At 42.6% G+C, this 121,896-nt stretch overlaps 2 protein-coding genes across 4 annotated transcripts; one reads left to right on the forward strand and one right to left on the reverse strand.

The window, feature by feature from the left end:
- Positions 1-38,602: 38,602 nt before the first annotated feature.
- Positions 38,603-42,943, forward strand: LOC139562430 (cytochrome P450 1B1-like). Its single transcript, XM_071380144.1, has 3 exons — positions 38,603-39,028; positions 39,204-40,218; positions 41,029-42,943. Exons 2-3 carry the CDS (start codon positions 39,212-39,214, stop codon positions 41,639-41,641), a joined length of 1,620 nt encoding a protein of 539 aa, XP_071236245.1. The 5' UTR covers positions 38,603-39,028; positions 39,204-39,211; the 3' UTR covers positions 41,642-42,943.
- Positions 42,944-47,883: 4,940 nt separating this feature from the next.
- On the reverse strand, positions 47,884-115,101 carry LOC139562672 (regulator of microtubule dynamics protein 2-like). Of its 3 annotated transcripts, none has more exons than XM_071380557.1 (11): positions 114,860-115,101; positions 111,498-111,958; positions 86,106-86,295; positions 84,917-85,019; positions 80,243-80,303; positions 54,675-54,750; positions 53,419-53,496; positions 52,482-52,580; positions 50,833-50,886; positions 50,615-50,695; positions 47,884-50,486 (listed from the first exon to the last, which is right to left on the reverse strand). In XM_071380557.1, exons 2-11 carry the CDS (start codon positions 111,947-111,949, stop codon positions 50,430-50,432), a joined length of 1,251 nt encoding a protein of 416 aa, XP_071236658.1. In that variant the 5' UTR covers positions 111,950-111,958; positions 114,860-115,101; the 3' UTR covers positions 47,884-50,429. The 3 variants fall into 3 exon arrangements, with proteins under 3 accessions (XP_071236658.1, XP_071236660.1, XP_071236659.1); XM_071380559.1 differs by lacking the exon at positions 114,860-115,101 and adding an exon at positions 113,529-113,655; XM_071380558.1 differs by lacking the exon at positions 114,860-115,101 and adding an exon at positions 113,524-113,603.
- Positions 115,102-121,896: the final 6,795 nt, after the last annotated feature.

A 121,896-nucleotide genomic window follows, 5' to 3' on the forward strand; every position in this document is an offset into this window, starting at 1 on the left:
TAAATGCACACACACACACACACACACACACACGCACACACGCACACACGCACACACGCACACACGCACACACGCACACACGCACACACGGGGCGGCAGGTAACCCAGTGGTTAGAGCGTTGGACTAATAACCGAAAGGTTGCAAGATTGAATCCCCGAGCTGGCAAGGTTAAAATCTGTCGTTCTGCCCCTGAACAAGGCAGTTTAACCCACTGTTCCTAGGCCGCCATTGAAAATAAGAATTTGTTCTTAACTGACTTGCCTAGTTAAATAAAGGTCAAAACACACCCAGTGCATTCATAACTGCTTCTCTCTCGCCTACAGATAGGAGCCAATCTAAACACAGACACACACACACAGTGCATTCATGACTGCTCCTCTCTCACCTACAGATAGGAGCCAATCTAAACACTCGGAAAGGAAGCCTAGGTTCCTAAGCATTTAATGTTGTCTGGTGCTGTCACCACACATCAAAGCCTGCTGAGACAGAAGTAATCCCAACTGACAGGCCGACCCTCACCTCCATGCTGGAGTACCAAAGCCATGACAGCCTCTTTATTTTCCCTCTTACTAATGAGAAACAAAACAATCCCATGCAGCACAATCCTTCTTGGCACAACTCTACACACCTTGTTAACCTTAGCAACCACCACAGTCCTAGAAATGAATGGAAAGGAAACTGTAACGATAATTGGGCCTGTTTAAAGCAGACATAAATGGAAAGTTTCCAATTTGTACCTAGATATAGAGTGCTGTCTGGTGGAGAAGGTGGGTTTTGATTAGGTACTGTAGGGGTATATTGGGAAGTAATGGGTGAGTGTTTGGGGAGGGTCTTGAGAGGGGGTTCCCTCTCCCTTTAATGGGGCCATGCGAGGGGAGCTGTGTTTATCTTTCTTGCACCCTATTCTATCGACCCTTCTGTCATTCCAGGGGAGAGAGAGGGAGAGACAAAACAAAGCAGAAATTTCATTAGAGATATTTCCAAATTATCAGAGCATGTCTCTTTTTGTGGCTTTGACTGTTAGGAAACCCAAACAACGGCCAATGGTCAACTTAAGTTGGCCTTTCACTAGAAGGAGACATCAACATTTAAGTTGTGGATTGGTTATGAATAATAACATAGGCCTATAGGCTTTGAATAGATCAAAACTGTTGAATAAAATAATGTCCATACATATGGTTATTTAAAAAGAAAACCGTAACATTTGTTGGGTGTCACACCTACACCCGCTCCCCCTCTCTGGCGCCCGAGGGAACAGAGCAGTAATAGACAAGAACAACACAAGATATTACATTAAATTCAATAAATAAAGAGTTATAAGAAAACTTTAAATAGAACAAACTTGCTTTTTGCCTGAGTAACCTTGGTGGCAGAGCATTCCAAAATGACATGGCTCTGTAAATATTTTCTTAACTCTTCTTGAACTGCACTAAGTAAACATTTCACGGTAAGGTCTACACTTGTTGTATTCGGCGCATGTGACAAATAAAGTTCGATTTGATTTGATCTATACATAACTGAGCGATTCATTAAATCTCTTTTTTGTTTGGGTACTGTGAAGAAACCCATAGTGGTGTGTTTGGTGGGATGTGTCTGTTTGAAGTGTATGCAAATAGATTATACATGCATTTTCAACACGCAAATCTTTCGTAAAAAGACTAGAAGAGAATAAGTACATTTCTCCTCATCCCTCACCCATGAAAGACTATCATGCATGTTGTTGATGTTAGTTCTGTGTGTGCAGTTAATGGCAAGGCGTGCTGCTCTGTTTTCAACCAGATGCAGCTTTGCTAGGTCTTTCTTTGCTGCATCGGACCATATTACCGGACAGCAATCAAGATGGGACAAGATCAAAGCCTGAACAACTAGTGCAGTTGATCTTTGTGTCAAAAATGCAGAACATCTTTTTTTTTACTGACATACCTACTCCCCATCTTCACAACAATTGTCTCAATATGATTTGACCATGATAACTGACAATCCAATGTTACGACTAGAAGTTCAGCTTCTTCAACTTGTTCAATGGTCCCACCCTTTATGCACAACTCCAGTTGAGGCGTAGGTCTAAGAGAATGCTTTGAACCAAATACAATGCTTTTGGTTTGAGATGTATAAGACCAGTTTATTGTTAATTACCCATTCTGACAATGACTGTAACTCCTTGCTAAGATTGTCAGTGAGCTCACTGGCTGTACTGTAGTTGCTGATGTGTAGAGTGTGCAATCATCAGCGTACATAGTCATTTTAGCCTCTTGTAAGACAAGTGGCAAATAATTTGTAAAAATAGAGAAGACTAGTGGCCCAAGGCAACTGCCCTGAGGGATACCACACTGTACATACTGTATCTGATGTTACAGTAGCTTTCATTGAAGAATACTCTGAGTTCTATTGGATAAGTAACTCTCCAGCCATGTGATTGCAGGTGATGTAAAGCCATAACAAGTGAGTTTTTCCAAATTGTGATCCATAACATCAAAGGCTACACTGAAATCTAACAATACAGCTCCAACTATCATCTTACTATCTATTTATTTTAGCCAACCATCGGTCATCTGAATCAGTGCAGTACAAGTTGAGTGCTCTTCCCTATATGCATGCTGAAAGTCAGTTGTTAACTTGTCCTTTAAAAAATAGCATTGTACAGTGAGCTCCAAAAGTATTGGGACAGTGACAAAGTTGTTGTTTGGGCTCTGTACTCCAGCACTTTGATACAATGACTATTGGGTTCATGTGCAGACTGTCAGATTTAATTTAGGGTATTTTCATCCACATCTGGTGAACCGTTTATAAATTACAGCACTTTATGTACATAGTCCATTTTCGGCGACCAAAAGTATTGGGACAAATTCACTTATATGTGTATTAAAGTAGTAAAAAAATGCAGTATTTGGTCCCATATTCAAAGCACGCAATAGCTACATCAAGCCTGTGGCTCCACAATTTTGTTGGATGCATTTACTGTTTGTTTTGGTTGTATAAGGGCACAAGGCGAGACAGATGGTAGAGCTCCGATATTTATTATAACAAAGAGAGTAGGCAAAGGCAGGTCGGAGACAAGCGAGAGTTCATAAACCAGGTCAGAGTCCAAACAGTACCAGATGATAGGCAGTCTCGAGGTCAGGCCAAGCAGGGGTCAGAAACCAGATCCGAGTCCAAAACAGTACGGGAGAGGCTGGCTGGTAGTCAGAGCAGGCAGAGTGGTCAGGCAGGCGGGTTCGGAGTCAGGACAGGCAAGGGATGAAACCAGGAGGACTAGAAACAAACAGAGACTGGGAAAAAAAGGAGCAAGGAAAAACGCTGGTAGACTTGGCAAACAAGACGAACTGGCACAGAGAGACGGGAAACAGAGATATATACACCGGGGATAATAAGAGATACATGGAGGCTGTGAAGACAATCACAAGGACAGGTGAACCAGATCAGGGTGTGACAGGTTCTGTTTCAGATTATTTTGTGCCAATAGAAATGCATGGTAAATAATGTATTGTGTCTTTTTGGAGTAACTTTTATTGTAAATAAGACTAGAATATGTTTCTAAACTCTTCTACATTAATATGGACGATACCCTGACTACGGATAATCCTGAATGAATCGTGAATAATGATGAGTGAGAAAGTGACAGACGCACAAAAATCATACCTCCCCAAAAATGATAACCTCCCCTGTAATGGTGAGAGGTTAGCATGTCTTGGGAGTATTATATTTGTGCGTTACAGTATGAACGTTAACCTCGTAGTCATTGTGTCATTTCAAATCCAACGTGGTCAAGTACAGAGCCAAAACAACAAAAAATGTGTCTGTCCTAATACTTTTGGAGCTCTCTGTATTTGTTCAAATACAATTGTCTTCATCAGTTTACTAAGAACAGGCAGCAAACTGATTGAGCAGTGGTTAAAGCCAGCAAAGGGTGCTTTACTATTTTTAGGTCGTGGAATTACTTTAGCTTCCTTTCAAGGCGGACACACACTCCTTTAGGCTTTGGTTAAAGACATGGCAAATAGGGTTGGCAATACAGTCTGCTACCATTCTCAAAAGTTTCCCATCTAGTTTGTCTATACCTGGTGGCTAATCATTATAGATGGATATCAACCGTTGTTCCACCTCTTCCACACAAACTTGACCAAATTCAAAACGGCAATCTTTCTCTTTCATTATTAGATCTTCAATGCACAAATATGATGGTTGACTGTTCAATGTTGTCATTTCACTTGGTTTTAATAAAGAAGCATGAACACGTACCACGCTGCACCTTGGTCTCATCCTTCCGACGAGTGTTACAATTTTTTTTAACCTTTTTTAAAGTTTAGTCAAATAATTTCTCAATTTAAATTATTATTATTAAAAATATATATATTTGACCTTTATTTAACTAGGCAAGTCAGTTAAGAACAAATTATTATTTACAATGACGGCCTACCCCTACCAAACCCGGATGACACTGGGCCAATTGTGTGCCGCCCTATGGGCGCCCAATTGACAGTATGTCAACCAATCAGCTGAGCAGCCTGACTTGTTTGCCACCTTCTTTGCATAATTTCTTTGAACCATGCCATTTTTCAATTCATCATCAATCCAGGGGGCTCAACAGTCCACACAGTTAGTTTCTTAACAGGTGCATGTTTGTCAACAATTGGCAAGAATAATTGGCAACAATTGGCAAAAATAATAATTGTACAAATACGCTAAGTGATGCATCTAGATTCTCCTCCTTATACACATCAGACAAACATAATGTTTTTACATCCTCAACAAAAAAGAGAAAACATTTTGCATGATCTCTTATGAATAACGTTAGGCCCTGCCTTTGGTACTTTGGCTTTTCTTGTTATTGCCACAATGTTACGGTCACTACAGCCAAATGGGAACTGATATTTCTTTGGAGCCACGCTCTGCAGCATTGGTGAAGATATGATCAACACAAGTGGATGTCACGAGTCCAACACTATTGGTACACAGTCTAGTTGGTTAAATGATAACCTGGGTCATGTTGCAGGCATTAGTCAAGGTAAGAATCTTACTTTTGAGGGAACAACTAGATGATAACCAGTCAATGTTCAGGTCACTAAGAAAATACATTTCTCTGCTAGCATTAGAGACCTTATCTAACATTAAACACACATTCTCCAGATACTTACAATATGCACTTGATGGCCTATAGCAGCGCCCTATAAGAAGAGGCATCAGACGAGGCAGATGAACCTTCAACCACAGCGTTTATACTTCATTTGTCATGAGATCCTCGCTGAGCTTTACAGGAATATGGCTTTGAATATATACAGCAACACCTCCCCCATGGACATGGCTGTCTTTTTAATAGATGTTACATCATTGTATTCCTACTGTTGTATCATCAAAGGTGATGTCTGAGGGAGTATCAAAAATGGCTAATATATGAATATTATCTGAGATTAGCAAATTACTAATCTCATTAACTTTGTTTCTGAGGCTACATATACAGTGGGGAGAACAAGTATTTGATACACTGCCGATTTTGCAGGTTTTCCTACTTACAAAGCATGTAGAGGTCTGTAATTTTTATCATAGGTACACTTCAACTGTGAGAGACGGAATCTAAAACAAAAATCCAGAAAATCACATTGTATGATTTTTAAGTAATTCATTTGCATTTTATTGCATGACATAAGTATTTGATCACCTACCAACCAGTAAGAATTCCGGCTCTCACAGACCTGTTAGTTTTTCTTTAAGAAGCCCTCCTGTTCTCCACTCATTACCTGTATTAACTGCACCTGTTTGAACTCGTTACCTGTATAAAAGACACCTGTCCACACACTCAATCAAACAGACTCCAACCTCTCCACAATGGCCAAGACCAGAGAGCTGTGTAAGGACATCAGGGATAAAATTGTAGACCTGCACAAGGCTGGGATGGGCTACAGGACAATAGGCAAGCAGCTTGGTGAGAAGGCAACAACTGTTGGCGCAATTATTAGAAAATAGAAGAAAATATAAGAAGTTCAAGATGATGGTCAATCACCCTCGGTCTGGGGCTCCATGCAAGATCTCACCTCGTGGGGCATCAATGATCATGAGGAAGGTGAGGGATCAGCCCAGAACTACACGGCAGGACCTGGTCAATGACCTGAAGAGAGCTGGGACCACAGTCTCAAAGAAAACCATTAGTAACACACTACGCCGTCATGGATTAAAATCCTGCAGCGCACACAAGGTCCCCCTGCTCAAGCAGGCGCATGTCCAGGCCCGTCTGAAGTTTGCCAATGACCATCTGGATGATCCAGAGGAGGAATGGGAGAAGGTCATGTGGTCTGATGATTCAAAAATAGAGCTTTTTGGTCTAAACTCCACTCGCCGTGTTTGGAGGAAGAAGAAGGATGAGTACAACCCCAAGAACACCATCCCAACCGTGAAGCATGGAGGTGGAAACGTCATTCTTTGGGGATGCTTTTCTGCAAAGGGGACAGGACGACTGCACCGTATTGAGGGGAGGATGGATGGGGCCATGTATTGCGAGATCTTAGCCAACAACCTCCTTCCCTCAGTAAGAGCATTGATGATGGGTCGTGGCTGGGTCTTCCAGCATGACAACGACCCGAAACACACAGCCAGGGCAACTAAGGAGTGGCTCCGTAAGAAGTATCTCAAGGTCCTGGAGTGGCCTAGCCAGTCTCCAGACCTGAACCCAATAGAAAATCTTTGGAGGGAGCTGAAAGTCCGTATTGCCCAGCGACAGCCCCGAAACCTGAAGGATCTGGAGAAGGTCTGTATGAAGGAGTGGGCCAAAATCCCTGCTGCAGTGTGTGCAAACCTGGTCAAGAACTACAGGAAACGTATGATCTCTGTAATTGCAAACAAAGGATTCTGTACCAAATATTAAGTTCTGCTTTTCTGATGTATCAAATACTTATGTCATGCAATAAAATGCGAATTAATTACTTAAAAATCATACAATGTGATTTTCGGGATTTTTGTTTTAGATTCCGTCTCTCACAGTTGAAGTGTACCTATGATAAAAATTACAGACCTCTACATGCTTTGTAAGTAGGAAAATCGGCAAAATCGGCAGTGTATCAAATACTTGTTCTCCCCACTGTATGTATTTATAGGGGCTAACTTTAACATTACCATCAAATAATTAGTACCTGTGTGAATTCTATTATGTTTGGCCCCATTTAATTGGTTGCTTGACATATTTTTTTTAAAGGCACTTGCTGTTGTTGGGAATCACGGCTTTCTGACTAGCATGCCAGGGAATAGCAGTTTCACTCAATAGCAGTCACATAAAATGAAGGCCATAGGGCGCTCTGCCTGTGTGCTGATGTTGTGGGCTGTGGCGTCTGGCGTGATGTTCTTTGGATGGAGCCGGGTAGGGACCACACGTGGCCTTTCGTGTTCTTCCTCTCTCCTGAGGGTCCCAGCATGGCTCCACTGGCATGGTGTTCTGGGGCTGGGACGTGAGGATCTCGGGGAGGTCTGGTCAGACGTATCTGACGAGGGTAAAGTGCTAGTGTGGGAGGATGAGTTTTACTGGGTCTGGTTACTGATCTCTTGTGCTGAGTTTGTGTGCGTTTCGGAGGTTCACTATGAGAAGCAGTGGTGTTGCCGATGAGGGGATGTGAGGGTGGGGTAGTGAGGGTTGTGGCAGGCTCCAGTTGTTCTCTTGGACTGTGGACGGTGGTGTCTCTGTGTTGTAGCAACTCTATGACTGCTGACAACTCCCTTTGTAGCTCCTCCCTGATGTCAGCTACCTCTCTCCTCATGATGCTCTCCGACCGTTGCCAGTTTCTCTCTCAGCCTCTCCTTATCCTGCCTCAGATCTGTCATCTCACCACAAAGCTCATTCACCTCTACTTCCAGTACCTCTACTCCCGAAGGCCTGGGACAGCTGGGACTTGGTTGTCACTCTCCATATCTGCTAGGGTGGCTTGGTTAGATATGAAGGTGGAAATGACAGATTTATCACTAGGTCCGTCTTCTGGTTGAAGTGCAGCAGTTAGTGGCATTCTCTTTCAAGGTGTCTGCTAGCTCTTCCAGTGATGTAAACTCATGTATATAGAGGATAAGTCCAGGTTCTAGGCCTTTAGTCATTATTGTGCCATTGTTGTAGGTGTTAATGGTGAAGAGGTGGTCTTCCTGAAAATTGTAAACATACCACCCTAATTACCTCATGACATGAAATGCTCAGCTTGGAACGTGGAACATTCTCTCTCCCAAGCAGAGTTTCACAGGTTCTACATATTGGGTTGTGATAAAACATTTCAGATAGAGAAAAAGGCATTTTAGTTCTTAGTTTTTGTTTCATGCAAATTCATTGTTCAAAAAAACATGTGAAAATGTGATCACTTAAGTTTTACATGTAAATATGTAAATATGTTACCAGCTTATATGCCTCCAATAATATTTACAGTTGAAGTCGGAAGTTTACATACACCTTAGCCAAATATATTTAAACTCAGTTTCACAATTCCTGACATTTAATCTTAGTAAAAAGTCCCTGTCTTAGGTCAGTTAAGATCACCACTTTATTTTAAGAATGTGAAATGTCAGAATAATAGTAGAGAGAATGATTTATTTCAGCTTTTATTTCTTTCATCACATTCCCAGTGGGTCAGAAGTTTACATACACTCAATTAGTATTTGGTAGCATTGCCTTTAAATTGTTTAACTTAGATCAAATGTTTCGGGTAGTCTTCCACAAGCTTCCCACAATAAGTTGGGTGAATTTTGGCCCATTCCTTCTGACAGAGCTGGTGTAACTGAGTCAGGTTTGTAGGCCTCCTTGCTCGCACACGCTTTTTCAGTTCTGCCCACAAATTCTCTATGGGATTGAGGTCAGGGCTTTGTGATGATCACTCCAATACCTTGACTTTGTTGTCCTTAAGCCATTTTGCCACAACTTTAGAAGTATGCTTGGGGTCATTGTCCATTTGGAAGACCCATTTGCGACCAAGCTTTAACTTCCTGACTGATGTCTTGAGATGTTGCTTCAATATATCCACATCATTTTCCACCCTCATGATGCCATCTATTTTGTGAAGTGCACCAGTCCGTCCTGCAGCAAAGCACCCCCACAACATGATGCTGCCACCCCCGTGCTTCGCGGTTGGGATGGTGTTCTTCGGCTTGCAAGCCTCCCCCTTTTTCCTCCAAACATAACGATGGTCATTATGGCCAAACAGTTATATTTTTGTTTCATCAGACCAGAGAACATTTCTTCAAAAAGTACAATCTTTGTCCCCATGTGCAGACGCAAACCATAATCTGGCTTTTTTATGGCGGTTTTGGAGCAGTAGCTTCTTCCTTGCAGAGCAGCCTTTCAGGTTATGTCGATATAGGACTCGTTTTACTGTGGATATAGATACTTTTGTACCTGTTTCCTCCAGCATCTTCACAAGGTCCTTTGCTGTTGTTCTGGGATTGATTTGCACTTTTCGCACCAAAGTACGTTCATCTCTAGGAGACATGTCCTTCCTGAGCAATATGACGGCTACGTGGTCCCATGGTGTTTATACTTGCGTACTATTGTTTGTACAGATGAACGTGGTACCTTCAGGTGTTTGTAAATTGCTCCCAAGGATGAACCAGACTTGTGGAGGTCTACAATTCTTTTCAGGGGTCTTGGCTGATTTCTTTTGATTTTACCATGACGTCAAGCAGAGGCACTGTTTGAAGGTAGGCCTTGAAATACATCCACAGTTACACCTCTGATTGACTCAAATTATGTAAATTAGCCTATCAGCAGCTTCTAAAGCCATGACATCATTTTCTGGAATTTTCCAAGCTGTTTAAAGGCACAGTCAACTTTGTGCATGTTAACTTCTGGATTTGGAATTGTGATACAGGGAATTATAAGTGAAATAATCTGTCTGTAAACAATTGTTGGACATATTAATTGTGTCATGAACAAAGTAGGTGTCCTAACCAACTTGCCAAAACTATAGTTTGTTAAGAAGAAATTTGTGGAGTGGTTGAAAAACAAGTTTTAATGACTCCAACCTAAGTGTATGTAAACTTCCGACTTCAACTGTATATTGGCCGAGTACAATTGGCCTGTATGATGGCTTATAGTCACGTGTCAACTAACTAATTTAGAGAAACCAGAGAGAACTACAGGGCTACAGCTTGTGTTATGTTCTAACATTTTGCTCAACTTCAAATTAAAAGTCCCCTCCTATTGTGTTAGAAAGGTTTCCAAACAAAATATTTGTACACACTGGAAAGGTGATCAAAGTAGCTAATCAATAAAGACATTTCAATAACCTTAAAAGCTTTGATTTGCCGGGACCCCCAGTTGCTCCCTTATTCCATGTACCTCATTTTAAGGAGCTGTGACATTCTACTGATGTTGTGGCAACATTGTGAGAATGTTATGCTTGAGGAGTCACTCGCAGTGTCTCTCTGTTCATTTTGGCCTTTCCGTGTGTAGGACTGATTGGCACGGCTTCCTCCCCACACTACAGGGGAACACAAGGCTTTATTGGGTAACGAATCCAAGGACTCAGAGGAGGCCCTCCTTGGGTACTGAGTGCCCCAAAGTCATGCACCTCTCCCTAATCGCACAAACATGATGTTGACTCCCATGCTATGGTGGCTCTAAGGGGCAAATTATTATGCAAATTAGACATTCAGTGTTACTTTACCCTTAGGGCCACTGTACCATGACCTTTCCGGATATACATTTTGTAAGAGCTTTGTGGTCTTTATTGAAATGCTTCATGTTATAATTCACATAGGTGTCAATTATTGTTGACATCTCCTGTACTAGTTGGGTACATTTCCTTTTATGTGTTTTACCTTTTGGGCTGCCAACAGTTCCATAATTATATTGTACTATAAAGCACAGACTACTCCAGGGTAAGCAATATTGAATGAGGACTGAGCACGCCTCCATTCTCATCGACGGGGCTGTAGTGGAGCAGGTTGAGAACTTCAAGTTCCTTGGCGTCCACATCAACAACAAACTAACATGATCCAAGCACACCAAGACAATTGTGAAGAGGGCACGACAAAACCTATTCCCCCTCAGGAGACTGAAAAGATTTGGCATGGGTTCTCAGATCATCAAAAGATTTTACAGCTGCACCATTGAGAGCATCCTGACGGGTTGCATCACTGCCTGGTATGGCAACTGCTCGGCCTCCGACCGCAAAGCACTACAGAGGGTAGTGCACACGGCCCAGTACATCACCGGGGTCAAGCTTCCTGCCATCCAGCACCTCTATACCAGGCGGTGTCAGAGGAAGGCCCTAAAAATCTTCAAAGACTCCAGCCACCCTAGTCATAGAATCTTCTCTCTGCTACCGCACGGCAAGCGGTACCGGAGCACCACGTCTAGGTCCAAGAGGCTTCTAAACAGCTTTTACCCCCAAGCCATAAGACTCCTGAACAGCTAATCAAATGGCTACCCAGACTATTTGCACGCCCCCCCCCACCCACGCTGATACTACTCTTAGTTATTATCTATGCATAGCCACTTTAACAACCCTATCTGCATGTACATAATTATCTCAATTACCTCGACACCGGTGTCCCTGCACATCTGTATATAGCCCCGCTATTGTTATTCACTGCTGCTCTTTAATTATTTGGTTTTCTTATCTCTTACTTTTTTATAAATTTCTATTTTTTTGGTATTTTCTTAAGCAAGGTTATCAAAGGTCAATGACGTTGAAAACTCACAGTGTGTGCATATGCTGTATTTTTTTGTGGTTCAACACTGTATTTGCTCCTTATGTTCAGTACAATTCCCAGTCTCAACTAGTATTCCAATCGCAAGTGAGTTTAAAGAGACCATCTATGTTCACAGAACAAACTACATCCACATGTGTGTTCCAAAGGCATCTCTCACTGAGTTTATTAAAGAAGTGACATTTATAGACACAATAACTTCAGACCTTCTTGTTATACAAATCATTCCCAGATTACATCTACTCCACTTCAAGTTGATGGTGATTTAAAACTTACACTAAAACCAGTGAGATCATAAATACGCTTCAGAGGATTCAAAATAGAACAAAAACCGTAATGCACAACAGTACCACCCGTAGCAGTTCAACACATAACTATGACACCTTTGGTAGATCATTCAGAATGACGTTCCAGCCCTAATCTAACACACTTGGTTTTATGAATCAGCTGTTCATCAGGACCTTGATTAGCAGGACTGTGCTAGGGGTCCGTGCTATCCGGGATCCTTGGGATGACCCTACCCCATTGAAGTTGAAATGTAAAATGGTTAAGGTAAGGGCTAAGGTTAGGGTTTGGATTAGGGTTTAGGGTAGACCTATCCCAAGGATCCCAGATAGCACTAACCCTGTGCTAGGTCAGAGAGTCAGGTCAGAGTCAGGTGCCTTTGTATTGAGCTGGAGAAAATACCTGCAAACCCAGTAGCTCTACATAAGGAAAGTTCACCTCCAATATAATGAATGGCCTTCCATTTTTTTCAGTCATAATGTGTCGCTTGGCTATGTTCCTACCCCTCTAACTCCTCCACCCCTCCTCCTCTCATTGGACTGGCCCCAATGGGGCTCTTTTTATTACTGTCAGGAGTTTCCCCTCCACCCAGGGAAGTGGGTGGAGGGGAAGTGCCTTGTTTCTCACTGTGTAAACCGGGAACTACTGAGGCGGGTGGCATTATGCTAGGGTGTGTGTGTGTGTGTGTGTGTGTGTGTGTGTGTGTGTGTGTGTGTGTGTGTGTGTGTGTGTGTGTGTGTGTGTGTGTGTGTGTGTGTGTGTGTGTGTGTGTGTGTGTGTGTGTGTGTGTGTGTGTGTGTGTGTGTGTGTGTGCGCGGTAGAAGTGGGGGGTCATCGTCTGACATTGTTTACTATGCAGCTCCAAAAGTCACACCGTTTCCTTCCTGTTGGGACAGGGGGTGGCTAGCTGAGCCATTTTGTTGATGTCAACATTATATTGATCTGGGGCCACATTAAATTAATGAAGAAAAGACCCCTCCGCTCCTCCAGTCCAAGAATGCAACAAGAGCAGGACAACAAGAATATCACCACAACAACAACACTACCAAGCTACCTCTGATGTCTCAGAGGTCTGCGATTGACCCCTTGCCTAGCGGAAGTTTGACCTGAACAATAGCTTTAAGACTACAGGCACTCGGTAAACACTAAGTCTGACCTAATCTTCCACCCCAAGACGCTATCTGATCAACTCTGAATGCCATTATCAGGAGCAACTAACAGCTCAGAGGAAATACCAATCCCTTAGTGAAACAATAAGCTGAGAACATGCAGTACCTGAATGGAGACAGGCTGTCAGCAGGGAGGAGTCTCTTCAAGGGGGGGGGGGGGGGGGGGTTTCTCCTATCCTCCTGGGGTCTAAAGTCAAATATAACCAGTTTTCCCTTCTGCTTCTTTACATTTACATCATTTAGCAGATGCTCTTATCCAGAGCAACTTACAGTTAAGTGCATTCATCTTAAGGTCGATAGGTGAGACAACCACATATGACTATGATAGCAACTAAGGAATCATTTTGGCAATGATGACATTTTACATTTACTTAATTTAGCAGACATTCTTATCCAGAGCAATTTACAGGAGCAATTAGGGTTAAGTGCCTTGCTCAAGGGCACATCGACATATTTCCCCCCGGGGATTTGAACCAGCAACTTTTCAGTTACTGGCCCAAAGCTCTTAATAAACCGCAAGGCTACCTGGTGCCCACATCAAGGTTTAATTCAAAAGCAGCACCATTATCTTTGAATTAACTGATGCCAAAGAAATCCACTGTATCTGAATAATCAATGCAACCATAAGTAGCCTACACATTGCTAAGCTTCCTATCAAAACTTGTAGTACGCAAAAACTATTTGGAGTTTGTTAAACATTTCACACAGGATTCAAAACATTAATTCCCCCGCAAAAAATGAGCTGGAAGAGACAGAATATTAGTAATGACAATGTCCTGATTGTCAAAGGTCCTCAATCAGTCGATGCATTTTCAGCACCCGGTATGACCAAAGCAGAGGATTAACAATGAATGAGTAAGCTCTAATATTTGATTTAATATGGAGGTACAATTTTCCTCTCCAATCCCATAAAAATCAAACATCTGAGACGGACACCAGAGACCAGATCATGTGTTATTCCAGGGTCGTCACCTGTATTGTTACTGAGAGGTTGGACGACTCAAAGAGAGTTTGAAGTGAATGTCCCTGGAGAGCAAAAACGCAAAAATACATCCATATCATCCAGGGTGCTGTTCTGAAATAACAAAAATAGATTGATGTTATTCCTCTGAATGGGAAAGGAGACCTTCATTTTCTTCCTCTAGCTCATAGATAGCAGACCACCATACTAAACCAATGTCAACAATATTGGCTTTCCGCACAGATTATCTTGCATTGATGGCTGCACATTTTATACAGTGTTTGTTTTCACATGAATGGCTAAGTAAGTCACAGTTTACTGCATCAGTAGATTGGTATTGTGTCTGTCTGGATGGTTTCTAGATCCCGGAAATAACTTAAAGGACAAGTTCATCATTTTTCAAACCAAATCTCTATTTTTGATGTAAATGGCCAGACTCGTTTTTGGCGATTTCACATTTTTTTTTTTATAAACTTACCCAAACCAGCTATAGACTTTCTCGTACTCGTTCTGCAGTGCCAGTGCCCTGCTAAAACATGAACAAAAGCTTTAAAAAACACCTTAATACGTAATTTTAGAAACGGCACCGCTCCTAGTATAGTGGCGTTGTGCACAAAGACCTGCGTCATGTGTTCAACATCTAAAGACCAGCGTCACTCTACGTGTGCAGGGGATTTAGATATTGAGGACAGAACAAGAATGTAAAATATAGGTTGGAGAAAGAAAAAGTTAGCTAGATAATGTGTAAATGAAGATGTTCATGTTTTAAGTTTGTTTGTACTGTTTTATCCCATACTGAAAAAAATGGTGCAAACACGTAGTAAATCTTGGCCTTTGTTAAAAAATATGATAGTATCAAAACCATTTTTGGTAACACTTTCTATGAAGTACATTGCAGATTTCACTTTATAACATCCATTATAATGTGTTATAACACTGACTATAAGTGTCCATAATAACTCATAAGCGGCTTGATGTTGTGTAGATAATTAACTACAATGGCTTATAAGACTATAGTGAATAATGTAATATAGCCATAGTGGTTTGAAAACACAGGCAATATCGTTATTACACACATTAGGCTCTTTAGTACACTATTACAATAGCTCATAATATGTTATAAAGCTTTATAAAGCACTACAAACAACTTTCTCATCTCAAGTACACTGCAGATCGGATCACAGACAAGACGACGCACCACCTTGATTGACTTCCACCGTTGCAGGCCGTGGCCGATCGTGCGTGACTGTCCGTCATCATTACCTGCTTGTAAAAACACCAAAGATGGGCCTGCTTAGGGGGTAGAGGAGAGGAGATTTAGCTTCCCTTTGAGCGCTGCTTCACCTCTGACCTCTCACAGGGGGAGACAGATAAACAGAAGGGGGGAGACAGCTAAGCTTCAGTGACTTTTAATGACAAACTCAGTTAGGGTTAGAATAGCAACACTGTCATCATGCAGAGCCTAGATATGATTAGGGCTCATCAGACACACTAAAAAGCCTCTCGGTTGCCGTGGAACAAGTTTCTGTGTGTGCAGTGATGTTAAAAAAGGGTAACCTGCTACGGAGTAGATGTGTAGGTTTCTTATTTCACTTCAAATTGAGTCTGGGGATATAAGCTTTCATTAAACAGGTCTACTGAAATTCGGCTAAGGGCCAAACTAAGATAATTTTGCCTGTAAATGCTTTCTGAAGGAAGCCACCATTTGAAAAAGAAAAACAGACTATTCCTTTGGGGACATTTCTGACTGATTGTTTTGTACAAATAAAGTGTTGCCAATTCTCTATTGTTCATCAGAATGTTCTTTTTGCTGACTTGGAAACTGATATACATGTCAAGCTTCAGTTTGTGGGATTGCTCAAAACAGTAACAATCTACAGTAACTTACATCAAATCAAACTGTTATTTGTCACATGCTTCGTAGACAACAGGTGTAGACTAACACCATGCCCAGACCGGAAGTGCGCGTGTGCGCCATCGTGCGCAAATTGATTTAGTCCCCCCACACCAAACGCGATCACGACACACAGGTTGAAATATCAAAACAATCATATTAATTTGGGGACAGGTCAAAAAGCATTAAACATTTATGGCAATATAGCTAGCTAGCTTGCAGTTGCTAGCTAATTTGTCCTGGGATATAAACATTGAGTTGTTATTTTACCTGAAATGCACAAGATCCTCAACTCCGACAATTAATCCACACATAAAAGTGTCAACTGAATCGTTTCTCGTCATCTCTACTCCTTCCAGGCTTTCTCTTCTTTGGATTTTATATGGCGATTGGCATCTAGCTTTCAAAGTATTACCACAACGACTGACTGACCTTAATTCATCACCCACGTGGATATAACCAATAAGGAGATGGCACGTGGTTATCTGCTTCTATAAACCAATGAGGAGATGGAAGAGGCAGAGCGCGTTCAGCGTCACAAATAGAACTGAATTCTATTTTAGCTCTTGGCAACACAGACGCTCGTTGGCACTTGCGAGCAGTGTGAGTGCAATGATTGAATAACATACATGTGTAAATGTATTTTTCAACGCTCGCACAAGTGACGAGAGCGGTGTTGTCAGCATATAACAGTGAAATGCTTACTTACGGGTCCATTTCCGACAATGCAGACTTAAAGAAAAAAAAAAAAAAATTGTGACACAATAAATAAATACACAGTGAATAGCAAATAAAAATAACGAGTTAAAAATAACATGGCTATGTATAGGGAGTAGAAAACACCATGACTATATAGAGGGAGTACCAGTACCTAGTTAATGTGCAGTGGTACAAGGTAATTGAGGTAGCTATGTACTGTACATATAGGTAGGGGTAAAGTGATTAGGCAACAGGATAGATAATAGGCAGTAGCGTAGCGTGTGTGTGTGTGTGTGTGTGTGTGTGTGTGTGTGTGTGTGTGTGTGTGTGTGTGTGTGTGTGTGTGTGTGTGTGTGTGTGTGTGTGTGTGTGTGTGTGTGTGTGTGTGTGTGTGTGTGTGTGTGTGTGTGTGTGTGTGTGTGTGTGTGTGTGTGTGTGTGTGTGTGTGTGTGTGTGTGTGTGTGTGTGTGTGTGCGTGCGTGCGTGCGTGCGTGCGTGTGTGTGTGTGTGTGTGGGGGGGAAGAGTCCAGTGTGTGCATAGCAATAATGGGTCAATGCAGGTAGTCCGGGTAGCCATTTGAGTAGCTATTTAGCAGTCTTGTTTAGAAGTCTTATGGCTTGGGGGTAAAAGCTGTTCAGGGTCCTGTTGGTTCTAGACTTGGTGCATTGGTACCACTTGCCGTAGCAGAGAGAACAGTCTGGGACTTGGGGGACTGGAGCCTTCCAACACCTCCTAGTATAGAGGTCCTGGATGGCAGGGAGCACGGCCCCAGTGATGTACTGGGCCGTACACACTACCCTCTGTAGCGCCTTGCGGTCGGATGCCAAGCAGTTGCCATACCACACGGTGATGCAGCCAGTCAAGATGCTCTTGATGGTGCAGCTGTAGAACTTTTTGAGGGCCCATGCCAAATCGTTTCAGCCTCCTTAAGAGGAAGTGGCGTTGTCTTCAGGACTGTGTTGATGTGTTTGGACCATGATAGATCCTTGTGATGTGGACATCAAGTAACTTGAAGCTCTCGACAGCCCCATCGATATGAATGGGGGCGTGCTCATTTCCTGTAGTCCACGATCAGCTCCTTTGTCCTACTGAAATTGAGGGAGAGGTTGTTGTCCTGGCACCACACCTCCTCCGTATAGGCTGTCTCATCGTCATCGGTGATCAGGCCTACCAACGTTGTGTCGTCGGCAAACTTAATGATGGTGTTGGAGTCGTGCGCGACCACGCAGTCGTGGCTGAACGGGGAGTAGAGGATTCAGTTGCAGAGGGAGGTGTTCAGTCCCAGTGGCCTTAGCTTGGTGGTGAGCTTCGAGGGCACTATGGTGTTGAACGCTGGACTGTAGTCAATTAACAGCATTCCCAAGTTCTACCCTGCATTCTACCCTGCATTCTACCCTGCATTCTACCCTGTATGATAAGTACTTTTTTGTATCCGACACCAAGCTAACATTCTAGGAATCTGACATTCAAGGAAAATGTAAATATTACTATATTAGCTCCGACTGTTTCATACTAACCTGACTTTATTTTCATAATCAGTTCACAAAGTACATTTCCAAAACAAAGTAGTTCTGATCTCATTAGGACCTCTCTTCCATGAACTCTCATTAATCTCTCTGCATAGGTCTTGTCAGTGTTTTCTAGTAGGACAATAAAAACAATGACTGATGGCAACAGCGAAAAAAGGATCAGTGCGGACACAGCTTTCTTAGTTGACGTGTTTTCAAAAGCGCAATCATGCAGTAGAAAACATTCTGTGGCTGGGCTCCCATTCTTCCCAAAGTACCAGGAGTTCAACCGGTTTCCACATACTTGCGACAAAGGTTTTTCCTCCAGTAAAACAAAAAAGTCTGCACGCCGATTCAGAATTCAGGGGTAAAATGCCCTTTTAGTGTGAGGATGGAGGGAGTCGCCTTCACGGGCTGCTGACTACGCTTTGGCAAGGGCCTCAGGAACAGTTGGCCAGACAAAAAAAAAAGACCACGCAGATAGAGGTACCTCAATGAGCACTCTGTTAATCTGCAAAATCATTAGGATACGTCGAGCACTCATTAGCATCGTTCTCTTTTCATTAACTTGGGTAAAATCTGGATTTATAGTCTTCTGGGAAGCTTTGAGGGCGAGCAGGGGGTGTTGTGGGGCACTTTGACATGGAGTCACACTGGTCATTCAGTCGTAATGAGGGGCCGCTGAGCGGGCGGCTTTGCCACCGACTTGTCCCAAGACTAACCTCAAAGCGGCAGGTTTCTTTATCTAATAGGAAGCAATTCACATCTCTAATGGGAAACAATTAACAGGATGGGCAAACCCACTTTGAAGACTGGGGCAAAAATAGAGGCAAGAGAAAGAGAGGAGCAGTTGTAATTGCACTGTGTGTTACAATATGAGCCTTACATCTCCGATAACAGTGAAATTACCTTCCAATAAGTGTGTAATTTTAACAAGCCAACATGAGTAGAAAAGTACAACGTAAACCACATGCAATGATGTCAGAAGTAGTTATAACTTGGTTACATTGCTTGAGTAGGTACAGAAACACATGCATTCAACGGTGATATAGGCTACCCTAAAGGTGTATAGGAAATTCTATTAACATGAATGCAGAACATTCCTACAAGGTAATCAAGGGGGGGGGAAATTGTTTAATAATCAAATAAACAAAGATACAGGTTCTGGTGCAGATCCGAGGGAAGCACTAACTAACATTTCAACTTAAGTTTCATCGTATCCATACACAGGAACATCAAACAATACCGTCAAGCTTAGCCGGCACTTACCAGACACATGACAAACACTTCCCCCTTACCAGCACCTTTCCCCAAGTGGCTGCACCTTAAACCCCCACAAGTACAGCGTTTAAAGGAAACAGTCAGCCAATGAGAATTCTGAATCAATCATTCAACTAACAATGCAGAAGCGTGCATGATAAGCAATTGAGGCTTTTGTCACACCTGTGACGCACGCACCGAGGAGGACATCGGCTGGGGAGAACCCCAGGGGCATCCGTAGCCTATCATTCAGGAGCCATGACATGGTCAAGCAAAACCAATGTATCCTGTACGCATTATGTAACAAATGATGTTCATGAAAAACATTATTACACATCTAAGCTATGACTTCATGTGCACATCGACAACAACTCCTATGCATTTGTGGCTGTAAACGTTGTTTGCGACCTCAACCCAACATCTAGAAACCTTGTCAAGAGGTTTAGATCTCTTGGTGTAATGGCTAAGGTGTTGGGTTGATAGTCGCTGGACCCAGAATCGAGTCCCGGTCAGGTTGCCTCTGAACTGGCTACAATATGTTTGCCAGTTTAGTGGGGAATGATATATACTGTATTTCATTATTTCTCACCACTAAATATTGATTGTATTCCATAAGGCCATGTAGGCTATCCCATGCCTATTTCAACTTGTCTAAAGTGCAGGCTTTTTCAATTGCTGAGAGTAAGCCTACGACATACAGTAAGAGTATTTTATCATGACCAGTCTAGTCAACGCAATTGCTCAAAAGGATACAATGACATTGTATTAACCCTGACAACTCCTGACAACGTAGCCGGCCTAGCAGCAGTGTGTTTTAGGGAGGTTGTCAGCGTCTTTTCCCTTTCAGAAGACACCCCCATGATGAACTGCATGTGCGTGACAGCTCCACGGCTGTCCCCTCTGCTCTTGTTTCCCCCAGAAGTGCACTGCATCGAGATGAGAGATGAAGATAAGCCTTCTCTAAGCACGGTAAAAGTCCACACCTCTCTTCCTCGGGGGCGTGTACACTTCCACTAATTACTCACATAAATCAAAGTTATGGCCCTTTTCTGTATTTTATTTACTGATAATGTATCATGTATCTGTATATCTCTGATTCAATATAGGCTAGACCAACAGCAAAACAGATTTTGTTTTTGTGTGACATAAGTGACACAAGCCTATAACAAAAGCCAGCACCTGAATATATTAAATGTATTGAATATTGACTTTTTAACCTTGTAACTTGAAGTCTCCCAGCTACGTGTGGGTCTTGTCATTGCTTGCAGTTCCTCTGAATTCAAAGCACTCCCTCACACGCAATCTCAGCAATTGAAAGAGCGAGAAGAAGAAAAATGGACTGTTCTGCATCTGGTGACCTAGTCAGGGTGCGGGTGCTCCTTTAATGAAATGCTGACAAAAGTCAAAACAATTCCTCATAGGCATTCCTAGAGAGATCAGTCAATTTCATTTAAAGGGGCAATCTGCGGTTCAAACAATAACAAAGCGCCGACTTGCCTCTGTTTAAGTGAAGAGCTGACAGATGGGGCTGTAGAGATGCAATCGCTCTCAAATTCATAGACAGAGCTATGGATGCAAGGACTGACCATCCATGAGATCGCAATTATTTACACCATGTTTTGAGCCTATACAGCGTTTGTTTTCGATTACATTGTTTTAAAACGATGGAGTAAAACAACCTTACATTTTGGGTTCTGATGGAGTACGACAGTTGAATAAGCTCATGAGGCATTTCTAAATTATATTCTTGAAGAATCAATGGGTATATACTGTATTTCAAAGTCCAAAAATGGATGTAGACCCTATCGCAATTTGTCACTTTATTAAGTTAAAATAAATTATCTTATATGCATTTTGTGTGTTTTGACACAAAATAAATGACTATAATAAATGATTATGAACTCACCTTCTCGTTCTATCCCAAATGAGCAGATATTAATTTGGCTTTCAAGTATGTGTAGTGAAGATGAGCAGTTTTTTCTTTAAAAAAGTGTCTGTCTTTCTAAAACTGTGTGTAAGACCGCCTGTGTATCTTTGCAGTGGTTGATGTGTTCGTGTGAACATGTGGAGGAGGGAAATCCTTACATGTCATGTTGATTTACTGATGTTGATGTGAAAAGTGGAAGTCTGATTGATCTTCAAAGCCTTTCACAGTAGATCAGCTCAGCACCTGTGTGAAGCAGTCTGTCCGTCTGCAGTCACAAGGGGAGGGACAGACTAGCCAGCCCAGGTACGGGCCAGAGAAGCCACTCAAACCAAATCTCAGCTCTGCATCCGGTCCCTCTGGTCCTCTCCTCTCCCATCTCACTATCACTTCACCAAAGGCCCGACTGTAAATGTACCTGGTCAGTGGATTACCTGCACTTAAAGGGCAATTATGCCACTTTTCAACCTGATATTCATAATCAAACCAGTGTCTGTGGTTATTAAAAAGATAAGAAAAAAGGTCCTACAATGTATTTTCTCTGTGACATGTATTTTCTCTGTATGATTAAAAGTAAAAAAAACGGTGATTTTCAAAACACGCAACGAGTTTCTAGCCCAAAGGAGTGTGTTTTCTTGCTCTTCACGTCACCGTGGATCTCATAGTGTTTGAAAATCACTGTTTTTTGGTAACGATATACCGTGACTACATATCCATAACTCATTCACTACACATCTCTATGCATTTCATGAACGTGTCATATATAACAGGTCCCAACTTCCTTGTTAACGGTAATGAAATATATCCATAGCATATCTATAGCGCATTCATGTCATGCTATGCAAGAGCTCATATTTAAGTATCTTATTAGATGCATCACAATGACAGTGAAGTGTCATCATTATGGCTGTTCTCAAAAGTGTGCTTCTGCCATACCAGTGTTACTGACTATGCCCAAAGGCCAAACCACTTTTGAAAAATTATCCTGATATATAGTCAGCCTGTACCAGCCCCATTTCCCCCACTGGCCAGTATAGGCTTGTGACTTACCTTCTTCTTCTTCTCACTGAGGTCAATGGTGCATGAAGATCCCCATACGGTTGAATCCTCAGGGCAAATTTTACAGATCAAATCGTGTAGCTGAGGGTCATATCATAACTCTTTCGTAACTCATTAACAGCCCTCCTCCACATCACAATTAAGTTGGTAATACTGGTCAAAAAAAGCACAAATAAAAAGGTATGAGTTCTATGGAGTCAAAAGTAAAGTCAAATCTATTTTCCCAATTATAAAGAAAGCATTTCTAGCTAAGCACTTCATGGTAATTAACTGTGGCATTTACCACTGATTTATAACACCAACATTAAAGGTCTATGTATGAATTCTATTAAGTCAGTGTAACGTCATTTATATTTTCCCATTTATAAAGCATTTATAAACATTCCTCGCTTATCAAAAGATATGTTTTGTGCACAAAGGTGATGACTGTCTTATTAGGAATTTTCAAATCTGACTTCTCTACGTGGCCGTCGATGGACATTGTCTGTCTGGGCCGGGCGTCAGTTAAACTGCAGTACTGAAGAAAAACTGTAAGAGCAGTCGAAACCGTTCTTCTAGACTGGAAGCCCCTTGATGCAGCTACCCCACTGAGGTATAATAAGACCGTGCTTCTAGACTGGAAGCCCCTTGATGCAGCTACCCCACTGAGGTATAATAAGACCGTGCTTCTAGACTGGAAGCCCCTTGATGCAGCTACCCCACTGAGGTATAATAAGACCGTGCTTCTAGACTGGAAGCCCCTTGATGCAGCTACCCCACTGAGGTATAATAAGACCGTGCTTCTAGACTGGAAGCCCCTTGATGCAGCTACCCCACTGAGGTATAATAAGACCGTGCTTCTAGACTGGAAGCCCCTTGATGCAGCTACCCCACTGAGGTATAATAAGAACTGGAGACTGTGTCCAAGATGTCCAACCGTTCTTTTCAAGGTAATATGTACTCATGTTCGCATACGTCGATTCATGGACAGTCTACGGTGCCTTCGGAAAGTATTCAGACCCCTTGACTTTTTCCATTTTTTTTTACGTTACAGCCTTATTCTAAAATGGATTAAAAATAAATAAAATCCTCAGCAATCTACACACAATACCCCATAATGACAAAGTAAAAACAGGTTTTTACACATTTTGGCAAATTTATAAAAGATTAAAAAAACAGAAATACTTTATTTACATAAGTATTCAGACCGTTTGCAAAGAGACATGAAATTGAGGTGAGGTGCATCCTGTTTCCCTTGATCATCCTTGAGATGTTTCTACAACTTGATTGGAGTCCACCTGTGGTAAATTCAATTGATTGGACATGATTTGGAAAGGCACACAACCGTCTGTATAAGGTCCCACAGTTGACAGTGCATGTCAGAGCAAAAACCAAGCCACGCGGTCGAAGGAATTGTCCGTAGAGCTCCGAGACAAGATTGGGAGGAGGGTACCAAAAAATATCTGCAGCATTGAAGGTCCCCAAGAACACAGTGGCATCCATCATTCTTAAATGGAAGAAGTTTGGAACTACCAAGACTCTTCCTAGAGCTGGCCACCCGGCCAAACTGAGTAATTGGGAGAGAAGGGCCTTGGTCAGGGAGGTGACCAAGAACCCGATGGTCACTCTGACAGAGCTCCAGAGTTCCTCTGGGGAGATGGGAGAACCATCTCTGGAGCACTCCACCAATCAGGCCTTTATGGTAAAGTGGCCAGACGGAAACCACTCCTCGGTAAAAGGCACATGACAGCCCACTTGGAGTTTGCCAAAAGGTACCTAAAGACTATCAGACCATGAGAAACAAGATTCTCTGTTCTGATGAAACCAAGATTGAACTCTTTGGAATGAATGCCAAGTGCCACGTCTGGAGGAAGCATGGCACCATCCCTACGGTGAAGCATGGTGGTGGCAGCATCGTGGGGATGTTTTTCAGTTGCAGGGACTGGGAGACTAGTCAGAATCAAGGCAAAATTATGCTAAATATACAAGCAGATACATTTTCTCCAGTCTCTGAAAGACTACGAGGCAGATACTAACAATAATCCTTTGGGCAAAACTGAAAGAACTTCAAGTGATTCCTCTCATCAACACAAATTAGATGATGGAGCATCTATTAGCTACATGGTGACATTCAACCGTACATGTTTAAACCGGAATATAGCAAAGAGGATTCTAAACAATGAGTTGGATTTAGCTAACGTTAGAAGCTCAGCTACACCCAAAGCCAGCACCAAGAGGGCAGATGATAAATATGGTGCCTAGCTAAGTAAGTTATTTTTCCTGCAAGCAACCTAGCAAACTTTAGTTTATCTACTGAAACCCATATTGTGTATTGCTGGCTAACAACCTACTGTGTTACAGTGGGGGGGATCTAATAATTTTTCTGTTTGCTAATTTAGCTAGCTAGGTAGCTAGTTAGGAGCTAGCTATGTTAGCAAGCTTCACAACTACCGGTATATTTTGTATCTCAATTGTAAAATCTCTTCTCTTTTTAGTCGTAGATATGGCTAGCTACTAAACAGCAAGCTACAACGTTACAACCAGCCACCTAAAGCTAGGTTTACCAGCAAATGTTAGCACATGACTGGAGTTGGCTAGCTCGTTAGCCTGGTGCCTGCTAACTTATGTGCCACGCCTCGCATTTGTAACTTGCTAGCAAATGTGTTGCATAAGCAACTGTAAATAATTTACTAGCTAGCTACGTAACGTAATTGACGAAGGTTGACATTGGTTATGATTATGACCCAGGATGCATTTCAATCACAAAATCATAGGCATGACGCAATATAGGATTCTGAACAGATGTAAATGACAAGTATTGCATATCCAGCAAGCTAGCTAGATAACTTTACTAGCAAACAGTGAGGAGAAACAATAATACAATAATTTACTGTTGTAAATCTCGAAAACTGAACCTGGTTTTAGTATACAAATATTTGCCTAAGCATGCCTGGTATTCATGGTTGTAGGTAGATACTGTCTGCTTACCTACCTAGGCTCATTTGTACAGTCTGGTCACTGTGCAAATGTTCAGGGTTATGCCCTATTTCTTTCTATTAGGCTAGATATTGTTGTACATGTAATCTCTGTGCCTGTGCACATGTATGCATGTTCAACTAGTCTATCCTAATGTTGATGTTATGCTGGCGTGGTTTAACTGTTGTTCAAACAGTACAACATAATATAATGTTGTTTATTTTTTGTCTAACAGACAATACCATGGGCGCCTGGGCTTCTTCCTGGAGTGGATTCTAGATACAAACACTGAATTCCTTTGCCTGTGAGTGTCATTGTAGTAGAACTGTATCCCGTGAACTGTATCCCTCTCGTGGGATTAGACATTATGCTCGATTTCAAGCAGATGACTCATGAGGAACTGAATGGCAGTATGATCATAACACTCCTCCCACAGCTCCCAAGTACTCCCTGAACTGTCTTTGGAATGGCAATTACATCACGACCACCTCTCCCATCATCTGCTGATTACCAGATATTTGGTATCTATTACTGGGTGTTACAGGATAGATACTGTTTGGTGTAGCACAGATCCTTTTTGACCATGGTGTGACACGTTTTGTTTTTTCCATTTATATTTTGAGGTTGCATTTTAGCACGTTAGCATGTAGGGCGCACCGATTGGTGTCACCTCATTAGTCAGTATGTGTTACACCTGTGCGGGTTGCCATCTCGTAAGTGGGTGCTACTTAAGAATGGATGGCCCAGTGCTCCAGTGTCTTGAGAGATGTAGAGGGTCAACACCTTTAACTGTCTCTCCCGATTTGATTTCTAGAAAACCCAGAGTAGAGGAGCTCTGGGTCTTATGCCAGGGTTTCCAAACTTGGTCCTGGGGACCCCAAGGGGTGCACGTTTTGGTTTTTGCAATTGTTGCCCTAGCACTACACAGCAGATTCAAATAAACAACTAATCAAGCTTTGATTTTTTGGAATCAGCTGTGTAGTGCTAGGGCAACAATCTAAATGTGCACCCCTTGCGGTCCCGAGGACCGAGTTTGGAAAACGCTGGCATAAGAACGTTGTTACGCAATGGTGGACTGACTGGGGAAGCTGAGACTCTTATGGCGATGGTCTTGTCGTGTCTGCGGTGAACGGCCAGCTGGATAAGACTTTGCAGAAAGTGGTGTAGGGCTTCTTATTAACCACCAACTGTTTGGTCCTCTTGCAGAAGATTTGCTGGTACTACACATCTTCTGGAAAGACATGATTGTGGTCTTAGCGCAACAATACAAAACAATACACAATTGAACCCCCCCCCCCCACTAATTGTATTGATCTCTATTAGACTGGCTAGCTAAGCATACCTTACATGGATTTCAATATTTTCAGGTTGCTGTTAACTAACTCACGTCACTAAATTGGCGGCAAGACTGCTAGCCAGCTGACACTGGCTGAGAACCAACTAACCAACCAACCACAGACGATATATACACATGAATTATTGCTACCAACACACAAACAGAGAGTGACTTAGCTATATCTACAATTCTATTTTTAGTAACGGAGTGCTTTCCAGACAAGGGTGGAATAGATGGCTACCAAATTGAGACTTGTTTTTGGTAACATTAGCTGGTTTATGTTAGCTAACATCAGTCACAGGAAGAAGATGTCACACCCTGATCTATTTCACCTGTCCTTGTGCTTGTCTCCACCCCCTCCAGGTGTCACCCATCTTCCCCATTATCCCCTGGGTATTTTTACCTGTGTTTTCTGTCTGTCTGTGCCAGTTCGTCTTGTTTGTCAAGTGCTCCTGCTTTTTCCTTTTCTATGTGTTTTGCTGGTCCTCCCGGTTTTGACCCTTGCCTGCCTTGACTCTGAACCCACCTGCCTGACCATACTGCCTGCCCTGACCTCGGACCTGCCTGCCACTCTGTACCTCCTGGACTCTGACCTTGTTATGATCTTTTTGCCTGTCCACGACCATTCTCTTGCCTGCCCCTTGGATACTAATAAATATCAGAGACTCGAACCATCTGCCTCCCGTGTCTGCATCTGGATCTCACCCTGTGCCCTTATAGAACAAACATGTTTACGCTGCTGAAGGTAGCTACCAGTCAAGCAGTGACTACAATGGCATTGGCGAAATTGATTGACAGTGTGCATACCAGAAAAGATAGGTATATGAGTTAGCTATCAGCACTGTAACGTTAGCTAGCTAGCTAAATTTGGACTGTCACTTTAGCTATTACCCATCAGTTCAGCCTGAAAACCCCTCTGATTATATTTGGTCACCGCATCATCCTTGATAGCCGCAACGCAAGCCCCTGGCAGAATCTGGGTGATTCTCAGGTAGGTATAAAGGTGAAAGATAACACATTTTCACGTTTGTTCATACTTAGCACAGAACACAACACGGGCATGATGACAAACATTAGTGAAAAACTAACGTTTTCAACACAAATCTTGCCTAGAGAAGTTCTTAGATGACTGTTTGTTGGTCGTTCGAAGTAAACAATGCCATTATTCAAGTTTGTGGGAACGCCCCCTCTACCTAGCAGGTGGTATCAGGATTCGCTATGAATGACGGACTTTGTGGTTCACGATGAGCAGACAAATACACATGGAGTCGACACTTCCCGATTCTACCAGTGAAATGAAAATGTGCTAGTTCTAGCTTGTGGTTTGGATAATTGTGATGTTTATGATAAAAATGTAATGTTGTTAATATAATAATGACTATGTGCCGTGGCAGAGCCAGGGTGAAATTCCCCTTTAAACTGTCCGATTTTTACGGGGATGTTTTTATAATGCTAATTAGATTTCCGCGGGGGCACAGAAATCAACTCTTGGGGTGTCTCCTACTCTTCATCTGCACTGACTGAAGTGGATTTAACAGGTGACATCAATAAGGGATCATAACTTTCACCTGGATTCACCTGGTGTCATGGAAAGAGCAGGAGTTCCTAATGTTTTGTACACTCAGTGTTTATCAGCATAATATTTTTAAGGTGGTTTGGCCTTTTGACATATTCACTAAAACTGGTATGGCAGAAGCTCACTTTTGAGAACAGTCATAATGATGACACTACGGTGTCATTGTAATTATGCATGTATTAAGATACCTAAATATGAGCTCTTGCATAGCATGACATGAATGCGCTATAGATATGCCATTGATATATTCATGAACCTTTAATAATGTGGTTGGGACTGTTATAAATGCTTATAGGTGTGTAATACATTATTTATGGATTTGTAGTCAAAGTAAATCGTTACCGAACTGGTGAACTTTCTTTTTTTTTCTTCAAAACTGTTTTCACATGTGTTGACACTGGTTTTGTGCTGGTGATAATGAAAATGCGGTTGAAAATGAGTTGCCCTTGAACTTTTTCACAGCACAAGCTCCAAAGAAAATGCCATCCCTCTCACAGTGACTGCAGCAATAGAGATATGACATGGCTGGTCGTTTTAATTATGGGATGTGGGGCCGTTTGTGGTGCTCTCTGTAAATTATGGACTGTGTGGTTGTTTTAATTATGGTTTATATCGACGCATGCTAGCTGTCAGTCAAACATTTTTGTAAAATAGTGTTAACAGGGTTAACCTTAGGCATTAATTCCAAATGGTTTAGTTAAGGGTTAAGGTTTGGGATAGGGATAAAACAAACAAACAAAAAATGTAAACGACTGCAAATTACTGGGACTGAACCCGCGATCCTCAAAGCCGTAGCTAGCGGATCGCATAGTACTGCGATTGAACCCGCGATCCTCAAAGCCGTAGCTAGCGGATCGCATAGTACTGGGACTGAACCCGCGATCCTCAAAGCCGTAGCTAGCGGATCGCATAGTACTGCGATTGAACCCGCGATCCTCAAAGCCGTAGCTAGCGGATCGCATAGTACTGGGATTGAACCCGCGATCCTCAAAGCCGTAGCTAGCGGATCGCATAGTACTGGGACTGAACCCGCGATCCTCAAAGCCTTAGCTAGCGGATCGCATAGTACTGCGATTGAACCCGCGATCCTCAAAGCCGTAGCTAGCGGATCGCATAGTACTGGGACTGAACCCGCGATCCTCAAAGCCGTAGCTAGCGGATCGCATAGTACTGCGATTGAACCCGCGATCCTCAAAGCCGTAGCTAGCGGATCGCATAGTACTGGGATTGAACCCGCAATCCTCAAAGCCGTAGCTAGCGGATCGCATAGTACTGGGACTGAACCCGCGATCCTCAAAGCCGTAGCTAGCGGATCGCATAGTACTGCGATTGAACCCGCGATCCTCAAAGCCGTAGCTAGCGGATCGCATAGTACTGCGATTGAACCCGCGATCCTCAAAGCCGTAGCTAGCGGATCGCATAGTACTGCGATTGAACCCGCGATCCTCAAAGCCGTAGCTAGCGGATCGCATAGTACTGCGATTGAACCCGCGATCCTCAAAGCCGTAGCTAGCGGATAGCATAGTACTGCGATTGAACCCGCGATCCTCAAAGCCGTAGCTAGCGGATCGCATAGTACTGCGATTGAACCCGCGATCCTCAAAGCCGTAGCTAGCGGATCGCATAGTACTGCGATTGAACCCGCGATCCTCAAAGCCGTAGCTAGCGGATCGCATAGTACTGCGATTGAACCCGCGATCCTCAAAGCCGTAGCTAGCGGATCGCATAGTACTGTGATTGAACCCGCGATCCCATGTATGGTGTGAGGGGCCGTCTGTGGTGCTGTCTGTAGATTATGGACTGTGTGGCCGTTTTAATTACGCATATTTTGATATATGTTAGCTGTCAGTCAAACAGTGCAAAAGTGAAACTGTAACAGTTTTTGGTTAAATTTAGGCAGCAGGGCATTAATTATGAGTGGTTAAGGTAAAGGTTTGGGATAGGGTTAAAAAAAAAAAAGTGCCTAGCACTGCGATTGAATCAGCAATCCTCTGAGTCGTAGCTCATCGCGAGCCTACTAAATGGTAATAGGCGCTCGCATTGCGGCTTGTGGACGGTAGGAAATAAAATGACCCAAGAGGCCATCATTTTACCATTGAGAATTTGACTAAAGTTTGTCCTGCTATTTCATCTATTCAGAACTATTCAGCTTATAGCAGTCAGTTCACTAAATCAATGACATAATGATGATGACATAAATTGGTTGAGTTCATTGAGTTTGAGTCATTGAGTTTACTCAGTTAAAGGTCAATAAGATCAGGGGGGGTTCTGGGTTGTTATATTTTACCTTGTGAATAGATTCCACTTCATCTCACGCAGCCCTCTCTGAAGCTCTGGTTTTGCACCCCTCTCACCAATTACACATAATAACCCTAAATATCCCACGCCTGTTAGAACACACACACGTACACTATTTCTCATGACCAGGGATGTTCAGGATCACCAGTTTGACCGTTGACTGGGCTTTGTGGGCTCAGTAGTCACACCCCCCTCTGGGCCAAACACACACACACACACACACACACACACACACACACACACACACACACACACACACACACACACACACACACACACACACACACACACACACACACACACTTCTGTCATGGTTCAGCTCACTTCCTGAATCTGGATATTTTTTTCTGATGATGAGATGTTTGCCTTTGAGCGTATCATTAATGTTTCATATGAATCATCATCTGAAGTACCACTTGTACCTTGCTAAGAGGAATTCCACAAAAACAGGAGAACTGAAGAACTGGAAGGTCATGAATGTGTCCACTCAGGATTTTGTTCACTCAGGATTCCCTACTAATTCAACAGAGCTCTCAAACAGCGAGTAGCAGCAGTGTACAGGGGGGGGGGGGTCAATGTAAATTGTCCGGTTACGATTTTATGAATTGTTCAGCAGTCTAATGGCTTGGGGGTAGAAGCTGTTGAGGAGCCTTTTGGGCCTGTTTGAACTCGTTACCTGTATAAAAGACACCTGTCCACACACTCAATCAAACAGACTCCAACCTCTCCACAATGGCCAAGACCAGAGAGCTGTGTAAGGACATCAGGGATAAAATTGTAGACCTGCACAAGGCTGGGATGGGCTACAGGACAATAGGCAAGCAGCTTGGTGAGAAGGCAATAGCGCAATTATTAGAAAATGGAAGAAGTTCAAGATGACAGTCAATCACCCTCGGTCTGGGGCTCCATGCAAGATCTCACCTCGTGGGGCATCAATGATCATGAGGAAGGTGAAGGATCAGCCCAGAACTACACGGCAGGACCTGGTCAATGACCTGAAGAGAGCTGGGACCACAGTCTCAAAGAAAACCATTAGTAACACACTACGCCGTCATGGATTAAAATCCTGCAGCGCACGCAAGGTCCCCCTGCTCAAGCCAGCGCATGTCCAGGCCCGTCTGAAGTTTGCCAATGACCATCTGGATGATCCAGAGGAGGAATAGGAGAAGGTCATGTGGTCTGATGAGACAAAAATAGAGCTTTTTGGTCTAAACTCCACTCGCTGTGTTTGGAGGAAGAAGAAGGATGAGTACAACCCCAAGAACACCATCGCAACCGTGAAGCATGGAGGTGGAAACATCATTCTTTGGGGATGCTTTTCTGCAAAGGGGACAGGACGACTGCACCGTATTGAGGGGAGGATGGATGGGGCCATGTATCGCGAGATCTTGGCCAACAACCTCCTTCCCTCAGTAAGAGCATTGAAGATGGGTCGTGGCTGGGTCTTCTAGCATGACCATGACCCGAAACACACAGCCAGGGCAACTAAGGAGTGGCTCCGTAAGAAGCATCTCAAGGTCCTGGAGTGGCCTAGCCAGTCTCCAGACCTGAACCCAATAGAAAATCTTTGGAGGGAGCTGAAAGTCCGTATTGCCCAGCGACAGCCCCGAAACCTGAAGAATCTGGAGAAGGTCTGTATGGAGGAGTGGGACAAAATCCCTGCTGCAGTGTGTGCAAACCTGGTCAAGAACTACAGGAAACGTATGATCTCTGTAATTGCAAACAAAGGTTTCTGTACCAAATATTAAGTTCTGCTTGTCTGATGTATCATATACTTATGTCATGTAATAAAATGCAAATGAATTACTTGAAAATCATACAATGTGATTTTCTGGATTTTTGTTTTAGATTCCGTCTCTCACAGTTGAAGTGTACCTACGATAAAAATTACAGACCTCTACCTGCAAAATCGGCAGTGTATCCAAAACTTGTTCTCCCCACTGTAGGTCCTGGATGGCATGAAGCTTGGCCCCAGTGAGATACTGGGCCGTTTACACTACCCTCTGTAGCGCCTTATGGTCAGATGCCGAGCAGTTGTCATACCAGGCGGTGATGTAACCGGTCAGGATACTCTCGATGGTGCAGCTGTAAAATCTTTTGAGGATCTGGGGACCCATGACAAATCTTTTCAGTCTCCTGAGGGGGAAAAGGTTTTGTCGTGCCCTCTTCATGACTGTCTTGGTATGTTTGGACCACGATAGTTTGTTCGTGAAGTGGACACCAAGGAACTTGAAACTCTCGACCCGCTCCCACTACAGCCCCGTCGAAGTTAATGGGGGCCTGTTCGGCCCGCCTTTTCCCGTAGTCCACGATCAGCTCCTTTGTCTTTCTCACATTGAGGGAGAGGTTGTTGTCCTGGCACCACACTGCCAGGTCTCTGACCTCCTCCCTATAGGCCGTCTCATCGTTGTCGGTGATCAGGCCTACCACTGTTGCGTCGTCAGCAAACTTAATGATGGTGTTGGAGTCGTGTTGGCCACACAGTCGTGGGTGAACAGGGAATACAGGAGGGAACTAAGTGCACACCTCTGTGGGGCCCCAGTGTTAAGGATCAGCGTGGCAGACATGTTGTTGCCTACTCTTACCACCTGGGGGCGGCTCATCAGGAAGTCCAGGATCCAGTTGCAGAGGGAGGTGTTTAGTCCCAGAGTTCTTAGCTTAGTGATGAGCTTCGTGGGTACTATGGTGTTGAACGCTGAGCTGTAGTCAATGAACAGCATTCTCACATAGCTGTTCCTTTTGTCCAGGTGGGAAAGGGCAGTGTGGACTGAGATTGGGATTGCGTCATCTGTTGATCTGTTGGGGCGGTATGCGAATTGGAGTGAGTCTAGGGTGTCCGGGAGAATGCTGTTGATGTGAGCCATGACCAGCCTTTCAAAGCACTTCATGGCTACCGACGTGAGTGCCACGGGGCGGTAATCATTTAGGCATGTTACCTTCGCCTCTTTGGGCACAGGGACTATGGTGGTCTGCTTGAAACATGTAGGTATTACAGACTCGGTCAGGGAGAGGTTGAAAATGTCAGTGAAGACACTTGACAATTGGTCCGTGCATGCTTTGAGTACACGTCCTGGTAATCGGTCTGGCCCAGCGGCTTTGTGAATGTTGACCTGTTTAGAGGTTTTGTTCACACCGGCTACCGAGAGCGTTATCACACAGTCATCCAGAACAGCTGGTCCTCACGTGCATGCTTCAGTGTTGCTTGCCTCGAAGCGAGCATAAAAGGTATTTAGCTTGTCTGGTAGGCTCACATCACTGGGCAGCTCGCGTCTGGGTTTCCCTTTGTAGTCCGTAATAGTTTTCAAGCCCTGCCACATCCGACGAGAGTCAGAGCCGGTGTAGTAAGATTCAATCTTAATCCTGTATTGACGCTTTGCTTGTTTGATGGTTCGTCTGAGGGCATAGCGAGATTTCTTATAAGCGCCCGGATTAGCCTCCCGCTCCTTGAAAGTGGCAGCTCTAGTCTTTAGCTCGATGCGGATGTTGCCTGTAATCCATGGCTTCTGGTTGGGATATGTACGTACAGTCACTGTGGGGACGACATCGTCATCGATGCACTTATTGATGAAGCCGATGACTGAGGTGGTGTGTTCCTCAATCCCATTGGATGAATCCCGGAACATATTCCAGTCTGTGCTAGCAAAACAGTCCTGTAGTGTAGCATCCGCGTCATCTGACCACTTCCGTATTGAGTGAGTCACTGGTGCTTCCTGCTTTAGTTTTTGCTTGTAAGCAGGAATCAGGAGGATAGAATTATGGTCAAATTTGCCAAATGGAGGGTGGGGGAGAGCTTTGTATGCATCTCTGTGTGTGGAGTAAAGGTGGTCTAGGATTATTTTCCCTGGTTGCACGTGACATGCTGGTAAAAATGTGGTAAAACTGATTTCAATTTGCATGCGTTAAAGTCCCTGGCCACTAGGAGCACCGCTTCTGGGTGAGCATTTTCTTCTTTGCTTATGGCCTTATAGAGTTGGTTGAGAGCGGTCTTTGTGCCAGCTTCGCTGTGTGGTGGTAAATAGACGGCTACAAATAATACAGATGACAACTCTCTTGGTACATAGTGCGGTCGACAGCTTATCATAAGGTACTCTAGCTCAGGCAAGCAATACCTTGAGACTTCTTTAATATTAGACATCGCGCACCAGGTGTTATTGACAAAAAGACACACACCCCCACCCCTCGTCTTACCAGAGGTAGCGTCTCTGTTCTGCGGGTGCATGGAAAATACCGCCAGCTCTATATTGTCCGTTTCTTCGTTCAGCCACGTCTCAGTGAAACATAAGATGTTACAGTTTTTAATGTCCCGTTGGTAGGATAATCTTAATAGTAGGTCATTGGAAGGCATCGGGAGTTTGCTCACTCGCCTCCGGATTCTCAGAAGGATCCCCAATCTGCGTCCCCTTATCCGGCGTCTTTTCTTCAGGCAAAAGGCTTGGATCTGGGCCTGTTCCAGTGAAAGCAGGATATCCTTCTCGTCGGACTCGTTAAAGGAAAAAGTTTCTTCCAGTCCACGGTGAGTAAATTGCACAATTGGTTGGGAGAATGTAAAACGTCAGCCATGTTCTTTGGCGCCACCTTCAAATTGTGCAAACTATTTTAATATAAATTGATGGAAAATGTGCTGACCATTGAATATTTAATATATGTTTCATGTTTATTTTATTTATCAGCATTTAATAACAGGTGTTGGCATTTAGGTAAGGAGTCAGTTTTGAGAGTAAAATGATGTAGGCATGTTAAAATAAAAAATAGAAAGATATTTTCTAGAAGGATATACAGAACATGGCCAAAAGTATGTGGACACTTGCTTGTCGAACATCTCATTCCAAAATCATAGGCGTTAATATAGAGTTGGTCCTCCCCTTTGCTGCTATAACAGCATCCCCTCTTCTGGGAAGGCTGCGGGGACTTGCTGCCATTCAGCCACAAACGCATTAGTGAGGTTGGGCAATGATGTTGGGCGATTAGACCTGGCTCACAGTCGGCGTTCCAATTCATCCCAACGGTGTTCGATGGGGTTGAGGTCAGGGCTCTGTGCAGGCCATTCAAGTTCTTCCACACCGATCTCGACAAACCATTTCTGTATGGACCTCACTTTGTGCATGGGGGCATTGTCATGTTGAAACAGGAAAGGGCCTTCCCCAAACTGATAGCGCAGAATCGTCTATAATGTCATTGCATGCTGTAGCGTTAAGATTTCCCTTCACTGGAACTAAGGGGCCTATCCCGAACCATGAAAAACCGCCCCAGACCATTATTCCTCCTCCACCAAACATTACAGTTGGCACTATGCAGTCGGGCAGGAAGCGTTCTCCTGGCTACTGCCAAACCCAGATTCGTCCGTCGGACTGCCAGATGGTGAAGCATGATTCATCACTCCAGAAAACGCATTTCCACTGCTTCAGAATCTAATGGCGGCGAAAGTCAGAGTTGAAAGTCACTGAGCTCTTCAGTACAGGCCATTCTAAAGCCAGTGTTTGTCTATGGAGATTGCATGGCTGTGCTCTCGATTGTATACACCTGTCAGCAACGGGTATGGCTGAAATAGCCGAATCCACTCATTTGAAGAGGTGTCCACATATTTTTGGTCATGTAGTGTATATTGAATAGTGAATGTATGCTTTTGCATTGTATTTCAAGTGAGTGCTCATTAACAGTTATGAGAATGAAATGAAACTACCCATTTCAGTTTTCGATTCCAAACTCAAAAGCATTAGGTTATATAATTTAAATATTAGCTGTCGCAAATAAACACGGAGTTATCTTGTATGCGCTGTCCGGGGTACTGAAGTCTTAAAACTATAGCCAAAGGTCCTGCACGTCATGCATCGATTATAAACAGCAAGAAACAACAGACAATGCCAGCAACTTCATGTCAACAACATGTTATGCTCCAATTTATTTTTTATTTTTTTTAAATACATTAAAAAAAGACAAATCTCCTCGTTCTGACTAACACACTTTCCACATTATTGTGCTGTGTGATTTGTGAATGGTGCTGTGAGATGAGATGCTCAACAGTGAGTAGAATGGACATACATCCACAGAAATGTAGTGATCTGTGTTATGCACTTCCCCTGGCGCCGAAGACGTGAATGTCGATTATGGCAGCGGAATGCGGAAGACACATTTCAGTTGAATGCATTCAGTTGTACAAATGATTAGGTATCACCCTTTTTTTCCTTTATTTTTTGGGGGAAAAAATAAACAATAGTATGTAGCCTCCATGCCTTTATCTCAATCATGCTTATTTAGATTTTTGTGTCGACAAACTTGTAAACTATTATTCCAATACCTTGTACTCCAAGATAACCGTTCAAATACATGCTTAGGGAAATAGATAGAATACAATTGTAATACAATGTCTTGTAGTTAGTGAAATGTAAAAAATAAAATAGGGACAGTCTCCTCCTGGTGGTATACATTGGACAAGCAGCCTAATCCATTTGTCTAATGAACAACGTTTGACAGGCCTATCATAATTGCATATGCTTTGACAAAAAAACACCAATAACCCATTAACAAATATTAAATATATCAAATGTAAAATGTTTCTTAGATTAAATGGAGGCAAGACATGTGGGGAAACAAAAATACTATGGAACAACTTGATATTTACATACAGTTTACTCTGTGTCCTGCCAAAATCCATGCAGATCTGTGAAATATCCTAAATGACAAATGTATAAATTAAGCACCTATGTTTTAAGATATAAAATATACTTAATCAACAGTTAGTAAGTGATTGCAGGTATGCTTGAAACCCAGCCCCTGTCACGCATCAGGCCTCGATAACGGAATAAAGCATCAGCTAATAATGAGTAATAATAAGTCTGATATTTTATAGACCTCTCATAATTAATAATTCATTATAATTTATATTAAAACGGACACATTTTACTTGTTGGAAACTGTATCCCGTAAAATAAGAAATACAACTATACCAGAAACACTCGGTCAGTCTACAAAAACGTTTATTTCTATGCAGTAGCCTTTATGTAAACACATTAAAGGACATAAAAAATACACGTTGTTAGATCCATTTGGGGAATAATTCACGAAATATAGCATAGCACGACATAATTCTGGAAAACGTGTCCCTTACACACACATTCGTATAAATCCTTAATACATTGCAATATCAAATAATTTGACAGTATGAATGAGTAAACACACGATTTATTTGCGTAAAAGGAACAGAAGTCGAATAAAGTTCAAATGAAACAAGGCCTCTCTCATTTGCTGCATGATAAGACCCACTATATTGAATTTTAATAAACCATAGGCCTACATTTCCGCAGACACTAATCATCATTTATAAATTAAATTCAATACAATAATATATCTTGTACTTTCAAGGTGTAACCGATAATAACTTTATAGTATAATACTATACAATTTCTAATGATAATTCGAATAATATTAGGTCAAACAAATAATAAATACAAAAAACTACTACTAATAATAAAAATGTTACATTAATAGTAGTATGGTAGTTCTGTCTTTTAGTATTAGGCTGCTAAAATCATATGATCTTTAATTTTTGTTGATATTTCATCATGGTTGTAGTTGTTGTTAGGCTATTAGCATTAAATCTAAACATATAACCATCTACATATGAGGCTATAGCCTAGGCCCAAATAGAGGCATATTTGGTTAATGGTAACCAATTAAATAAAACAATACGTTGATTTGATTGGACATCCATAATCCTTTGACAAAACCTATCCAGCAAAGTATTGAGTTCCTAGTGGCTAGTGGTGACTAAATTCGGCTTTCAATTGCAACGAGGGAATGGACCAATTTGTAAGTCGCTCTGGATAAGAGCGTCTGCTAAATGACTTAAATGTAAATGTAACAACACAAACAGTTTGACAACAAAAAGTAGGCGCACTGTGTGTCGATGAGAGAGGGGAGGAAGAGAGTGAGTGAGAGAGAGCGCGTGAGAAGGCGTGTGTGTGTGTGTGTGTGTGTGTGTGTGTGTGAGGGGGAGGGAGGGGAGCAGACACCCCTTACAACAAACCACGACTCAGACGCTGACGAGCTATAATGCTATTTGACACTTCTGTTTGTGATAAATCATCTAACTCGGGGCAGCAGAAGGCTATTCACATGTGGCGAGTGGAAGGTCTAGAACTGCACCAAATGACAAATTAAGTTACTGGACGTATAATGGATGACTTTCTTGTCTATTGTGCAGGTTATGAGGATTTTATTCTCCAATAATCCATACTTTCTATCACTGGATCCGCTATATAAAGACGTGACGTATAATTACCGCGCATCTTGCATTTATATTAAAATGTAGTCTTACCATCGGCATCGACGGGACAAAGGACAGGAGCTTATTCATCAAAACATCTATTAGTAACCGACAGACTACAATTAACATAAGGCTGTACTTTACTTGGAAGAAGCAACGAATTGACTGCAAGGTGGTGTATTTTCATTCCCAGTATTTGACCTTTTAAATATAGGATATGTTGTGCCATATTTTGTGCTGTAATAATATTAACACTATATTCTTGATTTTACTTGTGTGTTCCCCTAGAAATAGTTTTTTTTTTAATCTTCAGAAATAACTTATTGCTTTCTCTCAATATATTATAGGCTTCATAATGGACATGCAAATTATATTCGAGGAGATGACCTGGCCATCGCCACGGAGTATATTATTGGCGTCTTTGACTGCTGTCTTTGCCGTGCACCTGTGGCGCAGGATCAGGCGTAACTGCGATGTATACAGCCCGCCTGGACCCTTCGCTTGGCCGGTCATTGGGAACGCAATAGAGGTTGGCAAAACTCCTCACCTCTATTTCTCTCGCATGGCACGGAAATATGGGAACGTCTTTCGAATCAAACTTGGCTGCCGGGACGTTGTGGTGCTGAATGGCGACGCAATCAGGCAGGCGCTCATCAAAAAGGGATTTGATTTCGCAGGCAGACCGGACTTTACTTCTTTTCAATACGTTTCCAATGGCGATGGCATTGCTTTTGGAAAATTCAGCGAATGGTGGAAAGTGCACCGAAAAGTAGCCCAATCTACTGTTCGGATGTTTTCCAATGGCAACATGAACTCCAAAAAGACCTTCGAAAACCACGTTGTCTGCGAAGTTAGGGAGCTGCTCCGTCTTTTCCTGGGAAAAACGCAAGAGCACAAATATTTCCAGCCGATGACATACTTGGTGGTATCAACAGCTAACATAATGACCGCCGTGTGCTTTGGAAAGAGGTATTCCTACGACGACGCAGAGTTTGCGCAAGTTGTGGGACGAAATGATCAATTCACCCAAACAGTAGGGGCTGGGAGCATCGTTGATGTGATGCCTTGGCTCCAGTATTTCCCCAACCCGATAAAAACAATTTTTGACAATTTTAAAGAGCTCAACCGGGAGTTCAGTAAATTTATCGTTACTAAGGTTGTCGAGCATCGAAAGACCATTCAGCCAAGCACAATCCGGGACATGACAGATGCTTTCATCATGGCATTGGACCATTCTCAGGACAGCTCGCCCGGAGTCTCACCAGGCAAAGATTATGTGCCACCTACTATTGGTGATATTTTTGGAGCAAGCCAAGACACACTGTCTACTGCACTCCAATGGATCATTCTGATACTTGTCAGGTAATAGCCTACGTATTAATGTTGAATCAGCTAAAGTGTAATTAAAGTACTCGTTTTCCCATAGGCTATAATATGTTCTATTAACAATGCATTTTCTATTTTAGTCATTAAGCAGTCGCTCTTATCCAAAGCAACTTACACTAAGTGCACTAAGTTCATCAATTCACAATAGCATATATGCTTTAAGTTGAGGAAACCTATGCGTAAAACAGAAAAAGCTATTTTGTCTTGGGGAAATGATCCATCCTAATATACTAGTATGCCACTGTCTCACTATCAACATAAAACAACGAAAGAGTACTATGCTCTGCTCTTTTATTGCTGGCAGCCTACTACTGTACGTGCTCCTGTGTCCCTCACGTCAGTAGCAGAACTAGGATGTTAGGTAATAGTCTGAAATAGCAGAAGTGTCCAGGCAGGTATTGGAAGCCTCTCATGAGGGCTACGCTGTACTGAAATTTCGCTTGAGAGAAATAAAGTAATCTGAGCCGTAGAACATCATGATGTGAGTTGCCAGTTTGCGCGGGAAAAATAAAACGGTTTCGATAGTAATTCATGTTTATTTTATCCAGTATTTGGCACTTACTTAGGAATTCTTAGCATGATGGCAACTGTAACCATGCTACCAAATCCCCAAATAACCTGTAGCCTATATCAACCTGTTGCTCATAGTTACCCATCAAAAAGATTAATGTATTGAGTATGCCCTCAGTGTTGAAATAGAGGTTAGCTTCCCAATAGGAAATTATTATCTCAATGAACAAAGATACCTGTGTTCTGAGTGTTCACCTTTGACCATTTCCTGTATAGGTTTCCTCATATCCAGCTGCGTCTCCAAGAGGAAGTGGACAAAGTGGTCTACCGGAGCCGTCTGCCCACCATCGAAGACCAGTCTCAGTTGCCTTACGTGATGGCCTTTATCTACGAGGTGATGCGCTTCACCAGCTTTGTGCCTCTCACCATTCCCCACAGCACCATCACTGACACTACCATCATGGGCTACACCATCCTCAAGGACACAGTGATCTTCATCAACCAGTGGTCCAGCAACCACGACCCGGCCAGGTGGACACAACCAGAGACCTTTGACCCCCTGCGCTTCCTGGACCAGGACAGCTCTTTGAACAAGGACCTGGCCAGCAGTGTGCTCATCTTCTCCTTGGGAAAGAGGCGGTGCATCGGAGAGGAGCTGTCCAAGATGCAGCTGTTCCTATTTACTGCACTGCTGGCACACCAGGCCCACTTTAGTCCCGACCCGGACAAGCTGCCCACCATTGACTACACCTATGGGCTGACCCTGAAGCCCAATAACTTCTCCATAGCAGTAAATCTACGGGACAGCATGGACGTCTTGGAGGAGGCTAGCCAAAAGCCCTTCTATGGGGAGACCCAGGAGGACACAGGCAACTCCAGATCAGACTGAGAATATAGTTGCTAGAAGCATTACAAAAACGGTAAATGAAGCTTTTAAGAAGTAGATTCATGAACTGAAATTCGTCCTCATGTGCTATCAGGTATCAGCTACTATATAGTTAAAAATGTATTTATGAACTGAACACTCAGGCAAAATACCCTTCATATACATCTATATTTCTTTGTTCTACAGGTAATCACTCATATGACTATGGCTCACAAAAATGCAACTTTTAAAGATGGTTTTCAATAGGTTATTGCACTGATGTTTGTATATCTTTCACTGGAACACGTCAGAACATAAGAAAGTGTGCAGTGTTCATCTGAGGGCGATGGCATGTTCTTTTACACTTGTTTGCAACTTCATTTGACTGTATTTACTGGAATATTGACCAATTGGAGTTGATTCAGTCATTTTACTTGCACCCACCACCTCAGAGAGTACTGTGTGTACCTTTTATGGCTCAAATTATCTCCCAACAAGGTCAATATGATACAGAGAGAATCTTGATTTATGTAAATATAGATAAGTAGGTAGATAGTAATACCAACCTTATTACTATTAAAAACAATAGTTATGTTTTAAGTGACATGGTGTTGGTAATTCTAATGAGCAGCCCTACCCTAAATTTGACATATGCACTAAGGTTTTACAGAAAACTCAGATTATTGTGCTTTTAATTTTTTTTTGGTCAACTTTAAAAAACAAAATATGGCAACCGGCTCTCATCAAGGCAAAGGGTGGCTACTTTGAAGAATCTAAAATCTAAAAAACATTTATCACTTTTCTTTATCACTTTTTTGATTACTACATGATTCCATATGTGTTCTTTCATAGTTGTGATGTCTTCACTATTATTCTACAATGTAGAAAATAGTACAAATAAAGAAAAACCCTGGAATGAGTAGGGTGTGGACAAACGTTTGACTGGTACTGTACATTTGTTAAATTGAAATGGTCTTTTAAAAAAAATCTATATTAGAATAGTGTTTTCTTTTTTATTGTCTTTTTGTTCTCTTCGAGTGTGTGTTATGTCTTCATACGCTTGAACGTTCAAAAGGCTGCTCTGCAAAAGTTCTTCATATATACCATATTATTAAGATTCTTCATTTAAGATACCAGTTATCAAATTATTTATTCTCCATGTTGTGTTGAATACAGAACATAATCATTGTGTTACTGCAACTGTGATGTTGCTCTTGTGAGAGTATTTTACGATATCTATCTGAACTGATGACATTGAGTTGATGAGTAAAGGTAATATGTGTGATATTATACAGTAATACTAAATTAAAGGACATTTTATTCTTGCTTGATTTGTAACTAGTGTATTTATTATACTGATATGAGTGGGGAGTAACAAGAGATTGCGTTTGGTTTATCTTTTAACACATGCCTCAGAATAGGAGGTATATCTAACCAGCTTTTGAGTACGGTAAGTAGGGGCTCATTCGAACCAAAATAAAAAGTCATGTGGGCAGGTAGAATGAAAATAGAATGCTGATACAGCAATGTTTAGGAATACACAAAGGTTATATAAAAAGTCACTCAACACTTCCATATCTCAAACCCACTATGGCTGAGATTTTCTATTTTTAAATGACCGGTTCAATTGTTTCCCGAAAATAGAATAACCTTTAATTGTGTATTTTCTGAAATGACTGAATTATTATAAGAAATACACTTTGTCTGGTAGTTTGATACAGTAGATTTGATTACTTTCTTATTTCAGCGAGCAAATGTTGTATTGTATTGTACTGTATTATGGGCACATAGCCATGTCATGTTGCAACAAATGGGATAGGAGAGCCCTTTCCCTGCCGTACGTTTTATCTCGCTCACCCAGAACATCCTGTACTTCATCAGCGAGATGCTTGCAGCCAGACAGCCAGCTTGGAGTGCGTGACAAATTCAGATAAAGCCAGATGATTACTGATAACCCTTATGCTCTCCCTTTTACCCAACAGAAAAGGAAGTCAGGAAGTCGAAGAAAAAGATTTGCCTCAGATCTCAGCATAGATAGACAAGACTCGGAAATTCGGCACACGTGAAATAATGGCGGGGTTGTGAGGGTTTGATTTTTGGAAAGGCTTTTTCAAAAACAAACAAACTGTATTCCAACGTAAAGGCAGAACTACGCGTTCAGGGTTCAAAGCTCTCGTCAGTCCTCATCCTGCACACATGACCCTATGGATGGTCATGGACATGTTGAATGCACCTTCAACATCATATTTGGCATGTAAATCTTGGTGGGGCCTGCAAAGACACTACACAACACAACACTAAACAATACATTAATTGCACTATAACGGTGAAAAACGGTGCCCACAAACTGTTAGGGCCTACATAAAGCTGTCCCAACAGCAGAGTCTCAACAGCAGAGCTTTCTTTTCAGCACCATGAAGTGAATGATTACCACTGCTAAACCTGGTTATCAGCGGAGCCTTGTCTGGCAGCGAAACAGTTCATTCAGCCTCATTTAGTGCCTTAAAAAAACATAGCTGATATGGCTGACTTGCTTAAATAAGGGGACGACAAGCAGATAAGAGGCAATCAGTGATTTCAATTAACACATGAACTAGCAAGCGACGACGGACTTAGTCAATATAACTATTTGTTCAGCACATTTGAAATGTACTGTACAGCGACAGAATTCAGAACATAGGCCATTCTTTACACAGAACCCAAACCGGCTGCGCGCGTGCTCCATCGTGCGTAAATTCATTTTGTCCCCGTACACCAAACGTGATCACGACACGCAGGTTAAAATATCAAAACAAACTCTGAACCAATTACATTAATTTGGGAACAGGTCAAAAAGCATTAAACATTTATGCCAATTTAGCTAGTTAGCTTGCACTTGCTAGCTAATTTCTCCTATTTAGCTAGCTTGCTGTTGCTAGCTAATTTGTCCAGTGATATAAACATTGAGTTGTTATTTTACCTGAAATGCACAAGGTCCTCTACTCCGACAATTAATCCACACATAAAACGGTCAACTGAATCGTTTCTAGTCATCTCTCCTCCTTCCAGGCTTTTTCATCTTAGAACTTATATGGTGATTGGCATCTAAACTTTCATAGTATTACTACAACGACCGGCAACACAGTTCGTCTTTCAATCACCCACGTGGGTATAACCAATGAGGAGATGGCATGTGGGTACCTGCTTCTATAAACCAATGAGGAGATGGGAGAGGCAGGACTTGCAGCGCGATCTGCGTCAGAAATAGAAAGGACTTCTATTTTAGCCATTGGCAACGCAGATGCTCGTTGACGCGGGCGAGCAGTGTGGGTGCAATAATTGAACAACATAGATTTCTAAATTTATTTTGCAACGCTCGCTCACGACGCGAGCGGTGTGGTCAGCCTATTACAGTGTACTCCATGTACCAGTCAGAACCGTAGGATAAGTAAATGGGGCATTTAAAACATAATGAAAGCTCTTACAATATTCGATGATTACATTTCTCTAACACAGGTTATAGGCTATTTGTGCATCACCAAGTTAGAACATTAGGCAAATTAAAAGGTGAAAATAGAGCAAATTATTAGGGTGAGGTACATTAGACGCCGTTTGGGTCTTTGCCTGTCGAGAAAGATACATGTCATATAACACTATTTGACATGTTAAATAAGCTTTTAATTTGACACGTCAAATAACACAATTCTATTATAGAATGTTGTGTGTGCTGAAATTGCACGTGCAAGCCAAGCACCACAACTACTAACGTTATGTGTTTACAATACCACGTTGGTGAAAATAGACCAAATTATTAGTGAGGCACATTATTATTAATGTGTTAAACACAATAATAGTGTTAAACACAATAATAGTCTTTAACATGATTTTTGAATGACTACCTCATCTCTGTACCCCACACATACAATTATCTGTAAGGTCCCTCAGTCGAGCAGTGAATTTCAAACAGATTCAACCAAAAAGACCAGGGAGGTTTTCCAATGCCTCGCAAAGAAGGGCACATATTGGTAGATGGGTACAAAAAAAGCAGACATTGAATATCCCTTTGAGGTTGGTGAAGTTATTAATTACACTTTGGATGGTGTATCAATACACCCAGTCACTACAAAGAAACAGGCGTCCTTCCTAACTCAGTTGCTGGAGAGGAAGGAAACCGCACAGGGATTTCACCATGAGGAAAATGGGGGACTTTAAAACAGTTTGAGTTTAATGGTTGTGATAGGAGAAAACTGAGGATGGATCAACAGCAATGTAGTTACTCCACAATACTAACTTAAATGGCAGAGTGAAAAGAAGGAATCCTGTACAGAATAAAAATATTCAAAAACATCCATCATGTATGCAACAAGGCACTAAAGACATACTACAAAATATTTGGCAAAGCAATTAACATTTTGTCCTGAATTTCAAAAAACAACAAAAGCACAAACGAAACGTGAAGCTACTGATGTGCACAAAGGCAACAATACGTAGACAAGATCCCACAACACAAACGAAGAAAATGGCTACCTAAATATGATCCATATCAGGCCAACATAGACATACAAAACCCCTAGACCTACAACACCCCTAGACATACAATAACCCTAGACATACAAAACTAGCGGACCCTCCCTAGTCACACCCTGACCTAACCAAAATATAAAGAAAAACAGAGATATCTAAGGTCAGGTCAGGGCGTGACAGTACCCCCCCCAAAGGTGCGGACTCCCGGCCGCAAACCTGAACCTATAGGGGAGGGTCCGGTTGGGCATCTACCCTTGGTGGCGGCTCTGGTTCTGGACGCAGCTTTGGAAGCTCCGGACCGTGGGTCGTCTCCGGAGGCCCCGGACCGTGGAAAAACAATTATGTAATTAATAATACATCACAATATGTAATGACTAAAAAAATGTAATTACATTTTTATTAGCAGGGTACCAATTTAATATGATGAACAATAATGACATTTACTGTCATGGGTGGCAAAAAAATAGCTATCTGAAAGCCACACCTACTGAAAATAACCTATGGATTACATAAAGAAAATACCTAACTGCTGGGTCAACTCAGCATGAAAGTGAATATAAACCAATTGACGGTTAAATTAACCCAATATGTTGGGTTATTCATGCAACACTGGCTGGATCAAAATAACCCAACGTGTGTTCTGTCCAATATCTATCCAACGCTGGGTTACCAAATAACCCAAATTGGGTTGATTTTAACCCAGCATTTTTTTGTGTATGTGGTGAGGAATATGACCTAATCCCTGATAGCATGACTGATGACAGTTTGGTTTTGTGACTCATTACGTCACAATTTCCCATTAGCCAAAAATACTGACAGTCGTGTCTGTGATGGCCAATCATAAATTCATGACAGTTCCTCAAAAGTAGGATATAGTTGACCAACCTCCCAGACAGGCAATGTGCACATTAGCTGAAGTTTTCCAATAAACCTTACTTTCAAGATGATTAACTACCGCAAACATTTCCAGTTAGGACATTATGAGAAGGGAAAGGAGAACATTTCCCAATTATGTAACTTGCAGCTACACTATGTTGTTCAGATGAGATAATAACCCTTAATGATTTCCCTGAGCCACTGGTATATTTGTTTGGCCTTTGAGGATCATGAGACAAGTACAGTACGTTAGGGAGAGTTAGTGATTGTGGTATGCAGCAGGGTTGTGATTAAGACATTAACATGAACTTTTCAGTCCACTTTGGAAAATTAAGAGGCATTTGGTAAGAAGTTGCAACAGGATTAACACCACTGACATGGAATACTGTAGTTCATTGCTGTGTGGAGGCAAGTTCCATTAATTTGGTACAAATGATAAGGCTAAACCAACGTTCCAAGGATTTATTTGGAGTTATTTTAATACTGAACAAACACCTGTGTTCCTTTAGGAGGTAATTGAATGAGTCTACGCCGTAACAATAACCTGAAACATGACCAGACTGGAGGGAAGTCGGACTGGATTTGATCCAGTGACAAATTTAAATTGGCTCTGGAACAAACTACACAGTCTGCACAAAAAGGGGAATGGAAGGGGGCGTACAAATAAAACATCACACTTCACCTTTGGTAATCAAGCAAGAACTTGCTTTCATACCTTGCTATTCCATTACATTTGGACCGAGACCAGGGTAAATATTTGGGTGATAATAGAATGAAAATGTCCCGATTAGATTTTAATCAAGTGTTGCGTACAAAAATAGTTGTGTGTGCATGTATTCCAGCAACATCCCCCCTCTCTCACACACACACACACACACACACACACACACGATTTCACGTATTTATTGAAAAATGGCAGACTCAAATAACATTGATCAGTAGTGTCTATAGAATAGTAGTTTCCAGAGCCATGCATTTTCATTTCTAAATACATGGCTCGAGTAGTGTCTATATAATATTTTATGTACTGTATTTAATTTACAAGATATTATAAACTGGGTGGTTAGAGCCCTGAATGCTGATTGGCTGACAGCCGTGGTATATCAGACCATATACCACGGGTATGACAAAACATGTCTTTTTACTGCTCAAATGATTTTGGTAACCAGTTTATAATAGCAATAAGGCACCTCAGGGTTTGTGGTACATGGCCAATATACCACAGCTAATGGGCTGTATCCAGGAAATCTGCATTGCGTTGTGCGTAAGAACAGTCCTTAGCCGTGGTATATTGGCCATATACCACACCCCATCGGGACTTTTGCTTAAAATTTACTTCACTGCCCACTGGGCATAGACATCAATTCAACATCTATTCCAAGTTGGTTCAACGTAATTTCATTTAAATGACGTGGAAACAACATTCATTCAACCAGTGTGTGCCCAGTGGGTACAATGTGTACAACCCTAGATAAAACAAAAGCATACATTCATATTACTGGAACGCAGACAAATCTGAGGCAAAATAAATGATATCATTCTTGTATTTCACCTCTCAGATAAAGTATGCACCAGTTAATGGTTTCCAGAAGACTTGATAGGGAAGGAAACTTGACTCCTATGGAGAATCTCAATTTCATACTCCTCGAGTCCTTTTTCCTCGCCTCATGTTCAAAACCCATTGGATGAGAAAGCCAGAGGTCCCTTCCCTCTGACCTCCTCCAATTGAGAAGGAGAAGAGGAGAGAGGACGCGACGAGTATGACATTGAGATTCTCCCTAGGAGTCGTGTTTCTTCCCCTATCGAGTCCTTCATCTTATCCGATGGGACCATCATCTCAGTCTATGTACAACAGTGACAGGAACACAAAACCTGCCAACCAGCAGAGCTACACTAGTGGTCCACTCATTGCAGGTCAAAGAATACTTAAAAAATGTCCAAGTCTGCATCTGAAATGGCACCTTATTCCCTATTTAGTGCACTACATCAGACCAGAGCCCCTATTCCCTATTTAGTGCACTACATCAGACCAGAGCCCCTATTCCCTATTTAGTGCACTACATCAGACCAGAGCCCCTATTCCCTATTTAGTGCAATACATCTGACCAGAGCCCCTATTCCCTATTTAGTGCACTACATCTGACCAGAGCCCCTATTCCCTATTTAGTGCACTACATCCGACCAGAGCCCCTATTCCCTATTTAGTGCACTACATCTGACCAGAGCCCCTATTCCCTATTTAGTGCACTACATCTGACCAGAGCCCCTATTCCCTATTTAGTGCACTACATCTGACCAGAGCCCCTATTCCCTATTTAGTGCACTACATCTGACCAGAGCCGCTATTCCATATTTAGTGGACTATGGCCCTGGTCAAATGTAGTGTACTTTATAGGAAATAGGGTAACATATAGTTATAGTGCCTTCAGAAAGTAGTTCAACCCCTTGAATTTTTCCACTTTATCATGTTATAGCCTTTTTTAATAATTTTTTATTAAAAAATTAAAAATGAAAAGCTGAAATCTTTTGAGTCAATAACTATTCAACCCCTTTGTTATGCCAAGGCTAAATAAGTTCAGGAGTAAAAATGTGCTTAACAAGTCACACGAGACTCACTGTGGTCAATAATAGTGTTTAACATGATGTCTTGAATTGACTACCTCATCTCTGTACCCCACACATACAATTATCTACAAGGTCCCTCAGTCGAGCAGTGAATTTCAAACAGATTCAACCACAAAGACCAGTGATGTTTTCCAATGCACTTATTGGTAGATGGGTTAAAACAGAAAGAACAGGCATCAACATTTTTCTTTTAAAGCAGTTCTTAGGCTAGGCTATTTCAGTGTAATAAAAAAACAAATCAAGAATAATTATTGATACGTATGCAGTTTACAGGGGACCATATTCATTTCTGAAACCAACAGGGTGAGTATAATTATTAAAATATTTTCTAGCTACAGTATTGCCTGGTCCTCCACACTCGACTGCAGATTGCTTCAAGGTGAGATGGGAGATAATCTACATCCCAGTGAACACCATTGATTGACATACATCAAAGATAGGAACAGCCAATGAAATTGGATTCTGGGTGTAACTGCTTGCTGATAGGTCAAAACAGTCCCTTTTACCACAATCTCTTTAGCAAACAGATCTCAAAGAATTTTGATATCTGCTTTTACAAGACATCAAGCTGTGTCTGTGATAAACGTGTTCTCCAGAACACTGTTCCCTAGCGTGCACAGCCGATCCAGTCATCTCCAATCCCAGAGAGTATTAGCAAGAGTCCGGTATTTCAAAAATGTTGAAGCCCCCATTGAAGGTACTGTCCCATCAGTAATCAAAGAAGACATTGATTTGGATTCCATTCATAGTGTGGCTTCCAGTGAAGAGGATCTCCCTAGCGAGAGGACGTAACCATTTCGAAACGTCCTCAATAAACACCTAGCGCAGGGAGAAGGTAGTCAAGCTCCTTCTGTGCCTCCTCATCCTTGGAGAGAGAGAGAGAAATAAAAAGAGACAATCCATCTCTTTTTGAACCACAACAATGACAAAACGTGAGAAAACTAAGGCTTTAGAGCACGAGAATAAGCCGGTGACAATCCAGTCAGTACCCACCTCTTTGGAAACGGTTTCCATGGAGGCAGCAGCATCCCACATCTTCCTGGCCTGACCTTTCTGCCCCAGGTCTCTGTAACACTGACCAATCAAAAAGACATTCCTCCTCCTCATCATTATCACCATCGGTGCACGTACAGAGTCCGTTTGACGATTGGATATACTGTAGATTCATCTAAGATGCGAACATTACAACAACGCGGGCAGTCCGGACTTACCTTGGCTAAAAACACATAGTTTAACTTGGAGTACTTGGGACGGATCTCCTCCACCTGTGAAAGAATGAAAACATGATAAAAACACGAGAACGCTGCACTTGTTGACAATCAACTCTTTCGGGAGTTCAGCTTCCTGAGGCTGGGACAACATGCCCTCTCCCTGTCCAGATTCTCTGTATCCTGATTAAGAGTCATACTCTTGTGAAAAGGTAGCCCTGCATTGTAAGCACAAATCTCCCCCGCCAACCTAGAGAATGTCCGAGTTAAGTGTTACCATAAGGCCAGAGGAGGCTGGTGGGAAGAGCTATAGGAGGACGGGCCTCATTGTAAAGGCTGGAATGGAATGAAGTGAGTCAAACGTGGTTCCCATACGTTTGATACCGTTCCATTGATTCCATTCCAGCCTTTACAACGAGCCTGTCCTCCTATAGCACAATAACATGTCTGTATTCTTCCATTGGACCGGCACCAAAACCACAACCGCTAACAAAAACACTGCCTCACAGTTTACGTTCTAATGGCATCAGATCAGTCCAGGACAGGTACGGGGGGTTGGTACAGGATTTGGGCAAATGACTGCAATTGAAACATAGAACCTGCTCAGCACACACAATTACAGAAAGGACTAACCATAGCACTATACTGCCTCTAGTCGTAGACAATTCTATTTCACTTGACTTTACCTTAATTCAGACCCTATATAGCCTGAGTATTAATAGTACAGTGAGAAGAATACTAGGGAAACACCTGGGCACTAGGTAGTATGTAGTCACGGTTTGTGTACTTGGTTATAGTGGCACAAGTTGTATAACAGCAGGATGTGTTTGTTGAAGCTAAACAGCCTCTACCAGAGTCCTTGCGGCCAGAAGAGACAAGTTACAACAGAGACCACTTAAATTCAATTGATGGGTGAGATACACACGACGTGAGGAAGAGGCATGAAGCAAGAGAATCTTGGCCAGGGGCAATTTCACATCTCTCTATATAAACATGTGAAATGTGGGAACACAGATTAAGCCTCTGAATACTTGGGGTTTGGTCTTTCAATCTGGGTGCAGAAGTGACCTCTGGGCAAATCCCGACTCAACACTAAACCCGATAGGCTGATGTGCGCTACATCTTTCAATGGGTTGGAGAGAGAGCATGAGGGCAGAGGATCTAACAGCAAGTGCGCAGGACACAGGGAGGAGTTCTCCGAGTTTAAATGTACAGTGATCAGGAAAGCCGAGTTAAAGAGAGAGAACTTGGGGCGGCAGGTAGCCGGGCGGTTAGAGCGTCGGACCAGTAACCGAAAGGTTGCTGGATCGAATCCCCGAGCGGACAAGGTAAAAATCAGTCGTTCTGCCCCTGAACGAGGTAGTTAACCCACTGCTCCTAGGCCGTCATTGTAAATAAGAATTTGTTCTTAACTGACTTGCCTACTTAAATAAAATAAAACTTGAAAGGACTGTATGATTCTAACAGGATAAAGTATACAGTACTGAACTATGAAAGTAACAGAAACAGTGTAGCTGTCCATATTCAAAGCTAGCAGTTGGGCAAATGAGAAATGTACTGGTAAATTATATTTGCAAGGCCTGACATGCTTTACTCCACTAACACGTACTGCCAAACACCACAATCTATGGTAGCAAGGAGAATCCCAGTACCTTGAGGAAGTTCTTCAGCGCATCTTGGACCGTGGCACTTGGAGGCTCTCCAAACAATGTGGCAGCGATTTTCCTCTCGATCCAGGACAGCTGAGCCACCTGAACAGAACCAGTGTATAGAGCCCTTTCAGAACATGGTAAATCAGATAAGCATTTAAAACAACATGGTGTGAACATGACTCTCACACTACAGTGTGTAAACAGTGCAAGTAGCATTTAAACAAGGGGGGTCATGGGAGTAAAGGATCTGAAAATGACTTTTCCCCCACCTTTTTTTTCATTTTTTCACCATGGAAAGACAGTTCCAAAATACTAACCAATGTTCCTAAAGCCCCGTCACTCAGGATGCGGAGACAATATAATCCGCAATGGAAGCAGTTTCTAATCCTAACACAAACCAACCCATCATGATAAACAGTCACACACACACACACACCTTTTCCATAAAACTTGATTACAGGAATAAGATAATGGGCCTAATGTGATGGACTTGCTGCGTCAAACGCACGCACTGTTCCTTCCCCGCCCCTTTCATCTTAGAAATGTGCAATTGTAGGTGTAGCACTGCCTTGCCGTCACCGTGGGCCCTTTCAAAGAGGGGCCCCTGCCTGAACGTAAACAGTGGATCAACATTTAACGTGAACACAGAGCAGAAAGCCCTTTACATTCACTCTCACAAAACATCAGGTGTGACTTTTTCTTCCTGCTTCTGAGAAATAGCCACTCATCTTGGACTGCAGCTAGCTACACATGGGAGGGTATGTGGAGGGTGTTTGTGTGTGTGTGTGTGTGTATCTGTGTGTGTTGACCACCACCATCGTTCCATAGGCTAATGACTCCTTCTCAAAGCTTCTACATTGATCACTTTTCAGCGAGTGTATTCCTCACTGTATGGTTGACTTGGGTTCGTGTGTGTGTGTGTGTGTGTGTCACATACAGCATAGCACCAGCGGCCCAGCAGGTAGTAAGACATAGGATCCTGTGGTTTCAGCTCGATGGCCTTATCCAGATGATCCTGAACACAGAAGAGGACAGACGGCATTAAGCGTTGATTCATCACACCACACATTTTCCTCTGACCTGATCTGTCCTGCTCCACACCTACCCACAACTATGCCACAAAAAAAATCTCTCACACACGCACATGCATCACAAGCTCCTATTTGTCATGCAACCCTTTTCCCTCCCCCTGTTCTTTTTCTCTCTCATATTTTTTTTATATAAATGCTGCGTGCGGTTTCCCCAGTCTCAGCCATTATGCAACCCATGCTTCTGGGTGTTTTATTTATTTAACCCTTATTTTAGCAGGTAAATTGAGCGAGAACACATTCTCATTAACAGCAACAACCTGGGGAATAGTTACAGGGGAGAGAAAACAGCCAATTGGAAGCTGTGGATGATTAGGTGGCCATGATGGTTTGAGGGACAGATTGGGAATTTAGCCAGGACACCAGGGTTAACACCCTACTCTTACTCTTACTATAAGTGCCATGGGATCTTCAGTGACCAGAGAGTCAGGACACCCGTTTAACGTCTCATCCCGAAAGACAGCACCCGTCACATGGCAATGTCCCCAATCACTGCCTTGGGGAACTGGGATATTTTTTTAGACCAGATGAAAGAGTGCCTCCTCCGAAAGAGTGCCACACCAGCAGCATCTGGTCTCCCATCCAGGGACCAGCCCTGCTTAACTTCAGAGGCAAGCCAGCCGTGGGATGTAGGGTGGTATGCTGCTGGACAGTGAGGGGAGTGATCTGAATAGAGCCCACAGTCAATAAGGGTAACGCCTGTACAGCAGTCAGTGTATACAAGCACTGACAATAACCGTATGAATAGGATTTTTTTTTTTACATTTAATTTGAGGGATACCTGACCTAAATAAGACCGAGGGTGATTCTTCGGCTGTCAACTTGTGGTTGTATGACCGGGGAGGACCCTCGACATAGCTGGGAACCAACACTGACTGAGCGAGACCACAGGGGAAGTTCTGGAAAAGCACACGCCCCGACCTCACCTCAGTTACCCTGTCTTATTATTGCTAAACTCCATCTGTGTGCCTGCCATCACCTCAGGTGCTGCTAATGTAGGTAAGGTCTGACATGCTTCAAGTACACACAAAACAAACACTTGAATCAGTGACTACATAAAGATATGGCTTTGTGTGTAGACGGTCTGTCAAAAAAAATCACTTACTTTGAAGATGTAGCCATTCTTTATCCTGTTCTGCACAGTCTCGTACTCTGTCATGATTCCACACATTATGGCGTACCTAGAGAAACAGAGACAGAGAATTGAGAAAGTCGCTCGACAATGTTGCTTTGGCAATTTTGAATATGTCATTTTGTCATGCCAATGAAGCCTTTTGAAAGTGAGAGACAGATACAGTGCCCTCAGAAAGTATTCATACCCCTTGACTTATTCCATATTTAGTTGTGTTACAACTGAATTCAAAATGGATTAAATATATTTTTTTCCCCCTCACCCATCTACACACAATACCCCATAATAACAAAGTGAAAACATGTTTTTAGAAATTGTTGCTCATTTATTGAAGATGAAGTACAGAAATAATCGCATTTACACCTCTATTTCAAATACTTTGTAGAAGAAGCACCTTTGGCAGCGTTTACAGCTGTGGGTCTGTCTGAGTAAGTCTGTAAGAGCTTTCCACACCTGGATTGTGCAACATTTGCCTATTTTTTCCTCCCTGAAATTGCTTTAAGCTCCGTCAAATTGTTTGTTGATCATTGCTAGACAACCATTTTATATAACTTGCCATAGATTTTCAAGCAGATTTAAGTTCAAACTGTAAGTCGGCCACTCAGGAACATTCACGGTCTACTTGGTAAGCAGCTCCAATGTAGATTTGGCCTTGTGTTTAAGGTTATTGTCCTGCTGAAAGGTGAATTAAACTCAGTGTCTGGTGGAAATCAGACTGAACCAGGTTTTCCTCAAGGATTTTGTCTATGTTTAGCTCCATTACATTTATTTTTTTATCCTGAAAAACTCCACAGTCCTTAATGATTACAAGCATACCCATAACATGATGCAGCCACCACTACGCTTGAAAATATGGGGAGTGCTACTCATGAATGTGTTGTATTGGATTTGCTCCAAACATAACACTTTGTATTCGAGACAAAAAGTGAATTGCTAAGCCACATTTTTGCCAGTATTACTTTAGTACCTTGTTCCAAACAGGATGCATGTTTTGGAATATTTGTATTATGTACAGACTTCCTTCTATTCACTCTGTCATTTCGGTAAGTATTGTGGAGTAACTACAATGTTGTTGATCCATCTTCAGTTCTCCCCCATCACAGCCATTAAACTCCGTAACTGTTTTAAAAAGTCACCATTGGCCTCATGGTGAAATCCTTGAGAAGTTTCCTTCCTCCGGCAACTGAGTTAGGAAGGACGCCTGTATCTTTTGTCGTGACTGGGTGCACTGACACACCATCCAAAGTGTAACGAATAACTTCGCCACGCTCAAAGGGATATTCAGTGTCTGCTTTTTAAATGTTAACCCATTTACCAATAGGTGCACTTCTTTGCGAGGCATTGGAAACCGCCCTGGTCTTTGTGGTTAAATCTGTGTTTGAAATTCACTGCTTGACTGAGGGACCTTACAGATAATTGTATGTGTGGGGTACAGAAATGAGGTAGTCATTAAAAAAAATCATGATAAACACTATTATTGCACACAGAGTGAGTCCATGCAACTTATTATGTGACTTGTTAAGCACATTTTTACTCCTGAACTAATTTAGGCTTGCCATAACAAAGAGAGAAATTTGGGGGATGCTTGTCCTGTTACACACAAGTGTGCAATTGAAATGCATTTCTTTGCACGTCTCAACTTGCCCTGAGACACCTGTAGGGAGTGGGGTCACGGCCAGGGTCGCCATTTTACAGCGCCCATGGATCAATTAGGGCTAAGTGCTTTGCTCAAATCAAAAATACCTAAAAAAAGCAGCAGTAAAATAACAATATCGAGGCTATATACAGGGGGTACAGGTACAGAGTCAATGTGCGGGGGCACCGGTTAGTCGAGGTAATATGTACATGTAGGTAGAGTTTTTAAAGTGACTATGCATAGATAATAACAGAGTAGCAGCAGCGTAAGAGGGGGGGGGGGGGGGGGGGGGGGAGCAATGCAAATAGTCTGGGTAGTCATTTGATTAGATGTTCAGGAGTCTTATGGCTTGGGGGCAGAAGCTGTTTAGAAGCCTCTTGGACCTAGACTTGGCGCTCCGGTACCGCTTGCTGAGCGGTAGCAGAGAGAACAGTCTATGAGTAGGGTGGCTGGAGTCTTTGACAATTTTTAGGGCCTTCCTCTGACACCGCCTGGTATAAAGGTCCTGGATGGCAGGAAGCTTGGCCTCAGTGACGTAATGGGCCGTACACACTATTCTCTGTAGTACCTTGATGTCGGAGCCCGAGCAGTTGCCATACCAGGCAGAGATAACCCGTCAGGATGCTCTTGATGGTGCAGCTGCAGAACCTTGAGGATCTGAGGACCCATGCCAAATTTTTTTCGTCTCCTGAATAGGTGTTGTCGTTCCCTCTTCACGACTGTCTTGGTGTGCTTGGACCATGTTAGTTTGTTGGTGATGTGGACACCAAGGAACTTGAAGCTCTCAACCTGCACCACTACAGCCCCGTTGATGAGAATGGGGGCGTGCTCGGTCCTCCTTTTCCTGTAGTCCACAATCATCTCCTTTGTCTTGATCACGTTGAGGGAGAGGTTGTTGTCCTTGCACCACACAATCAGGTCTCTGACCTCCTCCCTATAGGCTGTCTTGTCATTGTCGGTGATCAGGCCTACCACTGTTGTATCATCGGCAAACTTAAATGATGGTGTTGGGAGTCGTGCCTGGCCATGCAGTCATGAGTGAACAGGGAGTACGGGAGGGGACTGAGCACGCACCCGAGGAGCCCCCGTGTTGAGGATCAGCGTGGCGGATGTGTTGTTACCTACCCTTACCACCGGGCGGCGGCCCGTCAGGAAGTCCAGGATCCAATTGCAGAGGGAGGTGTTGAGTCCCAGGGTCCTTAGCTTAGTGATGAGCTTAGGGGGCACTATGGTGTTTTACGCTGAGTGGTAGTCAATGAACAGCATTCTAAAATAGGTGTTCCTTTTGTCCAGGTGTGAAAGGGCAGTGTGGAGTGCAACAGAGATGGCATCATCAGTAGATCTGTTGGGGCGGTATGCAAATTGGAGTAGGTCTAGGGTTTCTGGGATAATGGTGTTGATGTGAGCCATGACCAGCCTTTCAAAGCATTTCATGGCTACAGACGTGAGTGCTACGGGTCGGAAGTATTTAGGCAGGTTACCTTAGTGTTCTTGGGCACAGGGACTATGGTGGTCTGCTTGAAACATGTTGCTATTACAGACTCAGACAGGGAGAAGTTGAAAATGTCAGTGAAGACACTTGCCAGTTGGTCATCGCATGCTCTGAGTACACGTCCTGGTAACCCGTCTGACTCTGCGGAGAGCGTGATCACACAGTCGTCCGGAACAGCTGATGCTCTCATGCATGTTTCAGTGTTACTTGCCTCGAAGCGAGCATAGAAGTTATTTAGCCTGTCTGGTAGGCTTGTGTCACTGGGCAGCTCTCAGCCGTGCTTCCCTTTGTAATCTGTAATAGTTTGCAAGCCCTGCCACATCCGACGAGCGTCGGAGCTGGTGTAGTACGATTCAATCTTAGCAAAACAGTCCTGTAGCATCTGCTTCATCTGAGCACTTTTTTATTGACTGAGTCACTGGTGCTTTCTGCTTTAATTTTTGCTTGTATGCAGTAATCAAGAGGATAGAATTATGGTCAGATTTTCCAAATGGAGGGCGAGGGAGAGCTTTGTACGCGTCTCTGTGTGTTGAGTAAAGGTGGTCTAGAGTTGTTTCCCCCTCTGGTTGCACATTTTGCACAGCAGGAAGTTAGGTCAAATGGATATAAGTTTCCCTGCATTAAAGTCACCGGCCACTAGGAGCGCCACCTTTGGATGAGCGTTTTCCTGTTTGCTTATGGCTGTGTACAGCTCATTGAGTGCGGTCTTAGTGCCAGCATCGGTTTGTGGTGGTAAATAGACAGCTACGAAGAATATAGATGAAAACTCTCTAGGTAGATAGTGTGGTCTACAGCTTATCATGAGATATTCTACCTCAGGCGAGCAAAACCTTGAGACTTCCTTAGATATAGTGCACCAGCTGCTGTTTACAAATATACATAGGCTGACACCCCTTGTCTGACACCAGAGGCTGCTGTTCTATCCTGCCGATACAGTGCATAACCCGCCAGCTGTATGCTATTCATTTCGTCATTCAGCCACGACTCAGTGAAACATAAGATATTACAGTTTTTAATGTCCGGTAGGTAGGATATACGTGCTTGTAGTTCGTTCACTTTATTATCCAGAGATTGTACATTGGCCAATAGTACCGATGGCAAAGGCAGATTAGCCAGATCCTCACAAGGCACCCCAACCTCCGTCTCTTTCCAACCTCCGTCACTTTCTGCGAATGACGGGGATGAGGGCCTGTTCGGGTGTCTGGAGTAAATCCCTCTCATCCGACAAGGGCACAGCGATAGATTTTTCTCCCCACCTTGTCGGCTCTGGTATTCAAACCAGCAACCTTTCGGTTGTACACATTTAGCAATGTTATTGCGGGTATAGCGAAACCTCCCAGTCAAGCTCCTCATTAAACAACTTGAGAAGGAGAGATAAGATCAGCTGCTTTCCCTCTTTTCCGTTGTTCTCTATCCCAATTAAAGCTCCAATCTGTACTTTGGGAAGCTGTTCAATGGTCATTTCAATTCTAGAATGGTTGCCAGTGTATAGCTCCAAAATATGGCCAAAACAATCGCTTGGATTTCATGGATTGTTAGTCCAAAACAAGTGAGGTGTTGTGTTTAGTTGTTTTTCGAATCCCAGCATGCAGCTTTAACATACAAGGGACACTGGGAACAAGGAAGGGGCAAAATAAAACAGTGGGAGATGGTGTGTGTTTATCCCCAGCCTGTAGCTGTGGGTTCTGAGAAAAGTGTGTTGTGCCAACCGCCAATGTTCACATTCTGTTGCCTGATTAGCAGGAAAGTATTAGGATTGTGTGTATGCTCTGTGTACCAATTTGCATATGCTCCATGTGATTCATATGTGCTTTAAAACCACCTATACAGTGGGTGTTGCAAAATAAGACGGCGATAAAACAAGTGCCACCCACACCACACTTACAAAAGGATCTTTATCTATTATCTGCCAAAGCAAATGGTGGGCGAATTGTATATAACGGTAACAAAACGGTACCTGTTTATTTTCTTATGGCAGCGCGAGGTGCGGCTACACCACCGCTGGTTGGCTCGCGATGAGATAGCGGAGATGCTATCTGCAGCTTTTAGCCGACTGGCTTCCAATGAAAACATTCTGCTGTGTGATGATATGTTTTAGCAAGTCCTACACCACTGACCAACTAGCTACCTGTTAATGAATAAATACAGCCGGTGGATGGATGGATAAATGGTTTGTTTGTCCCCTGTCTGACCTAAATAGATCTTTGGCATATGTATACACTGAGTACACCAAACATTAGGAACACCTTCCTAATAGAGTGACACACCCCTTTTCTGCCCCAATTCATCAGGGCATGGACTCCACACTCTACACTGCCCATGTTGACTGCAATGCTTGTGTCAAGTTGGCTGGATGTCCTTTGGGTGCTGGATAATTCTTGATACACACGGGAAACTGTTGAGCGTGAAAAACCCAGCAGTGTCGCAGTTCTTGTCACAAACCGGTGTGCCTGGCACCTACTACCATACTCCATTCAAAAAGGCACTTAAATCTTGTCACACATACACAATGCATGTCTCAATTGTCTCAAGGATTAAAAACCCTTCTTTAACCTGTCTCCTCCCCTTCATCTACACTGATTGAAGTGGATTTAACAAGTGACATCAATAACGAATCACAGCTTTCACCTGGTCAGTCTGTCACGGACAGAGCAGGTGTTCTCGATGTTTTGTAGACTCAGTGTATGTATTGATGTGGGGGTAACTGTCTGCAATGTGGGTAACTGTCAGCAATGTGGGTAACTGTCAGCAATGTGGGTAACTGTCAGCAATGTGGGTAACTGTCAGCAATGTGGGTAACTGTCAGCAATGTGGGTAACTGTCAGCAATGTGGGTAACTGTCAGCAATGTGGGTAACTGTCAGCAATGTGGGTAACTGTCAGCAATGTGGGTAACTGTCAGCAATGTGGGTAACTGTCAGTAATGTGGATAACTGTCAGTAGGACCTTTATCTGGTTTTATTCTCATTTTAAATTTGTGCAGTTCTGTCCTTGAGCCCTTCTTGTCTATTGGTGTTCTGCATAATTTCATGGTTTTATATATTGTGTGGACCCCAGGAAGAGTAGCTGCTGCTTATGCAACAGCTACTGGGGATCCGAAATAAAATACTGACTATTAAGGTTAGGGGAGGTAAAGTAGTCTGCCAGATGGCCTAAAAGTTCCCAACAGTTAGTATCTAGGGAGCCACGAGGATAACACGCCCCAAAACCCTATAACCCTATTTAACCCATGCATAACACATTTATAACCACAAGTTGATGTAGTGACAATGAATAACAAGCCTGTAAAGAAGCAGCGTCTAACCGCCTAGAATAAACTGTACAAATGATCGTTTGTCGAGGAACATTAGCGATTGTCACGACTGCAAACACTGTAGTGAAAAACAACAACTCTTCCATTTGTTTTTATGTAGTCCTATTCAATATAATATGATTAACAGCTATAAATCTAAAGTGAAGTCAGGGGAGTGGAGTGGAGTTGAGAAACACAGAGTAGCATAACAGAGGTGCGTACTAATCACAGTTCATATGGAACATCTCACAGGTGAGGGCTGTCTCAATATTAACCGCAGGACATTTTTCCTGTCTCTCAGTGGTTAGGCCGAGTTAAGTATTATTATTCAGCATGTAACGCTGCTCTGGCATAGCCAACGAAACTCAACTCCATGATTTACGATGTGGGCGGACTGGAGCTCTGACATCACATAAAATGAAGTTAGCAAAAACTACTGATTTCGCCTCCCGAGTGGTGCAGCGGTCTAAGGCACTGCATCGCAGTGCTAGAGGCGTCACTACAGATCCTGGTTCGATCCTGGGCTGTGTCGCAGCCGGCCGCGACCGGGAGACCCATGAGGCGGCGCACAATTGGCCCAGCGTCATCCGGGTTAGGGGAGGGTTTGGCCGGCCGGGATGTCCTTGACCCATCGCGCTCGATCGACTCCTGTGGCGGGCACGCTGACACGGCGGTTGCCAGTTGGACGGTGGTTGCCACCGCTACTAAAAAAAAAAACTAGAAACTAGGGAAAGACTGTTATGCCCAAAAAAAGGTCCGGTCCCTATATACCCCTACCAATGCTTCATCAAGACACTTTACAGTGAGTCTTTCTGGATATGACTGTCCGATAAAGGTCTCTAGGATGTATGTTAGAATGTGTCAAAGAAGGGTATTTGCACCTGCCATTTGAGATTCATTTTTTTTTTTATGAGTCTGGCAGCAGCTCTACCGTAAGCCAATTTCTCAAGTAGAAATATAAGCCAATGCTTAAAGTTTACATTTGCGATGTGTTAAACAGCACCTTGACTCCAGAGGCAGAGAGGGGGGGAGGAGAAAGAGAGTGGATGCGAGGGTGAGAAGTGGTGTGTCTGGCCCCAGGGGACCCCCCCCCCATGTTGTTTGGGGGTTTTTCCCCTGCTGAAACAATATCCCCCATAACTTTTTACAGAAAGGAAGCGAGGGAGAGATCAAGAGAGGTGGATGGCGTCACAGGAAACAGAGAAAAGCACCGTCATCGCCAGGACATTGCGCAAGGTTATTACAATCCACTTCTTCCTTGAAATCTCCCACTCCACTGGCCAAAGACAAAGGGGGGGGGGGGGCAAGTGTCAACTGCTTGGCGGAAGCAGCAGATTAATTTCAGCATCAGATCCAAACATAGAGAACTCATTGAACTCAGAGAGAGGACCAGCAGGCAGACAGCACCCCAGGCTAAACCTAAACAGCACAGGGGTGGAGGAACTCTGAATCCTGGGCAACCTGTGTGTGGGAGTAGATGAGCTAATGTTCTTAGAAAAGAGCAATGGAACAAAAGTGGATAGTGTTCTTGTAAAAAAGAAATTGGGGGGGGGACACCATGACAGTCGTTTTATAGTATGAGGAAATGTAAATCATAATTAACAAGCATAAACCAACGCCTGCCAAGGGGAAAGTTTGAGAAGTCTGAGGAACGACAATAAGTTCTCACGGAAATGGTAAGTAGAATAAACAGTGTTAACCCAGATTTATAAACTATCTTGCAACACCGGAACGGTTTGGCCCTAAGTGCCCGTCCCCCACACTTACGCACGCACTCCAACCTCAAACTGGGAGCTTTATCTAATTTCCCATCTGTCCATTAAACTGGGGCACGGACCCAAACTGCTTTAAGTTTCTTACAAACTCCATTAGTGGATATAGGATTAAGCTGTAGTTCTTAATTAACTAAACAAACACGGAAATGTCTCCCTCTTTTACTTGACAACAGTGAGCTGTGGTATGTGTGAATGAGCTAACGCTAATTATTTCCTAACGAGCAAGGCAAACAGGACTGTTGGCTCACAGAGCAGGCACATGGCACCCTGTGACACTTTTCCATGGGAAAATACACACAGCAATTTAAAGAGGCCAATAACATTCAGCGAAGATAGGTTTGGTTCACAAATGACAATTTCACTGGTAAATCCTAGAAAATGCACACACTGGGGAAAAGATTAGCCTTCGTAAAACAATGTGTTTGCAAGTACACATAACATACTGCAAGTTACAGTCCTTGCCATATGTATTTGGACAGTGAAGCTAACATTTTTATTTTGTCTCTGCTCAAGCATTTTTGATTTGAGATCGAACGATTGACAAGTGAATAATAAAGTATTTTCATACACATCTTCTTTAGACATAAAAGCACTTTATGTATTGTGGTAAACCGTGGGGCGTTTGGTTTGAGCGCACAGAGATGGACACAGAGACAGGGAGGCTCTAGTCAGGAAAAACGCCTTTACTGGGCAACATAAAATAAACGTAACAAAATAACTTCTCCCTCCTGGTCCGACTCGGGCCCAGTGGAGACCTCTCGCGGCTGGGCATGGGTTGCACAGGCGACAGTGCGCGGAGGGCATGGACTCCTCCCGGCCAGGGCAGCTCCACGCAAGCTTCACGGCCACGGCTGGTTCCGTCTGGGCCCCATTCAGCCCCTCATCTCTCTCGGTACATTTCTTCCCCCTTCCCGCGTCTGCGCTCTCTGCCCGGGGTCCTTTCAGCAGGTCCTGGGTGTTCTGGTGGGTCTCCACCGCAGTCAGCAAATCCTCCAAGCTTTGGGGGTCCTGCATACTCGTAGGAGAGGGACCGAACGTACCGATCCAGGACAACCTTATCGATTATTGGGAGGGATAGTACGTAAGTCAGTAGACAGCCCTTGGGTAAGGTGACTCAGGATCTTGCGTTTGAGTCCCTCATAATGCTCTGTCTGGTCAGCGTTCCAGTCGAAGTAGGCCTTCTGGGCCTTCCCGGAGAGGTAGGGTGCCAAAAGGCTGTCCCACTTGGGCTTGGGCCACCCTTCACGCTGCGCTGTCCTTTCGAAGGTGCACAAATACATCTCCACGTCATCTTCCTCCGTTAACTTGACCAGGAACTGACTCGGGCTAGACTCCTACGACGTACCACCTTTCAGCTGGGCTACGTCCGCTACTAATCGGAGGTTTTGTATTGGTTGACACTCTCCCTTAATTGGTGCCGTCAGCATCGGGGTGCCCAGCACAGGTACTCCCAGCAGAGGGAGTCAATATCGCGGCACGTACCTCCCCTCTATCAGCCAACCTCCGGGGGTAGACCTCCCGGGATACCACAGTATCTACTCCCCTTGTTTGACGAAATCATAAGTATTTGGACAAATTAGTGTATTAAAGTAGTCAAAATGTGATTATATGGTCTCATATGCCATGCACTCAATGACTACATCACGCTTGCAACTCTACAAACTCATTTAGGTTTGTTTAGGGTCATGACATTAAAACTGGTGAGGACCGTATAGCAGGTTGGATCGGTTCCTTATGCTATATGTGAGGGAGATGAATAACTAGCAATATGCAGGTCAACAAAATATGATTAGCACGTATCGCAATCGCACACACCATTTATATTGGTGGCAAATTTGTATATTTCAGCAGTGCATTATGGGAAATAACTTTACAGTTTCAGGAGAATCAGAGGGCTTAATCTAGTAGAATCTACTATAGCTGTATTCCATTCGTTGGTCTATGATGAGCAGTCAAGTCCAGACAGGCCCCAGTGTTTCAGATGAGGAATGCAGCATTGGGGCCTCCACAAACACAAACAGGATCCATGCGGTTACTTTCTACTCCAGAGAACTAATTAAAAGCAAGGGGATTTTTCTCTACACACCAAGCAAGGTGGTACACTTTTTAATCAAAACCAGGTGGGGTTTATATCTACTTTAGATTTTCAGGAAGTGATGTGCCACAGAGGTGATATAAGGAGAGGTGGTTGAATTTACAAAACTAAACGGTGGAGTGCTCAATATGAACATCAAACTTTGGTTGAGAAGGACTCTCTCTGAGAAGAAGGTAGATGACATGGGAGCCCCTATGAGGCTTATTAACATGAACCAATACAACTATCACCAACACAACAAGAATAACCACACAACATTAAATCTATTTAGCCAATGCCTTCAGAAACTGATCATACCTCTCGACTTAATTTAATTCATTTTTCTCCTCACCCATCTACACACAATACCCCATTATGACAAAATGAAAACATGTTTTTAGAAATGTTTGCAAATATATATACAAAAGTATGTGGACACCCCTTAAATGAGTGGTTTTCGGGTATTTCTGCCACACCCGTTGCTGACAGGTGTTTAAAATCGAGCACACAGCCATGCAAACTCCGTAGACAAACATTGGCAGTAGAATGTCTTTACTGAAGAGCTCAGTGACTTTCAACGTAGGACCGTCATAGGATGCCACCTTTCCAACAAGTCAGTTCATCAAATTTATGCCCTGCTAGAGCTGCCCTGGTCAAAGTGCTATTATTGTGAAGTGGAAACGTTTAGGTGCAACAACGGCTCAGCCGAGAAGTGGTAGGCCACACAAGCTCACAGAACGGGACCAGCAAGCACTGAAGCGCGTTAAAATCGTCTGTCCTCGGTTGCAATAACGAGTTCAAAACTGCCTCTGGAAGCAATGTCAGCATAATAAACACTTCATCAGGAGCTTCATGAAATGGGTTTTCCATGGCCAAGCAGCCACACACAAGCCTGAGATCACCATGCGTAATGCCAAGTGTTGGCTGGAGTGGTGTAAAGCTTGCCCCCATTGGACTGGAAACTCGTTCTCTGGAGTGATGAAGCACACTTTACCATCTGGCAGTCCTACGGACGAATCTGGGATTGGCGGATGCCAGCTTCCTGCCCCAACGCATAGTGCCAACTGTAATGTTTGGTGGAGGAGGAATAATGGTCTGGGGCTGTTATCCATGGTTTGGGCTTTAGCTCCAGTGAAGGGAAATCTTAACGCTACAGTGTACAATGACATTCTAGACGATTCTGTGCTTCCAACTTTGTGGCAAAAGTTTGGGGAAGGTCCTTTCCTGTTTCAGCATCACAATGCCACCGTGCACAAAGCGAGGTCAATACACAAATGGCTTGTCGAGATCGATGTGGAAGAACTTGACTGGCCTGCACAGAGCCCTGACCTCAACCCCATCAAACACCGTTGGGATGAATTGGAACGCCGACTGCGAGCCAGGCCTAATTGCCCAACATCAGTGCCCGACTTCGCTAATACTCTTGTGGCTGAATGGAAGCAAGTCCACTCAGCAATGTTCCAACATCTAGTGGAAGCCTTCCCAGAAGAGTGGAGACTGTTATAGCAGCAAAGGGGGGACCAACTCTATATTAATGCCCGTGATTTTGGAATGTGATGTCCAACGAGCAGGTATCCACATACACTACATGACTAGAAGTATCACATTTACATAAGTACTCACAACTTTGAGTCAATAAATGTTAGAAGCGCCTTTGGCAGTGATTACAGCTGTGATTCTTTCTGGGTAAGTCTAAGAGCTTTGCACTACAGTTGAAGTCGAAAGTTTACATACACTTTTAGGTTGGAGTCATTAAAACTCGTTTTTCAACCACTCCACAAATTTCTTGTTAACAAACTATAGTTTTGGCAAGTCGGTTAGGACATCTACTTTGTCCATGACACAAGTCATTTTTCCAACAATTGTTTACAGACAGATTATTTCACTTATAATTCACTGTATCACAATTCCAGTGGGCCAGAAGTTTACATACACTAAGTTAAGTTGACTGTGCCTTTAAACAGCTTGGAAAATTCCAGAAAAATATGTCATGGCTTTAGAAGCTTCTGATAGGGTAATTGACATAATTTGAGTCAATTGGAGGTGTACCTGTGGATGTATTTCAAGGGCTACCTTTAAACTCAGTGTCTCTTTGCTTGACATCATGGGAAAATGAAACGAAATCAGCCAAGACCTCAGAAAATAATTGTAGACCACAAGTCTGGTTCATCCTTTGGAGCAATTTCCAAACGCCTGAATGAACCACGTTCATCTGCACAAACAATAGTACGCAAGTATAAACCCCATGGGACCACACAGCCGTCATACCGCTCAGGAAGGAGGCGTGTTCTGTCTCCTAGAGATGAACGTACTTCGGTGCAAAAAGTGCAAATCAATCCCAGAACAGCAGCAAAGGACCCTGGAAAGATGCTGGAGGAAACAGGTACAAAAGTATCTATATCCACAGTAAAACGAGTCCTATATCGACATACCCGGAAAAGCCGCTCGGCAAGGAAGAAGCCACTGCTCCAAAACCGCCATAAAAAAGCCAGACTACAGTTTGCAACTGCACATGGGGACAAAGATCGTACTTCTTGGAGAAATGTCCTCTGGTCTGATGAAACAAAAATAGAACTGTTTGGCCATAATGACCATCATTATGTTTGGAGGAAAATGGGGGAGGCTTGAAAGCAGAAGAACACCATCCTAACCGTGAAGCACGGGGATGGCAGCATCATGTTGTCGGAGTGCTTTGCTGCAGGAGGGACTGGTGCACTTCACAAAATAGATGGCATCATGAGGGTGGAAAATGATGTGGATATATTGAAGCAACATCTCAAGACATCAGTCAGGAAGTTAAAGCTTGGTCGCAAATGGGTCTTCCAAATGGACAATGACCCCAAGCATACTTCCAAAGTTGTGGCAAAATGGCTTAAGGACAACAAAGTCAAGGTATTGGAGTGGCCATCACAAAGCCCTGACCTCATCCTATAGAACATTTGTGGGCAGAACTGAAAAAGCGTGTGCGAGCAAGGAGGCCTACAAACCTGACTCAGTTACACCAGCTCTGTCAGGAAGAATGGGTCAAAATTCCCCCAACTTATTGTGGGAAGCTTGTGGAAGGCTACCCAAAACGTTTGACCCAAGTTAAACAATTTAAAGGCAATGCTACCAAATACTAATTGAGTGTATGTAAACTTCTGACCCACTGGGAATGTGATGAAAGAAATAAAAGCTGAAATAAATCATTAATTTCATGCATGTTAACATTAGAAGCCTACTCCCTAAGTTTGCTTTATTCACTGCTTTAGCACATTCTGCCAACCCAGATGCCTTAGCCGTGTCTGAATCCTGGCTTAGGAAAACCACTGAATTTTCCATCCCTAACTATAACATTTTCCGCCAAGATAGAACTGCCAAAGGGGCGGCGTTGCAATCTACTGCAGAGATAGCCTATATTGAATTGCTATATTGTAATTACTTCGCCACCATGGCCTATTTATTGCCTTTCCTCTCTTATCCTACCTCATTTGCACATGCTGTTTATAGATTTTTCTACTGTATTATTGATTGCATGTTTGTTTAATCCATGTGTAACTCTGTGTTGTTGTATGTGTCGAACTGCTTTGCTTTATCTTGGCCAGGTCGCAGTTGCAAATGAGGCCTAGTTCTCAACTAGCCTACCTGGTTAAATAAAGGTGAATTTAAAAAAAAAAATTCTCTCTACTATTATTCTGACATTTCACATTCTTAAAATAAAGTGGTGATCCTAACTGACCTAAGACAGGGAATCTTTACTAGGATTAAATGTCAGGAATTGTGAAAAACTGAGTTTAAATGTATTTGGCTAAGGTGTATGTAAACTTCAACTGTATATACACCGATTATTCGTCTAAAATTCTTCAAGCTCTGTCAAATTGGTTATTGATCATTGCTATACAACCATTTCCATGTCTTGCCATAGCTTTTCAAGCAGATTTAATTAAAAACTGTAACTTGGCCACTCAGGAACATTCACTGTCTACTTGGTAAGCAACTCCAGTGTAGATTTGGCCTTGTGTTTTAGGTTATTGTCCTACTGAAAGGTGAATTCATCTCCCAGAATGACTGAAGCAGGTTTTCCTCTATAACTTTGACTGTGCTCATCCTGAAAAACTCCCCATTCTTTAACGATTACAAGCATACCAATACAGGGTTCATACACATTTTGACAGATGAAATTTCAGGACTTTCCCATTACTTTTAACCAAATTTTCATGACCAATCATTGGTGGCATCTCTATGTGTTCATAAAAATAAGGTATTGGCACTAGTCAATGAGTGTCAAATGATGCAAAGCTTATTTATTGCAGTTTTGGTTAAAATAATAAAGATTTCTAAAATAATTGTGGACAAGAATACCTTAACAGATACAACAGGAAAATCTGGAGAGAATATTTTTTTTACATAACAAGTGCTTTCTTTTTGTGGTCTGACAGTCAGAGTTAAAAACATACATGCAAACCTGAAGAAGTTGTTTCACATTTAAACTTAACTATTTAAATTTTTGACTGTCCCGGACAGTGCAGGAGATATTTTCACACACACACAACCGCTGATGACACAGCAGGGGGTAGGTAGGGTTAGGAAAAATCTCATGCTCCTGGAACACACACACACAAACCCTGAACAATTTGTTTGTTTGACATTGAAACTTAACTTCACATTTCTGACAGTCCAGGAGCTAAAATGGAACACACACACGATGATGACACAGCAGCAGTAGGGTTAGGACAACCCTCATGCCCCCGGAAAACACACACACACAACTTTCAGTCCGATAAACTGAACACTCACATAGCATAAGTGCTTTTTTCTTCTTGAATGTCCACAAGAGATAAACTGAACAGTATTTTGCCAGCTTAGTTTTTCATTGCTACAAGTTTCTCTTTGATCTGTTTTTCAATCTCCAGCAGAGATGCCTTCTCTTTTGCAGTACGTCAGAAACGGACGTCAGTTTGCTTGTAGCATCTGCCTTCTCTGCATATTCCTCAACTGATTTTTCAAGAGCACTGATATCAGATCCCAACCTGGCCCTTTTCTTCTTCAAGTCGTCCAGCTCATCAATGAGACCCTTTCTCTTCAGGTCGATGACTTGTCTCTCCTTCAGTCTTTTCTGCTCATCCAAGCACCCACGGTACCTCAGCCTTGCTCCTGCGGCTGACATCAACAGCTCTTTGGTGATCTGTAGATTACTTTGTCTGTTTACAGAAACGTACTCTCTGTACAGAAAATGTCCACGTCAAAAGAGACATGGCATAAACAGTTCAAACAGACACACAAACAATTCATGAAAACGACAGCGTACCTGTAACTTGGTTATACCCCCAACGTCTCTGACGTGATCAACAATGAGCCTCAGAGCCACTAGTGTGTTCTCCTTCTGATTCTCTACCACAACCTCCTTATTGACTGAGAGTCACCTCTCCACACTAGCCTGTCCATAAGACAGGACAAGCAGCATCTGAACAACATCCCACAGCCTGGAGAAGGCATCTTCTCCCATGGTCTCCTGCACCAGTGTGTCCACCCGGTTTGTCTTGGGGTCAAACTCTCCGAAGCTGGCTTGGAGTGCAGCAGCATCAACAAAACTCTGAACTCTCTCAGAACATCCTCACACACGGACTCCTCCACATGGTTGGCAGTAACGAGTGTAAGCAGTATTCTCTTTATCTGTGGTACACACAGCTGTTTGGATATTGCCATCCATCTTGGCTCAAAGCACTGCATGCTTCTCACCATATGGTGGTGCACTGGAGCCTTCTTCATTACCTTCTCCAGCAGTGTGATCACGAGTCTCTTGCAGTCCATCTTGATCTCCAGCACATGCCTCTCTGTAATCTTTCTGGGAGATTTGAGTTGATTGAGGGTTGTTTCTGGTGCAAATCCAGTGTTAATCATTGAACTGTCCATGCGCTGACTGCTGTCCTCAAATGGAACTTGGAGGAGCTTCAGTGTTGAGGTGGCTTCTTTCAGGGTGTTTTCCTTCACAACCGTTCCATGAGCTGTGAGCTAATGAATATTGTTCTTTAGTTTAAGCTCGGATAGGAAACTTGGATTCTAGATTACATTTTAACATGGGTTTCATTCCATTAATGTACACATAAAACAGCCCAAATAAATCACAATGTGACGATTGTTTGATTAATACTTTATTTTAGTAAACCGCACTAGGAATGATCCTTTCTCTCCCATGTATTTTGAAGACAAAACACCATAAATACTGTATCAATCGTATCACACACACATACAAAATGTGGTCAACTTATCAATAATTATCCATATTTCTTTACCTTTTATGATTTTTAACATGTTCTCACTCAGGAAGGGCAGTACGGGTTTGTCTGTTTGGTACATGGTGAGGAAGGGGGTGATTTGTCTGGCTACGCCATTGAAGATGCCCACTGTCACAGGGAAAGCAGCACAGCTGTCATTCACTAAGTCAAAAGACTTGCACTTTGGATTGGGTAGTTCTCCTTTTCTCACCATCTCCACGTACTGTTTCCCGTGAGGCCAGAGCAGCAGTCCGCAGCCTGAAACATGAGAAACAAGATTCTCTGGTCTGATGAAACCAAGATGGAACTCTTTGGCCTGAATGTCAAGCATCACGTCTGGAGGAAACCAGACACTGCTCATCACTTGGCCAATACCATCCCTACGGTAAAGCATGGTGGTGGGAGCATCATGCTGTGGGGGGATGTTTTTCAGCGGCCGGGACGTGGAGACTTGTCAGGATCGAGGCAAAGATGAACAGAGCAAAGCACAGAGAGATCATTGATGAAAACCTGCTCCAGATACTCAGCATCTCAGACTGGGGCTAAGGTTCACCTTCCAACAGGACAACGGCCCTAAGCACACAGCCAAGACAACGCAAGAGTGGCTTCGGGACAAGTCTCTGAATGTCATTGAGTGGCCCAGCCAGTACCCGGACTTGAACCTGATCGAACATCTCCCCTGATTGTTTTCTCAACAACATTGATGCCCTGAATTTAGCAGGCGCTATCGACAGATCTGTTGGAAAAAGTTGTGATGGGCTACTTTATGTACACACCACGGTCAGTGTGAACCGGAGTGACTTGACACAACACTGGCTAAACAAGATGTAGCTACAAACAAAATGGAGTTAAATGGTTCCAGTCTGCCGTAAGGAGTTCATCCATGTATACGGGTAAGTGTCTAGCTACATTTTCAGATAAAACTTTCCAAATGTTGTCAAAGTCATTTTTATTGCAAGCTAAAGCGAACTGTTATCTATCAAACTTTAGCTTGATGGCTCGCAAGCTAACATTACGTTTATGATCTGTGGAGTAATATTATTCAAATCAGAATCCATTTACATTGCTAGTTATAGCCTAATGTTAGCTAGCTAACATTGGACCTAGTTTGTTAGCTTTAGCTCCCTGCAGATTTATACTACAGCTATGACAATGTGTGTATTGGTAGTAGTATCAGTTCGGATTATGCCGATTCCTTGTTTAGCTAGCTACATGTCTAAATAAAAGACTCCATTTTGGCCGGATTATTACATGACCCATTAAATTAACCAGGTGTGTCTGGTGGTGACTACGGCCATCTATTGTATTTCATGAACATGTGTACATACATGTCTAGACAATAGTGACCCATCCACTTAGCTAGATGTGGCTGGGGGTTGGTTATAGCATTTCCTTCACATGACCCCATCAAATTAGACAAGTGTGTCGGGTAAGTGTCATCTAATAATGATACAAATATTTTATCTGGACACTTTGTTTTTGATATTGCTACTATGCAAGTAACCACTTTACTGTACCACTTACACGTGACCAATAAACGTATATTATATTTGATATAGCATGTGAATCCTTAAAGAGATGGGTGGGGCTAAGGCTTAAGAAGGTGTGAACGATGCTGAATGGGTGTAGACAAAGAGCTCTCCAGTTGGTCCACCAAAACACTCAAGGGCTATTTTCTCAAAAGTGGGGTTACAAGTTTATAAACTTTCAAAGCAGAATTACTTCCCCATTATTCCTTAACTGCATTGTATGATATACCATTTTCTTATCTCGGAGTCTCTACTTTCATCCAATGTAAAAAAAAAACAACAACAAAAAACATTTTTTTGCTACATAAGACCGAATCGACAATGTCGATCACATAGTTGGGCGGCTGCGATTGGGTTATTAGCGATTGCGGGCGGGTGAACAAACAGCTGACCCGTGCACCACTAGAAGATGCATACCTATTAGGGCTGGGAATTGCCAGGCACCTCACGATACAATATAATCAGGTGCTGATATAAGATGTTCTATGTTTTCAGGATATAGAGCAGAAACTGGTGCAAAAGGAACATGAACCATCAGAGACTAAAAATGATGTTATAAAATATTGGCTTCTACAGTGCAACAGGAACATATTCAGACCCCTTCACTTTTTCCACATTTTGTTACTTTAGTTTTTTCCCCTCAATCTACACACAATACCCCATAACAACAAAGCAAAAACAGGTTTCTAGAAATTTTGGGAAAAGTATTTAAAAAAAATATCATATCACATTTACTTAAGTATTCAGACCCATTATCACATTATTCTCTGCAGATCCTCTGTCTCTGTCAGAATGGATGGGGAGCGTCGCTGCACAGCTATTTTCAGGTCTCTCCAGAGATGTTAGATCAACTTCAAGTCCGGGCTCTGGCTGGGACACTCAAGGAGATTCAGAGACTTGTCCCGAAGCCACTCCTGCGTTATCTTGGCTGTGTGCTTAGGATAGTGGTCCTGTTGGAAGGTGAACCTTCGCCCCAGTCTGAGGTCCTGAGCACTCTGGAGCAGGTTTATCAAGGATCTCTGTACTTTGCTCCATTCATCTATCCCTCGATACTGATTAGTCTCCCAGTCCCTGCCACTGAAAAACATCCCCAAGGCATGATGCTGCCACCACCATGCTTCACCGTAGGGATGGTGGTGACCTAGTGATGAGCAGTGTCTGGTTTCCTCCCCATGTGACGCTTGGCATTCAGGCCAAAGAGTTCAATCTTGGTTTCATCAGACCAGAGAATCTTGTTTCTCATGGTCAGAGTCCTTTAGGTGCCTTTTGGCAAACTCCAAGTGGTCTGTCATGTGCCTTTTACTGAGGAGTGTACATACTTCCATCTGGCCACTCTACCATAAAGGCTTGATTGGTGGAGTGCAGCAGAGATGGTTGTCCATCAGATTCTTGGTCACCTCCCTGACGAAGGCCCTTTTCCCCCTGACCGAGCGGCCATCTCTAGGATGAGTCTTGGTAGTTCCAAACTTCTTCCATTTAGGAATTATGGAGGCCACTGTGTTTTTTGGGACCCTCAATGCTGCAGAAATGTTTTGGTACCCTTCCCCAGATCTGTGCTTCGACACAATCCTGTCTCGGAGGTCTACGGACAATTCCTTTACCGGATGGCTTGGTTTTTGCTCTGACATGCACTGTCAACTGTGGAACCTTATATAGACAGGTGTGCGCCTTTCCAAATCATGTCCAATCAATTGAATTTACCACAGGTGGACTCTAATCAAGTTGATCAATGGAAACAGAATGCACCGGAGCTCAATTTGAGTCTCATAGCAAAGGGTCTGAATACTTATGTAAATAAAAAAGGTATTTCTTATTTTTTTTACACATTTGCAAAAATATCTAAAAACATGTTTTTGCTTTGTCATTATGGGGTAGTGTGTAGATTGAGGGAAACAAATGATTTAACTTCTTATGGCTGCAGGGGCAGTATTGAGTAGCTTGGATGAAAGGTGCACAGAGGTGCCCATAGTAAACTGCCTGCTCCTCAGTCCCAGTTGCTAATATATGCATATTATTATTCGTATTGGATAGAAAACCCTGAAGTTTCTAAAACTGTTTGAATTATGTCTGTGAGTATAACAGAACTCATATGGCAGGCAAAAACCTGAGAAGTTCCACTTCCTGTTTGAATTGTTTCTGAGGTGGCAGATTTTCACCCAAGCTCTCATTGAAATTAGAGCGAGATATTGATGAGTTTTCACTTCCTACGGCTTCCACTAGATGTCAACAGTCAATAGAACTTTGTCTGCTGACTAATGTGAAGGGGGGCCGAAGAAGACAGGAATTAGTAATCACTGCCATGAGGTGACCACGCATTGAACACGCGCCTTCACATGAGGAGGACCTCCGTTCCACCACTCTTCTGAAGTCAATCTAGTTCTCCGGTTGGAACGTTATTCAAGATGTATGTTAATACATTTTAGAAAATAAGGCTGTAACGTAACAAATTGTGGAAAAAGGGAAGGAGTATGAATACTTTCCGAATGTACTGTATGTTATCTTGAGATAAACACATCACTATATTATTATCGTGGCAAAACATGTCAGCTGTATCAGAATTGGCCTTCATTTGCAAGATGTCATTTTTAAGTCTTTATTAAATGCTACACAGAGTGCACCAGTTTCACTAGCATGGGGTTAACTCAACATAAATTAGATCATCATCAAGATTAGCTCATACAAAATCAGACAATCTCCTGCCATGGCCTGGTGTGCTTTGACAGCATAACGAAGACACGCACGCACGCACACAATCTTAAATCAATCTGTCTGGGGAATATTTTCCTGACTCTGTGGAGTGATGATTGGCCTTGTCCTACTTTAACTGGCAGGGATTGCAATGCACTCTAAACCCAGATGCTTGTAAGGACAAGATTCCGGACACACGTTTCAGCGCAAAAAGGCCTGTCACTATTCTAGGGACCGCAGGACAACTCTGTCACTCACCCAAAACCATAGGCTTCTGAACTTCTGTCCTGAGGCTACTCAAGCTGCATGTTTTCATTCTGTCTCAGGGCCTGTATTAACATAGGCCTTTCCACTCACAGCCCGTCAGAGCTCAGTTTCTCCGCTTCCCAGCGCAGTATGGGTTTTGACTGACAGACGTTATAAACTTGAGCACCGCACATGACAAAGATGCCCCTATCCCTCCCACTAATTGGGCTACTTTTGCACATTTGTTGTTGACAAGAGAGGGAAATGCTGTAAATTGAGGGGAGTCGACGGGTTCTGAAAGATGAGATGTTGAGGATTATAATAAATACCGCTTTGACGTCATACAAGCAAAACCCCACACCCTTGAGTCCAAATGTGCATTTCATATTTCCAAACTCATGTCATTTACAGTATCAACGTTCATGATCATTGTGTTTGATTCACAGTTACAAGGATAAAATGCGTTATAATCAAATCAAATTTTATTGGTCACATACACATTTTTAGCAGATGTTATTGCAGGTGAAGCGAAATGCTTGTGTTCTTATCTCCAACAGTGCAGTAATATCTAACAATTCACAACAACACACATCTAAAAGTAAAAGAACGGAATTAGGAAATATATAAATATTAGGACGAGCAATGTCAGAGTGGCATTGACTAAAATACAGTATATACATATGAAATTAGTAAAGCAGTATGTAAGCGTGATTCAAGTGACCAGTGATTTCATGTCTATGTACATAGGGCAGCAGCCTCTAATGTGCAGGGTTGAGTAACCGGGTGGTAGCCGTCTAGTGATGGCTATTTAAAAGTCTGATGGCTTTGAGATAGCTGTTTTTCAGACTGGCTGCATCACCGCTTGGTATGGCAACGGCATGGCGCTACAGAGGGTAATGCGCAGTGGTGTAAAGTACTTAAGTAAAAATACTTTAAAGTACAACTTAAATAGTTTTTTTTGGTATCTGTAGTTCTCTATTTTTGGCTACTTTACCTTTTGTTTTACTACATTCCTAAAGAAAATGATGTACTTTTTACTACATACATATTCCCTGACACCCAAAAGTACTCGTTACATTTTGAATGCTTAGCAACACAGGAAAATGGTCCAATTCACACTTTAAAAGAGAACATCCCTGGTCATCCCTACTACCTGATCTGGCGGATTCACTAAACACAAATGCGTTGTTTGTAAATATGTCTGAGTGTTGGAGTGTGCCCCAGCTATCTGTAAATTTAAAAAAACAAGAAAATCGTGCCGTCTGGTTTGCTTAATATAAGGAATTTGAAATGATTTATACTTTTACTTTTGATACTTAAGGTCATTTTATCAATTACATTTACTTTTGATACTTAAGTATATTTAAAAACCAAATACTTAGTAGTATTTTACTGGGTGACTCACTTTTACTTGAGTCATTTTCTATTAACGTATCTTTACTTTTACTCAAGTATGACAATTGGGTACTTCTTCAAATCAAATCAAAGTGTATTTGTCATGTGCGCTGAATACAACAGGTGTAGACCTTACAGTGAAATGCTTACTTACAGGCTTTTCGGTTTTGACTGTGTTGAGTATTTTTCAGTTTTGACTGTGTTGAGTATTTTTCGGTTTTGACTGTTTTGACTGTGTTGAGTATTTTTCGGTTTTGACGGTGTTGACGGTGTTGACGGTGTTGACTGTGTTGACTGTGTTGACTGTGTTGACTGTGGTGTGTGTTGACTGTGTTGACTGTGTTGACTGTGTTGACTGTGTTGACTGTGTTGACTGTGTTGACTGTGTTGACGGTTTTGACGGTTTTGAGTATTTTTCAATTAAAAAAATGTGCATGCAAACGAGTTCTCTCTCGTTGAATGACAACAAAGACTTTAATGAAGAATCCCTACTGTTGGCCAATCACCGACGAAGGGGCGTAGACTTCGGCTCCGAACTTCAGCTTGCCTCCAGAAAAAATGTAGTGTGCCCGAACATCACCGAAGTCCAAAACAAACAAAAACATCAAAACGTTGTCATAATATATGCACGAACTCTACCAAACTGTTTCAGCTGGGAAGAAAGCATACACTTTTAGTCTACACCTGTTGTTTACGAAGCATGTGACAAACAACATTTTATTTGGATAAAGTTCCAGGGACACACAGTTGTTCAAGGGAGGAGGAGACACACACAAACACTTAGGCTACTTCACGGACCATGCTTCAAATAGATCGTAAACACTAGCTTCTGTTCACCATCTCAATGTCCTTGTGCTTGCACATGGCTGCAAGTGTGGGTGTGTGCACAGTACACACCACACAGCCAATGTGGTCATGGATGGGTGTTGGAGGAAGTGAGGGCCTGGTAGTCTATTTTATTTATTTAACCAGGAAGGGCTCATTGAGATTTAAAATCTCTTTTTCAAGAGTGTCCTGGCCAAGATAGGCAGCACCAAGTCATTACAAAAATTACAAACAGACAACATGAAAAACTACAAGTAATCTAGTAAAAACCATTGAATTCACAAGAGTATAACAAAATCAAAAACAGCAAATTAAAAACATTGACAGGTCAGGGAGTCAGCCTCAAAATGTAAAAACACCAATCGGGACAAGTTCTTCCAGTTTAAAAGTGTTTTGTAAGGTGTTCCAAGACGATGGCGCAGAGTGTATAAAAGCCCTTTTACCAAATTCAGTTGGGACATTTGGAACAGTTAGCAGGATAAAGTCCAGCGAACAAAGAGAGTACCCACCACATTTCTGAACAATAAAAATGCCCAAATAAAAAGGTAGTAAACCCAAAATGGCTTGGTAAATAAAAGTATACCAGTGACTGAGCCTACGAGTGACTAGAGAAGGCCAGCCAACCCTGGTATACAAAGTGCAGTGGTGCGTAAGGGTTTTGCAGTTTAAAATAAATCTCAAAGTGCCATGGTAAAGAGTGTCAATTGATCTCAAACACTGAGCGGAAGCATTCATATATAAAATATCCCCATTGTCTAGTAAAGGCATAAATGTAGCTGATACTAGCCTCCTGGCTTCAAAAGAAAACCAGGCCTTATTCCTAAAATAAAATTCAGCTTCAATTTTTTTGTAAGTTGTTGAATATGCAATTTAAAAGAGAGGCCGTCATCAATTAAAATTCCAAGATATTTATATGAGGTTACAACCTCAATCTCCTTGCCCTGACAGGTAGTAATAGGTGAAAGGTTCAGAGGTCTATTTCTTGCAAAACACAATTAGTTTAGTTTTGTCAGTATTGAGGATAAGCTTCAATTGACACAAGGTATGTTGAACACTATAAAAAGCAGTTTGCAAGTTCTGGAAAGCTTTTGTAAGAGACGAGGCACAACAGTAAATAACAGTATCATCAGCATAAAAATGAAGTTGGGCATTTTGGACATTTTTGTCTAAATCATTTATATAAATAGTGAATAAGAGAGGACCAAGTACAGAGCCTTGGGGCACACCATTAAAGACAGACAATTTAACAAACATAACCCCTCAAATTGAGTGCACTGAGTTCTATCAGACAGATAGTTAGCAAACCATGCAACTGCATGCTCCGAAAGACCTACACTCGACAATCTCTGCCTTAGTATAGCATGATCAACTGTATCAAAAGCCTTAGCGAGATCAATACAAAGTAAGACACAGTGCTGTTTTTTGTCAAGGGCTTCAGTGATATCATTTAAAACCTTCATGGCTGCTGTAATTGTGCTATGCTTCTTCCTGAAGCCCGAAAATAGAGTTAGTAAATAAAAACTATTTTAGCTGTTCACTTACAAGGGTTTCAAGTATTTTCACCAGGGGTGACAGCTTTGAGATTGGCCTATAATTATTTAAAAGAGTTGGATCTCCCCCTTTTAAAAGTGGTAGGACAAATGCTGATTTCCAGATCTTTGGAATTTCATTACATTCCAGGGTTAGATTGAACAGATATGTGGTTCAGCTATGAAATCAGCTGGCAGATTTAAAAAGCAGGGATCCAAAAGATCAGGACCTGCAGGCTTTCTTTGATCTAAGGATTTCAGGGCTTTATGTACCACCTGCACTGAGAATGGCAAAAAGCTAAAAGTTTGACCAGCTCTCACTGGTTCATCCACACAGGGTTGTACAGAGACAGAGGACACTGGTTCATCCACACAGGGTTGTACAGAGACAGAGGACACTGAATCAAACAGCCTACCAGATGATACAAAGTGCTCATTGAAACAATTCAGCATTTCAGTTTTGTCATATATAGCAACAGAGGCCTTCAAAACATATGACGGAAATTCATTAACATTACTGTTACCAGACATAGACTTAATAGCCTTCCAAAACTTTCTAGGGTCATTCAGGTCGTCATGCGGACACAACACTGAAGCAACAACAACGCATGAAGTCAGTGGAGCGGACATCCAAGGAGAGGTAACAATGTTCACTCTTTGGCATTTAAGTGGCAAGACGGACATGGCACCTAGCCATAAATGACATAACCGAATGGCTACAAGCGAATTGAGTTGCCCAACTAGGACTGGAACATAGGTTTAAGAGGATGTATGTGTAACGTATGGCTATTAGCAAAAAAGACTCACCACTGATGACTTTCGGCACACATAGGGTTCATCTTCACGGCTTCCTCTCCAACTTTCTTCCCTGAGGGGAGAAAAGAGGGAGGACATGAACAGAGCTACTGCACTGAAACGCGAACTCAGCATACAAAATACTGGCAGCACGTTTGTGCACGTCATACAGTATACACAAACATATAGGAATGTACCTACATTTAGTAGATGAGGAGATTCAACAGAACCACACAAGATGACATGGACATCATTCAATGACGCGCATCACACGAAAACAAAAAGACGCCACACAAAACGAGAGAAGAGACTGGGCATGAGACGGTGAACAAATTAAAATCAACAGTGACATGAAAGATAATCCAGAACGACAGCAGGGCCATAAACGAGATGTCTTTGTTGCTTTAAAATAGCCAACACTGCATCATCGCCCTGTTTCCTTCTGTGTTTCCAAACCATTTGACAATGGTGCCTTTTGCGGAAAGCACCTGGCCAGCCTTGATTCGAGGCCCATTAATGAGGAAGGATTACTGTATGAAGAAACAGGTCAAGCCAGTCTGTGCTGTTCAGCACAATCACACAACAGTCTCTGTTGAGAAAAAAGAAAGACTCTAGTCTAGATGGTAAATGGTATAGTGCTGCACGTAATATGCCGAGGCTCATGGCCAACATATTGTTACAGTTACACGAGACATGCAAAGAGTGTTGTGAGTTATCTGCTTACAAGCACTGCAGGGGATGGAGTATTTGAAAAAGGCAGGGAGAAAATAAAAACATGCAAGCTGAATGTAGCGATTTGAGTGAACACCTACATAACTGTTCAAAAGTTTGGGGTCACTTAGAAATGTCCTTGTTTTTGAAAGTAAAGCAAGTTTTTTTGTCCAGTAAAATAACATCAAATTGATCAGAAATACAGTGTAGACATTGTTAATGTTGTAAATGACTATTGTAGCTGGAAACGGTTGACTTTTAATGGAATATCTACATAGGCGTACAGAGGCCCATTATCAGCAACCATCACTCCTGTGTTCCAATGGCACGTTGTTAGCAAATCCAAGTTTATCATTTTAAAAGGCTGATTGATCATTAGAAAAAACTTTTGCAATTATGTTAGCACAGCTGAAAACTGTTGTGCTCATTGAAGAAGCAATACAACTGGCCTTCTTTAGACTAGTTGAGTATCTGGAGCATCAGCGTTTGTGGGATCGATTACAGGCTCAAAATGGCCAGAAACAAAGAACTTTCTTTTGAAACTCATCAGTATATTCTTGTTCTGAGAAATGAAGGCTATTCCATGCGAGAAATTGCCAAGAAACTGAAGATCTCGTACAACGCTGTGTACTACTCCCTTCACAGAACAGCACAAACTGGCTTTAACCAGAATAGAAAGAGTGGGAGACCCCGGTGCACAACTGAGCAAGAGGACAAGTACATTAGAGTGTCTAGTTTGAGAAGAGGCGACTCCGGGATTCTGGCCTTCTAGGCAAAGTTGCAAAGAAAAAGCCACATCTCAGACTGGTCAATAAAAAGAAAAGATTTGCGCTTATAGCCTACTGCCATGTGCGCATTGCTGCGCTTATGTGAAGAAATAGCATAATAGTTATCAACATTTAAAGCTAAACATTCTGATCCGTTGAGTCAGCCTCATTGCTTTAAAAAGTTTTGGGATGCTAGTGGTTGTATTACTTTGGGATCTATCCCATCCCACAACTGTCCCAGACTATGTTTGTAATATTTCTTTCTCGCACAGAATAGGTCAACTTTTGTACTATGGGGGATAGTAAATTGACATAGACTAGTGCTTTTGCTGTTCGTTAGACCTACTCATCTTGTTGGCTGACGAAAAATAAATGTGGACAGTTCTTCCAATATCTTTAATATGCGCGAATTGGATACGGAAGCGTGCAGTTTCGTACCGGATGTGTCGGTCTTCACTTGTAGCCTGTGAGAAAGACCCGATCACATGACAGAGAGCCATTTGAGTGAGAGGTGATTTGGAGCATGCAGCCGGGAGAAGGGAATTATAATTATTATATTCAGCCCAAGGGCACAGCGGCCACAAATAACATGGATGTTTTTAGGGGGAATTATCAAGTGCTTGTCAAATTGTGAATGAGAGACAGATGAAGTGTGTACAGCCTGCGCAAAAAAAAGCAGAGCTCATGACTTGAGACTTTTCAAATCCTCATTAGAGTTGCATCATGCAGCCTTAGGATGTATTTAACAAATCTAAACATATAGCCCAATGTTTTTTTCACAACTAAAGTTACAGAAACTCTAAATTAAGCATATAAGATTGCCTGTTTCTTTGTTAACCGCTCAACACAGAAAAGACGCATGTGAAAAAAAGACGCACTCCCTCAAATCGTTTGGAGAAAATATTTATATTTTATTCAGCTAATGTTCAATTGTATTCTTCATACTATAAAATTATGCCATGGAATTCTAAGCAAATCTTGTCTGCTAAATTAACTAGTGTAGCTCACAGCCATATGGCATAGCCAGATCAGGGCCTAACATAAGAACAACTGAGTATACTATTCTGTTCTTCTGAAATAGACTACATTTTCTTCATATCATGTTTCTTTAGACCTGACCAAAATAAATAATAGATTTATTGTGATCGTGAAGGCTATATTATATGGATTTATTAGACTTTTTGTTCCAAAGGTCTGCATCAGTGGCTTGTAGGCTATGCGTGGAAGCCAGGAGATACTAAATGTGTATGTTAATTAACGGTCAATTATCGTGAGACCGGCAATTATTTGATTGACAATCACCGGCTGACGAAATGTCATAACCGCCACAACCCTATATGCCACCACAGCTGTATGGTACAAACATTATGGGGAAATGGAGTATAATGCAGATTAGTATTTCAGGTCATTGATGACAAGGTGCAGTAATCAGTCCAATGCAAAGTCACTTAATCCCTATGAGCCCGATAGCCAGTAGATGATGGCCACAGCATGGGGGAAGAAAAGGTTAAAGTGGCGGACCTAAACCGTCTGCCAGTCTTTGAAAGGCGGGGTGTTTGGGGTGGGCAGGGTCGGCAATGGTCTTGTACTGGAGGCATGCAGGTCCTTCATGGAGGGAAGGTGACACCCGATGACCTTCTCCGCAGACCGGACGATGCGCTGCAGTTTGCCCTTGCAACAGGCAGACCCAAACCAGACGGTGATAGAAGAGGCGAGGATGGACTCAATGATGGTGTAGAATCTAACCAGAATTGTCAGAGAGATTGAGTTTCCTCAGCTGGCACAGATGGTACACATCCTCTGTTGAGCCTTCTTGGTCACCACTGATGTTGTCCTCCCCTTGAGGTTGTGAGAGATGATTGTCCCCAGGGAATTTGAAGGACTTGGCCGTGCTGACGGCTGAGCCATCAATCTCGAGGGAGAAAGATGGTGGGGGGAATTTCCTGTAGTCAACCACCATCTCCATGGTTTTGACTGTGTTGAGTTCCAGGTTGTTGCGATTGCACCAGGCGGTCACCCTCTCCATGGTACTTGGATTTTTGTCGTCTAAAATGAGTCCAACCAGGTTGGTGTCATCAGCAAACTTGAGTAGTTTGACGGATGTGTCTTTGGAGGAGCAGTCATTCGTGTAGAGTTAGAAGAGGAAGGGAGAGAGCATGCAACCCTGTGGCGCCCCCGTGTTGAGAGATGTTTTCCCATCTTAACGTGCTGTGTCCTGTTGGTCAGAAGTCGGTGATCCGCCGGCAGATGGAGTCAGATACATTCAGCTATGTGAGTTCATGCTGTAGCAGGTCCGGAATGATGTGTTGAAGGCTGAGTTAAAGTCCACAAACAATATCCTCGGGTTGTTGAGGTGTTGAAGGATAGTGAAGGCCCATGTTGACGCCATCATCCACAGACCAATTGGCTCTGTAGGCGAACTGTATGTGGTCAAGGAGGGCGTCGGTGGTGGTTTTGAGATGGGACATAACCAGGTGTTCCAAGTTTTTCATGATGACGAGGTGGGCGCTAAAGGTCTATAGTCAAGCAGGCCGGTCGCCTTTTGTTTCTTCTTGCCAACAGCATTACGTCATTCTAGACATGTGAAGAGCGTGAAAAGTTAACTGTTATATGTAGTGTTGTTTTGGCCAAATGGACCAACGTGCTAGATTGCAAGTCCATGCACAACCGTGTCTTACTGGCAACTTAATGTGGAGCAATAGACCCTGTCAATGACTCATTGTGCATTATCGCTAATGCACATATAGCTGTAAGTAGGGCACTTCATCATAAGCCCACGGATGACAGAAGACAGCTGTGCTCACAAACTTCGCCAAAGCTCACCACAGATCCTGCCAGTTATCTTTGTGGCCAGATTTTAAATTGGCTTACTGAGGTCATATTATCAATACTAGAGGTTCACGCCAACTGGTTGGTTTTCCAGGTGTCATTCAGTTGCTGATTTACACCAGGACTACCTCCAGGCTACTCCGAGACGTGGACACTGCCAACAAGTGGGTGGCCTGCAGAACCAGTTGTGCAAATGAACATGCATGTCTCCAATACCAGGAACTGTTATGGTTGCATATTTCCAGACACTCTGAAAAACCTGGGAATTTTGGGAAATAGAAACCTTGGCATTTTGGGAAATTTGGGGAATTGTATAACCCTAATCTTTGGTACATGCTGTGAATACTGGAGATCAAGGGGTCAGTATGTGTTTTATTACCCGTCTCTGCATGGGTCTTCTTCTGCTCTAGGTTGGTAGTGATGTCGTGGACATCCACATAGGCCCGAACTAGTCGCCATAAGAAAGTAGTGTTCTGTCCAAACTGTGAAGAAAAGAGGAGTGTCTGTGTCATTAAACTTCACATATTGACTTTAATTTGGAGGCAGGCTTCACCGTGGAACTTCACTGTTCATACTTGGATTCAAATAGTATTTGTTTTGCTCTTTTGGAAAAATATAGATTTCGTCTATGCAATATTCCATCTGATTATTGTCAGCATTGAGCAAATTTCAGGTCTTCTGAGCGGAAAGTTGAACGTTGTGAGAATTCCGTGCAACTTCCAGCATGTGCTTACTGTGAACACTGAGGCTGTAACCCTTTAAGCTACAGAGACATTAAAAAAATTATGAAGGGCTTGATGTTAACCTTTTGACAAGTAGGAGATATTTTTTACTTGGTCTGTAACAACACGGGCCAAATAGGTGACTGGATATTGCTTTGTATTATGTTGTATGATGCAAGAAACTACTTTACAAAATAAAAGTCATTATTATTACCATACAGAAAATCAAAGAAAAATGTAGGCTACCCTCTGCCTATTGTATTGGCTTCTTTGCTCAAATTACAACACAGGCCCTTTAAGACATATAAAAGCTATTTACCTGACTTGCTTTTCAAAGACAGCTAGAAATGTACAAGTTGTGTGCTCTTGTAGGAAGCAGTCACTCCCCCATTGCTGACCAATAATTAGCTATAGCCTAACTGGGCAAATAACTCGCTAACTAGCAAAAAATATTAACAAATGTGCATGTGGCTCTGCACTTTGACCTGAGAAGCGCATCTACTCGCAACCTCGGGTGATGGAAAGACGGCTCGTTGGCTACTTGTTAGTAGAATTCTACTCTGTTGCCTTCAGCAAAGTCACCGACTCAATCTTGCAAATATTCGTTTTGGTTGATGCATTTAAAAAAGGGGGATGATATTATGTTGATTCACAAGTCTCACAGGGAAACGTTGATCTAAATATAGTGTAAAATAACGGGGCAAACTAATCAATTCAGTAACGTTTCAATATTGTGCATTTCTGGCTGCGCGGACTGGCATTTCTTCCGTGCTGCAGTCTTGGACATTGCTTCTAGGCCTAGGACATCTAAACTAAAGACTAGGACTGTTGGTTGAAGTGGCCCACCTCTGTCCTCTTATCCAGCATGGTGCGGAGGCACTCCCTCTTGTCTCCATCCGTGCCGTTGTGTAGAGCGTCCACCCTCTCCAAGAGGGCTGAGAACTCGTCCAGAGGCTCGATCACTGTCACTTCCTCCTGACTCTCATCAGCCTCACTCTTCTCTTCTTCCTCAGAGTCTGTCAGAGCCGTAATGTACCTGGAACACAAGACGAAGTATTCATTAGGGCCACAGCCTAAATTCTCAGTTTCCTTGGCATGTGTTGTCATAGTTACGTGGGAGGAAGATGAACTGAAAGTGTGGGCGGTTAAAACTTAAAATCCCTTGTGTGGTTGCTTCAATTCTACTCCTAGCAGACCACTTGGTCTGAGTGGGAACCAGTGATCCTACGCAATGACTGGGTTACCATATAAAATGTAGCCTATAGGCTACGCCTTAGTGTGCCAAGACAGTACAAACTGTACTGGCATCAGGCTATACATATATAGTGAAGAGGGGTGGGAGTATCTCCAGAATGGGATCCCTCTGGTAATGACTCAGAGCGTGAGTCTTAGTTAACAAGTGCCTTTAATTACCCCCTCTCTGCCAGATGCTGTCAATAACAGATGAACCTTCCCTGTTGGTTTACACGCAAACAGCAACACGTTTGATTACACAAGTGGGTTACTTTAATTGTGTATAAACGCTGCCTAGCAGTTAAGAAGTCTTGACACAGATACCTGAAGGGTTTCCAGTACCGAACACAAAGACTTGTTTGCCTCTGTCATGGCGTGGCACATAATGTCCCTGCATTAGCCCCGGTTTACCGCTTCCAAAAAAGCCCCCTTTCAATTACTGTAAGTACATACTAACACCCTCAGCTAACACTTGAATAGGGGAGGTGAAATAGGCGTGTATTAATGACATAGGTAGAAATTCAAAGAAATGGAAGACTGAAAGTGAAAAGGTTTAAACATGAAAGGCCTCCATTAAGTGCTGGCAACAGCTACATCATCGGTGCTTAAGGAAACGTTTGGGTCTGTGAGCGATGGTTCTGGGCTAGGGGGAGGTGTGTTGGAGCGGGCCGCTGACCGGCACATCGTGGGCCCACAACAGGTGGTGGAAGCCCCATCTTAGATACCTCCCAACTCACAAAACTTAGGTCAGGCCCGAATAGCTGATTAATTAAAGGTGCACTACGCAGAAATCGCTCCGCCATTTCCTGGTTGCTACATTTTTTTAATAGTTTGCGTAATTTCAGTTTGTGACAAAACAAGCAAGCATTGTGTAGAGAATCATTGTACCATCTAAACCGCTGTGAACTATATTTTCCTTAACCAAAAATATTGTAATTTCAGCTGTTTGAAGCTGGTGTATAAAAATGAAGTAAAAAACTAAACTTAATAACGGGAAACATAGAAAGTGCACATAGAACATATCTACCGCTTCTTAGAATTGCTTTCAATGAGAAGGACAGAACTAACGCACATTTCTATGCACATTTGGCCAGGTCACCCAAAAAGTGACATACTGCAGCTTTAAGTCTGTGCCAGAGGAGCCAAAAGTACAGTATATGCAGGAAAACAGCAACATTGCTTCTCCGCGGGGCAGGCAGTAAAATCCAATGACGCTGTAACAACATGACTAAGCAATGATGGAACTCTTCGCTCTCTTACTTAGGCTGCCTATAACAACCTTCTCAAACAACGCCTACCCAATGCCTCAGAAAAGTTAAGAAAATCCAACACCTAAAACTTCCGGGATAGTGTGTCACTTGTTGTCTTGAAATAGACAACCAAAAGTCGATGCAATGCAAGAATATCATGGCTATAGGCCTATTTTCATCCATTTTCCAATCTAATTGGACCACTGAGTAAAAATGGAAACACACCCAGTCATGGAGGTGCTTTATGTAGGGATTATGCTGCTGTCAATCTCTCCTCTGCCATTTGTGTGGCCAACGAGCCCAGCATGTTAGCTCAGACTCCCTCTGCTTGTTGCTTTAATGCCGCTGTTTGCTCGAGACCACAGCTCTTAATCTGTCCACACACACACCTCTCAGCAGAAGAAAGCAAACACACTGCGGCCCTAGCCAAGAACCTGGCCCACTCACTCACACAACACACAGTGAAAAGCCCGGCCGATTGATTCACAAGACATTCATTCTAAAATGAATTATCTTGTGTTACCAAAATAGGGTAAGACTTGTTAAATACAACACCTAAAAATTCTAACAAAAATGTGGGGGCAACATACGAAGAGGGAATGAATGAATCTGACAAGAAAGAGAATCGATGATCTTTATCCTAAAAAACGCAGATTACAACATTTTAATGAATAGACATAGAACCGGTGTACCACAGGGTACAGTTCACTGGCCATTGGCGTTCCTGGGATCTGGAGCTGTGGCCTTGTTTACAAACCCAGATTCCTAATCTCTGCACAGTGACCTCAGAGTAAGCTCCAAACCTGCAGGCTGGTGCTGAACCCATTTACAGAGCATTCGGAAAGTATTCAGACCCCTTGACTTTTCCCAAATTGTTTTACGTTTCAGCCTTAGTCTAAAATGTATTAAATACATGTCTCTCGTCAATCTACACACAATACCCCACAATGACAAAGCAAAAACAGAAATACCTTATTTAGAAAAGTATTCAGACCCTTTGCCATGAGACCCGAAATTGAGCTCCGGTGCATCCTGTTTCCATTGATCATCCTTGACATGCTTCTACAACTTGATTGGATTCCACCTGGGGTAAATTCAAATGATTGGACATGATTTGTATATGGTACACACCAGTCTATACTGTTGTGGTCCCACTGTTGACAGTGCATGTCAGAGCAAAAACCAAGCCAAGAGGTTGAAGGAATTGTCCGTAGAGCCCCAAGACAGGATTGTTTTGAGGCACAGATCTGCGGAAGGGTACAAAAACATGTCTGCAACATTTAAGGTCCCCAAGAACACATTAGCCTCCATCATTCTTAAATGGAAGAAGTTTGGAACCACCAAGACTCTTCCTAGAGCTGGCTGCCTGGGAAAACTGTGCAATCGGGGGAGAAGGGCCTTGGTAATGGAGGTGATCAAGAACCCGATGGTCACTAACAGAGTTCCAGTGACAGAAGGACAATCATCTCTGCAGCACACCACCAATCAGGCCTTTATGGTAAGCATATGACAGCCCACTTAGAGTTTGCCAAAAAAGGCACCTAAAGGACTCTCAGACCGTGATGAAACCAAGATTGAACACTTTGGCCTGAATGCCAAGCGTCACACCTGGAGGAAACCTGGCACCATCCCTTCGGTGAAGCATGGTGGTGGAAGCATCATGCTGTGGAGATGTTTTTCAGCGGCAGGGACTGGTAGACTAGTCAGGATCGAGGCAAAGATGAAAGGAGCAAAGTACAGAGAGATCCTTGATGAAAGCCTGCTCCAGGACCGCAGACTGGGGCGAAAGTTCACCTTCCAACATGACAACGACCTTAAGCACACAGCCAAGACAACGCAGGAATTTCTTCGGGACTCTGTATGTCCTTGAGAAAGTCTCTGTATGTGGCCCAGTGGCCCAGCCAGAGCCCGGACTTGAACCCGATCGAACATCTCTGGAGAGACATGAAAATAGCTGTGCAGCGACGCTCCCCATCCAGACTAGCAGAGCTTGAGGTTCTGCAGAGAAGAAGGGGAGAAACTCCCCAAATACAGGTGTGCCAAGCTTGTAGCGTCAATGCCACGAAGACTCGAGGATGTAATCACTGCCAAAGGTGCTTCAACAAAGTACTGAGTAAAGGGTCTGAAACCATGTAAATGTGATATTTCCGCGTTTGCTTTGTCATTATGAGGTATTCATTTTTTAATAAGGCTGTAACATAACAAAAACTGGAAAAAGTGAAGGGGTCTGAATACTTTACGAATGCACTGTATGGGCCAATACAGGACTTAAAATTCTGAATGGACTTGCATTTGTGTGAGCAGCAATGGCCATTCTCCAAATTGTTGTGCATTCATTTTTTTTGCACCTGCACACAATGTACTAGTACAGGGTTCGATACTGCAACCAAAACAGTCGTATTTGCGACAGTTTGACTTTGGTGTGGTCGCAAGAGTGCCATTGAACATTTTCACTGGTCATGTTAGTTTTTTAGCTCACAATTCGCTTTTTTTTTATCATCATGATTTATTCAAACAGTAAATGTGCAAATGACCAAAAATAAACCAACTTTATGAAGAGGCAACAACAGTACGGGAATGCCCGTCTGTGTGTCAGTGCTCAACACGGGATGTTTGGGAAACCCTTCCGGGTCAGTCGATCATCCCATCAGTGGCCAGCTTGGGCCAGTGAAAAAAATATTGTAATAATGTTATTTTTAATCTAGGCTATATAATAGATTTATTTTATTTTTTTATATATATATGGATTCCCGAAGCTGTTCATTTATTAGGTTGATTAATTATGATCACATGCGCGTTGCACATACAGTGGGGAGAACAAGTATTTGATACACTGCAGGTTTTCCTACTTACAAAGCATGTAGAGGTCTGTAATTTTTATCATAGGTACACTTCAACTGTAAGAGACGGAATCTAAAACAAAAATCCAGAAAATCACAATGTATGATTTTTAAGTAATTAATTTGCATTTTATTGCATGACATAAGTATTTGATACACCAGAAAAGCAGAACTTAATATTTGGTACAGAAACCTTTGTTTGCAATTACAGAGATCATACGTTTCCTGTAGTTCTTGACCAGGTTTGCACACACTGCAGCAGGGATTTTGGCCCACTCCACCATACAGACTTTCTCCAGATCCTTCAGGTTTCGGGGCTGTCGCTGGGCAATATGGACTTTCAGCTCTCTCCAAAGATTTTCTATTGGGTTCAGGTCTGGAGACTGGCTAGGCCACTCCAGGACCTTGAGATGCTTCTTACGGAGCCACTCCTTAGTTGCCCTGGCTGTGTGTTTCGGGTCGTTGTCATGCTGGAAGACCCAGCCACGACTCATCGTCAATGCTCTTACTGAGGGAAGGAGGTTGTTGGCCAAGAACTCGCGATACATGGCCCCATCCATCCTCCCCTCAATACGGTGCAGTCGTCCTGTCCCCTTTGCAGAAAAGCATCCCCAAAGAATGATGTTTCCACCTCCATGCTTCACGGTTGGGATGGTGTTCTTGGGGTTGTACTCATCCTTCTTCTTCCTCCAAACACAGCGAGTGGAGTTTAGATCAAAAAGCTCTATTTTTGTCTCATCAGACCACATCACCATCTCCCATTCCTCCTCTGGATCATCCAGATGGTAATTGGCAAACTTCAGATGGGCCTGGACTTGAGCAGGGGGACCTTGCGTGCGCTGCAGGATTTTAATCCATGACGGCGTAGTGTATTACTAATGGTTTTCTTTGAGACTGTGGTCCCAGCTCTCTTCAGGTCATTGACCAGGTCCTGTCGTGTAGTTCTGGGCTGATCCCTCACCTTCCTCATGATCATTGATGCCCCACGAGGTGAGATCTTGCATGGAGCCCCAGACCGAGGGTGATTGACCGTCATCTTGAACTTCTTCCATTTTCTAATAATTGCGCCAACAGTTGTTGCCTTCTCACCAAGCTGCTTGCCTATTGTCCTGTAGCCCATCCCAGCCTTGTGCAGGTCTACAATTCTATCCCTGATGTCCTTACACAGCTTTCTGGTCTTGGCCATTGTGGAGAGGTTGGAGTCTGTTTGATCGAGTGTGTGGACAGGTGTCTGTTACAGGTAACGAGTTCAAACAGGTGCAGTTAATACAGGTAATGAGTGGAGAACAGGAGGGCTTCTTAAAGAAAAACTGTGAGAGCCGGAATTCTTAATGGTTGGTAGGTGATCAAATACTTATATCATGCAATAAAATGCAAATTAATTACTTAAAAATCATACAATGTGATTTTCTGGATTTTTGGGATTTTCTGGATTCAGTCTCTCACAGTTGAAGTGTACCTATGATACAAATTACAGACCTCTACATGCTTTGTAAGTAGGAAAACCTGCAAAATCGGCAGTGTATCAAATACTTGTTCTCCCCACTGTATATAGCCTATAGATAATCTGTTGGGCGGAGATAGCGCGCAGCTCTCAAACAGCTGGTTATTGCGTGGAGCGAAGACCGACAGCAGTAGGGGTAGGAAAGCAGTAAGAAATATGTTGAAAGTTATATCTACCAGTAAATGCTAAGGTAAGAATGGGTACGCAAACCAGGTATTTAAAAAGTCAAAAAGTCTTGGTTGAATATTTGCGATACGCAATTCAGTCATCATGGATAGCCATGATAATCATGCATTTCCTCTAGGCTCTTTGGTCCTTGAAAAGTCCTTGTAGCTTATTTAGAAGTTCTACTGCACCAATATAATTATCTGATATTTCATTTCTAATCAGTGTTAATGAGCGTCTGTTTCCTGTGGCTTCTGTTGCGGTTATCTATTGCACTTGTGTAAAACCATGTGCGGATATTATGGGCAAGATAACATTGAATGTTGGCTTCAACTTGTTTTTTTCCCTATAAATTACTGAAACAATTGCGGTGTGCGGTGCGCTTAGGGCCTAAATGTCTATCACTTTCTGTAGCCGTTAGCGATGCTAATGATGGTATTACCATTTTCAGGTAGATGAAAAGCCAATTAAAAAGGTAACCACAAAGTAGCCTATGCCTACCTGACAGAATCATGATTATTTGCATCAATCCAGTGGACAGTTTGTTCCGAAAACTCCATTACAAATAGGCTGCAAAAACACAGCTAGACAAAATCAACTGTTTGGCTGGTGCGCACCTGAATTAAAATATTAAGATATTCTAACAACTGGTGCCCTGATGTGGTTAAAGCATTGCTATGGACTTCGAACATCCAATTCAGTTCTTTATATTTTTTTTAAAAGTGTGTTTCTGAGTATGGAAATTAAAATAAAATAAAATATATATATAAAAATCAGTCCTTCACCCATTTTTTTTTTTTTTTGCCATAGTATCGTTTTGGTATTAAGTATATTTTTTCAAATCCTGCCCTCTAGAGGATTTCAAACATGGCACTTTGAAATCGGCAATAAATACATTTTGCACTTTATTTTAAGTATATTTTCTTTGCTGTTACAGTATCCAAATCAATGTAAGAAGACAAGGGCATGCTACCTTAAAAGACGGCTAGTCGTTATTAGCTTGGATCTGTATGGAATGCAGGCACATTATGGGACACTGGCCAGATCATTATCAACTATTTTTATTTTTATTTATTTTTTAAATTGGTGTGACCAAAATCATGTGCTGGTGCCACAAACTGAAAAAGTTAGTGTATCTAGATCCTTAGGGGAGAGAACCCCAATGCATTGTCTTACATGAATTTGTTCGTATACTGATTGATCCATTTATACTTCCATTCATTCAGCCCTCTCTTTCCCTCCCTGCGCTTGTTTACTCAATGGAAAGTGGTGAGCGAGACAGCAACGGGTAGTACTGAGTGATCAGTGCATTCCTCTAACGCCATTCCATGGCCTATGAATCACTAGAGTTGAAACAGAAAAAAAACAGGATACATTCATGTGTGTGTTTATATACCATCATTATCCGCCCTCCATTTACAGAACAAACATCACAGGGCCTGTGGTCTTATTTCAACACTGTGTTAAAAAACTTTTTTTTTTTTTACACACACGGCCAACTGTACCTTGACTGTGTGCCGTGCCAGTTTGACTTGGGTCTAGTTAGGGGACGAGGGGAAAGGGTAAGGCAACATGCGACCGCTTAAATCTTCAAGGGGCCAATTGGCCATTTTCAGCACTGGCTCCATAGATTGATATGCACTGTGAATACATAGAACATTCCAGTAATGTTGTCATGCCATCACAGTGGTTGTGGAGCATATTTGCAATGAAGGATGAAATAGATTTGCTCTAACTACTTTGATGAAACAGTGACAGTACTTAACACCTTTAGGGCCACCAATCACCGATCCGTTGGGTCCAATGTTTTTAACCACACCGTATGTGTAGAGCACACACTAATTAGTGTAATACAGGCCTAAACATGATGCAAAAGTTGGCCTGTACTTTGATGTAATGCTACTTTACCCTTTGCACCAAATTAATGTATTTGTAAATGCCATGTTCAAAAGTCTTGCCAAGACCAAATATGGGACTGGTTTCAGGAAACTAGGCGTATGTCACTACTTCACAGGTGAGCCACTTGAACAAATGTGTATTTAATATTTTTTCCAAATTCGTGTTGCTCTCCACTTTCTGGAGGACCAACTTTTGAAATCAGTGGATCGAGATGGTGGAATATGAGCTAAGGAGCTAAGGTGGAATAAGGTGGAATAAGAGCTAAGGAGCTAATAGCTAAGGAGATGGAGAAAATTCTGGCCTTTGATTGCAAATACGCAGAGGAAGTTGAAAAGAGAACACACAGAAGGCTGTAGAAAAACACCTGTCTCTGGATTACATTTTCAAACTAAGGGCAGCCATGGCATCCATGACAGAGAGGGAGATGCGTCCATCCATGTATACGGATAAAAGAGTCTAGCTAGCTACATTTTCAGATATTACACGTTTCAAATTGTCAGATAGTAGTTTACATTTCAAGTTTAAGCGTATTGTTAGGTAGCTAGCTAACGTTAGCTGGCTGGCTTGCTAACGTTATGTATGTATCTCAGAGCCATTTGCATCGCTAGTTATAGCCTAATGTTAGCTAGCTAGCTAACATTGAACCTGGTTGGTTAGCTACCTGCAGATTCATGCAGGGTAGTAATGTTATGAATTGGGATTAAGGTTAATTATTTAGCTAGCTAAGTACAGGTCTAAACAAAAGACTCCAATATGCAAGTAAGCATTTCAATAGAACGTTCATGATGTCACTTTTTTGAACGCTCCGAGAGCGAAACACTATGAATTTACACCCTAGATTGAATTTATGAATAGTCTTCAAATCTTTGGTTGTTTAGTACATGGCCTCACATGTGAATCCTTAAAGAGATGGGCGGGGCCAAGGCTTAACAGGGTGTGAACGATGCTGAATGGGTGTAAAAAAAGAAGAGCTCTCCAGTAGGCTTACCAAAACATTCAAGTGCCATTTTCTCAAAAGTGGAGTTACAAGTTTATCAACTTTCAAAGCAGATTTACTTTCCCATTGTTCCTCAACTGTGGTGTTTGATATACAATTTCCTAGCTCTGAATCTCTACTTTAATCCAATGTAGAAAAACACCATTTCAAATGTTGCAAAATAAGACCGAATCGAGCCGGTCGGTCACATATGTTCCAGGACACATCTGATGGCATTGAGGAGTTTACAACATCAGTAATCGGCTTCATTAATAACTTCTTATGGCTTGGGGGCAGTATTTCGACATCTGGATGAGAAGCGTGCCCAAAGTAAACTGCCTGTTACTCAGGCCCAGAAGCTAGGATATGCATATAATTGGTAGATTTTAATAGAAAACACTAAAGTTTCCAAAACTGTTAAAGTAATGTCTGAGTATAACAGACCTGATATAGCAGGCGAAAACCTGAGGAAAATCCATCCAGGAAGTGGGATTCTTTTGATGTGGGTAGTTTTCAATTGAATGCCTATAGAGTATCTAATGGAGTAGGACCCAGATTGCAGTTCCTATGGATTCCAATAGATGTCAACAGTCTTTAGACATTGTTTCCAGCTTGTTTTCTGAAAAATGAAGAAGAATGAGACCTTTCTGTCAGTGGACTGTAGAATCATGCAGTGCTGGTTTGCGCTCGTGACCGAGTGCACGCCCTTCGTTGTTTTTTCTTTCTATTGAATACACTATTGTCCGGTTGAAATATTATCGATTATTTAGACAATTGACAACCTGAGGATTATTTATAAACATGTTTCGACAAACTTTACCGGTACTGTTAGAATGTATTCGTTTGCATGTTTTGAACGCCTTTGAGCCAGTGGATTACTGAACTAAACGCGCCAACAAAACTGAGTTTTTGGGATATAAAGAGGGACTTCATCGAACATAAAACATTTATTGTGTAGCTGGGACTGTTGTGACTGCAACCAGATGAAGATCTTCAAAGGTAAGTGATTAAATTTATCGCCATTTCTGACTTGTGACAAAAGGTTTGTATGCTTTTGTAAGCGGGGCGCTGTCCTCAGATAATTGCTTTCGCCGTAAAGCCTTTTTGAAATCTGACAAAGTGGCTGGATTAACAAGAAGTTCATATTTCAGCCGATGTATAACACTTGTATTTTTATGAATGTTTATTATGACTATTTCTGTATTTTGAATTTGGCGCTCTGCAATTTCACCGGATGTTGTCGAGGTGGGTCACTAGCGGAAAGCCTGCGCCAGAAAGGTTAATAAGTGCCTCGATGACATAATCCCCACAGTGACCGTACGTACATATCCCAACCAGAAGCCATGAATTACAGGCAACATCCACACTGAGCGAAAGGCTAGACCTGCTGCTTTCAATGCGCATGAACTAACCTGGACGCTTATAAGAAATCCTGTAACGAACCATCAAATAGGAAAAGCGACTATACTGGACTAAGATCGAGTCCTACTACACCGGCTCTGACGGTCTCGGATGTGTCAGGGCTTGCAAACTAATCAAATCTTATTGGTCACATACACATGGTTAGCTTCTATGCTTGTGCTTCTAGTTCTGACAGTGCAGTAATATCTAACTAGTAATCTAACAATTCCCCAACAACTACCTAATACACACATATCTAAAGGGGTGAATGAGAATATGTACATATACGTATATGGATGAGCGATGGCCGAGCGGCATAGGCGAGGTGCAATAGATGGTATAAAATACAGTATATACAGTGAGGGAAAAAAGTATTTGATCCCCTGCTGATTTTGTACGTTTGCCCACTGACAAAGAAATGATCAGTCTATAATTTTAATGGTAGGTTTATTTGAACAGTGAGAGACAGAATATCAACAAAAAAATCCAGAAAAACGCATGTCAAAAATGTTATGAATTGATTTGCATTTTAATGAGGGAAATAAGTATTTGACCCCTCTGCAAAACATGACTTAGTACTTGGTGGCAAAACCCTTGTTGGCAATCACAGAGGTCAGACGTTTCTTGTAGTTGGCCACCAGGTTTGCACACATCTCAGGAGGGATTTTGTCCCACTCCTCTTTGCAGATCTTCTTCAAGTCATTAAGGTTTCGAGGCTGACGTTTGGCAACTCGAACCTTCAGCTCCCTCCACAGATTTTCTATGGGATTAAGGTCTGGAGACTGGCTAGGCCACTCCAGGACCTTAATGTGCTTCTTCTTGAGCCACTCCTTTGTTGCCTTGGCCGTGTGTTTTGGGTCATTGTCATGCTGGAATACCCATCCACGACCCATTTTCAATACCCTGGCTGAGGGAAGGAGGTTTTCACCCAAGATTTGACGGTACATGGCCCCGTCCATCGTCCCTTTGATGCGGTGAAGTTGTCCTGTCCCTTTAGCAGAAAAACACCCCCAAGCATAATGTTTCCACCTCCATGTTTGACGGTGGGGATGGTTTCTTTGGGTCATAGGCAGCATTCCTCCTCCTCCAAACACGGCAAGTTGGGTTGATGCCAAAGAACTCCATTTTGGTCTCATCTGACCACAACACGTTCACCCAGTTGTCCTCTGAATCATTCAGATGTTCATTGGCAAACTTCAGACGGGCATGTATATGTGCTTTCTTGAGCAGGGGGACCTTGCGGGCGCTGCAGGATTTCAGTCCTTCACGGCATAGTGTGTTACCAATTGTTTTCTTGATGACTATGGTCCCAGCTGCCTTGAGATCATTGACAAGATCCTCCTGTGTAGTTCTGGGCTGATTCCTCACCGTTCTCATGATCATTGCAACTCCACGAGGTGAGATCTTGCATGGAGCCCCAGGCTGAGGGAGATTGACAGTTCTTTTGTGTTTCTTCCATTTGCGAATAATCACAGAAACTGTTGTCACCTTCTCACCAAGCTGCTTGGCGATGGTCTTGTAGCCCATTCCAGCCTTGTGTAGGTCTACAATCTTGTCCCTGACATCCTTGGAGAGCTCTTTGGTCTTGGCCATGGTGGAGAGTTTGGAATCTGATTGATTGATTGCTTCTGTGGACAGGTATCTTTTATACAGGTAAGAAACTGAGATTAGGAGCACTCCCTTTAAGAGTGTGCTCCTAATCGCCGTTCGTTACCTGTCTGAAAGACACCTGGGAGCCAGAAATCTTTTTGATTGAGAAGGGGTCAAATACTTATTTCCCTCATTAAAATGCAAATCAATTTATAACATTTTTGACATGCATTTTTCTGGATATTTTTGTTGTTATTCTGTCTCTCACTGTTCAAATAAACCTACCATTAAAATTATAGACTGATAATTTCTTTGTCAGTGGGCAAACGTACAAAATCAGCAGGGGATCAAATACTTTTTTCCCTCACTGTACATGTGATATGAGTAATGTAAGATATGTAAACATTATTAAAGTGGCATTATTTAAAGTGGCATTGTTTAAAGTGAATAGTGATCCATTCATTCAAGTGGCCAGTGATTGGGTCTCATGTAGGCAGCAGCCTCTCGGAGTTAGTGATTGCTGTTTAGCAGTCTGATGGCCTTGAGATTGAAAAACAAGCTTCTATCTCTCGGTCCCAGCTTTGATGCACCTGTACTGACCTCGCCTTCTGAATGATAGCGGTGTGAACAAGCAGTGGCTCGGATGGTTGATGTCCTTAATGATCTTTTTGGCCTTCCTGTGACATCGGGTGCTGTAGGTGTATTGGAGGGCAGGTAGTTTGCCCCCGGTGATGCGTTGTGAAAACCGCACCACCCTCTGGAGAGCATTGCGGTTGAGGGCGGTGCAGTTGCAGTACCAGGCTGTGATACAGCCCGACATGATGCTCTCGATTGTGCATCTGTAAAAGACCATCAGGGTTTTGGGTGACAAGCAAAATTTCTTCAGCCTCCTGCAGTCCCTTCGATGTGGATAGGGGGGTGCACCCTCTGCTGTTTCCTGAAGTCCACGATCATCTCCCTTTTTTTTTACGTTGAGTGAGAGGTGCACTCACCTCCTCCCTGTAGGCCGTCTCGTCGTTGGTGAGCAAGCCCACTACTGTTGTGTCGTCTGCAAACTTGATGATTGAGTTGGAGACGTGCATGGCCACGCAGTCGTGGGTGAACAGGGAGTACAGGAGAGGGCTGAGCACACAATGTTGAGGGTCAGCGAAGTGGAGATGTTGTTTCCTACCTTCACCACCTGGGGGCGGCCCGTCAGAAAGTCCAGGACCAAGTTGCACAGGGAGGGGTTGAGACCCAGGGCCTCCAGCTTGATGATGAGCTTGATGATGAGCTTGGAGGGTACTATGGTGTTGAATGCTGAGCTGTAGTCAATGAACATAGGGCAGTGTGCAGTGTGATGGTGATTGCGTCATCTGTGGACCTGTTGGGGCGGTATGCAAATTGAGGTGGGTCTAGGGTGGCGGTGATATGATCCTTGACTAGCCTCTCAAAGCGCTTCATGATGACAGAAGTGAGTGCTACAGGGCGATAGTAATTTAGTTCAGTTATCTTTGCTTTCTTGGGTACAGGAACAATGGTAACCATCTTGAAGCACGTGAAGACAACAGACTGGGATAGGGAGCGATTGAATATGTCCGTAAACGCACTAGCCAGCTGGTCTGTGCATACTCTGAGGACGCGGCTAAAGATGCCGTCTGGACTAGCAGCCTGCGAGGGTTAACACGTTTAAAATGTTTTACTCACGTCAGCCACAGAGAAGGAAAGGGCGCCGTCTTTGTTAGCGAGCCGTGATGGGTGCACTTTAATATCCTCAAAGCAGGCAAAGGTGTTAAGTTTGTCTGGAAGCATGACGTCGGTATCTGTGACGTTTTTGTTTTTGCAGTTTGTGATTTCCTGTAGACCCTGCCACATACGTCTCATGTCTGAGCCGTTGAATTGCGACTCCACTTTGTCCCTGTACCGGCATGTCGCTTGTTTGATTGCCTTGTGGAGGGAATAACTACACTGTTTATATTCAGCCATATTTCCAGACCTCTTTCCATGGTTAAATGCGGTGGATCGCACTTTCAGGTTCAGGAATACAGCCATCCATCCACGGTTTCTGGGTAGGGTAGGTTTTAATAGGTCACAGTGGGTACAACATCTCCAATGCACTTCATTATAAACACACTCACCGAGTCAACGTATAGGTCAATGTTGTTCTCGGAGGCTGACCGGAACATATTACAGTCCACATGATCGAAAAAGTATTGAAGTGTGGCTTCCGATTGGTCAGACCAGCGTTGAATGGTTCTCGTCACTGGTACATCCTGTTTGAGTTTCTGCCTATAAGACGGTACGAGCAAGATGGCGTCATGGTCGGATTTGCCGAAGGGAAGGCGGGCTTTGTATGCATCGCGGAAGTTAGAGTAGCAGTGGTCGAGAGTATTAGCCCTGCGTGTCGTGCAATCAATATGCTGACAGAACTTAAGTAGCCTTGCTCACAAATTTGCTTTGCTAAAATCCCCAGCTACAATAAATGCAGATTCCAGATATATAGTATCCAGGTTACATAGAGTCCAGTGAAGTTCCTTGAGGGCCGTCTTGGTGTTCGCTTAAGGGGGAATGTACACAGCTGTGACTATAACTGACGAGAATTCTCTTGGTAGGTAAAATGGCCAATATTAGATTGTATGGAATTCTTGGGTCGGGAGAGCAGAAGGACTTGAGTTCCTGTATGATGTTATGATTACAACATGAGTCGTTAATCATAAAGCTAACAGCCACGTGCTTCCTCTTCCCAGAGAGGTGTTTCTCTCTGTCGGCGCGATCACAGATTACAAAAGGAAATAGACACGAGCCTACCAGACAAGCATAATGCATTCTATCCTTGCTTCGAGGCAAGCAACACTGAACCATGCGTGAGAGCACCAGCTGCTCCCGACGACTGATCACGCTCTGCGTATTTGATGTGTGTAAGACCATTAAACAAATCAACATTCACAAGGCCGCAGGGCCAGACAGATTACCAGGACACATACTTTGAGCATGCGCTGACCAGCTGGCAAGTGTCTTCACTGACATTTCAACCTCTCCTTGACCAAGTCTGTAATACCTACATGCTTCAAGCAGACCACCACAGTCCCTGTGCCCAAGAATAATTACCATTGTAGCACTCACATCTGTAGCCATGAAGTGCTTTGAAAGGCTGGTCACGGCTCACATCAACACCATCATCCCAGACACCCTGGACTCACTCCAATTCGCATACCGCCCCAACAGATCCACAGTTGACGCAATCTCTATTGCACTCCACACCACCCTTTCCCAGAATGCTGTTTATTGACTACAACTCAACGTTCAACACCATAGTGCCCTCCAAGCTCATCACTAAGCTAAGGACTCTGTGATTGAACAACTCCCTCTGTAACCGGATCCTTGACCTCCTGACGGGACTCCCTGTTCACCCACGATAGAGTGGCCGCACACGTCTCCATCATTAAGTTTGCCGAAGACATGATGGGGGTAGGCCTGATCACCAACAATGATGAGACAGCCTATAGTGAGGTGGTCAGAGACCTGACAGTGTGGTGCCAGGACAAACACCCCTCCCTCAACGTCAGCAAAATAAAGGGGATGATCGTGGACTACAGGAAACAGAGGGTCAAGCACGCCCCCATTCACATCGATGGGGCTGAAGTGGAGTGGTTCAAGAGCTTCAAGTTCTTTGGTGTCCACATCACCAAGGACACCAACACAGTCGTGAAGAGGGCACGACAACACTTCTTCCACCTCAGGAGGCTGAAAAGACTTGACATGGGCCCTCGGATCCTCAAAATATTCTACAGCTGCACCATTGAGAGTATCTTGACTGGCTGCTTAAACGCTTGGTATGGCAACCACTTGGCAACCAGGTGGAGTCAAAAAAAATCCAAGATTCCAGCCACCGAAGATAGACTCCTGAATCTACCCCCAAGCCATAAGACTGCTAAATAGTTTGTTAAATAGTTAACCAAATAGCTACCAGGACTATCTGCATTGACCCATTTAACATATGACACATCGCATATGCTGCTGCTACTCTTTACTATCTGTCACTTTGTTAGATATACAGTGCATTCGGAAAGTATTCAGACCCATTCACTTTCTCCACATCTTATGTTACAGCCTTATTCGAATGGATTAAATAAATGTTTTCCTCATCAATCTACACCCAAAACCCCATAATGACAAACCAAATACTGGTTTAGACATTTTTGCAAATGTATTAAAAATAAAAAACAGTAATAACTTACATAAGTATTCAGACTTTGCTAGGAGACTCAAAATTGAGCTCAGGTGCACCCTGTTTTCATTGATCATCCTTGAGATGTTTCTACAACCTGTGGTAAATATGATTGACTGGATATGATTTATAAAGCCCCACACCTGTCGAAGGAATTGTCCGTAGAGCTCCGAGACATGATTGTGTCAAGGCACAGATCTGGGGAAGGGTACCAAAACATTTCTGCAGCATTGAAGGTCCCCAAGAACACAGTGGCCTCCATCATTCTTGAATGGAAGAAGTTCGGAACCACCAATACTCTTCCTAGAGCTGGCCCCCCGGCCAAACTGAGTAATCGGGGGAAAAGGGCCTTGATCAGGGAAGTGACAGAAAACCTGATGGTCATTCTGACAGAGCTCTAGAGTTCTTCTGTGGAGATGGGAGAACTATCTTTGCAGCAATCCACCAAATCAGGCCTTTATGGTAAAGTGACCAGAAAAAAAGCCACGCCTCAGGTAAAGACACATGACAGCCCACTTGGAGTTTGTCAAAAGTCACCAAAAGGACTCTGACCATGACAAACAAGATTCTCTGGTCTGATGAAACCAAGATTGAAATCTTTGCCATGAATGCCAAACATTAAGTCTGGAGGAAACCATGCACCGCTCATCATCTGGCCAATACCATCCCTTCGGTGAAGCATGGTGGTAGCAGCGTCATGCTGTAGGGTTGTTTTTCAGCGGCAGAGACTGGGAGACTAGTCAGGAGAGGCAAAGATGAATGGAGCAAAATACAGATAACCTGCTCCAGAGTGCTCAGGTCCTCAGACTGGGACGAAGGTTCACCTTCCAACAGGACAAGCCTCGAGTGGCCCAGCTAGAGCCTGGACTTGAACCTGATCAAACATCTCTGGAGAGATCTGAAAATAGCTGTGCAGAGACGCTCCTCATCTAACCTGACATATCTTGAGAGGATCTGCGGAGAACAATGTGATCAACTCCCCAAATACAGGTGTGCCAAGCTTGTAGCGTCATTCCTAAGAAGATTCGAGGCTGTAATCGCTGCTTCAACAAAGTACTGAGTAAAGGGTCTCATGTAAACGTCATTTTATTTTTAATACATTTAAAAAAATATTAAAAAAAACATTTTTGCTTTGTATTTATGGGGTAGATTGAGGGGGAAAAAGACGATTTAATACATTTTAGAATAAGACTAACGTAAGAAATAAAAAATGTGGAAAAAGTAAAGTTATCGTTAGTCATTGTGTATCTATTATTACGGGTTTTACTTTTCCATCTTTTATTTTCTTCTCTGCATTGTTGGGAAGGGCGCGTAAGCATTTCACGGTTAGTCCACACCGGTTGTACACAAAGCATGTGACAAATAAAATGTGATACTAATGGAGCATAATAGGGAAGCCTGGAGCCAAGCACGTTAGTGTTACGCTAAAAGAGAACTGAAAGGAAACTGTGACAATGGGGGAGGGGGAGTAGTGGGTGGTCACAGTCCAAGTGGTACAGTATGCAGGTGGAGGGCAGAGGAGGGGTCTACCATGCCCTGCAGACATGCTTACTATACGTAGAAGGTAAACTGCTGGGAAATTCACAGGAATGGGGGTATCAGAAAGTCAACAGTGATTTGGGTGCAAGATTTTCATTTAATAACATGTAGGCCTACTTTCTAGGGGAAAATACTGTATCTCGGGTACATCAGTCTCCTTCCATGAAGTTCAGAATGCGAAAGACGGAGAGAGATATAATATGACTGGCCTGGACACTCATCACTAAATCATTTTTTACATTCTAAGCTTTTAATTACAAAAGACAGACAAGGTCATTTTTCACTTGAAAAACCTCTCAGTGTGTGTGATCAGACATGCCCGTTACTAAAGAAACAAAAGTCTTCTCCTTAAAAATCAGCAACTATCCAATGCCAAACGCTATCATTTTAAACACGAAACGTTATAATGTCCTCTAGCTACGGGAAAACAGCATGACGTGGATAAACGGCAGTGGGAACTGTTTGAGGAATGACAAGTTCCGACATGACACTTTACAATGAGACCTTTGACAGCTCGGCATACAGACTGGGAGATTGATGGGCTTGCTCGGTTGAGGTGGGAAGTTCGAGGAAGCGGTTTTGACAAATGAAAAGTGAACGGTGCAAACTGTTTGAGCTTTCCACCTTGCGAGTGTGTGTTGCTGAACTGAGCAAACACAATCCTTATCAACTTTGACCTGCTCCATAATTGAGCCGCCTTCTTTGTGGTCCTTTGTAAGCTCAGTTGGTAGAGCATGGTGCTTGTAATGTCAGGGTAGTGGGTCGAATCCCAGGACCCCCCATACGTAAAATGTATAGATGCATGACTGTTAGGAGATTTGGAAAAAAACATCTGCTAAATGACATATATATTGTCACACGTCTGTGCGGTACGGCGTATTGTCTGTACCCCATTATAGCCGCTTCGTGTTTCAGCAAGACCCAACACAACCTGCAAATATATCACCGCTGGTCATGGTCCGAATATTTTTATTTGTATAATTTTTTTTACCCAATTTCATGGTATTCAATTGGTAGTTACAATCTTGTCCAATCGCTGCAACTCCCGTACAGACTCGGGAGAGGTAAAGGTCGAGAGTCGTGCGTCCTCTGAAACACAACCCAACCAAGCCGCACTACTTCTTGACACAATGCCCACTTAACACGGAAGCCAGCCGCACCAACGTGTCGGAGGAAACACTGTGCGCCTGGCTACCGTGTCAGAGTGCACTGCGCCCGGCCCGCCACAGGAGTCGCTAGTGCGCGATGGGACGAGGACATCCCTGCAGCCCAAACCCTCCCCTGATTTTAGAGTCTTTTTTGACCAAAAACTAAATGGTTTTATTTATTTTATATATAGAAACTTTGGGGGGGGGGGGGGGTGCTCAGTTGTAGGACATGCCTCTAAACTACATAAATCATTGCATTCTAAACTCCATCAATCACTGCCAAAATTTTAACATTTTAAAATCAGCGAGAACACTAAAAAGCATGAAGCCTGCCACACAGTAGCATGGTTTTTCTAATAAAGAGATCTCAGCAGTGAAGGATATAGTCAAGTGCTGTTATTTCCTACAGTTCCAAGCCCCGGTGCAACAGACTCCACTCTTTAAATACAGGTGGTGTGAGGTCTATGGGTGTAGCTGGCACCTCTGGGTGAGTGCCACGCATTCCCTAAGGGCTAGAATTTGTCCATTGCACCTTCACCCCCTTCCCGCTCTAACAAATCACAGGGGAGAGGGAAAGGCGCTTTAATTACGGTAGGTGTGTGCGTGATTTGATTTCTTTCAAACCATAATAACCCGGGATGTAATTTAGAACATTTGATGGGGCCGACAGCTGCCACTCAAAGCAAGTTGCTGGAGGGCAGGCTGAGGCACCATACTTCGGTCTGCATCTCTTTCTCCAACAGGGAGGAGGATAAACGAAACTCCATTGATAACAGAGGTGGGAGAGAACCGATGACCTGATATAACCTAGTCCTCGTGTGATACAGTCATTTATACCGTATGAAACTTAGATATTAGGCCTAAACTTCCAGTCTATGAGCTTTTTCACTACAAAGACAGGAGAGTAGTACGCTTTACAATAGACCACCTGTCTATTGTATCACTCAAGTATGGCCTGATTCCATCAGTCTAACTACGACAACATACAGTAAGTTATGGCCTGAGTAAGAACGCAAACCAAGGACTTTAAAGTCTGTAAACCGAGAGGCAAAGCCAAAGAGACAGACACACTGAAGACAGCAAAACACAAACAGTAATTAACTACCCGGAGTGTTCTGGCTGGCTGTTGGCCTGCTTGTTATGTCGGTACAACTAGAATACGCACCCAGGCGACTGCTAGATTTCTGCCAGGATACAAATCTGGAGCTAACCTAACTGGGGGAGGTGCCATGATCCAGCTCTGATCTGCAGCCCATTACACTCCTCTGCCCCGCCCACTTTGCCGGGTTTAGATGCCGAGCCAGGCCAGGTAGGGTGCCTCTTTTTCTTGGCACACTAATTTACGCATGCTTAGTGAAAGTACAGGAAAAGTCCATCCAGGTGATGCTCTCAGTCAGAGCTAAGTCCTGCAACGCGACAACAAGTGATTAATCCACAGCATTCTCGTTTCAGGGCAAGTCTCAGAACATCACTACCGTTTTACCCTTTTCTATATTCACCACTAGAAAACATCAGACATGCTTTAATATGTATTTTTTTTCTCCGGAGATCAAGACCATTCTGTGAATACGCGTAACAGAATAGCCTCACTCTCATCTTTTCTGTTATGTTTGGTGTAAATGGGACATCGTGGAAGACTGCAATTATGGTATTAGAAACCATCTGTTGGGGGTTTCTAGTTACAAAAATCATGTTTATTGGACATGAAAAGGGGAAAGCCATAACTTGGACGCCCGTTGCGTAATTCTTGTCGCAACGTCAGAGTAATCCTCATACCCAACGGAGACTGTGCTGGAAGTGGTATTGGAGGGCCAGTAGGAGGCACTCTTTCCTCTGGTCTCTCAAAATATATACCAATGCCCCAGGGCAGAGATTTGGGTCATTGCCCTGTGTTGGGTGCCATCTTTCAGATGGGACGTTAAACGGGTGTTCTGACTCTCTGTGGTCACTGAAGTTCCCATGGCACTTATAGTAAGAGTAGGGTGTTAACCCTGGTGTCCTGGCTAAATTCCCAATCTGTCCCTCAAACCATCATGGCCACCTAATCATCCACAGCTTCCAATTGGCTCATTCAGTCACCTGTAATTATTCCCCAGGTCATTGCTGTAAATAAGAATGTGTTCTCAGTTAATTAACCCTGGTAAAATAAATGAATAAAAAATGCAACGTTCAGATTTACTCTACTCAATAAAACAGAAATGTGCATAAAACGTAATTCCTCATTCTAGGTTTTTCTAACCGCAAGAGATTAAAAAACAGATTGCAAAATTTAAAAAAATAAGCTACAGTAGACTAAAAACAAACAAAATATAACTATTGTGAAATAGATAGTGTCCGTAAAATGTATATAAACTCAGCAAAAAAGGAAACAAGATCCTCTCAGTCAACTGCGTTTAGTTTCAGCAAAAATAACATGTGGAAATATTTGTATGAACATAACAAGATTCAACAACTGAGACAAACTGAACAAGCTCCACAGACATGTAACTAACAGAAATTGAATAATGTGTCCCTGAACAAATTGGGGGTCAAAATCCAAAGCAACAGTCAGAATCTGGTGTGGCCACCAGCTGCATTAAGTACTGCAGTGCATCTCCTCCTCATGGACTGCACCAGATTTGCCAGTTCTTGCTGTGAGATGTTACCCCACTCTTCCACCAAGGCACCTGCAAGTTCCTGGACATTTTTGGGGGTAATGGCCCTAGCCCTCACCCTCCGATCCAACAGGTCCCAGACGTGCTCAATGGGAATGAGATCCGGGCTCTACGCTGGCCATGGCAGAACACGGACATTCCTGTCTTGCAGGAAATCACGCACAGAACGAGCAGTATGGCTGGTGGCATTGTCATGCTTGAGGGTCTTGTCAGGATGAGCCTGCAGGAAGGGTATCACGTGAGGGAGGAGGATGTCTTCCCTGTAACGCACAGCCTTGAGATTGCCTGCAATGACAACAAGTTCAGTCTGATGATGCAGTGACACACTGCCCTAGACTATGACGGACCCTCCACCTCCAAATCGATCCCGCTCTAGAGTACAGGCCTCGGTGTAACGCTCATTCCTTCGTCGATAAACGCGAATCCGACCATCACCCGTGGTGAGACAAAACCGCGACACGTCAGTGAAGAGCACTTTTTGCCAGTCCTGTCTGGTCCAGCGACGGGTGGGATTGTGCCCATAGCGACGTTTTTGCCGGTGATGTCTGGTGAGGACCTGCCTTCAGGCCCTCAGTCCAGCCTCAACTCAGCCTATTGCGGACAGTCTGAGGACTGATGGAGGGATTGTGTGTTCCTGTTGTAACTCGGGCAGTTGTTGGTGCCATCCTGTACCTGACCCGCAGGTGTAATGTTCGGATGTACCAATCCTGTGCAGGTGTTGTTACACGCGGTCTGCCACTGCGAGGACGATCAGCTGTCCGTCCTGTCTCGCTGTAGCGGTGTCTTAGGCGTCTCACAGTACGGACATTGCAATTTATTGCCCTGGCCACATCTGCAGTCCTCATGCCTCCTTGGGGACTACCCGGAGGGACCCTGGGCATCTTTGTTTTGGTGTTTTTCAGAGTCAGTAGAAAGGCCTCTTTAGTGTCCTAAGTTTTCATAATTATGACCTTAACTGCCTACCTACCGTCTGTAAGCTGTTAGTGTCTTAATGACCATTCCACAGGTGCATGTTCAATAATTGTTTATGGTTCATTGAACAAGCATGGGAAACAGTCTTTAAACCCTTTACAATGAAGGTCTGTGAAGTTATTTGGATTTTCACAAATTATCTTTGAAAGACAGGGTCCTGAAAGTATGTATAAGCTGGAAGTAGAAACACAAGTGTTATTGTTTATTAGTGTACTCACCAAAAATAGGGGAGGTAGGGTTTGCGGGAAATAAAGGGGAAAATATATATATATATATATATATATATATATATATATACACACACACACACACACACACACACACAGTTGAAGTGGGAAGTTTACATACACCTTAGCCAAATACATTTAAACTCAATTTCACAATTCCTGACATTTAAACCTAGTAAAAATTCCCTGTCTTAGGTCAGTTAGGATCACCACTTTATTTCAAGAATGTGAAATGTCAGAATAATAGTAGAGAGACTTATTTCAGGGTTTATTTATTTCATCACATTCCTAGTGGGTCAGAAGTTAACAAACACTCAATTCATATTTGGTAGCATTGCCTTTAAATTGTTTAACTTGGGTGAAACGTTTCGGGTAGCCTTCCACAAGCATCCCACAATAAGTTGGGTGAATTTTGGTCCATTCCTCCTGATAGAGCTGGTGTAACTGAGTCAGGTTTGTAGGCCTCCTTGCTCACACACGCCTTTTCTGTTCTGCCCACAAATGTTCTATGGGATTGAGGTCAGGGCTTTGTGATGGCCACTCCAATACCTTGACTTTGTTGTCCTTAAGCCATTTTGCCACAACTTTGGAAGTATGCTTGGGGTCATTGTCCATTTGGAAGACCCATTTGTGACCAAGCTTTAACTTCCTGACTGATGTCTTGAGAAGTTGCTTCAATATATCCACATAATTTTCCTACCTCATGATGCCATCTATTTTGTGAAGTGCACCAGTCCCTCCTGCATCAAAGCACCCCCACAACATGATGCTGCCACCCCTGTGCTTCACGGTTGGGATGGTGTTCTTTGGCTTGCACGCCTCCCCCTTTCTCCTCCAAACATAACGATGGTTATTATGGCCAAACAGTTCTATTTTGTTTCATCAGACCAGAGGACATTTCTCCAAAAAGTACCATCTTTGTCCCCATGTGCAGTTGCAAACCGTAGTCTGGCTTTTTTATGGCGGTTTTGGAGCAGTGGCTTCTTCCTTGCTGAGCGGCTTTTCCAGGTATGTCGATATAGGACTCGTTTTACTGTGGATATAGATACTTTTGTACCTGTTTCCTCCAGCATCTTCACAAGGTCCTTTGCTGTTGTTCTGGGATTGATTTGCACTTTTCGCACCAAAGTACATTCATCTCTAGGAGACAGAACGCGTCTCCTTCCTGAGCGGTATGACGGCTACGTGGTCCCATGGTGTTTATACTTGTGTACTATTGTTTGTACAGATGAACGTGGTACCTTCAGGCATTTAGAAATTCCTCCCAAGGATGAACCAGACTTGTGGAGGTCTACAATTATTTTCTGAGGTCTTGGCTGATTTGTTTTCATTTTCCCATGATGTCAAGCAAAGAGGCACTGAGTTTGAAAGTAGGCCTTGAAATAGATCCACAGGTACACCTCCAATTGAATCAAATGATGTCAATTAGCCTATCAGAAGCTTCTAAAGCCAAAACATAATTTTCTGGAATTTTCCAAGTTGTTTAAAGGCACAGTCAACTTAGTGTATGCAAACTTCTGACCCACTGGAATTGTGATACAGTGAATTATAAGTGAAATAATCTGTCTGTAAACAATTGTTGGAAAAATGACTTGTGTCATGCACAAAGTAGATGTCCTAATCGACTTTCCAAAACTATAGTTTGTTAACAAGACATTTGTAGAGTGGTTGAAAAGTTTTAATGACTCCAACCTAAGTGTATGTAAACTTCCGACTTCAACTGTATATACCCCAAAAATATATGGGGGATTATAAATGATGCAGACAATTACATTGATGGAAGCTACAATCTATCTGCAATATTAAAGCTGATCCAGCCCCTAAAATTATTATTATTTATTTTTTTAAAGCTACAGTAGTTTATGTGAATAATATGAATATCAAGCAATAGGCCGGAAATTTCCCACAAAGCTTTGAGACAGGAAGACATTCTGAATGCATTCATGTACAAGAAAAGCTGTGCAAGTTAGGCCTGACTGTTAACACAAGTGCCTTGTTTTAATAGTCACTACTTACCTGTTAATATATTGTTTTCATAAAGAGGAATTTTAAGAGGCAGTGCATTTAAAAGCAGACATCTGTTGTTTATGTTATTCAAGCCTGGCGTGTGATCAATGTATTTGGCTGTAGCTGGAGGATGACTGGGCGTGTGGCGCTAGATTCCACTCTCTGACACCCCAGGCACATTCACATACAGTACTTCTTATTTTACCACATATAATGACTGAGCAAATCAAAAAGTCTGGTGATGCAGGGTGAGCATGTGACTTTGGCTTATTAAGATATTGATCAAGTACAGGTGGGATAGTTAAGGTGGTGCAGCTGGCAAAGAGGAAACCAGAATTTGAGTATAAAAGGCCAAAGGGTGTGGTGGATGCTTGGACAGAGACGATTAGGTAGCAAACTACAATCATATCATTATGAGTGAATCATTGTAGGACATTTTAAATGAGATCTCATGCCAAAACAAGTCAGAGTTTTGGAGCCGTTCCATTGAACATAGAAATAAAGGCATTTCAAATACTATGAACATTTCCTTGTTTTTTCTATGAAATCATTCTGACGTGTGGATTTCCCCCCTGTATCTGAAACAACCAACATGTGACGATGCCAGAGAGAAAGACAGGACTCACCCTCCTTCACTCTCAGCCCCCTCCTCTGAGCTTTGGCCTTCAGCTCTGGCTACTCTCCTCCTGCGTGTGGGTATAGTGCGGTTTGGTGGGCCTGCCCTGATGCGAGCTACGCCCCCCTCGGCCACGCCGCTGCGTCCTCTCAGCTCATCCCTCACGTGTTCCTGCAGCTTTGGGATGGCACTCTTTAGCGCCCGCACCTCATCTTTCAGTTCTGACACACACTGGATCAGGGCTCCGAGACGATCTAGAACCTCAGCCTGACCCAGCATTCCCCCCACCACCATACTGGCTCCAGCCGCCCGCTGGTCATTACTGCTGAGGTACTGCTCACTGTGTCCACTCTGTGGCATGGCCCTCCGGCTGTTGTACAATGCCACGGCGCCCAGGCTGAGGCCAGCCGCTCCAGCCAACACACCCAGGACCAGAACCTTGTTGTCTGATGACTGGGCCATCGTGCCAACCTGGAGACAAAGAGGAGGAATGAAAATGACGCATATTAATTATGAATTTGCTCTGTTGTGCAGTGACAACTTCTGATTTTAGGAATTGTTTACTTGAGTATCCCGCAGCAGAGAAAGTTGCGTTGCAAAAAGTTCAGAGTTGACTGAGCAAGGAGCTGAGTTGGTCAGCCCTTAGCTCTTGTTACTTGTAGAGTTTGACCTCTTTGATCTTAACCCAATCTGCACCTCCATTCTAATCATTAACACGTCCATGTCCATTTCCTACCAGTCTACATGCCAACTGATTTAATAGTTCCCGTCACACGAGCAGCTAAATTCTCTGTGCCTATTAAATAATACAATGTAGGCCATTTGGCTAAGCTCTTAACTGTTTCCACAAACACTGGGCAAAGACCTGCAGATAAAGCCTACAGCTAAGAGGACCTCAAGCCAATTAAGGACACTTAATCAACAGACAAAATCAGGGCATTGTTTAGGACAGCATAGTAAGATGATTGATTGGGTTAGCTGTCAAATGTGGAGAGCCTCAGCTGAAAAGTCAAGCAAACTAGTTTGGGGTATAGAAATGTAGCAAAGTAAAAAGCCACTTAACTTCTGAAACCCACCAACCAGTGACAGTTTGAGAAAGTGACCTAGTGACTAGTAGCAAGCTGTCAAGCTAAAGCTGGCAACGTCATGGGGAGGGATTAGTCACTCTCCTGTTGGGTCCTCCCATTCACCTCAGTGTTAGACTAGCTAGTTACGTTTGCACGAAGGACTAACGTTAACAGGATTAGCTAGCTAGCTAACACTTGAACCAGTACCTGGGCTTGAGGAGACGAGATCTCATCTGACGCCCAGGGATCCTTCAATTCAAAGTCCCATCAACTAGCTCTGCAAACGTTATGTCAAAATACGTTCGGTACTCACCAGAATATTGAGTTTTGCAGAGCAACTATTGTCATTACTGCCGTTCCGTACGGCATGTACTTCCCCCAAAAAATTCTAAGTAAAAATGTAATAATTGACCTTTCGGGATACTGTACTGTACTGCTGCTGGAGGAGCCTTAGATTTGGCGCATGCGCACTTGGTCAAAAACAATATTTTTAATTTAGACCTTTTTTGGAAGTAACGGCAGTAATGACAATAGATGCTCTGCGAAAGTCTATATTTTGGTGAGTACCGATCGTGTTTTCACGTCATAACGTTTGCAGAGCTGAATTTAAGGATCCTGGATCTCGTCTCCTCAAGCCTACTGGTTCAGCGAACACTCAAGCTAGTCAGTTAGCGAGACAGAATAATGTCAAAGAAAGGACATGTAATGGCATGGACAGAGCCACCTAGCTTGCGAACTAATGCCTGGCAATGGTGTTCACGCTGTGTTGTTTACTATAACCAAACAGAGAAAATAGATCGCTAGCTAAAGTAGCTTTAGCGCAACATAAAGCAGTGTATTTGAGTGTGGCACCCTTAAGCTATCGCATAGTTGTGGACTTGACAACAGTTAAATGTAAAACACTTTAAGGTTCAATAAAATAATATTAATTAAACTCCAAAAAAGGTAGAAATTGTAGCTGTCATTGACCTTACTGCGGAGAAGCGAGCAGTCTCTGTACACCTGTAGTTTGAGTATTATTTATGTGCAACAACCAAATATTCCGTCTTATCAGGAGAGGTTGATACATCATCGAAATGTTCCGACCTCAACCGCAATGACTGTGTGTCAGTTTACCGATCAAGGTAGGGTGATATGGTGATACTTTTTAACGCATCAAACCTGTCAAGTCCTTTGATGATTATGGCATTTGCAATGGAACAAAGTAACAACCTGAAAACCGTACTACATGTGTTCCTCTACAACTCAGAAGCGAGTAGCCACACCATTTTTATTATTGTTCACTCCCCATCACGGCCGATCGTGATATAGCCGGAGATCGAGGAATCGAACCAGGGTCTGTAGTGACGCCTCTAGCACTGAGATGCAGTGCCTTAGACCACTGTGCCAATTCTGTAAAAAAAATCATTTATTGGGTAATCGTTGGGAGTAAGCTATCGCTGATATTAAATGTGTTTATAGTTAGCTGTCTGCTATATACATTTTCTGGATATTATTAACCCCAGATATCTCAAATAATTATTGTATCATGTCATTCAACCCACTGGACAGTGGGCGCAGATGTCAGTTCAACGTCGAGTTTTGATTGAGTTACCAACCAACGTGAATTAAACTTAAAATCAACCAAACATTTCCCCATTTCATTGGAATTTGGTTAAAAGTTTGTTGAAAAAAATACTAAATTCCCCTACATTGATGACCTTTTGAAAATCCAATCCGTTTCCCACAGAACATCATCACATTTAATTATTTAATTATTGTTGAAATGACGTGGAAACCTTGATTCAACCAGTTTTTGCTCAGTAGGAAAGGTCCATGTGGCATTTAAACTAACAATACTATTGTGGTCTTTGATCCTACAATGATGGACTACTGCGTTTCCAAAACATTTCAGATGTCGAGGTTTAAAGATCTGCTGGAAAGCAGAGACTGTCATGTAATAGATTTGAGCAAAAGACTAATCCAGCGGCTCAACTGAACGGCCAAAGTACACTCCAACAACAACAACACCCATGCACCTCTGTGTTAACTAGGTTGAATACCAGACTGCACCCTGAGAACAGGCAATGAGATCAGTCTCTGAATCCATTGACAAATCAGTGTAATATTATCATAATGAAAATGGCATTTTTACAGAATAAAGTTAATTCAGAATATAGGTTCAAGGACCCCTACAGCTGAAATTCCATAATCACAAAAATCAGTCCCATTAGGCCATGCTTTTTTTTATGTTATTGATCAACTTCGAAAACACCCCTTATTCATTTTAACTGGATAAGAATTGCAAAAAACAATGGCAACTCACCTCCAAAAGGGATTTTGTCTCTCTGTGGGAGCTGTTCTCACACTGTGCCCAGGCTGAGTGTGTACGAGGGAGGATCACAAATGCACTTAATCTGATCAACTTTGAACCTGCAGTCAGTTGAAGCGGCACTGTCCTCGTCAGCTTTTGATTCTCAGGGTTATAAAAGGCCGTTTAATGTTAACCTGTATTTAACTAGGCAAGTCAGTTAAGAATAAATTCTCATTTTCAATTATTGCCTAGGGTTAACGGTGGGTTCTGCCCCTGCCTTGTTCAGAATGACAGATTTTTGTTAACTTGTCAGCTCGGCGATTCAATCCTGCAACCTTTCGGTTACAAATCCAACGCTCTAACCACTAGGCTACCTATGCGGTGCTATAGTAGGAAAATTGAAATGTTGATTTTTCAAACATATTCTGTACAGTAGGAACAATCTGTACTGTGAAACATCAGAAACAACAGAGTGGTAGGATCAGATTGTAAAAAGTGTAGTATTTTTTTTTTTAAATACAAAAGTTATATATATATATATATATTTTTTTTTTGTGCAAAATATCCCACACGGTTGTTCTTTGTCTGTCACAACATCACTTCAGTTTGCTTATCTCCTGGATAATCTGCCCACCATATTTACATCTCACCTGCACCACAGTAATGCTGCTATAGGGCTCAAAGTACTCATTGGAAGATTTCAATCAAGCTCCTTTAAAATTATATTTACATAATACATACAGATACACAATTTCCTGTCTCAGTCAAATCAAATCAAGTTTATTTTATATAGCCCTTCGTACATCAGCTAATATCTCGAAGTGCTGTACAGAAACCCAGCCTCAAACGCCAAACAGCAAGCAATGCAGGTGTAGAAGCACGGTGGCTAGGAAAAACTCCCTAGAAAGGCTAAAACCTAGGAAGAAACCTAGAGAGGAACCAGGCTATGGGGGGTGGCCAGTCCTCTTCTGGCTGTGCCAGGTGGAGATTATAACAGAACATGGCCAAGATGTTCAAATGTTCATAAATGACCAGCATGGTCAAATAATAATCAGGAGTAAATGTCAGTTGGCTTTTCATAGCCGATCATTAAGAGTATCTCTACCGCTCCTGCGGTCTCTAGAGAGTTGAAAACAGCAGGTCTGGGACAGGTAGCACGTCCGGTGGACAGGTCAATTTGATGACGTAACTTTTTTTTTTTTATAATTTGAATCACATGGATTTCATAACCATAACCTTGAAAGATAATGTGCTTTGTTTAACCAACCCAAAATTATTTTGGAGGTTGTGTGATTCTACAGAAGTGGTGCAAATTGCAATCCCACCCCAACAAAAACTTTATGTTATACCCTTCCCCAGATATATGCCTATTTTTTTTTTTTAACAGTTAAGTCTCTTAACTTATTTACATGCTAAGTTCTAATTCAATCCAAGGCAATGACAAATATATTTTAATTAATATAGTACAAAGTCATTGTTTATACATCGATTTCTATTGAGAGGTGGGTGTCCCAAACCCTAACTCTTCATGTTCTTCATGTTAATAAAAATTAAAAAAGCAATTAATGATTTTTGAAGAAAAAATCAAATGCAATATTATTTCAATAGATCATTTTGAGTTGTTCTATTATTACATTCAAAGATACTGATCTATTTAGTCGTTTTGTTTATCTTTCAAACATCTTTCTCCAAAAAAATGCTGTCCCACCTTTTGATGTCATTACCGAAACACACACATTAAAAGACCGTAGAATGAATGTGCCTTAAGCCACACCCTTACAAATGTCACCAGGTAATGGGATTCCACCCCTTTCCCGCATGGCCACATGGTGAGTAGTCTGTCTGCAAACATTTTGGAGAAAATGAGTGAACAATTTGGTAAATCTTCATATATTTTTAAGAACTGTCACTACCGAACATTTAATATATCAAGAAATATGTCAAGTACGTTGTCAGGACTAAAATATATGTTTTCTGGGATGTACAGTGCCTTGCAAAAGTATTCATCCCCCTTGGCATTTATCCTATTTTGTTGCATTACGACCTGTAATTTAAATAGATTTTTATTTGGATTTAATGTAATGGACATACTCAAAATAGTCTAAATTGGTGAAGTGAAACGGAAAAAAATTACTTGTTTAAAAAACGGAAAAGTGGTGCGTTCATATGTATTCACCCCCTTTGCTATGAAGCCCCTAAATAAGATCTGGTGCAAACAATTACATTCAGAAGTCACATAAATAGTTAAATAATGTCCCCCTGTGTGCAATCTAAGTGTCACATGATCTGTCACATGATCTACGTATATATACACCTGGTCTGAAATGCCCCAGAGTCTACAACACCACTAAGCAAGCGGCACCATGAAGACCAAGGAGCTCTCCAAACAGGTCAGGGACAAAGTTGTGTAGAAGTACAGATCAGGGTTGAGTTATGAAAAAATATCAGAAACTTTGAACATCCCACAGAGCACCATTAAATCCATTATTAAAAAATAGAAAGAATATGGCACTACAACAAACCTGCCAAGAGAGGGCCGTCCACCAAAACTCACGGACCAGGCAAAGAGGGTATTAATCAGAGAGGCAACAAAGAGACCAAAGATAACCCTGAAGGAGCTGCAAAGCTCCACAGCGGAGATTGGAGTATCTGTCCATAGGACCACTTTAAGCCATACACTCCACAGAGCTGGGCTTTATGGAAGAGTGGCCAGAAAAAAGCCATTGCTTAAAGAAAAAAATAAGCAAACCCATTTGGTGTTCGCCAAAAGACATGTGGGAGACTCCCCAAACATATGGAATAAGGTACTCTGGTCAGATGAGACTATAATTGAGCTTTTTGGCCATCAAGGAAAATGCTATGTCTGGCGCAAACCCAACACCTCTCATCACCCCGAGAACAACATGGTGGCAGCACCATGCTGTGGGGATGTTTTTCATCAGCAGGGACTGGGAAACTGGTCAGAATTGAAGGAATGATGGATGGTGGTAAATACAGGGAAATTCTTGAGGGAAACCTGTTTGTCTTCCGGAGATTTGAGACTGGGACGAAGGTTCACCTTCCAGCAGGACAATGACCCTAAGCATACTGCTAAAGGAACACTTGAGTGGTTTAAGGGGAAACATTTAAATGTCTTGGAATGGCCTAGTCAAGGCCCAGACCTCAATCCAATTGAGAATCTGTGGTATGTCTTAAAGATTGCTGTACAACAGTGGAACCCATCCAACTTGAAGGAGCTGGAGCAGTTTTGCCTTGAAAAATTGGCAAAAATCCCAGTGGCTAGATGTGCCAAGCTTATAGAGACATACCCCAAGAGAATGCAGCTGTAATTGCTGCAAAAGGTGGCTCTACAAAGTATTGACTTTGTATAGTGAATAGTTATGCATGCTGACGTTTTCTGTTTATTAGTCTTATTTCTTGTTTGTTTCACAATAAAACAAATATTTAGCATCTTCAAAGTGGTAGGCAAAAAATCCATTTGAATTCCAAGGCAACAAAATAGGAAAAATGCCAAGGGAGTGAATACTTTCACAAGCCACTGTACATTTGTCCAAATTAAAGAGATCCAGTCATGTGTTAACTATGGGGTTACTTTTAAAGTAAAAAGAGTCAAAATTGTCCAAACCAAAACGGTCACAACCGAAACAATTGACAGCATAGAGATATATAGTGGTCTCATCTTTGTATCTGTGCCATTTTGGCATCTGTAACAGCTCGGCAGCACCATTGAGGTTATCTCCATTTAAAAGTTGCATGCGCCTTGCTCTACCAACCGAGCTTATCATGTGGGTAGTGGACAAGTGCACACTTCAGGGAAAAGTGTAGATATTGAGATGCATAGCCAGCAGGGGGGCTCAAACCCTTCAAGAGCCCAATCTATTTGGCCATAACATAGGTGTGTATAATGTCCTGGACTGTAACGTACTGTGTGCTACTGAACTATACTGTACTATACAATATTATACGTTTATTGGTCAGGCACACAGATTTGCATATGTTATTGCAGGTACAGCGAAAATGCTTTTGTTTGTAGTTCCAAACGTGCCTTAATATGTAGCAATACAAACAATACACACATAATCCAAAAAGTAAAAAGAAAGAAATCCCCACCCAGTTGACTACTTTTAAATGGTGGAAGCCCTCAATGGCAATGTCTATACTAAAAATGAGTTATATCCATCTAGAGTCCTCCATTTATTTCTATGATTGATAACGAAACACCTGTTATTTTGTCAAGATAAAATAGGTAATGTGATCATTTAAACATCAAACAACATAATTAATTAGATGCATAAGTAAATCAATCAACACGTTTCAGAATCATACAATCAACATTGAACATTTTACAGAGAACAATAGAGATGAACAACGTAGTAACAACATGGATTTTTAACACTTTTTAAAATATATAATTTGGTATGCAAATACCATTTCTACAAGTATTCTGTAATAGAAGGTTAATCAAAATGATCACTATTGTGCATGGTTCTCCCTTTATTGCAACTGTTTTGGTGAGGAATTCAGGTAAATATTTAAAATATGCAATACAAACAAAGTGTGTGAGTAGTATACTGTGTACAGTGCCTTCAGAAAGTATTCATACCCCTTGACTTATTCTACATTTTGTTGTGTTAGAGGCTGAATTCAAAATGGTTAAAAATAAAACAATTCCCCCATCTACACATTTAGAAATGTTTGCAAATTAATTGAAATACTGAAATACCTAATTTACATACAGTACCAGTCAAAAGTTTGTACACACCTACTCATTCAAGGGTTTTTCTTTATTTGTACTATTTTCTACATTGTAGAATACTAGTGAATACATCAAAATTATGAAATAACACATATGGAATGATGTAGTAACCAAAAAAGTGTTTTCCAAAATGTTTCAAAGTAACCACACTTTGCCTTCATGACAGCTTTGCATACTCTTGGCATTCTCTCAACCAACTTCACCTGGAATGCTTTTCCAACAGTCTTGAAGGAGTTCCCACATATGCTGAGCAGGTGTTGGCTGCTTTTCCTTCACTCTGCGGTCCAACTCATCCCAAACCATCTCAATAGCCCTTACACATCCTGGAGGTGTGTTGGGTCATTGTCCTGTTGAAAAAAACGATAGTCCCACTAAGCGCAAACCAGATTGGATGGTATATTGCTGTAGAATGCTGTGGTAGCCATGCTGGTTAAGTGTGCCTTGAATTCTAAATAAATCACAGACAGTGTCACCAGCAAAGCACCCCCACACCATCACACCTCATCCGCCATGCTTCACGGTGGGAACCATACATGTGGAGATCATCCGTTCACCCACTCTGCGTCTCACAAAGACACGGCGGTTGGAACCAAAAATCTCAGATTTGTACTCATCAGACCAAAGGACAGATTTCCACCAGTCTAATGTCCATTGCTCGTGTTTCTTGGCCCAAGCAAGTCTCTTCTTCTTATTGGTGTCCTTTAGTAGTGGTTTCTGTGCAGCAATTCGACCATGAAGGCATGATTCATGCAGTCTTCTCTGAACAGTTGATGTTGAGATGTGTCTGTTACTTGAACTCTGTGAAGCATTTATTTGGGCTGCAATTTCTGAGGCTGGTAACTCTAATGAACTTACCCTCTGCAGCAGAGGTAACTCTTGCTCTTCCTTTCCTGTGGCAGTCAGTTTCATCATAGCGCTTGATGATTTTTGAGACTGCGCTTGAAGGAACTTTCAAAGTTCTTGAAATGTTCCGTATTGACTGACCTTCATGTGTTAAAGTAATGATGGACTGTCATTTCTCTTTGCTTATTTGAGCTGTTTTTGCCATAATATGGACTTGGTCTTTCACCAAATAGGGCTATCTTCTGTATACCACCCCAACCGTGTCACAACACAACTGAATGGCTCAAACGCATTTAGAAGGAAAGAAATTACACAAAGTAACTTTTAACAGGGCACACCTGTTAATTGAAGTGCATTCCAGGTGACAACCTCATGAAGCTGGTTGATAGAATGTCAAGAGTGTGCAAAGCTGTCATCAAGGCAAAGGGTGACTACGCTGAAGAATCTCAAATATAAAATATATTTTGATTTCTTTAACACCTTTTTGCTTACTACATGATTCCATGTGTGTTATTTCATAGTTTTGATGTCTTCACTATTATTCTACAATGTAAAAATAAAGAAAAACCCGGGAATGAATAGGTGTGTCCCAACTTTTGACTGGTACAGTACTGTAAGTATTCATACCCATTTGCTACGGCACTCCAAATTTAACTCAGGTGCATCCAATTTCCTTTGATCATCCTTGAGATGTCACTATGACTTGATTGGAGTCCACCTGTGGCCAATTCAATTGTTTGGACATGATTTAGAAAGACAATTGTGTCGTAAATAGGTTCACTACTCGAGGCTTTGATCAACAGTGTACACTAGTGGCACTTGCTGGTAAAAATAATTTAGAGCAAAATTATTGATTATTATTATTTGTGCCCTGGACCTATAAGAGCTCTTTGTCACTTCCCACAAGCCCGGGTTGTGACAAACTCACACTCATTCTTATGTTTAATAAATGTATTGTATAGTGTGTGTGTGGCAGGCTTACAATGATGGCAAAAAAACAGCGTTTGAGAGTGCGCTGACCCTGGTGCTAGAGGGGGTATGCAGCTGGAGGTTGAATGTTTGAAGGGGTACGGGACTATAAAAAGGTAGGGATCCACTGCACTAGAGTATTGTTCCAGGCCCACAGCCTGCATTCTTCCAGCCTGAGGGAACAAAACCCCCACCTGAAACTCAGAGGCATGGCGTAAAAAAAAAGAAAAAGCCTGGCCTTGGACTTGCCCCACAGACGCAGATGGACCGATAAGAAGAGAGGCATCTAGCCGTGGCCTCGCCTCCATCGGGTCAAAGTCCGCAGATAAGGGGCCATCGTCAACAGACATTTATTATCCGCCAACGGCAGGCAGCCGGCCAAGGCCTCATGCCACTGACGGGGAGAGAAAGCAGTCGGATTCGCCTCATGCACAGAAATAGGCTCATAACTGTTGTCAAATGATACACATGTAAGAGGATG

The sequence above is a fragment of the Salvelinus alpinus genome, chromosome 32 (genome assembly GCF_045679555.1).
Source record: "Salvelinus alpinus chromosome 32, SLU_Salpinus.1, whole genome shotgun sequence".
Taxonomy (NCBI): domain Eukaryota; kingdom Metazoa; phylum Chordata; class Actinopteri; order Salmoniformes; family Salmonidae; genus Salvelinus; species Salvelinus alpinus.

What these genes read in the sequence shown, in the direction of transcription:
- LOC139562430 (XM_071380144.1), top strand. Translation starts at nt 39,212, where the DNA reads ATGGACATGCAAATTATATTCGAGGAGATGACCTGGCCATCGCCACGG. An exon ending in ATCATTCTGATACTTGTCAG is followed by an intron (nt 40,219 to 41,028) that starts GTAATAGCCTAC and finishes TTTCCTGTATAG; the next exon opens with GTTTCCTCATATCCAGCTGC.
- LOC139562672 (XM_071380557.1), bottom strand. Translation starts at nt 111,949, where the DNA reads ATGGCCCAGTCATCAGACAACAAGGTTCTGGTCCTGGGTGTGTTGGCT. An exon ending in TGCTGGATAAGAGGACAGAG is followed by an intron (nt 85,020 to 86,105) that starts GTGGGCCACTTC and finishes TTTTCTTCACAG; the next exon opens with TTTGGACAGAACACTACTTT. An exon ending in GAAGACCCATGCAGAGACGG is followed by an intron (nt 80,304 to 84,916) that starts GTAATAAAACAC and finishes TTCTCCCCTCAG; the next exon opens with GGAAGAAAGTTGGAGAGGAA.